General features: G+C 45.0%; 2 protein-coding genes across 3 annotated transcripts; one reads left to right on the top strand and one right to left on the bottom strand.

The window, feature by feature from the left end:
* The first annotated feature begins 6,140 nt into the window (after positions 1 to 6,140).
* SCRN1 (secernin 1) lies at positions 6,141 to 29,153 on the top strand. The gene is made up of 9 exons (XM_083188960.1): positions 6,141 to 6,358; positions 9,300 to 9,459; positions 12,007 to 12,188; positions 12,427 to 12,623; positions 16,259 to 16,450; positions 18,998 to 19,163; positions 21,396 to 21,558; positions 23,528 to 23,687; positions 26,923 to 29,153. Exons 2-8 carry the CDS (start codon positions 9,301 to 9,303, stop codon positions 23,684 to 23,686), a joined length of 1,218 nt encoding a protein of 405 aa, XP_083045086.1. The 5' UTR covers positions 6,141 to 6,358; position 9,300; the 3' UTR covers position 23,687; positions 26,923 to 29,153.
* Positions 29,154 to 31,837: 2,684 nt separating this feature from the next.
* On the bottom strand, positions 31,838 to 118,122 carry WIPF3 (WAS/WASL interacting protein family member 3). Of its 2 annotated transcripts, none has more exons than XM_083188959.1 (8): positions 117,992 to 118,122; positions 67,192 to 67,316; positions 47,031 to 47,160; positions 45,298 to 45,414; positions 41,394 to 42,116; positions 36,779 to 36,913; positions 33,499 to 33,600; positions 31,838 to 32,042 (listed from the first exon to the last, which is right to left on the bottom strand). In XM_083188959.1, the coding sequence occupies exons 2-8, from the start codon at positions 67,285 to 67,287 to the stop codon at positions 32,002 to 32,004; spliced, it is 1,344 nt and encodes a 447-aa protein (XP_083045085.1). In that variant the 5' UTR covers positions 67,288 to 67,316; positions 117,992 to 118,122; the 3' UTR covers positions 31,838 to 32,001. The 2 variants fall into 2 exon arrangements, with proteins under 2 accessions (XP_083045085.1, XP_083045084.1); XM_083188958.1 differs by lacking the exon at positions 117,992 to 118,122 and adding an exon at positions 103,586 to 103,774.
* Between the last annotated feature and the right edge of the window lie 269 nt (positions 118,123 to 118,391).

Below are 118,391 nucleotides of genomic sequence, written 5' to 3'. Positions count from 1 at the left end.
TGCCAAAACTGTCAGGGCATGCTGGGACATGTAGTTCCACAACATCTGGAGGGCCATAGGTTGAAGACCTGTGCCATACACGTTACACTTATTGTATACAATATCGCATCTCATCGCATCTTGGTTTTGCGATGAGATCTAGTACAATGTGCAGCACATACTTTTTGTACTCGATCTCATCGCAAAACCGAGATGCGATATTGTATACAATAATTGTAACGTGTATGGGCACCTTCAGCGCTTGTTTGACACAGTCATTCCTCTTCTGGGATGCTTGTGTGTTCTCAGTGTAATGCAACATGAATCCATTTCTGGCTTATTCACAAGTGGGTGCCACTATGAGGTAGTGTTAGTATGTGGTTTACCCCTAAGCCACTTATTTTGATGATGGAATTATATATTCGTCTTCCACTTAAAGCCACCAGGATGGGGAATTTACTTGTATAGCAATATGTATAAGGTACAGTGTCCTGTTACTACTTACTGCTAGAATTATATCTATATAGATAGATAGATGCAGGTAAATATAGGAGGTCAATGTTACCCCCCCCCCCCCCCCCCAACAAGAGACAGACGCCAGAGTGTATGTCACCGTGGTGGTAATATGTGCCCTGTCTGGTCGGACCAAATATATCAAAATGCTGCTATATTTGTAAAGCACCGTGTCCTGTCCCTATAATAGCGTTTGAGTAAATCAATGTAGGTGGATGTGAGAGGCTACTGTTACTACAGACAGGAGACAGACACCGGGGTCAGATTAATTATGTGTACACAGGTGCCAATCATGTCCTTAATTAACATACCCATACAGGAATATAAACCCACCAGTTTTAATGTTCCTTTCACCTTGATAAATGCCGCAGCAGTGACGAAGTTGGTAGATGAGAGAGAGCACACTACATAGTCCTGCTACAACCCTACAGCTTACACGCCTTCCAGAGACAGGACCAACCTCTGCTACATTCCCTCAGTGCCCTTGTTACCCTCCCCACATTGCTTCTACGGGGTATCCTACAGCCTACCCGAATAGCTGTTATATTGCCACGAGGCAATATAGGAATGGATCTGGCTTTTCAACAGGACTCTATCTAATACGGTACCGTATGGACTCTCTAGATGCAGAAGCTATTCTCTGGTTAACACTGTCCATCTGTCTAGATCTTGGCTACATGTAGTGAAGATCTAGGGTGGGATGTATTAACGTACATCGGCACCACTCCCCCTCTGCGATGCTAGCACATATATACTAACATATGCGGCTAGCATTGTGGGGCGGTGACTGAGGCCCCCCACGTGATACCTGTGGTGCACAGCAGCGGTACCCGGCGTCTCCTCATTCCCAGCTGTGACATGCTGCTGGAGGGGGGTAGGTTTCTGCGGTGGGCAGCAGATGGCGACAGAAGCCCATAGGCTTCTATATGGAATCGCCACCCAAAGGTGGCGATACCCTGCCCTGCATTGACTGGGTATTAGTACATTTGAAAATGTGGTAAAACATGGATTTTACCTCATTTTCATCTTGGTACATCCCACTCCTAATCAGGACCATGCACACACCTAATGGGACCATGCATTGCAATAGCTATAGAGCCTACACCTAATGGGACCATGCATTGCAATAGCTATAGAGCCTACACACGGAGAAATTTGTGCTTCATTTCTAAGCAATCTAGACAGAAATAGGGCTAAAATCTCCCTTTGTGTGTGCTCTCTAAGTATCCTAACCCTCTCCTACTAGCCCCCTAACCCTCCTTACCAGTAGCATTACAATTATCGAACCCTAACCAGCCCAAGCATACTTACATTCGAGATACCAACCATCGGATTATGGTGTTGGCTCTGCGAGCCATCTACTGCCAAGGGTTGTGATTCCGGCATTGGTATTCTGACTGCCGGAATCGCAAACGCCAGTATGCCAAGCGCATTCCTGGACTTGGTACTCGCACCTTTTTCATTTTTAATACTTAAAGCCTATTTTCAGAAAATGTTAGAAATAAGCAAAATCATTTCCCATATGATGAAAAATAAACATCTGCGAAAAGTTCTGTTAATATTCTATATCAACCTGTAACTGTACCAACATATTTCTTTACAGAAATAAGCACTGAATACAAAGAACGCCAACGATTTACTAAATCCAAATTCATTTGTGTGACGTTTGGCATTTACATTTTTATAGAGCTTGTGGGTTATTTCTCTAATAATTACAACTGGTGAACACATTTGCTGATGGTTAGCAACCATACAGTACAGTACACCCTTGTTTTTGTCTCCCAGTGCAAGATCTATTGGACCAGGTATTCAATGTGTGGCGATATTTCCGACAGTCCGCAACATTGGCACACATCTATACAGTGCGGCTATTTTTGACATATTGAAGCCTGTGCAGATTCGACTTTTTGAAGCAAAGAGTTACACAAGAATTCGACAAACCATGTGTATTCCGACTCTTGGAAAGTTCAGACAGTCGGAAGATTGAATTCTGACTATTAAAGTGACATTGAATTGGCCGATACCCTCTATTATGTCTCATACAAGGTGCAGTGTAGTCTAGTTTGTAATTGAATGTATAAACATTTACCATGTATTATATACAGTATGTTGCAGGGGGGGGGGGGGGTAAAGTTGGGATACAGTCACTAGGTCGACAAGCATTGGATTGACTACTGACGGTCGACATGCATGAAGGTCAACAGGGTCATTAGGTCGACATGGGGAAGGGCAAAAGGACACTTTTCTTTTAGCTGAGATGTGCCGACAGGCGGTATTTCATGCCCTACCATACACTAGGGCGTGGTGGGAGAATAAAATCGTGTACCGAGCGTACATGGTCTATGTCTACATGGGTCTATGTCTACTGTGTCGACATTCGGGACAAAAAAGGTGAAAACACCTCACGTCGACCTTTTGACTGTCAACCTTCACCTAATGCTTGTGTCGACCTAATGACCCCTGTCGACCTAACCAATGTCGACCTTCATGCATGTCGACCTTCAGTGGTCGACCTAATGCTTGTAGTAGATCTGTCTGTCTATCCAATGATCCATACCCGTAAAGGTGATTGCCAGATGGCTGTGCCAATGTAACTTTGTGTATATTGCGCCATGGCGCTAGCTGGGCAGCCTAAAGCCAAAGTCTCCTTTGTTACATGCACATGGGCAGTATGACTGGCGAGACCGTGAGCGCTCATACACGTGTATTACCCCAGGGCACCTGATGCAGCACTGCTTCTATACCAGGTACTTGTCCTACATTGTTTCGGGTTCTGGTATAAATGGTAGACAATGTAGAAATCCACATTCACTAGTTTGACCATTAATGGTCGACAGTGAGTAGGTCAACATACTCTGTTGACAGTGACTGATGGCCAACACAAGTAAAAGGTCGACATGAATAGGGTCGGCACATGAAAAGGCCAGCACGGGTTTTCATGGTTTTTTGGTGTCTATATTAACATGGACACCGTATAAGTGTACCGCATTCCGTCGCATGGCATGCTCAGCTCCCCATGCGATGGGCGCGGTGCCTCACTGCACCCGGCACACTATTATATTCCCCATTCATGTCCACTGGGATGGTAAAGTATGAACAAGTCGGTTACAAATAAAAGGGTACTTGTTTCCTAGCACGGCGCCCCCGCAATATAGCGGCATGCGATTTGATTTTAAATTGTACAAGCACCCTGATGGGTGCTTACAATGTTAAATGCACCCCCATTATCAACGCCAACCCGAAGCGTGGCGAGCGGCGGCGGTACGCGTCCTCCGACCTTTTCATACCCCCACTATCCACGTCGGCGTGGAGTTGATTTTGGATAGTGTGGCGAGCGCAGCGAGCCCGAAGTGTGGCGAGCGAACGCGGATTACTTAACATGTATTCCATGTCCCCTCGCTCCCCACACTATCTAAAATCAACTCCATGCCAACGTGGATAGTGGGGGTATGAAAAGGGTTGGCGTTGATAGTGGGGGTGGCGTTTACAATGGGGGTGCATTTAACATTGTAAGCACCCATCAGGGTGCTTGTACAATTAAAAATCGCATCGCATGCCATTTGCTGGCATGCGATGCTATGCGATATTTAATTGTACATTCCTGTTAATTTACGCGAATATCGCATACCATCGCATACCACTATATACGGTATGCGATGGGCGCCGTGCTAGGAAACGAGTACCAAAAAAAGAATAAAGAAAAACTTGTGTCATTCTGACTGGATACCATTGTTTTGTACTATAAGTCATTGTTTTCTTCGGTACTCTTTACCTAGAACGGCGCCCGTCGCGGGCATCGCGGGTACATTTATGTGTGGCCGCGACGCGACCGACGCGATGCCCGCGATTTCCCATTGAAACCCATGTTAAACATGGAAATCGTGTCGGTCGCGTCGCGGCCGGCCATAAATGTACCCGCGATGCCCGCGACGCGATGCTCCCGATTTCCCATAGGAATCAATGTTAAAAGGCGCGATGGACCCGATTTTACTGTTAAATGGCTCAATGGACCCGATTTGGCCATAGAAATCAATGTTAAATGGGCCACAGAGCCCATTAACCCTTAAATGTCCCCCCCAATTTTTAACGCCACCCCACGATCCACGCGAACGCGAAGCATGGCGAGCGCAGCGGTACGCGTCCTCCGACCTTTTCATGCCCTACTATCCACTAGGGCGTGGAGTGAGAATATAATAGTGTGGCGAGCGCAGCGAGCCACCGAGCCCGAAGCGTGGCGAGCGCAGCGAGCCCCGCGAGGGGACGCGGATACCTTCACAGGTAGACGCGTCCCCTCGCGGGCTTCACAGGTGTCGACGTCGCCACGGACACCTGTGAAGCCCGCGAGGGGACGCGTATAACTGTGAAGGTATCCGCGTCCCCTCGCGGGGCTCGCTGCGCTCGCCACGCTTCGGGCTCGGTGGCTCGCTGCGCTCGCCACACTATTATATTCTCACTCCACGCCCTAGTGGATAGTAGGGCATGAAAAGGTCGGAGGACGCGTACCGCCGCCCCTCGCGGGCTCGCTGCGCTCGCCACGCTTCGGGTTCGCGTGGATCGTGGGGTGGCGTTAAAAATTGGGGGGGACATTTAAGGGTTAATTGTGCTTATTTGGGCTCTGTGGCCCATTTAACATTGATTCCTAGGGCCAAATCGGGTCCATTGAGGCATTTAACAGTCAAATCGCGGTCAATCTGCCTTTTTAACATTGTTCCCTATGGGAAAATCGCGGGCATCGCGGCCATCCCGATTTACCCGCGATGCCCGCGATGACCGCGATTTTTACCCCCGACGACCGCGATTTCAATCGCGGGCGCCGTTCTAGGTAAAGAGTACCTTTTCTTCTTTTGCCCATTTATTTACGTGCTTGGTTAGACACTGCGGAACCTTTCTGGCACCATATTAATAATCAATAATAAATAAAAAACTGTACAGCACTGTGTTTATTCTCTGGTCTGTTCTGTGCACTATATAACAGTCTGTATTGTAATGTACTGTGTTCTATCACAGTCTGTACAGTAATATACAGTACTGTGCTGTATCTCTGGTCTACTTGTGCACTGTGTAACCCTGTCTGTACCGGGCTGCCTGCACCTTTTCTAGGTACAGTAGGTCCGCTGTGCACTGTAACCCTGCCTCTACTGGGCTGCACCTGTTCTAGGTACAGTAGGTCCGCTGTGCACTGTAACCCTGTCTGTACTCGGCTGCACCTGTGCTAGGTACAGTAGCTCTACTACACACTGTGTGACCCTGTCTGTACTGAGCTGCACCTGTGCTAGGTACAGTAGGTCTACTGTGCACTGTGTAACCCTGTCTGTACTGAGTTGCACCTGTTCTAGGTACAGTAGGTCTACTGTGCACTGTGTAACCCTGTCTGTACTGAGCTGCACCTGTTCTAGGTACAGTAGGTCCGCTGTGCACTGTAACCCTGTCTGTACTGGGCTGCACCTGTGCTAGGTACAGTAGGTCCGCTGTGTACTGTTTAACCCTGTCTGTACTGGGCTGCACCTGTTCTAGGTACAGTAGGTCCGCTGTGCACTGCAACCCTGTCTGTACTGGGCTGCACATGTTCTAGGTACAGTTGGTCTGCTGTGCACTGTAACCCTGTCTGTACCGGGCTGCACATGTTCTAGGTAAAGTAGGTCTACAGTGCACTGTTTAACCCTGTCAGTACTGTGCTGCACATGTTCTAGGTACAGTAGGTCTGTTGGGCTGCCTGTCCTCTGTCCCTTCTCCCTGCAAAGCGCCTGAGCGCATCCCTGGCCCCAGTAGCCGGGTTAGGAGGCGGCGTCTGCTGCGGGTTGCCATCAGACTGGATCAGAGCGGCTGTGGGTGTGATACAGAGACCGGGTGCCGGGCCCTGCAGAAGGTAAGCAGTATGTTCCTGATGGGGAGTCAGGCTCCGGGTGGATGGTGATTGGGGGAATGGGGTAAGGCGACCCGGTCCCTGTCATGCATGTACAATGGCTGCTGCTGTGTTACGCCGGATTACATTATGCCACCCGCTTGTGCTGTACATCTGCTCCAGTCCCATCAGCCCTGCATGCACGGATAATATTCATTCATCTTGTTGGCGGAGTTCATTCTGCTAAACCAAGTGATGTCCCGTGATGTGATGCCCCATGATGACACAATTAGTGATGCCCCCATGATGACACAATTAGTGATGCCCCCACTTCCAGTGATGTCCCGTGATGTGATACCCCATGATGACATTAGTAGCTAAGTCCCCATGATGACACGTCCAGTGATGCGCCCATGATGACATTAGTAGCGATGTCCCCATGATGACACGTCCAGTGATGCGCCCATGATGACATTAGTAGCGATGTCCCCATGATGACACGTCCAGTGATGCGCCCATGATGACATTAGTAGCGATGTCCCCATGATGACACGTCCAGTGATGCACCCATGATGACATTAGTAGCGATGTCCCCATGATGACACGTCCAGTGATGCACCCATGATGGTATTTATAGTGATTCCCCCATAATGACACTAGCACTAAACATTCATGAATTACCTTCGCTGTTTATATCCTGTGGTGCTGATTCTGTGCTGAAGCTTATCGGCGCACTACTGGATGACTACTGAATTTGATCTGTGCACATCGGCTGCTGATTACAGATGGGAGTGCCGGGACCTACTTGGTCTATACATATTTGCTACATTGTATCCAACTCAGTTTTCCCCGTGTACTTGTCATTCATGAACATTCTGCTCCTGTGGATTCTCTCCGTGCTGCCTGCTGTACACAGGCCCATTGTTGAACTCACAAATGCCACTGTGTTGTTTCATTTCAGTCATTTGTGACATTTGATTCTGTGTGTATTACCCCATCCATGTCTTATAGCACTTTCCAGAAGTCTCTTCTCCTGTTACCTGGGAGCATTGCCTGAAAGTCTCCATGTCTATGTTCATAGTTCTTGTGATGCTGCCGATGTTAAGAACACATTATTGGTCTTGTTTGATCACAGTTGATTCATTTTTTATTCACATTCAGGGAATTCAACAAGGGTATTTATATGTTACTTGGGCACCCACTAAGCTATTTGCTTAGTTTTCCACGTCCTCTCACGGGGCTTGCTACGCTCGCCACGCTTCGGGCTCGGTGGCTCGCTACACTCACCACACTATATAAAATCAACTCCATGCCGAAATGGATAGTGGGGGTATGAGTGTACTAACTATAGTGGGCACCCAAGTAACATATAAGTACCTTCACAAGCTATTTAAGCCTAAAATGTTAAGGGCCGCTACATTGCAAAATGAAGGTTAAACACATGTTTTGCATTATCCTGACTTTCTGCTAGAGCTTTGTAAAAAAAATGCTTGGTATTGCATTACCAGGGATCTAAAGGTGCCCATGCACGTTACAATTATTGTATACAATATCGCATCTCATCCCATCTCGGTTTTGCGATGAGATGAGATCTAGTACAAAAAGTACTAGATCTCATCTCCCTCCCCCCCCCCCCCCCCCCCCACATCCAGGCAACCAGGGCATAAAGTGGTCATGCAGAGGTGGGGGAAGTCATTTCTCTATGCCACCTAATTATACCCCCTCCCCCCATTAGGCAGAGACAGGGCCAGTGGTAGGGTTTTTGGCATCCCCCTGTAAACTAGAATGCTTTTCTGTGAAAATGACTGTGCAGGGCCAATGTGGAGGTTAAAATGTTCCACCTCTCCATTAGAGGTGGTGGAACTCAGTTCCACCCCGTTCCCCCCCCCACACACTTTAACCCCTGCAGGCAACCCTGACTTTGTGAATCTTGACATGGTAAATGGGCATCCAGTTTAGAACAATGACATAAAAAATCTCTGCATGGTTATAATGTTGACATTTAACATCTCGACACCAGAATATCAACAATGAACAATATCAACAAGTATAAATTACTGAAGCACATGGCTAAAATCCTTTTACTTAGCTGCTTAAGTGATCATTCTCCTGTCACTCACAATGCTGGTAGGCAGGGTGCAGATGATGTCACAGCAGTGTAACAGCAGATGCAAACCATTATTCCACCATTAAATGTGTAATTGAGGCAAAATGCAGACCATAGAATCCCACTGAGAAGTCTCCTATTAGGGATCTGAGTAATATTCTTATTAAGTGTACAGACAAACTGCAATTTTAATTGAGTATTAACCAGAGCTACCTCTGACAGCCCCTGCTATACAGATGTAGCGCCGCTCAGTCAGGGGGAAATTTACTAAGATGTGTATTCTACTTCACATGTGATAGTGCTATGGGCAATTGATTTAGAACCCTATAGAAGATAGTTGACAGGATCTGATTGGTTGTCTATAGCAACATCACATGTGAAGTAGAATACACATCTTAGTAAATTTCCCCCTCAGTGCTGGGGCTTGCCAGACCACCCCCACTGGTGAGCCGACGCTACATCTGACTGGGACATGTGAGTGCCGCACACGCACGTGTGCCCCAGTTTCCTGCCCGTCTCCACTTCAGAGAGAAGGGCTGGGTTAAGGGGGGAGCGGGGAGGTGGGGGAACGCGTTGGAGACTGGCGGCGGGGACCCAGGGGGAGCTCCGTTGTAAGGGGACACACGCGCATCTCGTACACATGCGTCCCCTTCCGGCGGCTGGCGAATCTACCGCCAGCCCCTGTCTGAATGAAGGCCTCTACATCTGTATGCTTCTGGCCTCACCCTCACTGCTTGGAAGGAAAGGCACAAGACTTGATGACACATTAAATCTTACATACCACCGTGCTAACAATGCAGATGTCTGTCCTCTCATTCATTGGCCAGATAGCACTAATGTTCTGTGTTCTTGCTTTAGGATGGCTGGAGCACCTCCAAGTTACTGTTTTGTTGCCTTTCCATCCCATACCAAAAAAGACCATATATTGTTTGGTAAAAACTCAGCGCGCCCCAGGGATGAAGTTCAGGAGGTGCTGTATGTCCCGTCCAGCAGTCATGAAGCTGGAAGTAAAGTCCAGGTAAGGTAACTGCAGGACTTACAATTTATACGCCCTTATTCAAACACTTTTATCTTCCTCAGGGGCTATGTTTCTGTGGGGTTTATTTACTAAGATAGGAGTTCTGTTAAAGATGAGATGTTGCTATGGGCAACCAATCAGATTATACTTATTATCTTCTAGTAGGTGCTAAATAAATAAGACTCTGATTGGTTGCTATAGGCAACATCTCATCTTCAATAGAACTCTTATCTTAGTAAATAAACCCCTAACTGTCTAAAAAGAACAAGTTCAGACTTTGCTTGTGGCAAATAATCAGCTTCTAATTATAATTTATCAGGTATGTTCTGTAACATGATTTCTAGAAGATGGTTGCTAAAGGCAACTAGAAGCTGATTGGTTGATATGGGAAACTTCTCTTCCAGACCTCTCTAGAAGGTTTAGTACATATCCTAGTTCATTGATGATGATGCGCTGCTGATGTAACAGTCACAGTCCCAGATCTGGAGGAGGTGTCCTGTCCTCTCCTCCTCCTCAGTGCTGGAGGAGATGTCTCTGCTGCCATAGTGCTGCTGGGATATGGAGCTGCTGCCCTTTGCGTTTCACGGACCCCCACAATTTCTCCCCCCCTGTGACCCCCCCATCCTGCATTTCGCAGGGGCTGCGAAGGGTCCAGTGAGGCTGCTGTTGCTGCAATCTACTCTCTCTCTGCATGATGTGTGGGAGAAGCATTCACACTGATTGGCCTCTGGCTGATAAGGACCAAATGACTCCACTCCCCTGAATGAAACACTTTAAAAAATGTTCTGGGTAGGAGGATGGGCCACCCTTCCCCAATATTGCCACGTTGGTCCAGTACCTGGGCACATCACTGCTCTCGATGGCCCTGTTGTCTTCAATCAGTAGACCACATTGCTTCAATGGGGACAGTTACATAGATATATTATTTTGTGGATTACATATTCAGGGGTCCTTGGATCGCTATGTGATAAGTGAGATAACACATCCCAGTGGCTTCTAGTACAATGTAGTTTATATTCAGAGTTTAGCAGAGATCAGTATCCTGAATTGCCATGATGTATTCGAGAGAGAGACACAGTAGCACAGCACCAGAGGTGCCGATGTTTGTTTTTTGCTGGTGGGTGCTCAAGCCAAAAATATAGAGTGGCTTCATGGGGAAGGGGTGTGGCCACAAAATAATACCAATTTATACTACTGAGCACAGTTCTCTCCAAAATTAAAATTACGGCAACAGAGTTCTACATACATAAATGCCCCCACAGTGCAGGTACATAAATGCCCCCACAGTGCAGGTACATAAATGCCCCCACAGTGCAGGTACTCCGCAGACAGAATACACTCTTCCCGGCATACGGTTTCCCAGGTGGCGGGTCTGGCAATGTGAGTGCTGCAGCCACAAATTAGCAAGTTAATATGGCGGCCCAGCAGCGGGACTCGGTCCCGTGGGTGCTCATCAATTTCCGTGGGTGCTCGGGCCCTTGGGCACCCACAGAATCGGCACCTATGCACAGCGCTACTGCAGAGCCGCTCAGAGCATACAAGGGAAGCACCTTGGAAATTGGCACCTTGTGTAACTACTTCCTAGAGCCTGCGTCCCTCTGCGTGGGTAATGGTGCCAGCTCAGAGTACACCGCTGACCTGCTACAGCACTATAGATTAGAATATAGATCAGGGGTGGTCAAACCTGTCCTCAAGATCTACCAACAGTTCATGTATATCTGGCAACCTGTGGATCTATAGTAGGAATGAATGTAGCTTGTTTGAAAATGCGATAGTTAGTAATGACTACACCTGTGCACCGGCTGGGTGATTTGAAAAATGTGGACCGTTGGTAGATCTTGAGGACCGGTTTGGCCACCCCTGATATAGATAATAAATTGGAACTTTGTGATTACAATTGGAATCTAAATTTACAAACTATTCCATATTAACAGTTAACATGTGTGTTATCATTTATTTCAAAGCAGGTTTTCCCATTAAGCTCACATATATCCATTTCCCCTCTTTTATTTGTAATAACCTTGAATTACCCCTTGAAAGCCTTGGATGTGCCGTCTTCCATGGCAAAGCAAGGGTTTATATGATGCAATAGGAAAGAAGACTCATGTGCCACTTTAAACATTTAATTATGACGATAGGATCTCCCATAGGTGAGACCTTTTGTATTTCTTAAACACGTTATTAACTCAGTCCCAAAGGACGCCATTGCTAAGATTGTTTGAAACCATTAAATCAATGATATCCACCCTCTGGAGACGGATCCCCTCCACACTAATCAGGGCTCAGTATACGTTGGATACTTATATGCCAACATTTCCCTGTACCAACATGGCTCAGGGTATCTGCTTATTATATGCAGTATTGTATATTTGCCAATCTCTATACTGGCATAACTGTTTATCCCTATGTGAAAAATGTAATGAAATATTATGACTTTTGCTTTTGTTTTCTTCTTCAGAAAGTGAATATATAAGCCAATCTAGCTGATTTGTCACCCACTGAATATATATATATATACATATGTGAATTGTATTTTGTGGTTTTCAGTGCACCTACCTTGAAATTGACCAAGTGGCTGAGACCCATTCTGTAATACTTAGTAAGCCAGCATGGATGTGGGGTGCTGAGATGGGAGCCAATGAATGTGGAGTCTGTATCGGTAATGTGGCTGTTGTTACAAGAGAGGCTTCTGATGACACCAAGTTACTACTCGGGATGGATCTTGTCAGGTGAGTTTGAACATACTTCATTATATAACAGGGCTGTCACACTGGTGGCCCGCATGTGGCCCTTCAGTACATTTTGTGCCCCCCTAATTTTTTTATAGTTTCATAGACTTTGTTGGGTGACCTGTTTTTTTGTATCATCGGACTAAGAAACAGGTGGTTAGGCACATAGCAATACAGGAGAAACTTGGGAAGTACAGCTATACAATATCCTGCAAAATGTAGGTCTGTCTTCTTCTAGGCTTGGTCTTGAACGAGGAACAAATGCCAAAGAGGCTCTTGAAGTGATCGTGTGTTTACTAGAAGAGCATGGTCAAGGAGGAAGCATGTTCCAGGCTGGCAGCCCAGGATTCCACAATGCCTTTCTGATTGTAGACAGAGCTGAAGCCTGGCTCCTGGAGACAGTCGGGAAATTCTGGGCCGCTGAGAAGATCACAGGTTAGTTTTGCACTATATGTAATAATCTGTTATTTTCAGGAAATATGGGGTTAGGGTTATTATTGCTGGTATGTATGCGATACTGTAAGTGGTGGATAGTTTTTGAAATGTAATGCTAAAGGACAACTTGTGATGGATCGCATTTGACCCTGCCAGTCAGGAAGGTCCTGCGCAGCTCACGGGTGATTGGCTGGGCGTACACTGCTGCGAGAAATCACAGTAGCGCATGCGCACCTTAAGGCTTTGAGGTTGATTCTGATTTGAGAGAAAAGCGGATAAAAGAAGTATTATTGCACTTGGGAAAACCAGTTGCCGTGTACAGTAAGCTGTGCGAATACATGTTTTTTGGGGGGGTTTTTTGCATGAAAGGAAAATACTGGCTGCTTTTGCATGTAGCCCCGTAGCTATGACATGTCCCTCTCACATCTAAATATCCTTGATTATTAAACTTCTGCCTCACTTGCAATACAACACCTGCAATGTAACACACTGGGGCCACACCAACTGCAACCCCAAACACTGCCAACATCACCCACTGGCACTTGATGTGGCACCCCTATTTAAATGGACTTTGTTGCAGCCCCTCCTCTGCAGCCATCACTGGTTGAAATGCCTTGTCAGCATTGTGACTGTTGGGATATCAGTACCATCCCTCCTACATATCCGCCAAAGCTCCTAGTTTAGTGCATACATTAGTGTTGTAATACAAACGTCTGTGGGCACCGTAGCCCTGCAAACCCATCACCAACAACCCTGGATCTGTACTTAGATCGCCTTTAGGGCTTTATATAGTGTTGCACTTATCTTACAAATCATTCAGCTGAAATTACAGATGGTGAAACAAGTATACGGCTGCATAAATAGGCATTGGCAAGTGGCACATCTTTGTATTCAACTCTAAAACATGCATTTGTCTAACCGTATAATGATTCCTTTTTGCTTTATTCCATTGTTTCTATGTAATGTTCCTTCACTTGCTGTAACGTGCGATTAAATCATCCTCCTTCCTTAATACCTATTGTTAAACCCACAAATGTTTTATCATAGTATCAATATTTGGCTAGAGTACATTCACACGGGCTTTAACTAGGCCATACAGTGTATACAGTTACTGATAGGTTACTAACCTCATTTTTTTATCCAGGGCAGTGACATGTTGTAGCTTTCACAAGAATTGCTTTCATAAGGGGGTTACTCTGAGTTTGATGCTGGGTAATGAGTATTAAGATGCATGGATGGCCGCCACATTATGCAGTGTACGGGACAGAGCAGAGCGGCTGCACATGCCCAGTGTTCCAGCTTCTTCGACCACATTAATATGGCCTACACACATGCCGATATTAAGGCATTTTCTAAGCGATTTTTTGCTTAATTTGGCAAAGTCGCTTAGCAAATGCCCTCACATCGGTATGTGTGTGGGGACTATATCGGCAGCAGTGCGCGTCCCCGCGCGTCTTTATCGCTGGCCGAGATTGATGGACAGTGTCCATCAATCTCGGCATCGGCAGGGTTCTCCCACCGGAGAACACTGGCGCTGTCTGCTCGCTTAGCACACAGAGCTGACAGCTCGCTCTGTGTGTGGGCTGTCAGCTCTGTGTGCTATGCGATAGGGGCGCAGCACAGCCCGACCTAGCATAGCTAGGTAGCCCTGCACACATCGCTATGTGTGTAGGGCTCATTACTGTATGTGTAGATCAGAGCCCTCAAACATTGCACTGGACCAGAGAGCAGCTTCCAGGAGGAAGAGACAGGAGCCTTACCATGAAGTGGGAGATTGTGAGCTTAGAAAGTGCAGTACTCTTTCTATTATGTTTGTTTAACCTTTTGCTGACCACTTATTTAAATGTTTGAAACAGTCTAAACTATAGACCATCTGTACTGTTAAATGTTAATACTGTATTCCATACAGTATTCAGTGTATAAAAAGACCAATATTCAGGGCTGTTACCGCTCCCTCAGACTCCTGTACTTACTCCAATATGCTGCAGAGTGGGATATTTTGAATTACATTTGGAAACCCCCTCTAAAAATCCTGCATTTGCCACTGGCAGCTGTGTCTGATAAGAGTATCATGGACAAGCATTAGGATGCCTGGTCTTGATTTAGGTGTTTGGACGCAGCTGGGATACCTGGTTCAGATGGATTTCTTGTACTTAACAATGAAACAAAGAATGTGACAACAGATAAGAATCATTTGGCCCATTTTTTTACCAATATTGTTACCTCAAAACCTATTTCATTGTTTTTTCTTCGTAAAGATGGGTATGCTTATGTTTATCCCAAACATTTTTAAATTTCTCTTCGTCTACCACATCTGACAGGAGGCCATACCACTTGTCCACTACCCTTTCCCTCTAAAGGTACATACACACTGGGGGACTATGCCCAGCGTGTATGGACAGTGATGATCTCGTTCATCGCTGGGGGGAAAGCTGCTCAATGCAAATACACTGAGCAGCTTTCCCCCTGCCCGGCGCCGACAGCGGGGAGAGGACGGCTTTGCATAGTGCAGCGCTATGCAAAGCCGTCCTCAAAGCCGCTCAACTGCTGATATTACCAGCAGATGAGCGGCTTTCCCATCGATGCTGCGGGAGCGTGCAGCAGTGCTCATCGCTCATCACTGGGGCATACGCCCTGGGCGGCTTTGAGCTGAAAGCTGCTCAAACATGCTGTTTTGAGCGGCTATCAGCTCAAAGTTGCCCAGTGTGTATGGTCCTTGAGTCATTTTACCTCAGATTTTCGCTGAACCTAACTTCCTCCAGTGTGAGTGCATTACCTCTTGTTCTAATACTTCTCTTAATTTGAAGAATGTTTCCCTCCTTGACTTTTTATATAAAGGCTTGATATATTTAAAAGTTTCTATCATGTCCTCCTTTCCTTTCCCTGCTCTGCTCCATGCTATACATAATAAGCAGGTGCAAATCCAGGTACTACATTTAAAGATTCACGTGTAGCACATTAATTAGCACATAGATGGACAGAAAGTTATATTAGCTTATCTTTTCTGATAGGCTTCCGGACCAGGGCCCTTATTCAGATCTGATAGCAGTACAAATTTGTTCTCAAATTGGGCAAAACCATGTGCACTGCAGGTGGGGCAGATGTAAAATGTATAGAGAGAGTTAGATTTGTGTGAGTTATTTTGTTTCTGTGCAGGGTAAATACTGGCTGCATTATTTTTACACTGCAATTTAGATTTCAGTTTCAACACACCCTACCCAAATGTAACTCTCTCTGCACATGTTACATCTGCCCCACCTGCAGTGCACATGGTTTTGCTCATTTTTTAAAACAACTTTGTACTGCGATCAGAGCTGAATAAGGGCCCAGATACACATTTGTAGGCATTGCCCCCTAGTTTTCTACAACATTTGGTCCACAGTGAAAAATATACAATGAATCATATTATAGAGATGTTGGGCATTTCTGCAGAATAGATTTATTAACTAATAACAATGGAAATCAAACTATGTTATGTATTGGATGCCTTACTATAGTATTGATTCCCTAAACTGTATTAAAAATTATGTTTGTTCTGAAAGTATTTTGTTTTCAGCATAACAATGTGCACTGATTTACTCTGCCATTTCTTGTCTGGTTCTACTGTTTGTTTTGTTCTCTTCCCTGTCATGTAGATGGTATAAGATGTATCTGCAATCATTTATCACTGAAGACACAGCTAGATCTGGAGCACCCAGAGCTTAGGAGTCACGCGAAAAGCCAGGGCTGGTGGAGCGGAGATAAGGATTTTAACTTCTCTGAAGTGTTTTCAGAGGACGAGAATGGCGATTATTGTTTGGGGAAAGAGTCAGTGGAGAACCATGAAGGTAAATTATGTGCAGGTCTAGTGAAGCTGCATTGTTATTTTACAGTACACTAGTTTCAGAACAACTCCATATGTGTTTCCAGGGCTTAAACTAAATAATACATTTGCCCAAAACCAATTACATTATTCCCGGTTTATCCATGAAAAAGTTATTATAATTTGGTTTAATATGTTTTAAGCAGTTTTATACCTAAAACACAAATCCTTTCTAACAGCTTCAAATAAAACTGTCATTTTATAGACTATTCTAGAAAAAAGGTAACTAGATTACTGGATTACTGGCTATGGGCAACTACAAGGTTTGACACATCTGCTATTATTCTCTGTTATCAGGATTTTCTAGTCCTAGTACCACTTATGTACCCTTCAACATGCCACTTCATCACTTACATGTATTTAGGACTTTAGGTAGTGGAGAAGGGGGAGATTGCTCTCAGGGGTGAACCACTAGCAAATGACGAGCACATTAACAGTTAATGAAGATATTTATCAACAACTGGTAGAGCAACATTAATTCCTGGGTGATCAGTGATAGTTGTCTTGTCAGGTATCGGTTCATCAATTAAAAACAAGTTCTCATTCCAGGTCTTGGGAAATGGTATTTTTATACACTGTTTCATAGATAAAAACACAGTGACATTCAATACTGAACTGTATAAAATGGTTATAATAAGTACAAAGGCTGATTGTGCTTTTTTTTATTTATTTTGTACCTCACGTAAAAAACCCACAAATGGGTGTACAAAAATATGTTTAAAGTGGAGAGTGATAAACAGCCAATCAGCACCTACCTGTCATTTTTCAAACCCAGCCTGTAACATAGCAGTTAGGAGCTGACTGGCTGGATGTTTATCACTCTCCATTTTATCACTTTTCTGACCCTCTTGGATGCAGTTGTATGTAATCGGATGCAGTTGTATGTAATTGGATGCCGTTGTATGTAGGGTGGCCAATCCCGGGATCGGGATCGGCGGGATCCTGGGATTTGGCCCCTAAAACGCCGGGATTTCAATCCCGGGATTGGAGTTTCCAATCCCGGGATTTCGGGATTAGACTGCGCATGCGCAGTCTAATGCCGGGCAGTGTCTGAGCTAGTGCTCAGACGCTGCCCGGCTTCTCCCGTCCCGGGCAGCGTGGCTCTGCGCAGCGTGACGGCGTCAGAGGTCACGCTGCGCAGGCCACACAAACAGCCGCCTCATCCGTGCGCACCACGCTGACCTCCAGCCGCCTTGATGATACCACCCACCCACCCGGGCTGCCTGCGCTGGCCTCTAACTGGACCACGAAGCATCGGCCGACGAACCAGCCAGTCACCCACCCAGGCTGCATCCTCCTCCTCTATGCCCAGCTCCATCGCCCACCGGCCCGGCTGCACCGCAATTGTAAGTAAATATGCGGGCGGCCGGGGCGGGATTTTGTATAGGAAGCCGATCCCGGGAATCCCGGGATTGGGCATTTTTCAATCCCGAATCCCGGGATTGAAAAAATGCCCCGGGATTGGCTTCCCTAGTTGTATGTAATTTAGAATTGCTGGCCAATATAGAGTTATCTGGGCCGGGGATACCAAATGTTGCATCTTCTTATGGGATGTGTTGGGTGGATTATGGACTAACAAGTATGGGTGAAAGTGCATGTATAAACCTAATAATGCACTCACATGCAATAATGATAGGCTTACCATACTATGCCTTAAACTGGCACACGTATGTCTTTACACAGTTTCTGTGGCTGGCTGACTTCAATCCTGAATGTCACCTGGTGGTAAACAGCCAGAAAACCTGTGTAATTCATGAGTGTAGGGATCGGATGGTAAGACTAAATAATGACATTTCATTTTGCAGGATAAGATGATATATGGGTTTTCTATTTAACAGTGGGCCGCAAAACCTATTTCTCCTAGTAAATGGATTTGTTTTGTGATTGCCCTTGGATTTGGTGGAAATCAGGTCTTGACCATACTTTCAGTGGGACAACTTTGGCACACTTTATACAGAAAAAAAAACACAATTCTGCCTATATAATGAAAACATTCAATACGTAGCAAGTGATATAAACAGTCTTGATGCCACCTCAGTTTCTTGATTCATTTATTGCAAAAATGCGGGTAAACTAATTTGGGCGGAAAATATAAAGCCTACAATGGATGGAAGCATTGTCCTAAATCGGGTCTTTGTATATCTACCTGACCTTACAAAAAGCCATGACTTGCCTTGGGAAATCTCATAGTCCGTAATGAGGGCATACCGAAGTCTATTAAACAGGCTGGGTTCTAGACCTCTCATATTGCTATTGAACCATATAACTAGCTGCTGTAGAAACCTCTTTGGCCTCACCATCACCTCAGTAGATAGTGGTAGAACCAGGAGGAACTGTATTATGTAAGAGGGAGATGTATCAAAGGAGAGAGATAAAGAGGATATAAATAAAGGACCAACCAGTCATCTCCTAACAGAGATAATAGCATTTACTTTGTTCAGTATAATGTGTATTTCATAATTACACTAATGAAGCAAACTTATTATTTTTTGGTGTCTATTCTTTTCCTCAGAGTTGCTGACCATGGAATCAGCGATAAATGTTCTACGTAATAAAAGTAGTGGAATCAATGTAGACTCCACCCCCTTCCTCACCACTGCCAGTGCTGTGTCTGTTCTACCTCAGGATGAGAAATGGCCATGTATTCACTTCCTTACCGGCACTCCGGATCCATCAAGGTGAGTTTGGTGTGATGCGTGGTTAGATCTCTTGTGTTTTATGGCTCTATCTATGGCAAGTAACCATTCATCCTGCAAAAATAGGATTTTTTACAGGATTTAGGGTTTATTTCCTATTCTCAGAATTAGAATTTGTCCCTGTTTTAATGAATAGGAACATTGCGATATGTCGCAGTTCTGTCACTAAACTGCAACATATCGCAGGTATTTCCCATAGCAAACATACTGTAGCTAACATTTATGTATATATGCACCTAACCACTTGGCTGGTTGATGTTTGTGCACATATGTCATTAATACTAGGTGATTCATCGCGCCCTACGGGCGCTCTTCACACCGTCGTAAGGGGCTGCGCCCCCTTAATTTGTGAACGTTTGTATATGAGAAATATGGTTAGAATTGTATGAAAGATGCCCTGTATTGCAACTTAGGTGTCCGCGAATCGCGGGAGGGGGGGTCGTGGAGGGTGCCGCGAATTGCAGGAGGGGGGGTCGCGGGGGGTGCCGCGAATTGCAGGAGGGGGGGGTTGTGGGGGGGTGGATGCTGCGAATCGCGGGAGGGGAGGGATTGCAGAGAATCGCGGGAGGGGGGTCGCGGGGTGGGTTGCCGCAAATCGCGGGAGGGGGGTTACGGGGGCGGGGGTTGCGGCGAATCATGGTAGGGGGTGTCGCAGGGGGTGTGCCGTGAATCACGGGAGGGGGGGTCACGGGGTGGGGTGCCGAGAATCGCGGGGGGGTGTGTGTGTGCCGTGAATTGTGGGAGTGGGGGTTGCGGGGGGGGGGGGGGGGTGGGGGGGGGGTGTGACGCGAATCGCCACAAGAAAAAATCAACACAGAAAGGTCAACACATGTAAATGTTGACATAAGTGTGGCACTTCATTGGTGTCCATGTCGACACATGAGAATGAATATGAAAACATTCAAAAAATGAAAAAAAAACTTCAAAAACTCATGTCAACCTTTTTCATTGTCGACCATAGCCATGCCAGTGTTTTCCATGTGCAATTTAATTCTCCAGCTGCCGCGAATCGCGGGGGGGGGTGCCGCGAATTGCGGGAGGGGGGGGGTCGCGGGGGTGGGTGCCGCGAATCGCGGGAGGGGGGGTTACAGGGCGGGGGTTGCGGCGAATCACGGGAGGGGGGGTCACGGGGTGGGGTGCCGAGAATCGCGGGGGAGGTGTGTGTGTGTGTGCCGTGAATCACGGGAGTGGGGGTTGTGGGGGGGGGGGGGGGTGGGGGGGGTGTGACGCAAATCGCCACAAGAAAAAATCAACACAGAAAGGTCAACACATGTAAATGTTGACATAAGTGTGGCACTTCATTGGTGTCCATGTCGACACATGACAATGAATATGAAAAAATTAAAAATAAATCTTCAAAAACTCATGTCAACCTTTTTCATTGTCGACCATAGCCATGTCAGTGTGCCATGTAATCCTGGGGCTGCTGCGAATTGCGGGGGGGGGGGGGGGGGGTGCCGCGAATCGCGGGAGGGGGGTCGCAGGGGGGTGCCGCCAATCGTGCAAGGGGGGGTCACGGGGGGGTTCTTTTTGCCGCGAATCGCGGGAGGGAGGTCGCGGGGGGGGGTGTTTTTTCCGCGAATCGGGGGGGGGGTCACGGGGGAGGGTTTGCCGCGATTCGCGGGAGGGGGGGGTCGCGGGGTGGTGGTTATGCCGCGAATTGCGGGAGGGGTCGTGGGGGGGTTCTTTTTGCAGCGAATCGCGGGAGGGGGGGTCGCGGGGGAGTTTTTGCGGCGAATCGCGGTAGGGGGGGTCACGGGGGAGCGGGTGTTTTTGCCGCGAATCGCGGGAGGGGGGGGGGCGCGCGCGGGGGGGGGGAGGTTTTGCTGCAAATCGCGGGAGGGGGGCGCTCACCTGGTGGCTGTGGAGTAGCAGTGCTGGGCAACATGGGAAGGCAGTGGGTGTCTGGCACTGTCTGTGGGCTCACTGGGCTGGTTCTCTGTCACATACCTCCCAACATGACCCTCTCCAGGAGGGACACAATGCTCTGTTTCTAGACTTCCGCTTAATGTATGATTGCCATCACCTGTTTTAAACAGGTTAATTTCTCAGAAAGGTGTTCAGCACAGATGAAGGCAATCACACATTAAGAGGAAAGTCCAGGAACAGAGCGTTATAGACACAGACACCCACTTTGAGTGACAGATGTAGCCAAATATATAGGAGATTTGTATATACTGTATGTATCATTAATATTTTTTTTCTCCTTCCAAGGTCCATATTTAAACCGTTTATCTTTGTGGATGATGTAAAAGGTGTCCCAAAAGCCCAGTCATCTGGTGCTGGAGGAGAACCGTGCCATCATGAACATACAGGATGGAAACATGAGCTATATGAAGCACATCAATGTGCCCTTTCCTTAATGGACAAAGACAAAGTCAGTGATGTTCATTTATGTTTGCTTACTGCTTCTGGCTTTTATGCGTTATTATATGTCAGACCATCAGTGATTCGTCCAGTTTTCAAATGGGACAAGGATAGTATACAATGTAATCATAGGCGTCTGCAGTGTCAACTAAGGAGTGCAGGAGAGGATCACAGAGTACATACAGACATGCATTTTATCATGCATGTAACATGTGCTGGAGCGATCCCCTTGTAAATCGCCAGAGCTGCCCAGGAATCAGCATAAGCTATTACAGTGGCTTAACACTGGACTGTTTTTATGCTGATTCCCAGGCACCGCAAGACACCCGATGCAATCAGTGCAGGCACTTCCTGGAGGATTGATCCAGCACATATATTACATGCATGATAACATGCATGTAAATATGTGCTCCGTGATCCCCCTGCACCCCTTGGCGTCAAAGCCTCTTCTGTATGTAACCAATTAGATCAATAATATGTTTCCAGTAGTACAGAATATCCCATAATGTTCTGATCATCCAGCGGTGGAACTTGTGGGTGGTGAGCTCAGGTGCAAAAATATGATTTAGGCCACCCTCCTCCACCCCAACCCAAATTCACAATATGCAACATGACCATGAGTGACAGGGGGAGGCAGGGGCAGGCAGGGAAAAACAGTGGGTGGCAGGAAGTGGATGACAGCGGCAGGGCCGGATTATAATGGAGGCACAAGGGGTCAGTGCCCCTGGGCCCCCCTCTAGCTAGGGACCCCCTGTAGTTGGCATGTATTTAAAAAAAAAGGTTTTGTGCATGGGAGTGGGGTAGTACTGCAGCTTCACCTATCTGCCAATGTGACAATGATTAATGGTGCTGAGCATTGGGAGCCAAGTGTGCAGTGCATTACTGGGAGTTGACTAAGTCTCATGACACTTTGCACCAGGGGGCAGAGGCTGAGACGTTTGTGCTGAGCTCTGATTGGTGAAGCTCATTACATGCTTCTCAGGCCCATGGATAACAGCAGCAGCATCCTAGTCATGGGAGGGTTTTTAATCAGAGGCAGCACTGGGACTGTGAGGTCTCCTACAGAGTAAGGTGCAGAGGGACAAACACAGGCTTTTCATGTGGTATGTATGTATGTATGTATGTATGAATGTATGAATGTGTGTGTGTGTGTGTGTGTGTGCGTATATATATATATATATATATATATATATTCCCTGAAGTTACCCATTGACCAAGTTTATACTGCCTTTACTCTGTGTTTTGACAGTGTAATATTCCCCCCATGCAGTTTGTGGCCAGTAATGACAAGTGCAAGGGGGCCCCCCTGTCTAAAGTGCCCCGGGCCCCCCGAAGGCTTAAACTGGCACTGGAAAGCGGTAGCAGTGACCCTCTTAGTCCTCAGGGGCCCTGGTGCACTGCACCAGCTGTGTTGATCTTGTTGGAGACTTTCCCACTTGTATGATGAAGTGAGGACAGGGCTGCGTTTGGATGATGTAAGGAGGAAATTAGAAGTACTGTAAGCAGGAAACTTATACCCCCTTTCACACCAAAAGCAAATTTCCGGGTTAAAGCTTTTCAACCTGGGAATTTTCTGAAAAACATGGGTTTTTCTTTGGTGTGAAAGGGTCAACACGGGTCTTAAATCCCAGCACTCCGACCCTGCTCTTGACCATTAATTTGCGGGTAGTGTGAATTGGGGTCAGGCTGCACCCGGCAAAATGACTTGGCACTCAAAAATGCCGGGTAATTGCCAGGTGGCCGGTGTGAAAGGGGTATTAGATAGTGGATGGAGTAAAGTCTCCCAATACCATAGGTGTAGTGATGTGACGCTGTTGTTAAATTGGAGTTTGTGGTGTCAAACACACCAGCATACTGAGCCAAGCTCATATAACGGGCTTGTTGTATAGCATACAGTACATGGCAAACACATATGTAGTATGGAATGTTACGAAGTTTATTAAAATAAGTTTTTCCGTTTGGTTATTGTTTGTATGTAGGAGGAAGGTGATAAACTTCTGAACACAATGTTAGGTCTGGAGAAACAAGGTCTGGATGCCATGGAAGGTATACTCAATAGCTCTGATCCGCTAGATTCCGCAGAAGTAGTGGACCTGTTCTATGACTGTGTGGACACAGAAATAAAATTCTACACATGAGGTAACTTCTTCTAGGAATTAGTAAAATAAAATAATTGAGCTTAAAATAAAGCTCACATTTAGAAAAGTTGTGAGACACTTAAATCGCTCCCTTCCTACCCCGTGGGAGACTGAGACTGACTTTTATTTCCGACAGAGATGGTCAAAATGGGGGTGGAACTGCGTTCCCAGGGGAAGGCCCATCATTTTTATGGGGACTCCCATAAAACGCTTAGTGTTCCACTACACCAGCCCCCTGTCCGCCCCCTTCCCACCCCTGACAGTGCGAATGCCTCAGCGGGTGCGACACTTGCAGAAGGCGTTCGCACAGGGGGTGTGCACATGTACATATTCACGCATGTGCATCGGAAGCAGGGCCAGATTCGGCCCCTTCTGATCAGACCTGAATCAGGCCCCAGGTAACAATAACCTTAGATCAATTTTTCTCGCTATCTTCTTACACTGCAACTTACTTTAAATGAAGGAAATGCTTTGACATAGACCAGGTGGCAGATTTACTAACGCTTCTAAAAATACTTATGTTGCCCATAGCAACCAATCAAATTGTGTCTATCATTTCTTTATTATATCCTAGAAAATGAAAGAATCTAATTAGTTGCTATGGGCGACACCATTTTGTAATCTTTTGTAAAACTACTCACAGGTGTCCCAGTGCTCCTACATGTGTGTGTAGCATCCCTCTACTCCAAACACCCATGTCTATGTGACGCCAAGTTGTCCAAGTATTTTTACCAGTGCATATATAGCTGTACCAGTGCGTATATAGCTGTATCAGTGCACATATAGCTGTACCAGTGCGTATATAGCTGTACCAGTGCGTATAGCTGTACCAGTGCGTATAGCTGTACCAGTGCGTATATAGCTGTACCAGTGCGTATATAGCTGTACCAGTACGTATATAGCTGTACCAGTGCGTATATAGCTGTACCAGTGCGTATATAGCTGTACCAGTGCGTATATAGCTGTACCAGTGCGTATATAGCTGTACCAGTGGCAGTGTGTATATAGCTGTACCAGTGCGTATATAGCTGTACCAGTGCGTATATAGCTGTACCAGTGCGAATATAGCTGTACCAGTGCGTATATAGCTGTACCAGTGCATATATAGCTGTACCAGTGCATATATAGCTGTACCAGTGCGTATATATAGCTCTACCAGTGCATATATAGCCGTACCAGTTCGTATAGCTGTACCAGTGCACATATAGCTGTACCAGTGCATACATAGCTGTACCGTGCATATATAGCTGTTATTATATCCTAGAAAATGAAAAAATCTAATTAGTTGCTATGGGCGACACCATTTTGTAAGCTTTTGTAAAACTACTCACAGGTGTCCCAGTGCTCCTACATGTGTGTGTAGCGTCCCTCTACTCCAAACACCCGTGTCTATGTGACGCCAAGTTGTCCAAGTATTTTTACAAGTGCAAATATAGCTGTACCAGTTCGTATACCTGTACCAGTGCACATATAGCTGTACCAGTGCATACATAGCTGTACCGTGCATACATAGCTGTACCAGTGCATATATAGCTGTACCGTGCATATATAGCTGTATCAGTGCGTATCTAGCTGTACCAGTGCATATATAGCTGTACCAGTGCATATATAGCTGTGCCAGTGCATATATAGCTGTGCCAGTTCACATATAGCTGTGCCACTGCACATATAGCTGTACCAGTGCAAATATAACTGTATCAGTGCGTATCTAGCTGTACCAGTGAATATATAGCTGTACCAGTGCGTATATAGCTGTACCAGTGCGTATATAGCTGTACCAGTGCGTATATAGCTGTACCAGTTCACATATAGCTGTAACGTGCATATATAGCTGTAACAGTGTGTATCTAGCTGTAACAGTGCGTATATAGCTGTACCAGTGCGTATATATAGCTCTACCAGTGCATATTTAGCCGTACCAGTTTGTATAGCTGTACCAGTGCACATATAGCTGTACCATGCATATATAGCTGTTATTATATCCTAGAAAATGAAAAAATCTAATTAGTTGCTATGGGCGACACCATTTTGTAAGCTTTTGTAAAACTACTCACAGGTGTCCCAGTGCTCCTACATGTGTGTGTAGCGTCCCTCTACTCCAAACACCCGTGTCTATGTGACGCCAAGTTGTCCAAGTATTTTTACAAGTGCAAATATAGCTGTACCAGTTCGTATACCTGTACCAGTGCACATATAGCTGTACCAGTGCATACATAGCTGTACCGTGCATGCATAGCTGTACCAGTGCATATATAGCTGTACCGTGCATATATAGCTGTATCAGTGCGTATCTAGCTGTACCAGTGCATATATAGCTGTACCAGTGCATATATAGCTGTGCCAGTGCATATATAGCTGTGCCAGTGCACATATAGCTGTACCACTGCACATATAGCTGTACCAGTGCAAATATAACTGTATCAGTGCGTATCTAGCTGTACCAGTGGTGGTCACCCCTCTTGATAAAGGTGCAGAGGCACCGAAACGGCCGTCGAGGAGACGCTGCTGTGAAAACTTTGCTGAGAATGCTAAGTATAGCCTCACTTATGCCTGTTGGGTGTTTATGAATTATTTTTTCTGACATGATCATGGCTGATCTTATTGATTGTCTTTGGACATTAAATTTATATTGATTTTTTTCATTTGGACTGGTGCTGGTCTTTCAAAATTGATTTTTGGATAACTGTGAGTCTAGCTGTACCAGTGAATATATAGCTGTACCAGTGCGTATATAGCTGTACCAGTGCGTATATAGCTGTACCAGTTCACATATAGCTGTAACGTGCATATATAGCTGTAACAGTGCGTATCTAGCTGTAACAGTGCGTATCTAGCTGTACCAGTGCGTATATAGCTGTACCAGTGCATATATAGCTGTACCAGTGCATATCTAGCTGTAAAAGTTCACATATAGCTGTAACGTGCATATATAGCTGTAACAGTGCGTATCTAGCTGTAACAGTGCGTATAGCTGTAGCAGTGCATATAAATCTGTACCAGTGCATATATATCCATACCAGTGCATATAGCATGTATGGGGCATTATATGTGCCTCTGTAATATTATTCATATATGATAGTCCTCACACAGTACATTTCTTTATGTGGGCTAAGAGGCAAGAAGTGACCATAATATCACTGGATTGGTTTTAAGGTCTATTATAGTATACTACAAACATGATTTATTAGAAGTTTTTGGATTACTCAATATTCACCTTTTTTAACTCTTTTTATTAGATTCCCATGGCCATGACTCAGTCTCCTTCCTGATAGAAGAGCACGTGACTTGAAAAATGAAGGCTTCTCCGTGTGGCAGCGTGACCAGTTGTCTCTCCCCTGTGTAGCTCTGTGTTTAGCGGTGGTGTTGTGTATTTGTACAGGGAATAGATTGTGCCTGGTGTGCTCTGTGCATGTAGATTAAAGGAACTCACTGAGTGCTCTAAAGGCCCTCATACACTAGGGTGATTTACATGCAATTTGGGCAATTTACATGCAATTTCAGCGATAAATTGCATGTACAGTGCCCAGATTACATGTATACCACAAAAGGTGCGATGGAATGCGTGTTCCTGTGCGCATTGCATCGCACCTCCGAGGTTGCACCTGCCACTCAAGCAATCTGTCCCCATTGCCGTGTAATCTTCTATATGCCTCCTCCTACCTGATGGATGGTCTCCTCCCCCCTCCGACCCAGCGGCTGGTCTCCTCCCACCCTCTCCTCCGGTGGCAGCAGCAGAAGACGGGGTGGCTCAGTAACCCCGGGCGCCTGCTGCCGCACACTGCCGCTGCCACTATGTGCTGTAATGGGCACCACCTGCAGCAAGGAAGCCTGCCACACCCTCCCAGCGTGAGCAGCAGCAGTAGCCTCTAAGAAGGCTGCTGCTGACACTGGCCACCAATGCTTAGAATATTTAAATGATTTTTTTTATTTTTTTGCAATCAGCCTGCCACCCACAGCCCACGGGTGGTGGGGACAGCCCTGGGCTGGGGTTCCTCTTGAGTGGGGAACCCACTCCCCCCCAGAGACCTGGCCCGGGCTGACCAGCCAGGGTGCTCATGATTCGGCCGGGGGACCTTATGTAAAAAGTGTCCCCCGGCTGTGGCATGACACTGTTGGCTGTTTGAGCCTGATGCTGATTTCCAAAATACGGGGGACCCCTACACCTTTTGTCCCCCGTATTTTGGGAACCAGGACCAGGCCAAAAGCCTGGTGCCGGTTATAGAAATACAGGGGCTTTTTCCCCACTGTATTTCTGTAATCAGGACCGGCTCAATGAGCCCAGGGCTGGTTAGAGCCGACGGAGGACCCCACGCAGTTCTTGTTTTTAATTATTTCTTTATTTTTTTATTTTATTACACAGAGAAGCCTGCACGGATCTGACTGATATGACTGATCTGACCAATCTGACTGATCCGTGCAGGATTCAACCAAATATGCCTGGAAAATTAGTATTTTCCAATTGTATTTTTTGCGGAATTACCGGACGAATTCAGCAGTACTATTTAGGCCACCCCCTAGTACAGCCCATCAGACGTGGGTTGATGAATTGCATGCAATATATCTGATGCGAAATAAGCCCTCAAGTACAGAATCTGATGCAGGACTCCCGGGGAGTTCAAGGGAAATTTCATGCAATTTCAAGCATCAGATGAATTGCCCTAGTGCAGAGGTTCCCAATCTTTTTTGATTCAGGGCACCCTAGAGAATCAGAATTTTTTTCACGGCACCCCTAGGTCCAAAAAAAATGAATTAGATTGGGTTTATATGCGATTCTTAGTGGCAGTTATGTGGTAAAGAGCAGGATTTGCTTCTGTTTGTACACATTCTATGATTGCCAGCCACCAGCACTGGTCTTGCTCATAAATAATTAACCATTAATAATTTGAGTTGGTCCTGGACCACCAAGCCGCGGCACCCCTGCATGTGTCCCGAGGCACCCCAGGGAGCCACGGCACACAGTTTGGGAACCACTGCCCTAGTGTATGGCCACCATAACATATAACTGATAAATATATTCTATTAAAACAGTGTCATTGAAGACATAGCAGAGGCATGTTAAGTAGACATGAGAAAACCAATGTGAATAGAGAACTGTAGAAGTTGGTAGGCTATTAGTAATGAATCCCTGATTTGTAATTGAATTAGAGTGCAGGATTTAAATAACATCTTGACAACATATGGAATAATGGTTTGGATTAATTTACACCACCCTAACCACAATCTCATTCTAATTAATAAGAGTTTAAAAAACTTTACATCTAGAAATCAAGGCTGCAATGTCACTTATTGTCCTCTACATTTTCCCTAAATTAGTAAACGTGCAATACTGTATGCTGGCTGAGCACCATTCATCCATGGACAGCTGGTACAGACCAAAATAAAAATGCTAATCAACTTTTCAACTGCTCTGGGCTACATCAAGTTTAACTGGTAAATGCAGCGGTGGTCAATAAAAATGTGGAAAACAGGTTGAAGTGCTCACAAAAATCTTTCATTTGTATTGGTGTGCATAGGTTTACTTAAAAAAAAAAAAAAATTGCCTTTGGAGCAGAAGTTTGGATCATCAGTGAGGAGTTTGGTGGAGTGATGATGTTCCATTCAAGGAACAGAGTAGGAACAAACTGCAGGGGTGAAAATGGCACTTATTAGGGTTGGCTATTAATTCCATCTGTCACAAACCTGACAGGATGCAGACAGCAGCATCATCCTGAGGGATCCCAGTATGTAAGCATTCCCACCAGTAAGTCTATCCCTAATTGTCCCTCCCACAGGGTAACCCTAACCTCCCCCATTCCAGCAGCCTACTCTAACCATCCTCATAGTGCCTAGCCCCAGTACTTACCATCGGGACTGTTGGGGTTTCGCTGTCATATTCTGACTGACAGGATCTTGACCGTATACCCTTACTAGAGACATTCCACTTGCTTTTGCCACAGCTCATAGAATTGGTCTCATCCTATTCTTTTTACAGGATCCATTCTGCACATTTCGTCAAAGAAGCCCGTTTCTAGGTGACCTCTGACCTATGTACAGTAACAGGTACTTGGTACTTATGAAGTATTCTGGGATGACTGGAAAAAGGTTATAACTTTACTGCAAGAAGTGTGGCTGCTATGGAGCACAGAAATGATGGGTACCCATCAATTCCAGGGTTACCCTCCTGAAGCCCCATTTGACGGACACATTATGAGAATGCATGAGGCCTTAGCAAAGTGGACCAGCGTCTTTTGCAATAGCTACCAGTTGTCGTGTTCACCCTGATACAGAAAGATAGAGCAGAGGGAGTCTACACATCTGAGTAAAGTTATGACATTCTGTTTTTTTTATTTCATATATTCCCAATTTACAGCATAATCATGGTTATCACAAGTTCTGAAACCAACAGCAATAACTGATTTATTTCTATATTTCAGCAGTTGCACTTGTACAGTATGACGACCTACACATGGAAATTGATGTTTATTTTAGGAAGTTACTGTAATACAGTATTATCTAGATCATTCATAATAATATTCATTTACATACACTAGCGCATCAGTGCAATAGTCATTTACATACAGTAGTGCACAGATAAGGCACAGAATAACCCAGGATATATACAGAACATACTGATTTTATAGTTATCTTAAATGTCATTCATAGGAGAAATATATTAATTAAACCATCATTTTACAGGTGCTAATAAAGATGACAGAAATCAGTGTCATTTCAGGAAGGCTCATACAAAGCGAGTCATAGGATTCTGCGGCATTCACAGCATTCAATAAGATGGATCTACCAAAAACATTTATTCTGCTCAGAAATAAGAACTTGTAAAATAACAATATAAATATACAGTATAGTATGACGCGGTCTTACACTCATTTCTGCTTACTAAAATAAATGCAGTGGTCATAGCTGGGAAAAAGGGAAAGGATTATTTTTCAGTGGAAATTTCAGTTGATAAAACGGCATTTTAAATTCCATCATCGTTTTCACTGATGGGTCAAGTCAATGAAGGCAGTAAATCATTTATGCTTCTAACCTTGTTACTTAGCATAAATATACAGTAAGTGCATTTGATAATTCATTTTTTGAACCAATGACTGTTCAGCCACTATATATACCTGCTATTATATCACAGCTTGAGCCGTTATACCACATGTGCATAGCTGCTGTCATTATTATCAGCTCGTCCTTACTGTACAGTACTGTGGCCACATCTATGCAGCCCATGCATATCCTGTCCCTACCCCCTTAGGGGATGCAGTTGTAATCACAGACAGAATCCAGCATCACAGATGCACTGACCAAATAAGCACAAATTGCTGCCCAGAAACGTTTACATCCGACTCTGAATGAGGCCCTGCGATTGCGGCAGGTGGGTATTTAGGTCAACATGCATTGGGTCGACCACTGAAGGTCGATACCTGAAATAGGTCAACATGGGTAAGGACGACAGGGTCGGAAGGCCGACACCAGCATTAGGTTGACAATGGGAAGGTCAAAAGGTCGACATGAGTTTTTCACGGTTTTTTGTCCCGACTGTTGGGCACGGTAGCTCGCTATGCTCTGCACACTATTTTATTCCTGCTCTATGTCCACTTGGAGAGTAGAGTAGGAACCTTGAGGACCGGCGTCATCAAAACAAAAAGATGAAAATCTGTGTCAACCTTGCTACTGTCGACCAGGTTGACGGGGTGGCGTCACAAGAACTCGGTAACCTTACTGAGTCAACTAGAATCACCCCCATAGATCAGTACAAGCCTCCACGAGGACCTGTAATACCAGACACAGCCACTGCAGAATATATAAAGCACCTGACTTACACTGACATCACCTTGCAACATGGATAATTAGGCCGAAAGACACTTGCATTGGAAAGTCACAAAAGAATAAATTATTTACAATTCCAGAAACCAATTCCTGGTAAATATTGGTTCATACTGTAATCATTTACAATTTTGTGCATCTACTGTTATCTTACTTATACTACATATACATTTGCCTTCAAGAAATCACATGCACATATAGGGCCAGATGTACTAAGCTTGCAAAGTGATAAAATGGAGAGTGATAAACCACCAGTCAATCAGTTCCGAAATGCCATGTTACAGGCTGTGTTTGAAAAATGTCAGGTAGGAGCTGATTGGCTGGTTGTTTATCACTCTCCACTTTATCACATTTTGCAGCTTAGTACATTTCGCAGATAATCTGCCGCTGTAAGTGTAGCCATGAAATCACGCTGGCACAATACGCACTTCATGTATCCAAATAAGTCAATACAAACAAGCCTCGTTCGCTCTGTGCTTTGGTTGTCGCGGTGGGGGTTTGTTTCATCTTATCTGAGGTCTCTGAGGTGGTGGCATAGTTGGTTCTAGCAGAAAGTAAAACATAAAAAAGTAAGACTACATTACATACTTTGTCTTAGGCATAGTGAAACGAAACGTACAAAAAACCCCATGGATGACATTTTCATTTCTCAGCATACTGCAGTTCACATGGGCTACTGTATGTACACCTGTCTGACAGATTACTACTAGCACCCAGACCTGTGCTGCAGTATAATGAGTGCCTCACATATATAATGGTATAGGATGAGTGTATCTAGTTAAAAAGGTGATGGCTCAGATTGTAAAGTCAAGCTATCATATAAAACATATATAAAGAGTATACACACAATCCACATGTAATAACAGACAAATGAGCACGTCACAGGTAAATTACCTGACACAATGACAGTAATTGAAGTGGGGGTGTGCTGCTGAAAACAGGGGGGATGGGGTGTGTCCACTGGGGAGAATTGGGGGTTGTTGCGGTAAAGCCAAGAGATACTGTGGTGACACGAGTCCAAGTGTGCCCACAGGTGGTAAGGCTGCAGCATCCCGCTAGCCTGTATCTGGTGCTTCCTCCTTAGATGATGTTGGTGGTGTCCGGTAGTTAGTGTGCTTGATGTGCAGGGGATGTTTTACGCTGCTATGCCGGTCCCCTGTGGAGTGTGGGGACCGGCGTACCAGCGTAAAACCTCCCCCCGCACATCAAGCACACTAACTACCGGGCACCACCAACGTCATCTAAGGAGGCAAGGAGAGAGTTGTGATTTGTGTCTGTGTTGTCTGTATATTGCAGCGTGTGTGGGGGTGATGAATTCCCCTGACATGTCTGCCTAGGGGGGATGTTGTCTATGGTGGGCTGTTCTGTCTATGAGGGGCTATGCTGATTATGGGAATCTGTGCTCTCTATCTATGGGGGGGGGGGGGGTCAGTTTTTATTGGTTCTGTAACAACATATTTTCAAAAGCCTGCATTTGCCACTGTATCTCTATGTTATCTGGTGGACCCAGTTAACTCAAATCAATATGGTGATTAGCCCCATGGTTCTAAAAAGTATCCACCAAAATAAGAGGCATGACAATTAGTGAGCAAGTATTACTAGATGTAAACATGAGAAGCATGAAGCTATGTCCTGAATTAGCAGATGCCATAGTAATGGATTTATATAGAGAATGACTTCCTGAATTTATATGCTGGGACCAATTTACAGCATATCTCTCCTGCGCAAAATCAACATGAATGGGGTCAGCTGGATGTCGCCATCATCTGTCCAGCAGATATTTGCCGTTATGGCTGTTTTATATTGTGGCTGAGTCTATTACATTTCTAATAATCCCACTTGTAGCATAGATGAGATTTTCATACAGTAACTATGGTAAATATATGGGGCAATTACAGCCACTTACAGTCAATAGTGCAGTCAAAATCCCTAAACCACAGCAAACATAATATAAAGTACTCTAGGCCACATGACTTATGTGCTCACAGGAAAGAACATACCAGCAGGGCACTTGCTGGGGTAAATCCGTTGAAATGGTTCAAAGTGTTCTGGAGGTGGAAAGTCCTCCACTGAATGAAAGGTGAATTTAGATTCAAAGTCATCTGTACAACAAGAAAATGAGAGAGTCAAATATATATATTTTTATGGATACAAGTCCCACCCACGTTAGCCCACTTCATTTTGTGCCAACATATACTATGGTATTACCAGATGTGGGGGATCCAGTTAAGGTGATCTGAACAGTTTGGGCCAGATGCACTAAGCTTCTAAAGTGATAAAATGGAGAGTGATTAACAACCAACCAATCAGCTCCTGTCTGATATTGTTCAAACACAGTCTGTGACATGGCAGGTAGGAGATGATTGGCTGGCTGGCTGTTTATCACTCTCCATTGTATCACTTTTGAAGCTTAGTGCATCTGGCCCTATATCTTCAGTGTAAACAGTTGAATATCAATGTGTAGTTGCAATGCAGCTTTGACACAAGGCTGATGCCCCATTTGGTGGGTGGTGGAAGGCAGATTCATAACTGACAAAACAGCCCTCTTTCCCTGCCTGCCTGCAACAGGGAAGGGGGGTGGGACCCAGATCCCCCATGGGTCCCTCAAACAGACCAGGCCTGGGTCAAGAGTACCCCAAAGGCACCACTGCCCATCGATTGTCTTTCTAGATATTGTTGATCTTTTAATCCTCATCCATCAGACATCCCAGTTTGAGTTTATGTTTATTTTTTTTAAAACACTGAATTTTAAAACCTATTTTACCTTTTTACCTAATAATTCTTTAAGAACACAGGGTTTAATTTAGAGATGGATGCAATGTCAAAGTTTCCCGATATTTCGCAAAAATATCCTGGAAACCCTTACAGTGCATGTGCAAACCCAAGTGTTCGTTGGCATTCGCAATCACATACATTACAGTAGACTTGAGAAGGGATTTGTGATCCATATACATTTCTGGGTGGAGACTGGGAGGCGTGCTAAATTGTACCCAGGAATTTGGATTTCATGAGTGTGGTATGAGTTTCTCATAGCCATGTCTGGGAACACTGTTGAGCTCTCAATTGTAAATCCTTTGCTTCAGAGGCCATGTTTAGTTGGATTTGGTATTTCTTAGGCTACCGCAAATGTTGACGTATCCTCCACTCGGACTGCCGCAGCTACTGCCAGGCATACTGTCTCACTGCGCTACCTAGTATTGGTGCATTAGGCACACAGGCGATGCTAATGGCTCTCCTTTATCCCCTTTAGGGCATGGGACCGCTCAGCGGCTGTTTAAAGTGCACAACCACATGCAGTTGGTAGTAGCATTTGGACTGAATTTTTGCCCCTTGTCTCTGCACTTACAGTTTTATTTTTGAAGCTCTCTTACTGCGATTATGGATGGATGCGTACAGTCTGCAATTATTTACCAGGCTGTAGCCCACCTCACCGTAGCAGCATAACCCTCTATTCCAGTGGTTCCCACATTTTTTTTTGAATCATGGCACCCCAGCAAAATAGAATTTTTTCACTGGACCCCTAGGATATTTGGAATACAATATAAATTGAGTAAATGGTGACTTTACGGTGGTCCTTAAGTTTAATTATGTGATGTGTACAATTGTGTTTCCTATTGTTCACATGTATTATGATTGGCAACCAACCTGAGGCACCCCTGGAAGAGCCTTGCGGCAACCCAGGGTGCCTAGGCACAGTAGATGTATGCATAAGTGATAAGGGAGGAGAAGTGGCCCATGGCAACCAATCGGCACTGAAGTAACATATATCATTTTCAAAATATAAAATTATACAGTCAGCAGTTATCTCTGTCACACTGTATATGGAGGATCCGGTTCCTAAAACTTACATTGCTATTAGCAATTTATTGTCTGTATATATATATATATATTTCTGGGGTAAAATGTAACCTCCTATATAACAGCAGCATTATTAGACCTCTGATTGCAGGATGGCTTTCTAAAATACTTACATGCTTATCCACCTTTCTCTTGTATCAAGCATAAACTGTCTCTGTGTGCATTTTACATGTACTCCCTGCCATCATATCTTGTGGTATTGCCTTTACCTTGTTATAATTTCAACAGTGGTACATTTACATTTGCAATAGTACATATGGTCTGAGGGCCCAATTTCACTGCAACATAAAAGTGAGCAATTATATTATATATTACATATACTGGCATATATACTGTAGGCACTCTAATTACCTGCAGGCAGTTACCAGCTATTTTTAGCCCCACTTATTGGCATTGTGTCTATTTAACGGAGGAGCGACAACTTGGGGGACAGGATAGGTACCTCTTGTAACTATAGAATTATACATTGGCCATATCCAAAAATATACTGGTAGGTTATTTGGCTCCTAACAAATTAACCCTAGAATGTCTGTGTGTGCGTGTACATGTGGTAGGGAATATAGATCATAAGCTCCACTGGGGCAGGGACTGATGTGAATGTTCAAATATTCTCTGTAAAGTGCTGTGAATATGTATGCGCTATATAAGAAACTGTTGTTATTAATAATAATAATAATAATAATAATAATAATAACAACCACTGCTCATTTTTGTAGGTAAACAATATGGTGTCTGATTCAGGTTCATGAGCACATCTGCAAAAATCACATTAGACTGCAGTTGTATTGCAACCACAGTCTATGATTGTGTACACAAGATGTGCACACAATCTGCATACAATCCATCTTACAATCAATTGAGATTGTATGATTGGGTACAATGGGGCAGATGTATTAAGCCTGGCGAAGAGATAAACTGGAGATAATGTGGAAGGAGATAATGCACTGGCCAATCAACTTCCAACTGTCATATTTCAAACACAGCTGATTGGCCGGTGCGTTATCTCCTTCCACTTTATCTCCAGTTTATCTCTTCGCCAGGCTTAATACATCTGCCCCAATATCTTTATGATGTATGGCCACCTTAAGGCACGACGGGGGTGGGGGTGGCGACATATCATTTTGTAGGCACGGTCCGAATAACATGTCAGACCGTGAGATCACATGCAGCTGCTATGACCCCAAAAATGACATCCCCGCAACTAGCAAGGCTGCACGGCCCGGGGGCAGCCGTTTATGTGTTGCTTGGTTTTATTCCCCCATTTCAATGAACGTCTGCATTTGTTTGACAGCCAGATCCCGCAGGCAATCTGTATGCTTTTCTCCTCAAATCTACAAGCTGTTTCATTTTCATCAATGCATGTGATTGCCATAAAAAGCTGCTTGTCAGCAGAAAGGGAAAATGTAGGGTTAAAAATATCACCTATGGAGTGCGCGATTCCAGGGATAGAATTCCTGCCTGAGGGGTGATGATTAGATTGCTGTCTGCTGGATAGTTCTGTAGATGGTGACCTCATCGGAGGTGGAGGAGGAGGAGCCAACCGACCTCCACTGTTTCCTGGTGAAAAGAATGAACGGGTATAAACTTTGGTATATTACATATACCCTGTTTCCCTGATAATAAGACCTACCCCAATAATAAGCCCTACCCTTATTTCTGGACAACGGTCCAAAATAAGCCCTACCCCGAAAATAAGCCCTAGCTTAATCCCCATTTTGCCCAGTCCCTGTGCTAAACTCCCAGCTCCGCTAACCCCCCCCCCCCCCCCCCCACACACCCGCATGAAATGGATGCTGCCTCTACGGTAGCAGCCCTGGTACCGCTGAAGCCTCTGCTGGCTTCAGCGGTCCCAGGGATGCATTGTGCATGTGACGTCACTGCGCACCTCAAGGACTGAGTGGCGTCTGTTCACAGACGGGAGCGGAGTGACAGAGCGGCGGCGGAGGAAAGGCTGAGTGGCTGAAAAATGCAGAAGGAAAGGAAAGCGGCAGTTGTGCTTAAAGTATAAGGTGATTGAGGGGCATGATGTAGCTAAAAGAAGGACTGAGGAGCTAAAATAAGCCCTACCCCAAAAATAAGCCCTTTGGTGTTTTTGGACTGAAAAAAAAAATAAGACAGTGTCTTATTATCGGGGAAACACGGTATGGGGCAAAACAATGTTCTAGGAAAATGTGTCAAAATAAATAATACAATTATTGGACTATCTGGTTTATTTAAATTAAGAAATAGTTTAGGATATTTTGTATAGTTTTGTCACAATGTCACATGTTCATTTGCTGCTTTGATGGGATGTGGTGCCACCAGATGTCAGGCTGTAAATGGTGAACTGAGAGAACATCCCATTGGGGATGACTGGTGGTTGGACCTCACTATACAACAGTAGAAAATGTAATGTTGTGGCCAGGGCAGAGCTGTATCTGTCAGCAGCATTCTATACAATTATATTATTTATAAAACAACGGGGGAATTAAATTGTTCAGACTTAAAAGCTGATGCACAGATTCACACTCTCCTTACTGAAAGCGAGCTTGCCATATAAATAATAATAAGTATAATAATACACTTATTTCTAAGGTTACTACAAATGAGCCATTGCTCTTACTCTGCGTCTCCAGAAGAGGGCGGAAATGAGCTTTAACAGCATTGCTTGGACAATGTACTTGGCAATGGTAACATTATATATTTTTCTCACTTTCTCAGAAACTTCTGTGTTTACATTGCATAGAATCCACTTCACTGATCACTTCCACTTCACTGATCACTAAGGGGGCCATTTACTATCGATTTTGGTATTTAGGGGTTAGCCACAAATATTAAGTACCCCCCCCCCATATGTATTACATAGGGATCACAGCAGGAATCTCCGATACCTGCTGTGATTCCTCCTGCACTGCCGGCAGCCATATCCCCATAAAAGTTTCTATAGAGGATGCAATGGTGCCCAAGGTATCAATATCAGGCAACATCGCAGGGACATTCATCCTGCCAATAGGATCACATATTGCAATGCAATTCTGGAAGGTAGATCCCTCAAGATCGCATTGCATATGTGATCCTATGGGAAATGGCCCCGTAAGGGCCCCTTACACTAGGGCAATTTATCTGAGGCTTGAAATTGCATCAGATTTCCCTTGAAATCCCCGGCAGGTTCCATGGAGTCCTGCAAGTCAGATTCTGTACTTGAGGGCTTATTTCGCATCAGATATATTGCATGCAATTTATCAACCCACATCTGATGGGCTGTACTACTGGGTGCTAGGGGGTATGGCATTCAGACGCCCAACCGACCCCCACCCCGAGCTGCCTAGGGCGTCTGGATGCCTTGGCCTAAATAGTACTGCTGAATTTGGCCGGTAATTCAGGAAAATATACACCTGGAAAATACTAATTTTCCAGGTGTATTTGGTTGAAGCCTGCACGGATCAGTCAGATCCATGCAGGCTTCTCTGTGTAATAAAAGTTAAAAATAAATAAATAATAATAAAAAAAAATGGCGTGGGGTCCTCCCCCAGGCTATAACCAGCCCCGGGCTTATTTAACCGGTCCTGGTTATAGAAATACAGGGGGAAAAAAATCTGGGGTTCCCCTGTATTTCTATAACTACAGAAAGAAACAACATATAACGCGCTGGAAACAATATATATGAAAATAATACAAATATTTAATACTTAGAAAAATTATTATTTAAATGTACATATATTATATTGCACTGGCCAGTGATAAAAAACAATTTCATAAAAACACCGCAGTAAAAAGCATGAGAAAAAAAAATATATATATAAATAAATATAAATATATATATATATAAAAATAAAAATAAAAATGAAAGTCCAAGGGAGAGAACTCCCTGTACCTGCTCTATGTGCACCGGTGCAGTATTATTAGGTGGGGCTCTCTTACAGCAATCTCCTTTTTATAAGTCACTGGGGATCCAGGTTCCAGGTTGGATGGCAGGTAGTGTGGTAACCAAAACCTGGGAGAGCTTGTGCAGGTAACAGGGCTCTGGCACTCCGGAGATGAAAAAAAGGCTCAGTCAGAATTAGCGGTATGACGCGTTTCCCCGCCTCCTTAGGGGTTCGGCGGCTTCTTCAGATAGTGAGCTGGTGTGAAAGTCATATGGATACTCTTATATAAGATGTAATTGCAGCTGTTTGCAATTCCCTCCGGATTACTTCCGGGTATGACGCTACGCCCCCTATTCCTTGTATGTCCAATCCGTTATGGCGCGTGTCAAGCTTGACACGCGCCATAACGGATTGGACATACAAGGAATAGGGGGCGTAGCGTCATACCCGGAAGTAATCCGGAGGGAATTGCAAACAGCTGCAATTACATCTTATATAAGAGTATCCATATGACTTTCACACCAGCTCACTATCTGAAGAAGCCGCCGAACCCCTAAGGAGGCGGGGAAACGCGTCATACCGCTAATTCTGACTGAGCCTTTTTTTCATCTCCGGAGTGCCAGAGCCCTGTTACCTGCACAAGCTCTCCCAGGTTTTGGTTACCACACTACCTGCCATCCAACCTGGAACCTGGATCCCCAGTGACTTATAAAAAGGAGATTGCTGTAAGAGAGCCCCACCTAATAATACTGCACCGGTGCACATAGAGCAGGTACAGGGAGTTCTCTCCCTTGGACTTTCATTTTTATTTTTATTTTTATTTTTATATATATATATATTTATATTTATTTATATATATATATTTTTTTCTCATGCTTTTTACTGCGGTGTTTTTATGAAATTGTTTTTTATCACTGGCCAGTGCAATATAATATATGTACATTTAAATAATAATTTTTCTAAGTATTAAATATTTGTATTATTTTCATATATATTGTTTCCAGCGCGTTATATGTTGTTTCTTTCTGTATCTTTACTATTGGGAAATTGGCATTTCCTACAAATACGCTGCAGGAACCTACTGTGTGGATTATCCCTATGGATTTGGGACTAAACAAACAGTAGTGTATATGGTCTATACCCTAATAATTAAAATAAGGACATAGTACGGTTGGAGTTTTAGCGCCAATATATTTGTTTTGTTTTTGTGTCTTCATTTCTATAACTAGCACGAGGCTCTTGGCCCTGTACTGGTTCCCAAAATATGGGGGACAAAAGTAGGAGGGGTACCCCGTTTTTCAGAAACCAGCACCAGGCTCAAACAGCAAGCGGTGTCATACCACAGCCAGGGGAAACTTTTTACATAAGGTCCCCCAGCCAAAGCATAATCACCCTGACTGGTCAGCCCAGGCTGAGTCCCTAGGGGAGTCGGGTCCCCCCCTCCTCGGCCTACCACACCAGGGCTGTGGGGGCGGGCTGATGGCATTATAATAAAAATAAAAAAACATTGGTGACTAGTGGAAGCAGCAGCCTCGGATTTTCTCCTGTCCAAGGGTGTTGCTGTTGCGGCACCGCTGGGTGGGAGGAGGGAGCATGGACGAAGGGAGGAGGTGTCCTCCTAGCTGCTGCCGCTGGAGTAGAGAGCACGGAGGAAGGGGAGGATGCATCTTCGCAGCTGCTGCTGCTACCACCGCCGCGGCCGGAGGAGGGAGCACGGAGGAAAGAGAGGAAGTGCCCTCCCAGCTGCTGCTGCTGCCGCCGGAGGAGGGAGAAGAGGCAAGTCCTGATGCAATGACTAACAGGCATGGGCTTGCGCTCCTGATGACCCGGTGACAGATTTCACCTGCGGAAGGTACGACCAAGGAGGTGCGATGCAATGTGCATGGGAACTCACATTGCATCGCACCTCCTGTCATGTACATGCAATCTGGGCACTGTACATGCAATTTATTGCTGATATCGCATGTAAATTGGCCAAATTGCATGTATTTCACCCTAGTGTAAGGGGGCCTTAAGTGTGATAAATTACTAGTGAATTTGTGCAATACATTCCAAAATGAACACAACAATGATCAGACCTATGCATTTTCAAAAAAAACACAAAATATAACCAGATATATTTGCTTTTCAGCTACTTGCTTGATGGACTTGCTATATTTCTAGTTACTCGTACAATCACAATGTTCTGTTACCTGCAGTTTTGTAAGGCCTTCCATGTCCAGATGTAGGGGCACTAGGTTTCCCAGAAGGACCCTTTAGTGGTCGAGCTGGAGGATTATTGTTGTCAGTGGTAAGGAATGGTGGTGGTGGAACTGGTTCAGATAATCTTCTCCTGGCAGACATTGACATTGAGACTGGAGCAGGAGGTGGAGGTGGAGGAAGCTCACTGATATCAGGTGGTGGAGGGTAATAGTCTTCTTGCAACCTATCATGTGCAGGAGGTGGGGGAGGTACTGAATAATCTCTGAAATCATGGGGCGTAGGGGAAGGGCTTCTCCTACCTGCATAACCAGTTGGTGGTAGAGGTGGTGGATGAAGAGGAAGTGGTGGTGGTGGTGGAGGGGGGAAACTAAGAGATGGAGGTCGTTGGTGTCTTGACTTGTCTTGAGAATTTAATGGTGGTGGAGGCGGTGGTGGTGCTGTACTTGAAGCTATTACAGTTTTTGTGGGTTTTTCTTTAAAAGGACTGGGGGAAGTTGGCATCACAAGCTGAGGTTTGTTGCTGGGGGATGGCGTTGGGGGAGGTGCAAGTGAGGGAGCAAGGATAGTAGGTCGCGGTGGTGGAGCTCTAAATGCCACTGTTGGTGTAGGAGAAGAATTTGGTGGCTTTGGTAAATCAGGTTTATTGGGTACTTCTTCCGGTTGTTTAGGAACACTTGTTTTCATTCCTGGAAGTTGTGGCGCATTTCTGTTTCCTGTAATTACAATATACAGAGTCAAAATCTTACTAGGCCACCATCTGCTAGGATCAAATGCAACATGCAAATGGACATCAGGACAGAATAATGGTTATATATATATTAGATAACTTTTCAACATATTACCACATAACACATTATTGACTTTTAAAATATCCCTGAAGCTATCAATTTTATTATCATTTACTCAATTTGCGCCAGATTATTCTGCAGACTTTACAAGTGGAAACAAACATCTTAAAGAAACAAGACTGAATATTAACAATGTAATGTAAGTAAGTAGACTCTAACATCGCAGTCGCTGGGTTTTGTAGACACATCCATCGCTGGCATCTGAAATCCGCCACTTGCATACAAAGATGCCTTACTCAGTAGCATCATTAAAGTTTTGAGAAACCCTACAGTTGCTCAGAAGATCTCTCAGTACTAAAACATCAGGGCCAGTACCGCTACATACAAGGATGCAGTTCATGGTTGTGATACACTCCTGAAACGACAGGTATGAGTTTTCCACTACACTTTTTAATACCTCCCACAAATGTTCATTAAATGTAATTTATTCTGCATCAAAATCCACACTATTACTGCCAGCTGTAATCCATTGGGACACACGCACAATATCACCTCCAGGATTGGACAGGAAAGATGTGGACTATTTAGGTACACCACATCACTATAGCTGCTCCACCATGATGTTAGTGCAGATAATATACTTTTGTCCATGGGGCATGAGTGCATCAGGGTATTGTAGAGCTTTTAACTAGTGCTTAATCTTCTGATTACAACGGAATTTGTAATCTGCAGGATACTGAAAAAGTGAACTGACCTGCAAGCAGATGCGCAGAGCACAGATATTGCTTGATTTGCAAGGCTGCGAATTTGCAGCCTTGTGAGTCCACCAAACTCCACCTTGCGAATCATCCATACCCAGGGCAGGGGGAAACTCCCACATCTTTTGATGGTCACCGACCATCGAAAGATGTGGAAGGTGCACGCATATAAAAGTGACTCTCAAGTCACTTACATATGCATGCACGCTGGGAATTAAATGGGCGGGCAGCTGACATCTGGTGATGTCAGCTGCCCGCCCCCTCACCGGTGTCATGGCATCATAGGGCGTTCTCATGGGAACGCCCATGAAATGCTGAGTATTCCCATATGCTAATGGGGCCACCCACCGCCCTACGGCTTCTGTCCTGGGTGTTCAGTCTGTTCGCTGTGGGTGCACGCACCCTACGTATGCACATGTGCAGAAATGAGCATGCACAGAACAAAACCATCGGCCCCCGAGTGAACACAGCCCTGCTGCATAGGAACCAGGATAACCCCCATTGTCTTTGTAAATCAAAGGATGGTGGTGTCTTATATAGGACCACTCTTGACTGTTTACCCATTTAGGCCTAAATGCATGTCGACCTAATGGTGTCGACCTAATGACTGTCTAACAACTTGCTGGTGACTAACTAATCCACACCCATTGGTTGATATATACATATAAAGGTAAGTTTTACATGAACTGGATGGAGAGTTAGTAATCGCTTAGGGCTAGAATAGCTTAGGCTGTGTAAGAGGTGGGGTGGGCTTGGATAGTTGCTAAGCTTGCCAATAGAAATGTGTTTTCAGGTACCTCTTGAAGATTTGTAAGGTATAGTTCTGCAGTACAATAAAACGATGGACCTAAGAAACAGTGAGCATAAGAGGGGCAGCACTAGAGCAGAGAGGAAGTGTAGAGTTAGGAGGTATTTTGAGACAAGCGGGCAGCGTAGTTGTACATTGGTTAGTGCTGCTCTCTCACAGCACTGGAGCTAAGGGTTGAAATCCACCCAGGCTGCTACAAGTGTGCAGCTTGTACATTCTCCCCATGTTTCTGTGGGTTTGCACTCTTTGCTCAAGTTTTCTTGCACAGTAAAAAACATATTGGATGGTTAATGGACTTCTGACAAAATAAGACACGTGTTTATGTGCTTGTGGGGCAGAGAAATGAGACTGTAAGCTCCAATGTAGCAGTGACTGATAGAAATCATTAAATATTGTCTGTGTATATGGTAATACAAGCAAAAGATACATGATGAGAAATATGAAATAAGTGCACAACTAAAAGTTGGTGCAGATTTGTTAATGGCTTTCTAGGCTAGTAGAAATACCCTATTTTATATTGTGTTTGATAAAGCACAGCCAACATGGAACATTAGCGCAAGGATGACCACTAGAAACCAATGCTTGGCAACCACCAATAGAAATGCATTTTTCATTCAAAATCGATGGCTGCCAACGTCTATAAATGAGTGCTCACGTGTGCACTAACGAACCGTTGTTATTTAAACTGGTGAATGTTTAACATGTGATGACTTTATGCCACCACGTCACTAGACTACACGGAACATACAGCTCCGCCTCCTGTCAAAGTTGAAGAGTATGCATCAGTACAGCATTTATGTGAACATGTCCGAAGATTGTGACTTTTTTGGATGAAACCAGGTTGGTTTTGCCATAAAACATGGGGAAGATGTATAATACTGGCACATATCGTTCCAGTATGGTTCTTCCCGCTTCGTCTCTTTACAGAGGCGAAGCAGGAATCATTAGTACTAAGACATATTACCATCTCAACTGCCAATGAGGGGGGGGAGACAAATAATTTTGGCTCTAGTCTTCACTTAGAATAACATAGTAATAATTTATTGTGTAGATTTTACTTCTAAGCAGATCTTAAATAAAATGTGAAATTAATGAGGGGGGGGGGGGGTCATTCAGGTGCGGCCGGATAGCACTGTGCAATGCAGCAGGAGACATCTATTACAGACAGATGCCTCCTGCTGCAGTAGTGACTCGAGCTGTGTCCTAAGAAGCAACATCGGCTCTCTCTCCCGCAACCAATGATGCCGCACAACCGGCTGTCACAGAGGCCATAAAATCTCAGTCCCATGAAGGAGATCTCTGACCTTTTCCCTACTGTCAGAACATGTCGCCGCCTCCTCTCCACCCCTGAAACAGCATCAGACTGCCAATCACTGACACTTTGATGCCAGCCTGCGTCCTAAGCATGCCAGAATGTCCTGCACATGAATTACCCCTGGGATGTAAACTACTGTATATAAAGCACCAGTGTGTCTGCAGTGTTGGAGGCAATACTATATAGGAGACATGCAGTAGAAACCACATAATGGACTGTTCTTACCTGCTGCATCTCTCTGACCTGATGGTTTAAGCAACGGGAATCCTCCAGCAAAAAGACCACCAGTAGGGGGAGCCACTGCAGTCCTACCATTTCCTGTGCCACCATTTTTCTTGGCATCTGCACATAAAGCCACAGTCAAAAATACTAATAAATATCAATAGCCATATGCTAATAAGGGTCTAGCCATTTGCATGATTAATCTGAGCAATAAAGACATGATACAATGGGCCTGATTCATAGGTGGATGCAGTGCAGATGTGTGCTGTTGAGCGATTATTTTGTAATGTGTGTCATTTATATCCACTGCTGAATCAGGCCCAGTGTCTGCAGATCAAGAGATGGACGGGTCAGTTTCCGTTGCTTTCACTCCCACAACACAAACCTGTTACCATTTCTGCGAGGGAACCGGATATATGCCACTCGGACAATCCCATTTCATGCAGTCAGACATACGTCCACACTTTCAGTGTAAATCCATACGCGGTGAATGTACATCACTGCTAGCTGCAGGGAATGTGCAGTTTGCCTGCAATGCTTAACTCGAAATACGCTGCTAAATGTCCCATGCTATTTGCTCAATAAAGCCTGGAATGTCTGATATCTGGGAGATACTACAGTTGTTTTTGTTTTGCAAAACCAACCAAGTTAACCACCGGTTTTTGGTACAAAATGGCCACTTGGAGGACACTAAGAATTCTGATGATTATTTGTGTTAAACTCCGTTCTCACTGCCGCAGAAACCTGGATTTTTGCCAGGGCAAGCAGTCGTTTCCCATGTCCTGTCTCAGTGTGAATGGGTGCGAGTGAAATTCCTGGGTGTAATGTACCGTGAATTACACACAGGTTTTTTGCAGTGTTATTCCTGGGAATTTCCTGGGTGTCCACCAGTGTGAACAGGCACGACCCAGGTTTTTTACACAGGATGTAAAAAAGCAAGCTGATTGGGGAATAAGATCAGGTGACAAGTGACGTCCATTTAATGCTGCAGAGAGGAGATGAGACATGGTGCACTGGATGGATGAGAAGGTGCTGGAGCTGCTGGCTGTGAGAGTGGAGGAGCAAATAAAAGAAGCAAGTGACTGGCGCGGTCAAGGATTCCACAGTGTACTACAACAGATCAAACATACTGTCTGCCCGTGGCATTCATAAAACCCAACAGGTTGTGAATAAACTTAAAGCACTTTTTTAGTAGTACTCCAAGATGCATGATCTCCACTGGGGGATGAGTCAATAAAAGCTGCTCTTAGATTCCTCACACTTGTTGGCAGGACAGACCAGGGAAGCAGTGTGAATGGGGCAGACACAGGAATTTCCCAGGTCTAAGGTGCAGTATGAACGGGGTCTCTGAGCTGAGATGATCTGTGCCCCCCAAAAACCTGGGGGAAAAAACCTTGGATTTTGTAGGGGCCGAAATGAGAACATGGTATTATTGACCTTGGCTGACATCTCCCCATCTAATAAGCCCTATCAATATGATACAGATCAACAAAAGAATTATGTTCTCATCATTTCCAGCGTATGTGCTTAGCTCTGTTACAAACTCCTTGCAGCAGTGAAATCCAGATATTCCAGCAAAAGAGCTTTCAGCAAAGCATTTAAGTTGATGAAGGCCAGATAAAGGGTAGAGTGCATCTGACACTGCGGTGACTGAGAGCAGCATGCATTAGAGACACACATTCCAATTTTACAACACACATTTCAATCCATGATTCTTCTCAGCAATCAAAACTCACTGTCGATAATGGGAGCACTCCGGTCATTGACCTCTGCTACTTTTTTTAAACGTGCCCCTTTTTGAATGTCTGACAGTAATGCTGATCTCCCTCCAGCCTCCTGCTTCAGTTTTGGTGGTGCTGAACGGCCCTGTAAAAAAAAAAAAAAAAAAATTCTTTAAAACCCAAGAATATACAGCAGTGTTGGATCACTCTGCGACACCATTGGACGGCTGAGAAACTGTGAGTATTTGCAGACCAGCGACCGCAGCAACATCACTAAGGCCAGGAAATCTCCATCAGTAGACCGAAACCTTGGCCTTGGGACTCCCAGGGGAAATCAATGCCCTCTCCACCCCCAAACACCTGCAGACTGTTCTGGGAATGCGCATTGTACTGAACTTTGGCACATTCTTTTTACTGATAGCAATCAGACCTGAATCAGTCCCACTGGGCAGCATTGTTTTTACACTGAAATTTGAATTCAAGGCCACAACCCTCCCAATTATAAAGCTAAAGGTGCCCATACACAGTGCGTTTTGCCTATGCAATGTGTGCTCCCACACACCTCACATCGCACAGCACATAAAGTCTGTGCAGCCCCTACTGTTTCTACTAGATTGCATCACATCTTGTACATAACTACACTCTGCTGTAGCACATTGCATGCTAGTACAAAAACTATGGTGCACCTTAATAGTTAAAATAAACAGAATTAAATATATGGAATTCTAATTACAATAAAAATAATGCATGATCTGAGTTTATGTAAGAATCTTTTAAATGGTATTAGTAGTTAAAAAAAAAAGTTGAATTTTACAGAATCATTACTACATTTATCCACTAGAGTGCAGTGCTATATGAGTATTTGCAGTTTGCATAGATAATAGCATAGGGTTAGTATAGGAATTCATATTTCCATCTCTCCTGTGTTGCAATGTGTGGATTGGCAACAGACATTACAACAGCATAAAACTGTACCCATTTTAGGGGGAACAATCTAATTTAGCATCGATGCAAAATAATTACCGGGTTGCTGGAAGGCTAATGTAGCACACAATGAGTTCAAATATATATATTGCAGGGCTGCAGCCCCCCAGGTAACATCCGCCACTGTAGTGAAGCCAGATGCAGTCTGTGAGACTGCACTGGCTTCACTGTGACTGGCAGTGACTTCCTATTGGAAGTCCGACCTGCCAGTCACCAAGGCAGTCCCATTGGGAGGTGTTCCCTCCCTCCGGGACGCCTTTGTGCGGGCTGCCGTGCAAAAACGGCAGATGCGCACGTGCAGTACCTATATACTGTGCACGCGCTGGTCCCGGTGCCTGTAACTTACATTGTACAGGCACCGGGACCAAGATTGCTTCAATGGGCTGTTACCCAAGCAGCCCATAGAAGTTGGCTGCATGTGCGGTACACGTGTCACTCATCACAGCAAAGGCGCCGGGACAGGAGAGGAGGCAGCAGCGGCGGCGGTGACAGGGGTAGGGGGTGCCTGAATCGTGTCACCCCCGCTGCGGCCAGAGGCAGCCCCCTCCCCCAATAAGGTACGAGCCGCCGCTGATGTATGTATATATACATATACACACAATTATAGAACACTGCATGAACATGACTTTGGACACAAATCCTATTTATACCACATTTATGAATTCAGAACTCTTTGTAATGACATCTTATAAAAGATTTGCAGCTTAGCGAGCCTTCTAACACCACCCACCGGGCGTGCGGATGCCGCCCCCTTGCCATGGTCCTCATATCGCTGCAGAACTGCAAATGGATGTTTTGCATAAACATCCTTTCGCAGGGTAGCGTGGGGGCCGAAATCATTCCATGGTCGCCGAAAATCAAATGATTTTTTTCTTGCTCAAAAATCTAAGTAAGTCTGGGCTGACTTATGGTGTGTACACACGGTACAATCCAGCATGAGATCTTGACTATATAGTCAAAATCGCATGCAGATCGCACAGGTTTTTTACCTTGCGATCCCGATGCGCGCTCCCATGACAGCACAAATCAAAACCCAGATAGACAGGGCAGCAATGAATATATAGTGCAGATTGTATGAATTGTATGTAAAAGTACAGAGATAGCAAAGATTGTATAGCACTCGAATGTTAAATCGAATAGCAAGGGGATCTCACCGTGTGTACACACCATAAGACTTGTGGCATCCGGGTCCGAGAACTGAGCAGGCGGCTGACGTCCTGTGAGATTAGCCGTCTGCCCCCGCAGCCAGGTGCCCGACTGCGTTCGCATGGGGATGCCCAGCGCTTTTCTGGGCACACCCAGCGTTTTTATGGGTACGCCCAGGAAATGCAGGACGTTCGCCCATCTCCATCCCACTCCCCCCATGTGCGGGCGCCACAGCGACTGTGCTTAGAGTTCCCGTGATTTCAAGGATATTTGCTTAGCTTCGCTATAACCTCTGCTCGCTGCAGCTGGTTTTTCAAGTAAAGCAGCTTTCAGCCGAGCATGGGAGCCGATTTTGGTCAGATAAGAGGTAGGGAACGTGGATCTGAGAGATAGCTGCATACAGTGAAGGAACAGCAACATGACAATGCACCTCCCAACTTTCTTTTGTTTCACTAATTCAGTCTGTTCATTGGGCTAGAACCATACTTGCCGACTTTGGCATACTCCTTTCCAGGAGAAGCCCGGAGAGGAGTGAAAGGGGGCGGGTAGAGGCTTCGTTTTGGGGGCGGGGCACGGGTGATGTCATCAAGCCATGACGGGCTGAAGCCTCAATTTGCGGGTCCGTGGGTGGGGGGAGGGGCAAAAATTGCCGCGAAATGCCACGAATTGCGTCATTTAGCCCCGCCCCCTCCCTGCGGACCCGCGAAAGTCATTGTTTTTAGACCGTGGGGAGAGGGGGAGCCGGTGCTGTAGGGAAATGCGGGAGACTTGCCCCCCTTCCCGGGGGACCGGGAGGGGGACCCGATTTGCGGGACCCTCCCGGCCATTCCGGGAGGGTAGGCAAGTATGGCTAGAACTGTTTTTTTAGCCATACCCAGGGCTATTTTTGTGCAGGCTCTAGCAGGAACTGTGGCCCTTATTCTAGCTCACTCTTTCTGACAAAATATTTCTTAGATGGACAAAACCATGTGCACTGCAGGTGAGGCAGATGTAAAACCCCACCCAAATCTAATTATCTCTGCACAAGTAACACCTGCTTCACCTGCAGTGCTCATGGTTTTGTCCATCTAAGAAATATTTTGTCAGAAAGAGTGAGCTAGAATAAGGGCCACAGTTCCTGCTGGAGCCTGCACAAAAATAGCCCTGGCCATACCCCTTTGTGAATGCTTCTTCATCTGTACAACACTTATATTTTACTTACAATGCATTTATGGTTCCCAGTTATACTTTAATCATTTAATAAAATACTACTCCGGTGGCATCCACACCAAGAAGCTACATACTGAACCAAGAGCAGGAGCACTCAGAAGACTTTGGAGCAAGACAATTCTATACACACTGGGCGATTTTTAGATGAAAGTAGCTCACTTTTAATGTTTTGAGCTACATTCAGCTCAAATTCCCCTAGTTTGTATGGACAGTGGAGTTAGTGCTTATGTGAGCTACTGCATCATCGCCAGCCATCGGCTGGTGTTATCAGCTAAGTGAACCACTTTCCACAGTCTCCTGCACATCCGATACAGTGCGGGGTGCAGCAGGCCAAGGTGTGGCAGGGGGAGAATGAAAAAATCCTATTCAAAAGACTTAGCGGCCTGCAGCTCCCCGAGCTTACATGTGATAAATCACATGCGATTTATCAAATGTGAAAAAAATGGCCAAATCTTAGTGAGCTCAGGGGAAAAAAGGGCCATCCGACAAGTCAGCCTAATGTATGGGGGCCTTTAGATTAAAGATCCACTTTTCTGTGCTATAACATTGATGGCCAGTCCATGAACACACACAAATTGTTAAAATCTTAGCTAATGGAATTCTGCAATTGGCCTATTGTATGCAGTAGTGGCAACCTGTGGCTCTCCAGCTAATTTATTGTTTATTTATTAGCAGTTTCTTATATAGCGCACACATATTCCGCAGCGCTTTACAGAGAATATTTATACATTCACGCCAAGCCCTGCCCCAGTGGAGCTTGCAATCTATATTCCCTACCACATGTACACGCACACACAGACATTCTAGGGTTCATTTTGTTGGGAGCAAATTAACCTACCTGTATATTTTTGGATTGTGGGAGGAAACCGGAGTACCTGACATAAACCCACGCAAGTACAGGGAGAATATACAAACTCCACAAAGGGTCATGGTGGCAATGGAACCCACGATCTCAGTGCTGTGAGGCAGTAATTCTAACCATCTATGCTGCCCCTAATGTCTAAAGCTACACTACCCAGCATTCCCTGCCAGCTACAGCTTGTCTTTATTTAGTTTCCCAAAACCCGTGGGCTGCCTACTCCTGCTGTAGATAATAGTGTTTCTCCAATAACAGCAGCAAAAGGTTTAAACCCACTCATTTTTCTCACTGTTAGATATATATGAATTTAAAGCATACTGTACAAGTGTATTCTGGTGAGAATAATTGACACTGAACAATTAGTATGTTTCTGTTTCTGGATGGACTTGTGGGCATTGCATGCTTGCATGTATGTGCTTTCAGTTTTCCTCTATGTAGAGACAGCAAGCACATTTCAGCTGACAGCCCAAGTGGGGGCATGACAAGGAATGTCACTGAGTAGTGTGGGAGGATGGATGGAGCTCTACAGCTCAAGTTCTGTGTGAGGAAACAGATCTAGAAATAAATAATGCATTTCCACTACTATCAAATCGCTCAGTCACAAAATCTTGTTATATGTGCAGTATACACAGATACAGTATACCTCTTGTGCCCTGCTGCTGCACATAGAAAGATGATGCTCTGTTATAGTTACAGACTAATACAACATGGTTCTTCATTAAGGATCATTTTTCGAATAACTGAAATAGGAGTGAGAAGTAGAACGATCTATGTGCAATGGTTACAGCAAAGTCATAGGTACATTTTTTGACAGGTTTGCTGAATCCCCCTTAGGTACTGTTGGGACACAGATTTATATTTCATTTTTATCTTTGTTAAGGCCCTTACACACTGGGCGACTTTGAACTGAAAGTCGTGCAAAACAGCAGGTGTGTGTATGGCCCTGCGATGAGCGGTGAACGCTGCCGCACGCTCCCGCATCATCGCCGGAAAGCCGTTCATCCGCTGTAATACCAGCAGATGAGCGGCTTTGAGGACGGCTTTGCATAGCGCTGCGCTATGCAAAGCTGTCCGCCCCCTGCTGTCGGTGGCGGGCAGGGGGAAAGTGTATGCACTGAGCGGCTTCCCCCCCCCAGCGATGTAAACAATCATCAATGTCCATACACGCTGGGCAAAATCGCTTTGTGTATGGACCTTTAGACCTGTATCTCTCTCTCTCTTTCTCGTTCTCTCGTTCTCTCTCTCTCTCTCTCTATATATGCTAAGGAACGGGAGAGGTGCACAATAAGTAATTTGGGTACTTATGTAGTATCTGGGCTGCCGATTTCAAAATCGGGTCGGATCGGGAGATCGCATCGCATGCGACCATGCGATTCGATGCGATGCGATGCGATGACCCGATTTTTCCATAGGAATCAATGTTAAAATGGACTGAGTCCATTTTAACATGGAATTCAATGGGAAAAATGGGTCCTTTTCATACCCCTACTATCCAAGTGGGCATGGAGTTGGATATAAACCTGTGGCGAGCGTAGCGAGCCACCGAGCCCGAAGCGTGGCGAGCGAAGCGAGCCCCGCGAGGGGACGAATACCGTCCCCTCGCGGGGCTCGCTTCGCTCGCCACGCTTCGGGCTCGGTGGCTCGCTACGCTCGCCACAGGTTTATATCCAACTCCATGCCCACTTGGATAGTAGGGGTATGAAAAGGACCCATTTTTCCATAGGAATCATTTTAACATTGATTCCTATGGAAAAATCGGGTCATCGCATCCGATATCGGATGCGATGCGATGCGATGCGATATCGCATCGCATCGCATCTGATTGTATGCCTTAACTTAAGGCATACAATCAAAAAATCGGCAGCCCAGATACTACATAAGTACCGTAATTTGTAAATCACACTTTAATAAAAAAGCTCACATACATATAGGTTTAAAACAGCATGTTTGCCAGTATATCACCCAGGATTGGCATCAGCTGACACTTAAAAGTATACCGGCAGTCGTTCTCATACTTGACATTGACAGATCCTGGTCATGAACAAGGCCGAGGACGCTTCCAACATCGGCACTGGTGGCCTACCAACTCTTTTCATTATTTTCAGACTTGCAACACCACTGACACACACCTAGTATCGGATGCAATACACCGCGAGTGCTAAAAAGCGCACACACCGATGTGTCACGGACAGCTGCATGTATGACTTATCTTACATGTAGCCCACCCGACCTCTGACTGTCTCATGCACACAAGACCGGGCATTGGATCAGATGTCATAGACATGCGATTTGGGCTGATTTCACCCGATTTCACAACCCGATCAGCCAGAATCAGGCCCAAATCACATAGCGTATGGGGGCCTTTACTAAGGAAGCCTCTAAAATTCACTCTGCTGACATGCTACGACATTTCTTTTATTTACAGTGTCTTATATAGCGCAGCAGATTCTGTTGCGCTTTACAATAGTAGACCGTGATAAAACAAACCGTGTAACAACAGACAGACATGGAGGTTAGAGGGCCCTGCTGCAAGCTTACAATCTATAGGGATATAGGAGGGAAACACGAGGACAGGCACCAGTAATAGCATAGCAGTCCCACCAAGTTACAAGTCCAGAAGGGAAGCTAAATAATACATAAGTGCCTCAGAGGGTTATGCGTGTAGAACTTAAATATGATAGGCTTGCTTAGAGGTGAGATTTGAGGGAACGCTTGAAAGTTTGGAGGCTAGTGGAGAGTCTTATTGTGAGTGGAAGAGCATTCCATAGGATGGGAGCAGCCCGATGAAAGTCCTGTAATAGTGACTGGGAGCTGGTGATCCGTGCAGGAGAAAGACATTTGGAGCACTGCTGCCCTTATCTCAGCCCCTGATCTGCGCATGCAAAGATCAAGAAACATGTATTTAAGTATTGGGTTTTCCAACATCTCTGAATTAGGCCCAATAGAATAGAATATGTATGTATATATGCTCAATTGTTTCAAATATTCTTTCAAGTTGTTTCACAAATACCAATTAGCAAATTAGGGGCAGATTTATTAAGCTCAGTGAAGTGATAAAGTGTCTGTTTTTTATCACCGGCCATCAGCTCCAAACTGTGAAGTTACAGGCTTGGTTTGAAAAATGACAGGTAGGAGCTGATTGGCCAGTGATAAAAAAAACAGATACTTTATCACTTCACTGAGCTTAATAAATCTACCCCTCAATCTCTTAATTAATAATATTTAAAATAAAAATACAGTTAGTATAAAATCTCAACTTATTTTGAGAAAATTCATATACAAATTTTATAATTTAACAGAAAATTGAAGTAACAGACATAATACACCATTATTAGGCAATATATATATATATATATATATATATATATATATATAAATATATATATATATATACACATAGGTCGGGTATCCCGTATCCGGGCATCCCGTATCCGAATTATTCCAAAAAACGTGTTTTTTTTGGAATAATAAAAAAAAAAATTCTCCCCCCCCCCCCCCCCCTAACCCTCTTTTAATACTTACCAAGTCCTCCGGCGTCCATGGCAGGCCTTCAGCATCCTCTCCGGCGTCTCCAGCAGTCCCAGGAGTGCTTTGCGCGAGTGCGCCGGGAACTTGCACAAAGCACTCCTGGGACCGCTGGAGACGGTGCTGGTGGCCTGCCGTGGACGCCGGAGGACTCCATGGACGCCGAGGGACCATCGGGGACCCACCAGGGGCAGGTAAGTATGGCAAAAAAAAAATATTCCAAAAACCGGAATATTCCCTTATCCGGAATGCTTGTGGTCCCGAGCATTTCGGATAGCGTCGTGTGGGCTCCGGCACTCCCGCTGCCCGCCCCCCTTGGGGGTATCGTGCTCCCGTGCCTTCCTGGGGACCGCGGTCCTGATATATACCAGCAAACAAATGAGGCCGCACTTGGAGACTTGGTAGCAAAGGTGAAAGCAGTGTATTTCAAGTTACAGCGTGCATCTACGTTTCGTGTGTTCCCCGAAACGTAGATGCACGCTGTAACTTGAAATACACTGCTTTCACCTTTGCTACCAAGTCTCCAAGTGCCGCCTCATTTGTTTGCTGGTATATATATATATATATATATATATATATATATATATATATAAAAAATGGTTCTATCAACTGATACATAATCAAAATAATGGAGCAGCTGCTTAATTGGGGTATCCTAAATGTTATCCTATGTCCATACTTGACGACTTTGGAGCTGCCCTCTCCGGGAGGTAAGACTTGGAGGTAAGAGGGCAGAGGGCAGCCAGCTCTGTTAAGCAGGGGGGCGGGGCCATCACTGGGAGGAAAAAGATCCGGCTTGGGGGCGGAGCCACAGACGGGTTATCCTGTTGGGGGGGGGGCGCATGCATATGGTAATCGCATCATTTTAGCCGCGCCCTGCAATGCCGGTATTTCAGGCATTGCACGGTTGGGGGCTAAAATGACGCGATCGCATCATTTTACCCACGGACACTCCAGCCAAGGGGCAATTCGTGGGAGGATTGCCCCCCTTTCTGGGGGGCCGGTAGGGGGACCAGATTACCGGGACTCTCCTGGCCATTCCGGGAGGGTAGGCAACCCTGCCTATGTCTGTAATAATAAACCTACCCTGCCACAAACCTAAACTGTGCAGTCTGCCTGGGCAGGTTCCCCAGGCAGCATTATTGTTATTTTTATATACAGAGAATATTTGAACATTCACATCAGTCTCTGCCCCAGTGGAGCTTACAATCTATATTCCCTACCACATGTACACGCACACACAGACATTCTAGGGTTAAATTTGTTGGGTGCCAATAAGCCAACTAGTATATTTTGGATTGTGGGAGGAATCTGGAGTGCCCGGAGTAAACCCACGCAAGAACGGGGAGAATATACAAACTCTGCACAGTAAGCGCCATGGTGGGAATTGGGAATGCTAACCATTACACCATCTGCACTGCTCAGCATTAGATAATGTGTTCTCTACAAAGGACTTGAGTCCTTGACATCTGTTTATTGTATTGTGATACGAGTTTCAGGAGGAAAAAGAAGCACTTAACAGGGTTTAACCTTTGAAAACTATCTTGCCCTGATAAAATGAACAAGTAATATTACGCTATTATGCTGAAAAGGAGCTGGAAAAACTGATTGAATTTGACCTTTTTACACTTCGGACTTCCCTGCCGCTCCCTCCCCTGAGCTTACAGCTCTGTAGTAGGTTACAACATTTGTGCCGCAAGAACGTCTTTCTTCCTGTTCCCCTGCTGTTCCCGGAGAGATAAGCAGAACACAGTACAATGTGCCAGAAGCGCTTGTCCTCAGTGTCCTAAACACACAACTTTTGTTTTTATCATGAAATATGATGGAACAAAAACAAAAGAGTAGAAACACGCCAAATACACCCATTGTCTGCCTCAATATATTTATTAGTGGATCGTAGATAAACAAAGATGAGAAGCCGCAGGATAACAGAGGTTGAAAAGAGGATCCAGCAAGTGAAGGATCACTGTCCACTTAAGGGGCCTACACATAGATCGCGCAGGAAGACCACTCAGCACACGTAAGGCCAGTGTTCTATGGTGAGAACAGTGGCCCTGACCCCGGCCATTAACTAGATTTAACCAGCTGCAAATTGCTATCGCTACCCACAGAGCGATGTAGGGGCATTTAGCGATCTAGTTAGATAAATTGCCCCGTGTGTAGGCCCCATTACATCCAGTCTCTCTTCCTGTCCTACTGCCTTTAAAATCCAGATAAGCACCTGCCTATTGGAGAAAGGTGGATGAGGGACCAAGTGCAATTAATTATTTTATTTTTCTGCATCTTTCACATGTGCCAATTAACTGCCATTTATATATATATATATATATATATATATATATATATATATATATATATATATATATATATATATATATATATATATGTGACCTATTCTGAAATGGAGGTGTAGACACTGGCCCTTATTCTGGTTCATTCATTAGATTTGGGTGAGTTATTTTGTATCTGTGCAGAGAAAATACTGACTGCTTTATTTTTACACTGCAATATAGATCTCACTTTGAAGTAAAACCCCACCCAAATCTAATTCTCTCTGCACATGTTACATCTGCCCCACCTGCAATGCACATGGTTTTATCCATGGAATTTGCCTTTGTGAGTGAACCAGAATAAGGACCATTGTTTATTGAAGGATGTGGAGGAGTTTAATTTACCAAATATATGACCTCATATCTGTAGTTTAGAATTTCTTCTTTCTTCAAAGGCAATGGGAAAATATAGGGTACTCAGGGCCGGTGCAAGGCACCGGAGCGCCCCAGGCGAGTCGGGGTGGGGGCGCCCCGGTGCCGGGGGGGGGGGGGTACCTGTCCAGCGGCGCTGTGTATTTAAATCTGGCGGCAGAGGCAGCGGGGGTCCCTGCAGTCCATTAGAAATCACGAGCGCTATCCGCCGGGCTATGCGGAAGCGCTTCTAGTGTGAAAACACTGACAGCACGCTGATTGGCTGAGATCAGCGTGCGCCGTGCTGCCAGAGTTTTCACACTAGAAGCGCTTCCGCATAGCCCGGCGGATAGCGCTCGTGATTTTTAATGGACTGCAGGGACCCCCGCTGCCTCCGCCGCCAGATTTAAATACACAGCGCCTTAGGACAGGTAACCGGGCGGCACAAAATGCCGCCCTCCAGTGGCCGGCGCCCTAGGCAAATGCCTAGATTTGCCTAGTGGTGGCGCCGGCCCTGAGGGTACTTAATAATGGTTGCATGTTAAGAATACAGAGAACATGATAAAGGCATACTACTTAAGAATGACAAATGTCTGGAACTGTGGAGTAACTTTCATAGTTGGTTTACAAAAGGTAACAAAACAATTTGCGGATACTGTCCCAACATAAAAGTTTTCTTAGCTTCCAGTTGATTCACTCTTTAGACCAGATGTAATAATCCTCCATCAGGAAACAATTTAAGTCTCGATAAAGCCCCAATGACAAAAATACAAAAATTAATTACAACACTTTAAACACCCATGTGTAATTAGTGGAAACCCAGTACAAACCCAGGTTCACGGTAATAGAGGACCGCCCTCAGCCCGGGAACGCCATCAATACTGCATAAATATGATTCCCACACTGTGGGGGGAATTTAATTAGCCTTGCTTTTTCAGGATGGTAAAAACTGGACTTTACTGCAAATTATTTTTTGTAATCCAATTAAAACCTGTTTTTACTGCTCAAACAAATTAACTGATTATGTGAAAAAAACATAGGATCTGCTATCAAGTGTTTATCTGGGATATTTTTTCAAAAAATTGATGTTAAGAAGGAATCAACTTGAAACTAAAGGACTATCATGTTGGAACAGTATTAGTTCATGGTTTTATTCCTTTTTATACATTTCCTGTGTATATACAAGTTAAGTGACTTTTTTGCCAATTTTAATGCTTCTTGCTTCTGTAGTGACCAAGGTTTCTTCACATAATGTTTGCAATTTCATAGTTGGTTTATGATTCTACACCAAGGAACAGAGAGCGATGAAGTTATGTTAAGGATAAGGGGGCAGGATGTTGTAACATCCGCAGCCCTGTTCGCCCCCCTTTGCCGGCCACCGCATTATTAATAACGGCATATGTTCTAACATATGCCGTTATTAACGCAAGGGACATCTCTTGCGGTAAGAGCTGTCCCTTGCGATGCGGTGCCGCCACTGGACTTCCGGGTCTGTGACCCAGGAGTCCATCTGCGCATGCTCAGAGTGACGCGCCGGCCGCAGGGCATGCTGGGAGGGATCCGTGATGGATCCCATAAACAGCGCTGCGGTAAGAAGTCCATATGCTTTTGCTGGCGATTCCCTCTGCAGCGCTGCCACTGCGGAGGGGGGTTAGAGCATACATTTCTGTCTCAAGGAAGGGAGCACAGTGAGAGAACATGAAAAATTAGCTTTTGGACAATCAAACTGTGTTTGCTGGTTTGTACTAAGGTAACAGCCCAGATGGAAGAGAATCTTCCTGGTGTAATAGGTTGCAGGGGCCCGTTATAGGGAAGAAGTGGTATCAGCGTTGTTACGTGCACTCATAGAACTTTCCCCCCACGTATGAATGAAGGAATGTGTGCTAGGTGACAGGGTCACTACACTCCCCTGTCTATATTGGTGCTCAGCGACGGACTGCGCCACCGAATCGGCTCTGGCATTTTCTGCATGCACGCGACCTTTGTCATGGCTATGCACACGCCAGGCATGCGCATGCACACATGCACCGTGCATGCGTGCGCTGCCTCTCCCGGCTTGCAGGAGAGAGGGGAATAGCAGCGTGTGATGCCCCCCTCTCTCTTGGACCTCAGCGGTGCACAGAGAGAGACGCCGGCCCCCACCACGAGTCCAGTGCCTGTCTCTGTGCGCCGATCAGGAGATGGAACCTCCACTTACAAGAAGAAATCGGCCCACCTGGCCATCGGCCCCTCTTGCATTTGCCAGAAGTCCCAGATGGCCAGTCCGGCCCTGTTGGTGCTGCGATGTATGAAGGCTAGTTGCACCTAAGCTTAGGATTTATAAAGCTGCAGGGGTCGTTGTTCATACCCCATAGCAGGTAGAGCACTGTCCCTGAATGCGGTGGCTGCCAGCTCTGGGCTGCATGTAAGCCGGCATGGAGGAGAGACCGAGTACACCAGCACTAGGCTGATGCGCTGTGGAGGCCGACAGGGATAACCGGCCAACAGGATGTTCCAACATCTTGTTGCTATTACTTATTGCTTTGCTTCTGTATTTTTTTGGGGTGGGGGTATGCTGGCGGAGAAGGTGCTGCCCAAATTTCCAGGGGGAGGGTTGCACATTTCACATTTTATAGTTACGCCACTGGTAAATACAACCCCAGTTGTCTCTTCCTAAACTTCACCAAGTGGTAAATCCAACATTGGCATCAATAACTTAAAGTATTCATTTTTATTTATGACTTTATCGGTCTCTTATATTGTATTTGAGGATTTCTGGCTCAGTGTTCTTCACATCATTGTTTAGGTTCATTGATGCTTAAGGCAATTTATTTTTGCACACTTCTCTCAAAGTCTCAACCCCGCATCACAGTGAGGTGTGGTCTTTCACACGGCCAAAATCTTCTTTCTTTTTTTCAGGTATTCAGTTCTAGATTTCCTTGTATGCTTAGACTCATTGGGGCTAATTCAGGTGTGGTTGTAGTAGCTGTCACTGCTCCTTGTATGGTAATGTAACAGAAGGCGTCCATCACCTGTGTCCTAGAATGCATGCATCCTATAACTGACCCCCCCATTGGGCAGCTTGCATCTCCAATGGGAACGCAGAAGCTGTCCATCGCAGAAACCAGGAATTATCCATCCAACGGAGATCCCCGGCCTCTTCCCTCCCCTAAAGAGCAGCAGCACGCATTCCTGTTACCGCCCCTTCCCGATCCCCAAAATGGCATTCGACTGTCAATCACTGCCAATCTTATGCTGATCTGCTTTCTACCTCACAGGTCCCATTCGTGCACGAATGTACCTAACACTGGTACTTTGCACATCAGGATGCACATCCAACTTGACCTGAATGAGGACCAATGTCCTGTTAAATGGTACAATGCCATACTAAATTACAAATAGCAATTCCTGGTGCTCTGGTTTTCCCAAAAAGATGCTTTCATGAAAGCCAATATTATTCATTGCCAGATGCCTAGTGGTATATTTCCTAATATGGAAATGTTGCACAAACCAACCAATCAGATTCTACTTATAATAGCTAGAATCTCATTGGTTTCCATTGGCAAATTCTTCTGGCACTTTAGAAAATATACCCCCTATAAATCTCTGGATTAACAGCTCCAATTGTAAGTTATTTTCTTTATTGATATGGACACAACACAGGTGTACTTACTGTACTTATGCCCCATATACACAGTGTGACTGTGCCTTTGTGCTGAGTGTTAAGCACAGATCGCTCAGCACACAGCGATGCACCAGCGATGTCTGCTGAGCGGTCGTTCATGGCCAGTGTTCTCTGGTGAGTGTACACTGGAGAGGATTAGATATATACTGCAGGCTTAAATGATCTAACCTGGCGATAGCGATGCGTGGTCCATCGCTATGGGACATACACACTAAGGTGTGAGAAGCAGAAAGTGAGAGATTTTGGGAGAGTTTTCCCCTTTTTTAAAGTGGCAATCATTTACATGGCAAAATCAACCTGGTGTTTCAGTGTAAATGATTGCCACTTTCCACACTCGACAGCCAGAACATAGAATCTCGGCTGTAGAGTTACAGTCGAGCTGAGCGAAAACTGCCCCGGATGCTGACAGTCAGAATCCCGGATTGAATGCCCCCTAAGAGTAGGGTGAATGTCAGGCTGCGTGGGACAAGTTAAGATTAGGGATAGTGGCAGGATATAGTGATCAGATTGCTGGGCTCAAAATACATTCATACATAAAGCAGAACAACTACCAGATAGGTGAAGCCATTGCACCGCCGGGAGAAACATTATTGTTGACATTCCAATAATGTTAACATTATAAATGCTGACATAAACACTCAGTAAAGGTGCATACACATTATACGATAATGTAAACTATATGTACAATAAAAACCATTCTTAATAATATTTTGGTGCATATAATCTAGTGCTGGGGTAGCCAACTCCAGTCCTCGAGAGCTACCAACAGTGCATGTTTTCCAGATCTCCTCACAGAATCACAAGTGAAGTAATTAGCTCCACCTGTGGATCTTTTAATATGTGTTAGTAATGAGTGCACCTGTGCTGCAGCTAGGTTGTCTGAAAAATGTGAATTGTTGGTAGCTCTCGAGGACTGGAGTTGACTACCACTGATCTAGTGTGTCCGCTCTATATGGTTAATGATGTGAGCTCCCCCGAGTTCTTAGCGACCACTCTTGATGTCCATGGGTGCCGGACGTGGTCCTGACAGTTGGGATCCCAACAGTCATTTACCCGACGTCGGGAATCCGACTGTCAAAACTCCGACAGACGGGTGCCCGACGGCCACCCGCTATTCTCCTTTGTGGGGGTCCACGACCCCCATAGAGGGAGAATAGACTAGGGGGCGAGCGTATCGAGCCACCGTGCCCACAGCGTGGCGAGCCCGCAATGGGCTTTGTTGCGCTCACCATGCTGTCTGAGTCTGGGCAGTCGGGATCCCGACGTTGGGCTAATGACTGTCGGGATCCCGACTGTCGGTACCCTATACCACGCCCGATGTGTACACATGTGTAATGTGTACCCAGCTTAAAGCCCCATATATACACTGGGGGTTATTCTAATTGACATGCTCCCTGCATGTACCTGCAGGGGAGCGGTGTTGAGCGTCTGCTAGTTCGCCATCCCGCACCTAGCAGTGCAGGAGGGGGGCGGCGGCGAGGTGTCGCGCCCATGGGAACGCCCAGCGTTTCATGGCCATTCCCATGAAAACACTTGGCGTTCCCATGGTAATATGCCCGTGACCCGGGTGCGGGCAGCTGATGTCAGCTGTCCGCCGGCTTTCTGCACAGGGTGCCCGCAGTTCAGAGACGCCATAGTGGTGTCTTACATCTGCTGCGAGCGCTGGAGAAATGATTCTATGGTTGTCGACCTTCTAATGATTTCGCCCTAGTACCCAAGGCTGCGAATGGATGTTTATGCTAAACATCCATTCCCAGCCATGAGGGGGGGCAGGTGGCCGGTGTTATAGCCACACAAAATGCTGCAAATTTCGCAGCGTTGCATGTGGAGCAGAATAAGGTCCACTACCTGATTTTTTTAAAAGATATCAATCCGAAGAACTTTGGTGAATGAACATGCAGGCCAATTTTTGCAATATACCCAATGGCCTGCATGCTCAGCAGGTCCCGGTGACATCACTGAACGATACAGTTTACATCTCTCAGCGTATATGCACAATTCGTTTACCTGCGGGTGCGGGCAATATGGGTAACTATATCGGCTGTTGCGTGGGTTGTGTGTATGGGGCTTACGACTACGCAGGAGAAGCTTTTAGCATACAAACATAAACCCAAAGCATATAATGAGATTTAAATTGTAGCTGAAGAAAGCAGAATGTTCAAGGCCACACAATGGGATCATATAAGATGTCAACCAAAAATCATCAATCTAGAACAGTGGTTCCCAACCTGGGGTACTAGTACCCCTGGGGGTACTCTGCAGACCAGTTGGGGGTACTTGAAAATAATATTGGTAATGGCGGACGATGAAAAGGTCTTTTGATGGCTGAAGAAGACCCATTGCCTTGGAGACAAACCATGTTGTGTCATATGTCTGACCAGCAATCCACTGGGAGCTTCCCGCGCTGCCCTCAGACATCAGCAGTCATCTGCCCAGCACGGACAAAGGTGGAGGAAGCAGCAGCATTAATCCTACCGGTGTTAGCGGGAATCCTGGAGATAATACACAACCAGTGTCTAGACACGGAAGGGCATGATTCCTTGCTGTATACTACTCTTCCGCTCCTCCTTAATATAAGGACATGCATAAGGATCCGCATACCGCTAAGTACTGTCCATATTTCAAAATGAGAGGAGGGGGTACTTATCAATGAAAAGCCTAATCAAGGGGTACGGGAGAGAAAAAAGGTTGGGAATCACTGATCTAGAAGACTCTGTGGTATGTAGAATAAACCTGGATACTACAGATTACATAGGGCAAATATAATGGGCCCTACACACATAGCGATGTGTGCAGGACTACCTAGCTATGCTAGGTCGGGCTGTGCTGCGCCGCTATCGCATAGCACACAGAGCTGACAGCCCACACACAGAGCGAGCTGTCAGCTCTGTGTGCTAAGCGAGCAGACAGCGCCAGTGTTCTCCGGTGGGAGAACCCTGCCGATGCCGAGATTGATGGACACTGTCCATCAATCTTGGCCAGCGATAAAGACGCGCGGGGACGCGCACTGCTGCCGATATAGCCCCCACACATACACCGATGTGAGGGCATTTGCTTTGCCAAACTAAGCAAAATCGCTTAGAAAATGCCTTAATATCGGCATGTGTGTAGGCCGTATAAGCCATGCTCCTTAACAAAATAATAAAGAAAAGGAAGGAAACTGAAAGATAAACAGTATACTGGCCCAGCTGCCAAGTGACTTAGTTCTAAAGCACTTCTCCATAGTTCTAGGGGGACAGCTGAGCATTTACAGGGAATGATTATTTTTGTACCTAAACTACAAGGAGAAAAAGAAAAGCTGTGAAAGACTATCCATTACCACATCTCCAGTATAAGACAACTGGAGAAGCAGCAAGCGGAGCCACCTGTCACATTCCTCGGCTACATGAGAGGTGACATGGAACTGGGATGTTATTCAAGAAACACCCTGTGTTCTAGTCATTGTTCTCACAGCTCAGTGCGAGAACTGCCTGCGATGACTGGAAAGTGAACAGGGAAATGGTGCCACCTGTCATTTTCAAATGCATGTTGTGCATATAATGTTTCCAAACAATTCATTTCATTGACAGAAATACAGACACCACATTTATATTTAGTATAATATAACCAAAATATAGACTCATGCATCTCTCCTCTGCCAAAACTGCATCTCACTCAGAATTCAATGTGACTAGGATGCACCAGGAGACTGTGATGATAATTTTGCCAGGTGCAGGAGGACCCCATTCACACCACCCACAAATTACCGGGTTAAAGCTATTCAACCCCGTAATTTGTTGGAAAACCCAGATTTTTTGGTGGTGTGAAAGGGTCAACACAGATCTTAAATCCCGGCACTCCCACCCTGGTCAAGAGCAGGGTCGGAGTGCCGGGATTTAAGACCTGTGTTGACCCTTTCACACCACTGAAAAAAAAAACGGGTTTTCCGGCAAATTACCGGGTTGAAAAGCTTTAACCCGGTAATTTGCTTTGTGGTGTGAATAGGTGAACTAATAAGAAAGGTGCTTTTCCACAGATGATGGTAATCATACATTAAGAGGGAAGTCCAGGAATGCTACTACTGGGTACTGCTGAAGATTATTGCTGTTTTAAATAAGGCACCTGTAAGGCACCTGATGCAGATATACTACATTGTATGTGGAATTGCTCGGAGGTGAAAATCTTCTGGGACACAGTATGTACCTTTGTCAAATCACAATATAATATTACATTCAATGCCACCCCTGAATGGGCATTATGGGATATATATCCGACCCCTACCACAATTCGCCAATCAGCAGGGCAAAGAATATTTTTATCAAAAATAGCCGCTTCAACGCGAAAAACCATTTTATCTCAATGGATAAAATCCAACACACTGTCTATATCTTTACTGACACCCCGGATATCACATCTTTTCCAGATGGACTTGCTTGAGATGTCACTAAATAAGGATGCGAAGGCTAAAAGGTTTTTCGCAATTTGGTTACCACATGTAAAGTCCCTGCCAGAATCCACAAAAACTAATCTTAGAACGCTGTACAGCTAACGTCCTGGTATAATCTAATGCTATTGTAGCATAATACACCCCCCTTTTAACAGAACCCTCAATTACCTGTTGGAAAATACCTCTAAGTGTGCATATGACTGTTTTTTGTTTAAAGACTTAGGTGAAATGACCCACTGACAAATCTGGCGATGCCCCATAGAAGCCAATGGGCTTCTATCGCAACCCTCCGCCGCCCCGCGCCGACCCCCCGCCGCCCCGCATCGCCCCCTCACCTGTGTCCGGGCAGCACAGCGCAGTGCTGCCTGGACCTGTGACCTCCTCCCTGCACTGATCCTCTTCCGGGTGCAGGGAGGAGGAGAGCCCGGCGCAGCAGCAGCAGCACCGGGTGTGGGAGGGAGGGGAGAGCCGCCGGGACCTGCTGGGACCCGGCGACTCTCACCGCAAAGGACAGCTCTTAACGCAAGAGCTGTCCTTTGCCTTAATTATCGCATATGTTACAGCATATGCGATAATTAAATATGCGATGGGCGGCGAAGGGGGGCGGAGATTCTTAGAGAATCTCCCCCCATGTCTGTATTGTGTAAGCATTAATCAACACGTTATTTATATTTGAAATTTATTTTATTAATTTATTTTATATCCCATGTGTAACAATTACAAAAATGACTTTTTCACAAATTGTATTACAGACCTTATTGTTTATGTACTGTACAGTTCTTCAATAAAAAATTATTGAGAAAAAAAAAAAAAAAAGAGGGAAGTCCAGGAACAGATTATTGTGTCCCTATTGGAGAGGGCCATGTTGGGAGGTATGATACTGTCAGTTTTGAACCTACCTAGGTTACTGAGCATGCATGATGCATTAGCTGTACAAGTAGGTAAGGAAGGAGCTTTTGAAAGATCCCCCTCCAGCTGGGAATTCACCAGAGAACAAAAATAAGCAATTGCCATTGAAGTGGGTTGTAGACCATTGAAGACAGGCACTGAACAGCATAGTTCGCTGAGATACCCCATATCATAGGCCCCATAGAGATCTATGGGACAGTACTGAGCCCCTGGCTTATTAGCACAATCTATGCATTTATTGTATATATTGCAGTTTATCCCCAGAGTGTGACTGTATGTTTTCCACACCCACCCACCTGTTACCAGACACTGCAGGTTACATATTGCAGTTTCACTAAGCCTACTGCACATATTTACCAAAAAAAAAACTCACACAAAATGTCCACCCCCAAATGTCTGCTGTTAAGGAGGCCGACATTTTGTGTGAGTTTCTTTTTTCCATTAGCACTGCAGAAGCCATCTAAGAGGAGAGCCGGGACCGCAGACTAGCAAATGTGCAGATCCCGGCCGAACACCCAGCAACGGCAAGCAGCACTAGCGGAGTACGGCAGCAGGGCAGTGCACAGCATCGATAGCTCCGCAGACCCCTGGTGCCCGCACCTACTCAGCACCTCCCCACGCCAAAGGGGTCTGCGGGGCTATTGTTACACCACTGCTTTGCTGTCATTTTGTGTGCACATGGTTAGTGCTGGGATCTTTTGCCCTGTAGTACCAGCACGCAGATACAAGAAGGTGTAATCTGGGTCTTGAGGAGTAACCTGAGAAAAGCATACCTGAGAAAATGCAGGTGGTGGAGGTGCTGCAGGTGGCCTACCTGGTGCAGGTGGCGGCGGCGGAGGTGGTGGTGGAGGAGGAGGTGGCGGTGGCATGACTGCTTTCTCCTAACTACTTCTCAGCCCTGGAAGGTAACAAAAGACCAAAATTAGTACATAATGTCCATGCAACTAAACTAAGATCACAACATACAGTGGGTATAGTCTGGTGCCACTACTGGCAGCTCCTTCTGACCTTATGGTGGCCACACACACAGGACATTCATTACACTAGGCCAGAATACTGAGCCCTAGGATTAGTGGGCACAATCGTTTTGCCAAGTCCAACAACATTTGAACGTTGTTTGCCAAGTCCAACAACATTTGAACGTTGGGTGCCAGGATAAGCAGCTGTACTATTTGTGACTGCATGGGTCACTACTGGCCCTCTGTGAGGTCTTGGAGTGAATCCCTTGCTAGATGTGATATTGCTGCTGATACTGCTGTGTGTGATCAGACAAGCACTGCTGTATCTAGTTCAAGGAACCAAAATTGTCATTTTATGTATTTGTTGGTTTAAACTTTCTTAGCATATTCCGGTAACTTAAAAAAAATACAAACTTGTAATCGAAACCCTTACACTCAATGCCAATGTGCTGATTGTAATGAGCCCTACACACATGTCGATGTGTGTAGGGCTTCCTAGCTACGCTATGTCAGCTAGCTACAGCGCTGTCGCTCAGCACACACAGCGCGAGCTGTCAGCGCTGTGTTCTGAGCCAGCTGTCAGCGCCAGTGTTCTCCGGTGACAGAACACTGGCGATGACTATATCTATGGTCCCTGCTCATTCTTTATTCTAACGGCAATAGTGCTGCGCACAGCTATCGCTGGCCCCTACACACACAGCGATGTAGGGTTAATTCTAAGCAACCTAGTCGCTATGTGTGTAGGCCCTATAAGCCAGGCACCTGCAGCATCTCCGCCACTTCTTTTGGGAAGCAGGAATAGACATACTGTATTAAAAGTAGAAAATAATAAATGTCTATTTGACCAATATCTTGGGTTTGAAAGGAATGGAGCTGTGGTGGGGGATAATGGTAGCATTGACCACTTGACTTCTAATAAGAGAATTTGCAAATTGAGCAGTTATCTAATGACCGTACGCATAGCGCATGCTCAAAGGGAATTAGCAACTGAAATTGTGTGTGGATTGTAAACGCAATGGAGCCGCAGTTTGACTGACAGGAAGATGACGTTTGGGGTTGGTAGCATGCCGTTTCAGGAAGAGCCACTATTGCTCTTATCAAGGTGAGGAAGGAAGCAATACCATCACAATGTGAATTTTGGTACTATAAGAGGCATTCTGTATATTGTACTACTGAGGGAATTCGGTATATGGGTCTATGTGGGGGCATTCTGCATATGGCACTACATTGAGAATTCTACATAAGGAACTATGGTAGGCATTATGTATATGGCACTCTGCGGGGCATTATATATATGGCACTATGGGGGTATTCTGTTTCTGCAGATGGCTCTATGGGTGGCATTCTGCATATGGCTCTATGGGTTTCATGCTGTATATGGTACTACTGGGGGTATTATGTATATGGCCCTATGGGGGCATTATGTGTATGGCACTACGGGGGACATTATGCATAAGCAGCATTACAATTCCAATTGGGATGGAGAGCATGTAACCCCTGGTACTGTGCATATAACCCTTTGCACCGTGCTTGTTACCCCTGTCAAAGGGCAAGTAGCCCCTGGCATCCAGCAAGAAAACCCTAGCAATGAGCATGTAGGTAAGCAGCACTTATGTTGCATAATATGTAATGGGCATTATGGTGTGTGGCATAATGTGTAATGTGCATTACAGTGTGCATAAACCCCTGTCCCACAATGCCATGTCCTAAATATTTGCCAGACACTGTTCCATTTCCTTATGGTGTTGGGTTGTTTTGCACTGTGGGGCATAATTTGAATAAAGGGAGGTATTATGTGGTCTGCATTATTCTTTTCATGGGTGTGTGTGTTTAAAGCTTGCAGGGGGGGGGGGGGGGGCACTGAACTGTGGCACATGGGGGGGTGGAGAGAGGCGGGAGAAGTGAGTTCCACCACCTCACCATGACCACTTTAAGCACTGGCCGCCGGAGTGGGGGAGTGAAACTCTGCCCTCTGGTGATCCCAGTCAGACCCTGCAGCGAATCAGCCTAGTACAAATGTGCCGTGTCTTACCTGCTGGCCACTAATATGTGCATATGCAAGATTCCCCGTGTCCAGCCCAGACCCCCAGCAGCTGCTGCAGGTATGTACACAAAATAATAAATGAAAACGATAAGCAGTAAAGGTGCACATATCTGTTTTTAAGACATCCGATTGATTTTCCATCACCATACGATGTTTGCAGATACCATCGATAAACATGCTTTTTCTCTATTTTGTGATTTCATACAAATCGGGGCTCGTTGTACTGTTAAATAGCTCACATTACAGCACACTTGCCACTGACCCCCTCCCCCAGAGTTCTCTAAGAAAACTGTGCTCTATCACTTTCACTGGACTGCATGTGTTCTAGCAGTGTGCTTGTATACAATGTACAATTCACTAGTGTTGTCTTCCACACCTGTCTATAACATGAACACAGTTGTTCTACCATACAGTATACAGTTTCAGAGGACAGACAGCACTACACACGCATAGGAAAATACTGTTATTACATAAATAGCAACAGGACAAGTATTTACCAAGATAAGGCTGCTGTTATCATATAATACTGCTGCTATAGCAACAAGTCAGGAACATGCAGAGTCTTTATTCCAGGTTAGTTCTGGGTGACCTAGCAGTAAATCTGTTCATTCCATGACCTAAAGGTGCGTACACACCTAGAGATCCCCGCAGCCAGCAATATCGGCGGCTGCAGGGACCCGGAGCAAGTGCCGATGCCGGTGGGTGACGACATAAATGATATCGCTCATAAAGGCTAATTTCGCTCATTTTAATCACCATGTGTCTTGGCGGCTTCAAGGCATGTACACATGGTGAGATTTTTTCCAGTGGCTGATTTTGAACTATGGGCTCGATTCAGATTCACTCGCTAAGCAGTGCTCGGTCGCTGCTTAGTAAGCGGGTTAACGCAGCCTGCTTCCTGGCCTAATGCCCCCCCCTTCCTCCCGCCACTGAATCCCCTCTGTACCATGTGAGGGAATGTGTATGTGTATACATCCCTTCGCATGCAGCCAACGGGGAAAGAATTCATTTGATGATCGCTAACCATCAAATGATTTCTCTCCCCTTCGGAAATAAAAGTGCATTTATACTGATTTTTATGCCCGTCGCTGTTCGGCCAAAAAGGGGTGGGGGAGCTGACATCACATGACGTCAGCGCCCCCACGATTTAGACTAGATCGTCAAAATTGCCTGGTAAGTGAGCCAGAACTGCCTTGTGTGTACACTGCGGGCAGTAGGGATGCGCAGCCCCACTATCTCCGACAATATAGACAGTGCAGGCAAGTACATTTTGAGTAGCCGCATGTTTGTGTATATTTGGCCTATGGTCAAATACACACAGTCAAAATCACTCAGTGAACCAAGCCAGCAGCCTGCCCGCGTGTACACCCCTTTAGCAGGACTGTGCATCGGTATTGCCTGAATGTTTAAAACGGTTTGATTTTGGCTACAATTCTAGGCAATTTTTGCACTGTGTGTACACCCCTTTAGACCCGATGAATAACTTTTTTCTACAGCAGACACAAGATGAGCACAATTATTCGCCTTACCAGAAAGTCTTATACCAGTCAACAATATTACAATAATGTATCTTGTATCTGTATTTAACCATGAGGTGGAACAACATGACAAAGCGTGCCAGCACTGTCAGTTTCCAGAATATATATTTGTTCAAGCAAATAATACACTTAAGCCCCGTACACATGGAACAGTTTGAAGGACAATGTGGGCATTCCTAATCGATGGGAACGAAAAATCATTCAAATCGTTTTGTGCATCGTTAAAGATGCGCATACCCGCCGATCGTTAACGATGGATTAATCTTTTGTGAAGTGTATAAAATCATTTAGTGTGTATGCACGATGAACAATTTGATACACTTGTGAATGATGTATGTCGGTTCCATGTGTATGCACTTTTACAGCAGGGTTGCCAACTTTTAAAGTCTCCGCTTCGGGAGAAGTAGACATCATCAAGCCCTGTCCCCCAGTACTGCAAATCCCACAATTCTTCGAGGAGGGGACGGGGCTAAATGACGTGACTCACATCTTTAGCCCGCTTCCTCCCCGGAAAGCTGCAAATCGCAGAAAATTAATGCTGCCACGGGGGGGGGGGGGGGGGTGATGTGGGGGAGGGGGGACGGTATCTGGGAGGGTTGCCCACCTCTCCGAGGGGCCGAGAGGGGGAACCGATTTTCGGGAGCCTCCCTGCCATTCCGGGAGGGTAGCAACCCTGCTTTACAGAGAAAGTAAAATTACTGCTTGCAAAAGAGAAGATTAACTATTATAATATAAGTATTATAGTAATCTTGTTACTTTCTTAAAGAGGGATTTATACTAATTTAAATAACAAAACCTGTAATTAGAACATCAATGTACGAATCCACATACAGGATGCAAGTAATGTCAGAACATGTTTAATGTAAATTACCATGCTGTTGGTTGTAATTAGGAGAAATTAAATGTTGCTACAATTACCTGTCATTTATCTTGTGTTGCAAACATCTGATTATGTAACTCTTAAAAGCGCGTCGGCTCACTTATATTGTGTCATGGTTTCACACTATCACATTAAAGCTGTATTTAAAAAGCAGTAAAAAGCCATTTAACAGCAATAACAGGATTATTCACAGTAATCTCTGTACAGTCTCCAATGTAACAAAGCAACAAGGAAGGCAGGTCATGCCTGGCTGCAAAGGGAGAGGAAATACTCAGTAGCGCCTATGGGTCATAGGGTCGACCAATATTAGGCTTTGGTCTACAATAGAAGGTCAACATGGCTAAGGTCGACATGGTTTGTAGGTTGACACAAACTTCAGGTCGACACTGGCTAGATTGACAGTCTTGAAACTGCCGCCTCCCTGTAGTGTGAACGGGACCAGGGTCGCTCTCAGGGTTAAGCCCTTCTTTAAACCCAGGTCGGATTGTGGGTTGCTGGACCCAAGATTTTTCAAAAGGCCCTTTCACACCGCACAATGACCTGGATCGACCCGGCAACAACTCTGGTCGGACCTGGGTTATTTGTGCGGTAAGAAAGGGGGTATAAAAATGCCACTGTATAGGACATTCTATTCATGTGGAATAGTGTGCCCATTTCAGGACTCCATGGGGCCTGATTCTGATTCACCCGCAAAAGCAAATTCTCTCTAATGGTCAAAACCAAGTTTACTGCAGGGGCAGATGTAACATGTGCAGACAGAGTAAGATTTGGGTTGGGTTTTTACTGCAAACTAATATCTATATTGTAGTGTAAAAAAAAAAAAAAAAGGACAGTACTGGTATAGGCGTTGTGGGAACTTCTCCCCTCTTCTTCCCCCTGACCAACTTCTGAGGCTGTACAGCTGCAGTGGAGGCTGTGTGACCTCCTGCAGCCTTATGGCAACCCTCCCTCACCCAAGCCACCAGCTACTATCCATGCACAAGAACTTGCTTCCTACTTCAGAGATAACATTGACAAGATCAGAGATGAATTGATATGCTCCAACTCAGTTGGTGATCTACTCAATTCCCTACCTGGGCCCTCTGATGCATTTACTTCATTTGATCAGACAATAAAGATCAAGATTAATAAAGATGAAGTATCTCCACGTTTCTCTTCCTCCCAATCTACTACCTCTCCTCTTGACCCTATACCCTCACAAATAAGTAAAACTCTGGGCCTTATTTTGGTTCATTCTTTCTGACAAAATCCTTCTTAGATGGACAAAACCATGTGCACTGCAGGGGGGGCAGATGTAACATGTGCAGAGAGAATTAGATTTGGGTGAGTAATTTTGTTTCTGTGCAGGGAAATACTGACTGCTTTATTTTTAAACTGCAATATAGATCTCACTTTGAAGTAAAACCCCACCCAAATCTAATTCTCTCTGCACATGTTACATCTGCCCCACCTGCAGTGCACATGGTTTTGCCCATCTAAGAAGGATTTTGTCAGAAAGAATAAACCAAAATAAGGCCCTCTGTCTTCTTTGCTACTCCCAACCTAAACTAAAAGCTGTAACCTCTCTTTCTCTACTGGTGTCTTTCCTTCATTGTTCAAACATGCAGTTATTACTCAGATTCTGAAAAAAACATCCCATCCCATCAACTTCCCTGTACCTCCAAACAACTTGAGAGACTTGCCTACACTCGCCTCACACACTTTCTTAACTCGCACAACTTAAATTCACGACTAAAGTTGTGAATGATCTGGTCACTGCTAAATCTAAAGGCCACTATTCACTACTAATTATTCTCGATCTCTCTGCTGCTTTTGACACTGTTGACCACAAACTTCTCATACAAACACTACAATCCCTAGGTCTTAAAGACACAGCCCTCTCTTGGTTCTCATCCTACCTATCTAATCGTTTCTTTAGTGTTCGTTTCTCTGATTCTACCTCCTCTTCGCTACTTCTTTCAGTAGGAGTATCTCAGGGTTCAGTTTTAATTCCTCTGCTTTTCTCAATCTATACCTCATGTCTTGGCAAACTCATCAGCTCTTTTGGATTTCAGTATCATCTGTATGCGGATAATACTCAGCTCTACCTATCCTCCCCGAACCTTTCCCCATCATTATTGACCAGTGTCTCTGAATGCCTTTCTGCTGTTCCATCCTGGATGTCATCTTGCCACCTCAAACTTAATATTTAAAAAACAGAATTCATTATATTTCCGCCAATAAATAGTAGTTACCAACCGGATATCTCTTTTGCTGTTGAGAAGATGACAATCACTCCTACCTCTCAAGCTCGCTGCCTAGGTGTTATCCTTGACTCTGAACTTTCCTTTCTTGCCCACATTCAATCTGTCTCGAATTCATGCCATGCACCTAAAAAGCATAATCAAAATTTGCCCTTACCTTACACAAGACACTGCAAAAACTGTAATCCATGCTCTTATCATCTCACGCATTGATTATTGCAATAGTCTCCTTGTTGGCCTTCCCCAATACAGACTCTCACCACTACAGTCCATCATGATTGCAGCTGCGAGGCTAATCTTCCTAGCCAGACATTCATCGTCTGCAAAGCTATTCAGTCTGTCACTTCATTGGTTACCTGTATTCTACCGTATTCAATACAAAATTCTTTTACTTACACAAAAAGCCATAAACCAAACTCTACGAACATACATCTCTTCCCTTATGTCAAAATATCTTCCAACCCGACCGCTTCGCTCCTCAAAAGATCTGCGTCTCTCATCCACACTCATTACTCACTCCCATTCCCGATTACAGGATTGTTTGGGCTGCACTCACTCTGTGGAATGCCCTCCCAAGCACAATAAGACTCTCCTCCAGTCTTCAAACCTATAAGCGTTCCCTGAAAACTCATCTCTTCAGGCAAGCTTATCAAATTCCAGAACCAGCCACTTAACCTTCATATATTGTTCCTATCTAATCACATCCCCACTGTACAGTACACACATATCCACTCCTTCTTTTTCACATTTTCAATCCTCCTGACCCATGCCCAAACTGCTGGGTCACCATATTTTACAGCACACAAGGAACCTTTGCATTCTGGTGGAATTAATGCAATAAAGATTACAGTATCTATCCTTATGTATCAATGCCTATTTCCCTATAGATTGTAAGCTTGAGAGCAGGGCCCTACTACCTTTTGACTGTCTGTAAATACCCTGTTTGTTGTATCACTGTCTCCTTTTGTAAAGTGCAACGGAACATGCTGCGCTATATAAGCAACTGTTAATAAATAAATAAAGGCAATGCTGCTGCCTCGAGGAGAGAGGGAGGAGAACCGACCCTGAGGCAGCCAACCCCATAAAGCAGGGCTTGGCAAAACCGGCCCTCCAGATGTTAATGAACTACACATCCCAGGATGCTTTGCATTAGTTTTGCTATGTGGCCATGCTGAAACTGATGCAAGGCATGCTGGGATGTGTAGTTCATCAACATCTGGAGGGCCGGTGTTGCCCAGCCCTGCCATAAAGGGATCTGACTACAAGGGTTTGGGGGAGGAGCTATGGGAATCAACTCCTGCCCCATTGGAGCACCCTACACTGGGACCTCTTCCTGCAAAGATACATCCCTGGTGGTCTAGTGGTGGCTCAGAATGATCTGAGCCCTGGCTGCAAGGACCAGTGGTGCAGACCCCCCGAATCCGCCAGTCATTGCCGCTTAATCAGTCACCCACAAACGGGTGGCCACAAAACCTTTGACCTATGTGCGGCTGTTCACGGTGCCTAGGAGGTGCTGGGGTGGCTGAATGTGAAGAACGGGCACCCGGTGGCAGTATGAAAGGTAGAGCAGCTATATAGAACCAGTGCTGCAGTGCTGGAAGCTGCTCTGTGAAAATAAGTTAATTCAGGGCTAAAAAGCCCTGCTCCCAATGTGCCTTTCCTGAGCACCAAAGAGAAAGAAAATGGTTTGAGCTGGCCGGGATATAGGGAAGGGGAAGCCTCCCTCTGGTTTGGGACCGGAGGATATCCCAGTGTTCCAGCATTGGCTGAAAGATAAACAGTGAGGCACACAGGATATCTGCACTTATCACAGAGAGCAGGCTTGTTGACAGATATGAACATGAAAGCAAAAGTGAAAATAAAGCTATCTGTGTCTGATTTTTTAACATGTTTATGCAAATAAATGTACAGGATGCAATCACAATGTCTTCACACTAGATTTTGGATTAATATAAGATTTTAGAGTAGTGCAATACCAGTACTAAGTGGAGTGCCACAGGGTTCGGTTCTAGGACCCACTTTATTTAACATTTTTATTAACGATATTGGGATGGGATTACTCAGCAATGTATCCATCTTTGCGGACAATACAAAACTGAGCAGAGTTATTAAATCATCAGAAGATGTCACCACGCTTCAAAATGATCTTGACAATCTAGATGAGTGGGCAAAAAAGTGGAAGCTGAGGTTCAATGTGGACAAATGTAAGGTTATGCACCTTGGGAGACATAACCAGTGTGCTAGTTATAACCTAAGTAGGGATGAATTGGGTAATTCAGTACTCATAAAGGATCTAGGAGTCCAAATAGACATCAAACTGGGGTGTAGTGCTCAATGTAATACTGTATAGCAACAAAAAAGGACAACAAAATTCTAACATTTATTAAAAGGGGCATGGAAACTAGGGACTCAAAAGTAATTATGCCTCTGCACAAATCATTGGTTAGACTGCAACTTGAATACGGAGTACAATTCTGGGCCCCACACTATAAAAAGGACATCATAGAATTAGAAAAAATCCAAAGAAGAGCAACAAAGCTTATTAGGGGAATGGAGAATTTAAGCTACGAGGAAAGATTAAGCAATTTGGGACTATTTACACTACTAGAGAAGAGACCTTTAAGGGGGGACATGCTCAACATGTATAAATATATTAGGGGCCAATATAAGAACTGTCAAACATCCTTTTTTCTGCTAGAAAGGAAGGAAGCGAGGGCACGAGTTTAGATTAGAAGAAAAAAATTCTTTACAGTCAGAGCAGTCAAACTTTGGAACTCTCTTCCTGGAGAAGTGGTGTCGGCAGACACTATAAATATGTTTAAAATAAGGTTGGATAAACATTTATTGGTAAAAACATCCATGGGTACGAATAAGTAACATAATCTGTCTTAATAATAGTTTATCCCTTGTTGCATAGGTGCCGATTTATGTTTTTGCTGGTGGGTGCTCAAGCCAAAAATATAGAGGAGTGGCTTCATGGGGAAGGGGTGTGGCCACAAAATAATACCAATTTATATTACGGAGCACAGTTGTCTCCAATATTCAAATTACGGCAACAGAGTTCCAAATACATAAATGCCCCCACAATGCAGGTACTCCGCGGACAGAATACTCTCTTCCCGGCATACTGTTTCCCAGGTGGCCGCAAACTAGCAAGTTAATATGGCGGGCCAGCAGCGGGACTCGGGCCCGTGGGTGCTCATCAATTTCCGTGGGTGCTCGCGCCCTTAAGCACCCACAGAATCGGCACCTATGCCTTGTTGTATAGTATGTTCTGATATTTTAAACATAAGTTAAACTAGATAGACGCAACTCTTTATTCAGCCTCACCTACTATGTAGCTATGCAATGGGAAGAACTGTAATATAGTTTTGCTTATCACTGTGGTCCATAAACAATGCTCATTATTGGTTTCCAGAAAGAAGACTTTTAAGGCAAAACAACTTAAAATAAATGTGTTGCCCAAAAAACATAATAAAGAAAAAGTCTACAAATCATATCTAATGACTTCATGAAAAGTGATTGCAAAGTCCAAAGACTGGCATGTATGTTGCAGGAACCTTGCGTGTGATATCTGTTCATGTTTCAGCACCATTTCCATCTACTTATGGGTATGGGTCATAGGGTCGACAAGAGGAAGGTCAACATGCATTAGGTTGACCACTGAAGGTCGACATGTCTGAAGGTCGACACAAGCATTAGGTTGACATGGGGATGGTCAACTGTCAAAAAGGCCAACATGGGGTTTTTCACTTTTTTTTACCCGAATTTCGACACAGTCGACATGGACGCCGTAATGTAACGCTGCGCTTGCCATTCTTCAGGCTCGGTGCCTCTGGAAGGGTTTGGGGATATTTATCACAGGGCCCAGAAATCTACTATAATAAAAGCATCAGTACCAATAAAATTCCAAACTTAGGGGGTTATTCTGGTTCACTCGCAAAGGCACAATCACTCTCTAATGGATAAAACCATGTGCACTGCAGGTGGGGCTGATGTAACATGTGCAGAGAGAGTTACATTTGGGTGTTTTGTTTCTGTGCAGGCCCAAATCTAACTCTCTCTGCACATGTTACATCTCCCCCCCCCCCCCCCCCCCCCTGCAGTGCATATGGTTTTTCCATTAGAGAGTGATTGTGCCTTTGCAAGTGAACCAGATTAACCCCCTTATACTTTCACAGGTAAAAGTTATGCAGCTACAGTAGGTTCTATGCCAGCAGAGCTACGGTGCCCATACACTAAAGCGACTTCTCCCTGAAGTTATGGATGGCAGGGAGTGCATCCGATACACCATATGCAGTCCTTTAGCATATGATGTATAGTAGGCAATCCCCAACCAAGCCTGCCAGGAGGCTTGGACACTCATCTATAGTATAGCAGGTGTCAGGATCCAATGCGATACATATGGGTCCTGATGTTAAAGCCATGCGATTTGGTAATTTTTCATCCAATTCATCACCAAAATTGGATGAAAAGTGACCAATTATCAGGAGAATCGCGCCCCCCCTCCCTCACACGCCGCAATCCCCCCACACAGCTGCGAATGCATGATTTGCATAATCATCCATTCGCAGCGTTGGGTGTGGAGGAGAAATCATTTGATGGTCGGCGACCACCGAGTGATTTCTCCAGCACGTGCAGATCTGAGACACCTCTATGGCATCACCGCTCTGCGAGCACCCTGTGTGGGAAGCAGGCGGGCAGCTGACATCCGCATAACTGTCTGATTTGCATGGGAACGCCATGCTTTTCCATGAAACACAGGTCATTCCCATGGGCTGTGCCCCTCGCTGCCGCCCCACACTTCCTGGCCGCACTGCTAGGTGCGAGCGGGATGGTGAACATGTAGTTCACTGTGCCCGCCTGCATCTACACATGCACAGAAATGTGCCTGCACAGACGCAAAACATCGGTCCCACGTGCGAACCGATATTTGATGGATTTAAAGAAAAAAAAATATTTAATAAAACATTTTTTTTTAAAGACAATAGTGTGCACTGTTACCATGGAACATAAATGTATATTAAGAATATTAAGAAATAAAAACAATAGCACCAACATGATATATATATATATATATATATAAATAAAAGAGCATAAAAGTCTGTTCCTACTACACTCATTGGCATGCCGACCATCGGAATCCCGTCTGAATGGGGATTGTGGCAGTGAGGACCAGTGAAAGCAGGAATCAGCTGCTTGGGTTGTGGATAGTAGGGTGGGGGGTGGGGGGGGGTTCATCAGTTGCTGCCCCAGTGACAGATGCAAATCCCACCGCCAACACATACACACACACACACACACACTATAATTGTCTCATAAACTGGGTAGAGAGTTAACACTTTCTATTAAGTTTTATGCCCATATTTTCCACAATTCAATTTTTTACTTAAATAAAGTAACAGGGAGATCACACAGAGATTTTTGTTCTTGCAAAACATCTACTGGTGGTGGGGGATCAGGTTTTATTCCTATGCTTATAATGGGACATGCTTTGTACCCGACATTGCACTGGTGCTGGAAACAATATTACTAGATACATTATGACCAGTGCAATACACACACTCATATAATACACAAGCAATAAAGACAGCTGGTCTAGCATCATTAACCTTTGTTTTATAGCACTAGCACATTATTCAGCTTTTTACAGAGAATGTTTAAGCAATCAAATGTGTTCCCTTTATCAGTCACGCTTACAGGTAGGGGCGCAGGCCACAATGGGTGACACCCGTAAAGCTCTAATATTTTGGTGTCACCCCCTCAGATGGTGTCACCGAACAGTCTTCACAATGTTTTCTTGCGCCAGGAATCAAGAGAGAGACTGGGAGCTGCCCAGCGTGACAGAAGTCAAGAGAGGTTGGGGACTGACCAGCGTGATGAAAATGGAGGTCACGTCCTCAAAATGGCACAAATGGGTATGGCTTTGTGAGGTCACGCCCCCCATTGCAAGTGCATACACCATATTGTTGCACCGAGTGATATCACAGATAGCAATGACTCGATTACAGTCAAATTATCGGTACATGTGTAGTATCACGGCTCCCACGATGGGCATCGTACAGGGAAAAATCGCATCGCATGCGATCCCATTTTTCACAAAAATCATGGACGTGTTAAAATCATGTAAAATGCACCCCAAATGTAATTTTTCACACTGTACCACCCCCACTATCAACGCCAACCCGAAGCTTGGCGAGCGCAGCGAGCCCGCGAGGGGCGGCGGTACGTGTCCTACGACCTTTTCATACCGCCACTATCCACGTCGGCGTGGAGTTGAGAATAGAAAGTGTGGCGAGCACAGAGAGCCACCGAGCCCGAAGCGTGGCGAGCCCCGCGAGGGGACACGGATACCTGTGAAGCCCACGAGGGGACACGGATACCTGTGAAGGTATCCGCGTCCGCTCGCCACGCTTCGGGCTCGCTGCGCTCGCCACACTTTCTATTCTCAACTCCACGCCAGCGTGATGAAAATGGAGGTCCCCTTCATTGGGGGGGACCCCAATGAAGGGGTCCCCCCCCTCCAGGACTTACCTGACCAGGCTTAAGGCTGGTGCTGTCCCCGATGCCCCTGGGCATCGAGCTGATGGAATGGTGTAAAAAAATAGAATAAAAACTATTGTCTTTTACTGTGGAACTATGAGTCCCAGCAAGCCTCCCCCGCAGGCTGGGACTTGGAGAACCACAATTCCCAGCCTGCGGGGCATTAAAGGGCCCACTGGCACTTGTAGTTCCACAGTAAAATAAATAGTTAAATAAACACACTGACACACGTGAAAAATAAAAGTTGAATACATCCACAGCCCACACATACTGATAATTACCTATCTTGAGCCCGTAGGTAGCCTTCAGTCTGTGTCGGCATCCGGTGTCGGCATCCTCCTCCGGTGTCGGTGTCCAGTTCCGACGCAATCCATAGGTGTAGCTGTGGAAGGAAACTATACTTACAAGTGTCCTCCGGCGAAGATCACGTCCTCTTCTTTCCATGTAGCATCCCCGGGACTTAACACACCGGCTTAACACGAAACCCACGGACTGTGAGCAAGAGCCGCACGTGTGTTTGTTTACATCGTGCGGCTCCGCCCCCGAATGCCGCTATTGGCCGGGTTGCGGCCTAGCGGCCAATCAGGAGCCGCAAGGCCAGGGCCCCTGGCCAGGCTGACTGGTCAGTAGGGATGAATGCCGGCTGTGGCATTATCCTGCTGGCTGGTTTGGCCTGGGGCTGGTTCTTAAAATACGGGGGACCCCTAGTCATTTTGTCCCCTGTATTTTGGGAACCAGCCCCGGACCTGGAGCCTGGGGCTGGTTTTAAAAAATCAGCGAAGCCCTATTTGTCGGGTTTCCTGATTTTTAATACCAGCCCCAGCTCTTTCAGCCTGGTGCTGGTGACGGCAGTGGGTAAAGCAACCTGGAGCTTTTCCACTGCAGCTCTACCCGTTTAAAAAGGCTAAAATACGGCAAATTACCGTTTAAGAGCTGCAGTGGGAAAGGAGCATTAGTCAATGCTAAAACAAAGTATATAGTTCAAATAGGGGATGACAAATCTAGGTCAAAGGTTGAACTTGATGGACATACGTCTTTTTTCAACCTCAACTACTAAGTTACAATGTAAATTTATCCCAGAGAGTGAAAAAGTAACCCATAGAAAACCACTGGCTTCTGACTGTGCAACAAATAAAAGATAGCTGCAATCCGATCTATCACTGTGATAAATTTCTCAAGTTTACCTTTCTGGAAGGTCTGATACATTTCCCACTTGGTAACTTTACAGGGCTAATTCTAGACTGCTCCCAGGGGCAGAACTCTGGGAGGCAATGGAGTCATCTGCCACCGGGCTCCTGCTCCCAAGGGGGCACCTCTCCTCCTCTGCTGGTTCAAATCAGTTAATTGAAAGCCAATGATATCCCTTCTGTAGCTGAGTTCTGAAATATATATGTGTTCTCTCTCTATCTATATCTATATATCTACATACATACATATATACATATATATATATATGTGTGTGTGTGTGTATAAAAAACATATTTCAGAACAGACACATATTATATTATATAAGGTTGTGTGTGTGTGTGTGGGGGGGGGGCACCAATATATATCTTGCCTCCGGGCAACTGTAACGAACTTACGCCACTGACTGTACCTGTATATCATGTTTGCGGAATGAATGCCTTGTGGAGGAGATAACTGCAAAACTAAACAAGCAGCCTGTCTCCACAATATTCTGGATTGTGATTGCAGCTTGCGGATTTGGTATGAAATCCCGACGGTCAAAATCCCGACATTTAAAATCCCGACAAGGTCAAAATACAGACATATAGAATGTACAGGTGAAACAGTCAACATGACTTTCGGTCGACATGGGTTTTTTCACTGTTTTTTTGACCCGAATTTCAACATGGACACAGTTGGAAGTGAACCGCAGCCCCTCGCATAGCTCGCTTCACTCACAATATTTTGAACCATTCGGGATTTTGACTGTCAGGATTTTTACTGCATCCCCAGGTTGCAGCGTGTCTCCACAATATTCTGGATAGTGAGTGCAGTTTGGGCAAATGAGAAGGCTGCAGGTTTGCGGCAGTCAGACTCACGGCATGGCCTTAGTGCAACCTATTGCAGATAATATGCAAAGAAGATAAGAAAGAAGCAAACTGAGAGAGCGAGATAAAAAACAGATTGTTGTACCAGAATAGCTCAGCAATGCTTACTGATTCATACATCATATTTGCCCTATACATTATGTTGCAAAGTCCATGTTTACAGATTAACCCCTTCATGACAGAGCCAGTTTGTGCCTTCATGACAGAGCCCTTTTTTTCAAATCTGACATGTCTCACTTAAGTGGGGATAACTTTTTTTTGCTTTTACTTATCCCAGTGATTTTGAGATTGTTTTCTCGTGACACATTGTACTTCAAGTTAGTGGTAAATTTTGGTCGATACAGTCTGTGTTTTTTTGTGAAAAATACCAAAATATCGTGAAAAAATGGAAAATTTAGCAATATGCAAAATGTCACATTTTCTGCTTGTGAGACAAATAATCATACCACTCAAAATAGTTAATAACTAACAAAGACCATATGTCTACTTTATGTTGCAATCATTATTTCAACCTCCTTTTCATTTTTTTGGACACTAGGAGGCTTCAAATATGACTAGCAAATTCTCAAATTTTCAAGAAAATTTCAAACACTGATTTTTTTAGGGACCAGTTCAGTTCTGATGTGACTTTGAGGGACTTGTATGTGAGACACCCCCATAAATGATGCCATTTCAAAAACTGCACCCCTCACAGTATTCAAAACAGCATTTTGGAAGTTTGTTAACCCTTTAGGTGTTTCACAGGAATTAAAACAAAGTGTAGGTGAAATTTCAAAATTTCTTTTTTTTTGCAGAGTTTCAATTTTAATAAATTTTTCTAACGAATACAGTAGATTTTACTAGAGAAATGTGACTAAAAATTGATTCCCCCAATTCTTTTGTTTTCAAAAATATCCTATATGTGGCCCTAGTGTGCACGTTGACCAAACCACAGGCTTCATAATAGAAGGAGCACCTACTTGATTTTGGAGCTTCCTTTTTATGAGATTTTTTTTAGGCACCATGTAGGTTTCTAGGCACCATAAGTGCTAAAAGTTAGGAACCTCCCCCACAAGTCACCCCATTTTGCAATCTACACCCCTCAGGGAATTCATCTAGGGGTATAGTGTACATTTCAAACCCCCAGGGGTTTCACCAATTTTGGTACAACTGGGATGTGAAAATGGAAAATTACATTTTTTTACACAAACATGCAGTTCTGGCTCAAAATTTTTCATTTTCACAAGGAATGAAGGAGACAAAGCACCCCAAAATCTGTGCCCCAATTTCTCCCGAGTACGGCAATGCCTCACATGTGACCAAAAAATACCAGTTGGGTGCATGGCAGGACTCAGAAGGGAAGGAGTGATTTTTGGATTTTGCAGCACAGATTTTGGTGGAATGAATGGTGGGTGCTATGTTGCACCAATACAGTGGAACCCCCCCACAAGTCACCCCATTTTGCAAAGTACACCCCTCAGGGAATTCATCTAGGGGTATAGTGTACATTTCAAACCCCCAGGGGTTTCACCAATTTTGATACAACTGGGCAGTGAAAATGAAAAATTACATTTTTTTACACAAAAATGCAGTTCTGGCTCAAAATTTTTCATTTTCACAAGGAATGAAGGAGACAAAGCACCCCAAAATCTGTGCCCCAATTTCTCCCGAGTACGGCAATGCCTCACATGTGACCAAAAAATACCAGTTGGGCGCATGGCAGGACTCAGAAGGGAAGGAGTGATTTTTGGATTTGGCAGCACAGATTTTGGTGGAATGAATGGTGGGTGCCATGTTGCATAAGCAAGACTCCCAAAGCACCAATACAGTGGAACCCCCCCACAAGTCACCCCATTTTGCAAAGTACACCCCTCAGGGAATTCATCTAGGGGTATAGTGTACATTTCAAACCCCCAGGGGTTTCACCAATTTTGATACAACTGGGCAGTGAAAATGAAAAATTACATTTTTTTACACAAAAATGCAGTTCTGGCTCAAAATTTTTCATTTTCACAAGGAATGAAGGAGACAAAGCACCCCAAAATCTGTGCCCCAATTTCTCCCGAGTACGGCAATGCCTCACATGTGACCAAAAAATACCAGTTGGGTGCATGGCAGGACTCAGAAGGGAAGGAGTGATTTTTGGATTTGGCAGCACAGATTTTGGTGGAATGAATGGTGGGTGCCATGTTGCATTAGCAAGACTCCCAAAGCACCAATACAGTGGAACCCCCCCACAAGTCACCCCATTTTGCAAAGTACACCCCTCAGGGAATTCATCTAGGGGTATAGTGTACATTTCAAACCCCCAGGGGTTTCACCAATTTTGGTACAACTGGGCTGTGAAAATGAAAAATTAAATTTTTTTACACAAACATGCACTTCTGGCTCAAGATTTTTCATTTTCACAAGGAATGAAGGAGACAAAGCACCCCAAAGTCTGTGCCCCAATTTCTCCCGAGTACGGCAATGCCTCACATGTGACCAAAAAATACCAGTTGGGCGCATGGCAGGACTCAGAAGGGAAGGAGTGATTTTTGGATTTTGCAGCACAGATTTTGGTGGAATGAATGGTGGGTGCTATGTTGCATTAGCAAGACTCCCAAAGCACCAATACAGTGGAACCCCCCCACAAGTCACCCCATTTTGCAAAGTACACCCCTCAGGGAATTCATCTAGGGGTATAGTGTACATTTCAAACCCCCAGGGGTTTCACCAATTTTGGTACAACTGGGCTGTGAAAATGAAAAATTACATTTTTTTACACAAAAATGTACTTCTGGCTCAAAATTTTTCATTTTCACAAGGAATGAAGGAGACAAAGCACCCCAAAATCTGTGCCCCCATTTCTCCAGAGTACGGCAATGCCTCACATGTGACCAAAAAATACCAGTTGGGTGCATGGCAGGACTCAGAAGGGAAGGAGTGATTTTTGGATTTTGCAGCACAGATTTTGGTGGAATGAATGGTGGGTGCTATGTTGCACCAATACAGTGGAACCCCCCCACAAGTCACCCCATTTTGCAAAGTACACCCCTCAGGGAATTCATCTAGGGGTATAGTGTACATTTCAAACCCCCAGGGGTTTCACCAATTTTGATACAACTGGGCAGTGAAAATGAAAAATTACATTTTTTTACACAAAAATGCAGTTCTGGCTCAAAATTTTTCATTTTCACAAGGAATGAAGGAGACAAAGCACCCCAAAATCTGTGCCCCAATTTCTCCCGAGTACGGCAATGCCTCACATGTGACCAAAAAATACCAGTTGGGCGCATGGCAGGACTCAGAAGGGAAGGAGTGATTTTTGGATTTGGCAGCACAGATTTTGGTGGAATGAATGGTGGGTGCCATGTTGCATTAGCAAGACTCCCAAAGCACCAATACAGTGGAACCCCCCCACAAGTCACCCCATTTTGCAAAGTACACCCCTCAGGGAATTCATCTAGGGGTATAGTGTACATTTCAAACCCCCAGGGGTTTCACCAATTTTGGTACAACTGGGCTGTGAAAATGAAAAATTACATTTTTTTACACAAAAATGTACTTCTGGCTCAAAATTTTTCATTTTCACAAGGAATGAAGGAGACAAAGCACCCCAAAATCTGTGCCCCCATTTCTCCAGAGTACGGCAATGCCTCACATGTGACCAAAAAATACCAGTTGGGTGCATGGCAGGACTTAGAAGGGAAGGAGTGATTTTTGGATTTTTGGAGCACAGATTTTGGTGGAATGAATGGTGGGTGCTAAGTTGCATTACCAATACAGTGGAACCCCCCCACAAGTGACCCCATTTTGCAAACTACACCCCTCAGGGAATTCATCTAGGGGTATAGTGTACATTTCAAACCCCCAGGGATTTCACCAATTTTGGTACAACTAGGCTGTGAAAATGAAAAATTACATTTGTTTACACAAAAATGTACTTCTGGCTCAAAATTTTTCATTTTCACAAGGAATGAAGGAGACAAAGCACCCCAAAATCTGTGCCCCCATTTCTCCAGAGTACGGCAATGCCTCACATGTGACCAAAAAATACCAGTTGGGTGCATGGCAGGACTCAGAAGGGAAGGAGTGATTTTTGGATTTTGGAGCACAGATTTTGGTGGAATGAATGGTGGGTGCTATGTTGCATTACCAATACAGTGGAACCCCCCCACAAGTGACCCCATTTTGCAAACTACACCCCTCAGGGAATTCATCTAGGGGTAGAGTGTACATTTCAAACCCCCAGGGGTTTCACCAATTTTGGTACAACTGGGCTGTGAAAATGAAAAATTACATTTTTTTACACAAAAATGTACTTCTGGCTCAAAATTTTTCATTTTCACAAGGAATGAAGGAGACAAAGCACCCCAAAATCTGTGCCCCCATTTCTCCAGAGTATGGCAATGCCTCACATGTGACCAAAAAATACCAGTTGGGTGCATGGCAGGACTCAGAAGGGAAGGAGTGATTTTTGGATTTTGCAGCTCAGATTCTGGTGGAATGAATGGTGGGTGCTATGTGGCATTAGCAAGACCCCCGAAGCACGGTGAAATGATGAACCTAATAATCCATAGATGTGTGGTATATTTTGAAACACTCCTTTATACATAGGCCGGGTTTGTCGGGGCAAGTTTCACAGTGGAAAATAGTTTCCTTTCTTATTCCCTTTTTATAGCAAACTTTGCACCTTTTTTGTGTCCTGCCCTTTCTTGCAGTGGAGGGGATTTCGTTGGGAAAATGCTGCCCTGGTACAATACGGGGGCCAGTACTAGAAGTACTGGGGCCCTCTGCCTGCTGGTTCCCAAATATTAGGCCCTTTATGACTTCCTCTTGAAAGTGCATAAATGTCCCCCTCTGGCCGGTAGAACGGAATAGCACGTAAGCGTTATACAGTGCCATCTGGATGATATACACGGCCAGCTTCTTGTACCAGATATTTGTTTTCCGCAGGGCACTGTACGGCTTCAGTACCTGATCTGAAAGATCCACTCCGCCCATGTACTTATTGTAATCTAGGATACAATTTGGTTTTGAGGTGTGGGTACTGGTACCTCGTACAGGGATGGAGGTGGTACTGTCTCCATGAATTGTTGTCAGTATAAGGACATCCCTCTTGTCCTTATATTTGACCAACAACATATTTTCGGTGCATATTCCCCTGCTTTCACCCCTTCTTAGTACTTGGGCAATGTGCGTTTTGGGGAGGCCTCTTTGGTTCTTGCGCACAGTACCGCAAGCTGCTGTACCTCTTGAACCAAGGGCCTTAAACAGGGGGATGCTGGTGTAAAAGTTATCCACATAGAGGTGATAACCCTTATCCAGGAAGGGGTGCATTAAATCCCAGACAATTTTTCCACTAACACCTACGAGGGAGGGGGGGCATTCTGGCGGTTCAATTCTTGAATCCTTCCCTTCATATACCCTAAACTTGTGGGTGTACCCTGTGGTGCTTTCACACAGCTTATACATTTTTATGCCATACCTTGCCCTCTTACTGGGAAGGTACTGGCGGAATTTAACCCTTCCTTTAAAATGTATAAGGGACTCGTCGATACTAATACATTTATCAGGGATGTATAGCTCTGCAAATTTGGCACTGAAATGATCAATGACCGGCCTGACTTTGAATAGCCTGTCAAAGGTGGGATCATCTCTGGGTGGGCACTGTGCATTATCGGTGTAATGTATAAATTTATGGATTGCCTCAAAACGAGCCCGAGTCATGGCCATACGGTAAAATGGGGTGCTGTACAGAACATCTGTACTCCAATATTGCCTAATTTGTGGCTTTTTTACTATGCCCATATGAAACACCAGACCCCAAAACGTCATCATCTCTACTGCATCTACAGGGGTCCACCTAGCAAATGATGACGTGGGGTTTTGAGCAATAAACTGCTGGGCATATAAATTAGTTTGGTCCACCATTAAATTTATAAAATCATCAGAGAAAAATAATTTGAAAAAGTCAATTTCTCTGAGACCTGTGGAATCAAATTGGATTCCTGGCATGGCCAAAAACTCAGGAACCTGGGGCTCAAAATTGTCTGGTGGTGGGATCCATACGAGATCAATTATTGGGGGGGGGTCTCAGCTGCTCTACGGGGGCGTCTTTGAGGGGGTCCCTCATCACCAGAGGAGGAAGAGGAGCTTAAGACGAATCCTTCAAATTCCCCGCTTGCCTCACTGGCTGTGTCAGAGTCAGAGGCAAGCATGGCATATGCCTCCTCCACTGAATACATTCTTCTGGATGACTGGGATGACATTTGGGATGACATTTGGGATGCCATTTTTATTTTTGTGTTACTGGTAGTGAAATGTTTCAACACGTGTATAGTGTAGGGGGGGTACAAACTTTATTTCAACCCGGGGGGTATGTAGTGTGTAGTGTGTATGTAGTGCAGAAAAAAAAAATACTTTATACAAAAAAAAAAAAATTGAAGGGGTTAAAAAAAAAAAAAAATTGAAGGGGTTAAAAAAAAAAAAAATTGAAGGGGTTAAAAAAAAAAAAAAAAGGTCCTGCGCCAAAAATTGAGCACAGATGTTGGTCAGTAACGTCCGTCACTGAACAGCGCTCAAAGGCAACAGGAATTTGATCAAAAAAAAAAAAAAAATAGATCAACCCTGTGCCGAAAAAGCTGATCAGTGATGTACGTCACTGATCAGCGCACAGTGGCCACAGGACACCCACAAAATCACAGTGTGTGTAAAAAAAAAATTAAAAAAAGACCCCACAGCACCCACAAAAAAAAAAAAGGTGATCAGTGATGCGACACTGATTACCAGTGAGGGGCAGCAGGTGCACAACCTTTGGTGCAACTGACAGTGCAACTGACAGGTATATATAAAAAAAAAAAAACTCTGCACCCCCAAAAAGTTGCTGATCACCTCAGATATAGTGATCAGCACAAAAGGCGGGGGCAGCAGACACAAAATTTAGCACTCTCTATCACTCTCTGTCACTATCTCTCTCTATCTCTCTATCTCTCACTATCTATCACTCTATGACACTGCAGCAGCAGCACTGACAGTTATATATATGAAAAATAACCCCTGCACCCCCAAAAAGTTGCTGGGGGTGCACAAAAGGGGGGCAGCAGACACAAAATATAGCAGTCTCTATCACTCTCTGTCACTATCTCTCTCTATCTCTCACTATCTATCACTATCTATCACTCTATGACACTGCAGCAGCAGCACTGACAGGTATATATACAGTATATATAAAAAAAAACCTGCGCCCCCAAAAAGTTGCTGATCAGTTAATTTATACTGATCAGCACAAAAGGGGGGGCAGCAGTCAGTTATATAAAAAATATATAGCACAATCTGTCACTATCTCTCTATCTCTCTATCTATAACTCTATTACACTGCAGCAGCACAAAATATAGCACTCTCTGTCACTAGGCCTCTCTATCTCTCTCTCTCTATCTCTCTCTCTCTAACTCGATGACACTGCAGCAGCACAACACAGCACAGGATGTCACAAGATGAAGCAAGATCCCAAGCAGTGATCAGGTAAGTATTGAGCAAGGTTCTGGTCAGTAAATGGCGGCAGCTGGGCACGGTGACCGCACTGCACGCTATTCCAGACCGGAATGGCGTCTGCAGTGCAGTCACCGTTAGTTTAAACCCCCCTCCATGGCTGTGATTGGTCCGTCGGTCCGACGAACCAATCACGGCCTTTGGGGGCGGGCGGGGTGAGGTGGGGTGACACCAGTGTCACCCTTACACCCCGCGGTGATTGGTGCTGTACTTTACAGCACCAATCACCTCCGATCCCGTGTCACCGGCGAACGTTATTCGCCGGTGACACAGAAAACGCTGTGAATGGCTGTTCACACTGAACCTTTGATTAATATCCAGCATGCTAGCCAATCAGCTTCTAATACCCCTTTCAGACAGAAAAAGTCTGAAAATCCCAGCAAATAAATGACATTTCAAATGCCATGTCATTTTGGCAGGAGCAGCCTGACCCCCCTTCACACAGAAGAACAAATTACCGGGCTGAAAATTTCTTCTGTGTGAATGGGTGAACACGGGTCATAAATCCCGTGTCCTCGACCCTGGTCAATTCCAGGGTCAGATACACGGGATTTACGACATGGGTGTACCCTTTCACATAGAAAAAGGACCTGTGTTATTCACGAAATTACCGGGTAGAACTGCTTCACCCGGTAATTTAGTTTTCTGTCTGAAAGGGGTATAACTGTGAAGTTACAGGCTTGGTTTGAGAAATGACAGGTAGGAACTGATTGGTCGGTGATAAAAACTAGACACTTTATCACTTCACCGAGCTTAATAAATCGACCCCACAGTGCTGACACATTGCTGTGTGCTGAGCGATCTAGCATTGCTCAGAACCCTTTAGCATCCCCTGTGAGAAGGTCCCATTCGTTTTCTTCGTTTGTACACAAGTTATAGATGCAACCTTTAATGGTTTTCCTTACACTTCACACACGTTGCACTTTTACCAGTACATACGCTAGTGTGCTAACACATGGGAAAAACATTAAGTTGTGTAATAACTAGTGGTGGGCAACGATTCAAATTTTTAATAGCATTAAATTTTTGCGATTAACTGTGATTAATCGCGATGATAGGCACATAAGTGCCGCTTACCTAAAATCTCGTTGCCAGGGGTTCCATGCTCGTTGCCAAGGGGGATTGCAGCTTGTTGCATAGTGGGTTCCATGCTTGTTGCCAGGGGAAGTTTACTTGCTTATTGCCAGGGGGGTTTTCTTGCTTGTTGCCAGGGAGGTTTACTTGCTTGTTGCCAGGGAGGTTTACTTGCTTGTTGCCAAGGGGGCTACTTGCTCCATGCCAGGAGGGGGTTAGGTGTTCCATGCCAGGGGGTTTACTTGCTTCATGCTAGGGGGGAAGGGGGGTGTTTACTTGCTCGTTGCCAGGGGTTGCAGGTCCACAGCGAACCCAGAATCCGCACTGGGTACTCTGCACTTCCCACCCTGATAGACGCTAGAGGTAAAGAAGCACCTCTAGCATCTGTCTCCTTCAAAGCAGCGGCCATATTTGGAGGGGCACAGGGTCTCCATCTGCATGTGTGGACGGAGACTCTGCACCCTTGCGGCGAATCCCTGTCTCCCGTCCGTTACCCGGTACCCGCCAGCCCCGTTTCCCACTCTCTGCCGCCGTAGTGCCCCCCCGCGTGCTCGCGCACCCCCCCACGCGTTAACATTTTTAATCGCAGTTAATGTGCTGACGCGTTAACGCGATATTAACGCGTTAACGTGCCCAACACTAGTTCTAACATTGTACGCACAGTGGAAGGAACAAGGCCATTAGAAACTATTTGTGCTATTTTGATGTACTTTACAGACGTTAGCTGGCATCTGAAATGCACACTAACAAAATTTACATGTAACAGAATTAAGGTGCCCACTAGAGCCATTTGGTGCCTTTTCACATGATTTCTAATATCAGGCCGATAATTAGTGTGAAAAGTGCCATATTGTAGGGTTTTACCTCCGAATCCGATCCGATGTGCAGTCCCGGGCGCATAGGATCAGACACGGAGATAGTGACTGGGAACACATGCTAACATCACTTACATGTATCGTATGCAATCCTGCCGACCGGGAAGTTGTTGGGGAGATCAAGGGAAATTGCATTTGACATCAAGCATCCGATAATTTGTACTACTGTATGGGGGCCTTTACAGAACATTGGCTCTTATACTTCATATCAGTAATACCCCTTTCACATCCCTAAGCCGGTACAGTCCGGCGCTTTCACATTAAACCCGGGTTGCCCATTATACAGCAGGCAACCCTGGTTTAACCCATTTTATAACCTGGGTCGAATTGCCTGGTTGGTTTACCCAGGTTAAAAGTTGTGGTGTTTTCACACCGCACCTCGACCCGGGTCCGTACCTCACCAACCCAGCAATAACCTGGGTCCAAAGTGCATGTGAAAGGGGTACATCTGGATACACATAACTCACGGATTCATATCATGATTAATTTAACCTTGAAATCTCTTTGTATCTGCTATACTGCTGGTAAGTGTTTTCTTGGAATACAAAATATACATATAAATCATCTTGCTTCTTAATTATTAAAAAGATAACTACTTAAAAAGAAATGTAATGGGAGTAGACCATTATATGAACCTTTTTTTTTTATGTGCTCGGTTTATAAATATACAAGATTAGCAATAATCCACAAAATGATATCGTAAACAAAGCAAAAACTGATTATGAAATTATTATAATTTAAAACCATGGATGTTCCATAAAAAATTCCAAATCCTTGTCATCAATTCACAATACCATTGTCACGGTCCGTGTGTGTCGCTTACCAGTCCGGGTGGTGCGGCGGGATTTGGTCCAGGTGCGTGGTCTCGGGCGTCTGAGCAGCACGCCAGGAGGACGCGGGCAGTCACCATTATACATGGGTGACACTGCCCGCTCTGACTGGTTGACCTGCGCTGGCGCGGAGTGCCCTGTCCCAGCTCCCGGCGTTGTCCCCTCACTCTGGATGCGGTCACCATCGGAGCAGCAGCTGCAGTGCTTCCGGCCGCCTGTGGGGACTTCACTGACGCAAGGCATACTACCTCTGCCGCAGCGTCTGCGCTGCAGGCGCCATCTTGGTGAAGCCAGCCAATACAATCCAGGCTGAAGTCAGCAGCCTATCAGTGAATCCCAAGGGGGATAAAAGACTCATGTTTAAACCAAGCTGGCGCCAGTTCTTCGCTTGTCAATCCTTAGGGAACACCAGTGTCCTGAGCTCTCCTGTCTACCTGTACACTTTCAGCGTCTTGCTCCAAGTGCAATCAGTCTGGATCACCTGTGCACTTCCAGCTCTAAGTGCAATCAGCCTATGATCATCTGTGCACCTCCAGCATACTGCTTCAAGGTGCAATCAAGCCTGCTTACCTGTGTACCTTCTTCCTGGGTGCAATCTGCAAGCAACCTCCTGTGCACCTTCCGTTCAGGTACAACCCCTGCTATCACCTGTGTACCTCCTGTCTGGGTGCAATCTGCAAGCAACCTCCTGTGCACCTTCCGTTCAGGTACAACCCCTGCTATCACCGGTGTACCTCCTGTCTGGGTGCAATCTGCAAGCCACCTCCTGTGCACCTTCCGTTTTGGTACAACCCCTGATATTATCTGTGTACCTCCTGCCTGGGTGCAATCTGCAAGCAACCTCCTGTGCACCTTCCGTTCAGGTACAACCCCTGCTATCACCAGTGTACCTCCTGTCTGGGTGCAATCTGTAAGCAACCCCCTGTGCACCTTCCGTTCAGGTACAACCTCTGCTATCACCTGTGTATCTTCAGTCCGGGTGCATTCTGCAAACAACCTCCTGTGCACCTTCCGTTTGGATACAAATCACCACCAGTCTCCAGTGTACCTTCCGTCTGGCTGCAGCCTGTCAGTCTCCTGCGCACCCCCTACCTGGGTGCTACCCACTGCAGTCACCTGTGTATCCTGGTCTTGCTACGACTGGCTCTGATTCCTGTTCATCATCTGGTCCTTCATCATCTACCCCGTGGCTAACTTCTACACGTCAGTGTCCACCAGCCCCGGGCTCCTCCCCGGTCCTGTATGAGAAGGACTTATATCCGTCCCGCTATCCTGCAAACTACCCCGGTTCCTGGTCGTCTCCCGGGTCCACAGAATTCCCAGGTACTGACAACCATGTGAAACACGGCATTTGTGCAATCCTGAAATTCATTCTTAGAGAATGTAAAGTACAGCCCAAAAGACTTTTGCATTGTGACAACAAAGGTTTTTTCTTTTTGTTTTACAGCCTGTAAAAGTGCTCTCGTCAGAACATGGAAAATGAGGCAGGGGTCATTAACAATGCGTAGGAACGTGCATTGCTAATGGTATTCAGTGTACAAACTAAGTGCTATAGTAAACGATATGGCTCAAAAGGGCCCTTCTGAGCAATATATTTTACTATATCCCTTAAAGTGTATGGGGCTTTATCTTTTGAAACATAAATCACTGTTACAAACTGAGACGCACCTTGGCAATAGCCTTTCACTTGATTTGCTTATTCAAATGAATATATTAATGACTTATAGTTATTCAGATTCTCCAGTGTTACTGTCTGTGACTGCTACAGTATAGCAACCACAAACATGTGGTCAGTGTCAGCACCACGCATGGCATTGCCACATTATATATATATATATATATATATATATATATATATATATATATATATATATATATATATATATATATATAGCCACAAAGATGAGGACACTCACTGGTCTTTCTTGTATCACAGAATTTTAATCCATCTCATCACAATAGATAAAGTGCATGACAGTGGGCCTAGGGCCACTGTCATGCACTTTGCACTTTATCTGTTGTGATGAGATGGATTAAAATTCTGTGATACAAGAAAGACCAGTGAGTGTCCTCATCTTTGTTGCTATACTGGTGAACTGGACTTGTCTGGGACTCCTGAGCTGACACCCTGGCTGTTATCATGTGCTGGAGGAGAGTGTGATCCTTACCCCTGGATAGATATAGATATATATGGAACGCACTCCCTCGCTCCATTAGACTCTCCCCGACCTTGCAAAGCTTCAAACGGGCACTGAAAACTCACCTATTCATCAAAGCGTACCCTTCCACTGCATAAACCAGATGGTTCTCCGACCCCTTGCCTGTTTACATCCTGCTATCTAACCACCACCCACTTGCTTGCACCTCTTGTAATCTGTCAGTCTCCCCTTCCTACTAGATTGTAAGCTCCTCCGAGCAGGGCCCTCTTCCCTCCTGTTGTCAAAGCCCTCTTCTCTTCACATGTCACTCACAGCTCTTCTATACTCCAACACTCAGTGACCATCTTTGTCCGCATACACATCTCCATCATTGGCTTCTAGCCTCTAGTTGTATGTTGATTGAGTCCTCACTACTTTATATCCAAGCTGTAATGTGTATTGAACTGTGCGCTCTTTATTTGTACTGTATTCTTGTTATTTATTCAATGTTATGCCAAGCTTTGTCTCCCTGTATTGTTCCTTTTTACGGCGCTGCGAAACACTTGTGGCGCCTTATAAATAAAATTATAATAATAAAAAAAAAAAATATATATATATATATATATATATATACACACAGCATTGCGGTCCGGCACTCACTCCGTGTTGTCATCAGCCCCGGTGCCCGTCCTGAATGGATTTTAGCAAAAAGGAGACTGGCACTCGCAGGTCTTTGTAAAAAACTGTTCAAAGTGGAAAAGACAACCAACGTTTCGGGGCTGCGCCCCTTTGTCAAGGTGTATGTGAGAACCATAGGCGCAGCCCCGAAACGTTGGTTGTCTTTTCCACTTTGAATACAGTTTTTGACGGCGGCACTCGACAAAATAAAGGAACGTCCAAGCAGGTAAGTAGATCTACTTACCTGCTTGGACATTCCTTTATTTTGTCGAGTGCCGCCGTCTGGAGTGATGTGTGTACCCTGAGGGGGATTGGAAGGCACCGCGTCCATATTTCACGGGTCAAGGTTGTGCTGCTCTGTATATGTGTGTATATACACACGCATATCCATACATACATGTACACACACACATACTGTATATAAATGCATAGACATATACACACACATAGGCCCTTATTCTAATCTATGCGGTACGGCCCGCGTGCGGCCGTACCGCCGATGTTTTGACACTGCACATGCGCAGAGGTCAATCTGCGCATGTGCAGCCCCCTTCGCCGCAGACGGATTTCGTCCGCCGCAAAGGGGGCGTATAGGGGCGTGAGGGGCTTCATGCCCTCATTTCCCTATGTGTACGCCCCGCGTTTCATGGGCGTTCCCATGCAAACGCGGGGCGTATGCATGGTAATGAGGGCATGACGCAACTCATGGGGGCGGAAAGCTGACGTCGCCGGATGTCAGCTCTCAGCCCCCATACAAGCTACCACACGGACGATTGTCCGTGTGGTCTCAGCTTGCGGGAGCTGCTGGGGCGTGCGGACCTGCCTTCGATGGTCGACGACCATCGAATGCAGGGGGCAGCTCCCACCATGGTGGAGGCGTACGCCTCCACCATTTTTATGCGGATCGCCAGCCGTCCGTGTACGGACGGCCGTGGCGATCCGTCTCGTGGGCGGGGCTTGGTTTGTGCGGCCGGGGCACCGTGTGCGGCTCCGGCCGCACCAACCAGAATAAGGGCCATAGAGTGCTTTGTAAGCACAGAGGCGCCACAGTGATCAAGATGCCTGGTATCAGAAATGTTGTGGAAAGGTCCACAATGTGGTTTCAGCACATTGCTCAATGTAGATTTCAGTAGTTTATGTATTTGTTTCCATTAGTTTGTAATGTGGGAGGATAGATTAAAGACCTGCTCGTATTAATTCAGCAATACAATACCTCAAAACATAATAATGTTCCTAAATTAGAGAGCACTTACATCTCCCTGAATGCTCTTCCATATGGTTACAAAGAGCACTAAACTGATTCCCTACAGAGATTCTGAAGCAGCAGTGATTACCTACAGGGCAATTACAGTAACCACCAGTGGTGCATAGCGATGCTACTGCATGGAATTATGTATAGTCTGGCAGTCTTCTTGCTGTGCACATTGCTGTCGGGCATACAGTATAACATAGGAGCAGCACAAAGCATCCTAAATATTCCATAGCTGCATATATTCATGTGTTTTCGGGATAGGACTTTTTAAATGAGAACCAATGAAAAAAAGAACATTTGTGGGGACATTCGCAGATTTTTCCAGAACCAAATGACATTTCCTCCCTGCACAAGCGCTGGAAAATAAGTTCTAGGCTCTCAGAGGGCACTGATAATCAGGAATCATCCTAAACTTCATTGGGTCACTTTTTGCACCTCCTAGATGCACTTTATATTTTAGAAATCACATTATAACTGGCATAATAAAACCATTAAACACATAAAGGTAATGAATACAGTCACAAAGTGCCCTCATTTTTAAGGAGTAAACTTTGCAGTATTATAGAGAAAAACTGAATAATTCAAATGAATGGAGGATGCAGGAGTTTTATCAAAAACCCACAGCCCTCTTTCCACTCTGATAATTGGTTATCAGGCTTTCCAGACTTTGCTTCTATCCAATCCAGAGTCTCACTCCCTGACCATGGTTTTTATCAATATCTGTAGATTCTTCATTTCTATAATTCTCTGCCACAGATAACTGCACCCCTCTCTTGTTCTCCTTTAGAATCCCTATGCCGACACACTCACATAGCAAAAAAACTCATCTCCACTATTTATCAAATACTCTTATGCTGGGTACACACCAGGATGATAGGGCCCAAAATGAGCCAATTTAGATACAATCTCGACCGATCGGCCATGTTTTGGGCCATTTAGCTGCCCTTTTGATGCGATCCCGATCCGATGCGCGGCCCCGCGGGTTGTTAGGTCTTTTCGGAGATCCTACCTGCTGCAGGTAGGATCTCAGAAACGACCATTGTAGTGGGTGCGGGTCGCGATCGGATCGTGATCACATCGGGGGCTTTTTCTGTGCTGGTCAGCGGCTCCTTCAGCTCATGAGCGGGTCGTACGTTCCTGTGACGACCTGCTCACGAGCAGGATCGTCCTGTTGTGTACCCAGCATTATCCTACAAAGAGCCACTAAAGGAAACTCATCGAACTTGGGAGAGAGAGGTGGGCGGGAAGATGAAACTAGCAGTTACTGAATGCTCTATACCTGCTCTTGTTAAAGAAAATGCGTACAAAGTATATTTCCGATGATATATGGTCCCTACCAAGGATCTATCCTGCAACCTCTGACCGTTGTTGGAGAAATTGTAACCAAAAGGTGCATGTTTGCTGGTCCTCCCCACTTGTTCGTTCCTTCTGGCAAGAGGTCCACCACTTCATTAAATCAGTTACTGGTGTTCAAATGCCTGCCTCCCCATTCTAATCATTATTATTTAGGCATACACCTCGCATCGCACCCTCGACTCAAAAAATTAATCATATTTTGAGTGCAGCTAATGCCATATCGCTTCTCAATGGAACAAACCTCTACCACCCTCCCGAACGCCCACGACCAATGCTATCTGGTCTACTTACCAAACTGATAAAATGACTTCTCTGCATTATAACCCTTTCAAATGTATTAAGATCTGGTCACCATGGACTGATCACTTCCAACCTGAAGCTCTGTTCACTACCTTGTAGTCTTTATACATCCTACTTGTGGATATGGCAGACATTGACCGTTCTTTACACTCTAATGTCTAACTTCTTTTCCTCCTCGCTCTTTCCTTCTTAAGCTATTCTCCTTTTCATTCACTTTTTATACAAAAAATACTGACCAGAATGATTTTTGAATTGATTTATATACCAAGTTAATTATTCTTGAATATACTCCTGCCTTCATTATTAATTTAATCATGTTAAAATATGCACATATTTTATTTATCTTTCTTGTTACTGCTAAATGTTATTAAATTTTGCCTATTTTGATATGCAGTATAAAAAAAAATACAAAAAAATAAAAAGCTAGCCAATCAGTTCCTAAAGGGGCATACACACGGGGCTTTTTGTGCTGAGCGACGTGCTAAAGCACAAACGCTCAGCACATAGCGGGACACCTGCGATGATGTGTGCTGAGCGTGGCTTTGCCTATATTTTATAATAGGCCGCGATCTAGGGAAAGACAGTGCAAGCACTGGCTTACTCAGCCGGCGATACCGACACGTGGGACCGCGCATTGGCATCACTGCAGGGCATACCGTGCTCCTTTTCTGATTGATCTAGTCAGATCGCTTAGAAAAGGGGCTGAAATCGCCCCGTGTGTATGCCCCTAACTGTCATATTATAGGCGGTGTTTGAAAAACAGACAGACATGTAATGAAAGGCGCTATTATGCTGAGACTTTTAGCGGTAAATTTACAAAAGGTGAAAAATGGAGATGTTGCCAATAGCAACCAATGAGATTCTAGAGATCATTTCTATGTTGCATCCTATAAAATGACATACAGAATCATAATGGCTGCTATGGGCAACATATCCTATTTTACAACATTACTAATTAGAATTGTAATACATTTTGCCATACATTTTGCATATAAATAGCGGTTATTTGCATAAGCTTGGCCAAGGTTATGCAAAAACAAAACTGTATTTAATTGCAAAATGTATTGCAAAATGTATTGCAATTCTAATTAGCAATGTTTGTATAGTGTACCTGCATTCTTTCTCTGTTATACCCTGTTCTCACTGCTGCAAAAACCTGGGATTTTGCCAGGGCAAGCAGTAATTTCCTGTGTCGTGTCTCAGTGTGAATAGGTGCGAGTGAAATTCCCAGATGTAATGCCCCGGGAATTTCACACAGGTTTTTTGCAGGTACATGGCTATCTGAAAAGGCGCGACCCGGGTTTTTCACACAGGACGCGAAAAAAGCAAGCTGATTGGTGAATGAGATCAGGTGACGTGATGTCTATTTAATGCTGCAGAGAGGAGATAAGACATGGCGCACTGGAGGCATGAGAAGGTGCTGGAGCTGCTGGGTGTGAGAGGGTAGGAGGAAATAAAGAAGCAAGTGACTGGCATTGTCAAGGATTCAACAGTGTTCTACAACATATTAAAAATACTGTATGCCCGTCCAACAGGTTGTGAACAAACTTAAAGCACTTAGAAAATGACATCATCTTAGCCAGCCAATCAAAGCTGCTCTTTAAACAGCCAATAAAAGCTGTTGTTAGATTCCTCACACTCGTTGGCAGGGCAGACCAGGGAACTAGTGTAAACTGGGCAGGCCTGGGAATTCCCAAGGTCCAAGGTGCAGGAAGGGGGTCTGTGAGCTGAGATGATCTGTGCCCTGGCAAAAACCCGAGATCAAAAACCCAGGATTTTGCTGGGGCAGCAGTGAGAACATGGTATAAGAGGGATACTCAATCCAGGATTTCAGATCTGATACTCTGCATGCAGTATAAATCTAGTCATTGCCAGTGTTCTCTCACCAGAGGACACTGGCCATAACCGATCACTAAGCACACCTCTCTGTCAATCACCTTGCGAACAGCCAGCAATGGCTTAGTTCACAAGGGGACCCCGTGCATGGGTGATAAAATAGAGAGTGATAAACCACCAATCAGCTCTTACCTGGAATTTTTCTAACATAGCCTGTGACATGAGAGGTAGGAGCTGATTGGCTGGTGGTTTATCACTCTCCATTTTATCACTTTCCATGCTTAGTACATCTGGCCCACAGTTTTATCCCGCATAATGCTTTGATCTTTATCAATACCCACCTCCTCCAACAGGGCCTAAAGCTAGCCAACAAACACACTGTACAAATCCTCAATGTAGCCAGGTAGCTGGGAGTCAGACACTTGAAGCACCCAGATCCCTGACCCCACCTTGCAGCAATTTTATAGTAAGATTAGGAAAATTGCGACTCAAGAGAGAAAACTACTTTCCTAAAAAAAACAATACACATAATGATGAAGCTTATGGTATTTCTACAATGGGCCAGCATCCCACAGTGATACTTTCAGAACTATTCTTTTAGAGCAGGGGTCCTCAAACTATTTTGCTCTGGGACCCTATCAGACAATAAAAATAATGACAAATATCAGCAGACAGCACATGCATGGCAGCATTGTGAAGGCACAAAATAATGTGAGACTAAAATAACAGACAATTCAACAGATCTTTAAGACTCCTTGAATCACTGACTGAGATTAGAAAAGTCATCAGCCTGATGGTCAGTAACATGGGGTCGCAACCCCATGCTGAGAAGGTCAGGACCCACAGTTTGAGAACCGCTGTTTTAGGGGGAGTTGTACTAAATATTTGAGAGTGATACAGTGGAGAGAGACATGGGGCCAGATGTACTAAGCTTGAAAAGTGATAAAATGGAGAGTTATAAACAGTCAGCCAATCAGCTCCTATCTGTGATCTCACAGGCTGTGTTTAAAAACTGACAGGTAGTAGCTGATTGGCTGGTTGTTTATCACTTTTCAAGCTTAGTACACCTTGCCCAAAGTATTGGCCAATCTGCTCCTAAGGCCATGTTTGAAAATAAATTACAGTTAGGAGCTGAATGATTGGTACTTTAAGGCTGTGTACACACGGGGGCGATTTTGTCTAATTTTGCGGGCAATATGGTAGCTAAGCGACCATATTGCCCGTGATGGGAGTGTGCATCGGCGATTAGGGTGGCCAATCCCAGGATCGGCGGGATCCCGGGATTTGGCCCTAAAATGCCGGGGTTTCTAATCCCGGGATTTCAGGATTAGACTGCGTCTAATGCCGGGCAGCGTCTGAGCAAGTGCTCAGATGCTGCCCGGCTACTCCCGTCCCGGCATTGTGGCTCTGCGCAGCGTGACGAGGCCAGAGGTCACGCTGCGCAGGCCAAGCAGCTGCGCAGCCCAGTGCTGGGCGCACAGCACGATGATGTAATCGCTCGCCTGCCTGGCCCCCCGCACACCTCCCTGCCCGGCTCCTGGAGTGAAGTGGCCGCCTCCTGGCATCAGCAATGGATCGCCCACCCTCCCAGCTTCACCGACCACCCGCGCGGTCGCACCAAACCCCATATGTAAGTAAATATGCGGGGCCGGGGCGGGTTTTTTAATTATGGAAGCCGATCCCGGGAATACCGGGATTGGGCATTTTTCAATCCCGAATTCCGGGATTGAAAAAATGCTCCGGGATTGGCTTCCCTATCGGCAATATATCGCCGGGTGCGCACTCCTGTTTTCTCCCCCGTAGTGATTGCTGGTCGCAGGAACATGCTCCTGCTCCCCCGGCAGTTTCTTTTTCATCAGCGACCATTTCTGGTCGCTGATGCAAACGGGACACTGCTAGATATATCGCTCATCGCGAGCGATATATCGCTCGGCGATATATCCCCCCTTGTGTACGGGGCTTATCTCTATCGACTTTATCACTCTCCATGGCTTAGTACATATGCCCATCATCTCTTAAATTCCATACCAACCCTTAGATCATAACAATTGTGACAATAGCACACTATAATAGTTCCCAGCTACAATCTCCCCACACACAAAACACACACTTTCTCCCCTCCTCTGTACCTTATGTACCATGCACTGTACACATACAGTATGCTAACCAGGGATGTCTGGCAGCTATGATGCTTGTTTACACGCATTTTTGCACCAATCACAATTTATTTACCCAATTTGCATCTAATTGTCATGCGGTAGGTTTGCTTACTACCTGTTTATCAACTTTCATACACTGATTGTTTTCTTCTTGTCTGGCTACTGCTGCACTGATTTGCTTGAATATACAAAGTATTAAAAAAGTGCAGTACACAATTCTGCATTTTGCAGTAAGGTGCACTGAAATGTGTCTCCATAGTAAAAGTACATTGAGATAAAACACGAATGGTAAATACAGAACACACTGGGCAGTGCCATGTTACATCATCAGTGACCACCTGACAATCACAACCTGACAGGTATGCCATACAGGATACATCATTACAAGGAACTGAAACTAAGGAGATGATGGCAGCACTGGTCACAGACTGGGTGACAGACATTCCTATAAATATAACCACTGTGCATCATCCTATATAACCACTGGGCATAGCCTAGCATTATCAGCTAGAAGTGGACTCAGGCACACTGTAAACTAATAGTGACGGGACTGGGAGGTATATACATAGTCCATGCAGTACAAACTACTAGGAAGTGGTGCTTCCATATAATTACATAGAGGGTTACTGAAGTCATGCCTCTGCTGTCTGTGCCCTTACCCGCATGACGTGCTATCACACATAAGTGTAACTGTTATATGTCTGATTTACAATTATTACTAATATTTTAATATCATCATGAAATAATAATTTAGGCTTCTATTGCCCCCCTACCCTCCTCTGCAGCCCTGTAGTATAATCCCGTACAGTATTTGCACAGCGCCCTTTGCACCTGCTGTGCTGCCAGCGTCAGGGAACCCGTTGGACATGCGGCAGAGCCAGGCTGCGGTACTCACAGTGCGTCACTCGCTGCTGCCCTTGCTCTCAGTCTCCGATCCCCGCTGCCTCCCCTTGTGCACCGTGACCTGGCCGGGGACACTCAGGACAGTTTGTTTGCTTCTTGGGCGGTGCTGGGAATGAGTTGTAGGACCGGGGCGGGGGGTGCTGTGAGGGCCGATCTTTAGTTCCAGGGGTGGGGACTGTGACACCTGCTGTATGGCTGTGTTTATGGCAGGGCAGGCAGGCAGGCACTCCCAGCAGTAATACCAGTGACTTACACATACAGTATTACTTACATTACAGCTGCTGTACTGTGTGATCTGGGATGCTGTGTGTGTCTCTCCTTCACATACATAGCTATTCTTTGGACAAATATAAATCATAGCAATGGACTCTGCTGATTGATTTGTAGAAGAAAAAATACTGATACAGTAGTAATTTATTATATAACCAAAATGGGAACTTATGAGTTATCTGGGCGCCCGATTTTTTGATTGTATGCCTTAAGTTAAAACATACAATCAGATGCGATGCGATGCGATATCGCATCGCATCGCATGCGACCATCGGATGCGATGACCCGATTTTTCCATAGGAATCAATGTTAAAATGGACAGAGTCCATTTTAACATGGAATTCAATGGGAAAAAGGGGTCCTCTTCATACCCCTACTATCCAAGTGGGCATGGAGTTGGATATAAACCTGTGGCGAGCGTAGCGAGCCACCGAGCCCGAAGCGTGGCGAGCAAAGCGAGCCCCGCGAGGGGACGGTATTCTATGTCCCCTCGCGGGGCTCGCTACGCTCGCCACGCTTCGGGCTCGGTGGCTCGCTACGCTCGCCACAGGTTTATATCCAACTCCATGCCCACTTGGATAGTAGGGGTATGAAAAGGACCCCTTTTTCCCATTGAATTCCATGTTAAAATGGATTCTGTCCATTTTAACATTGATTCCTATGGAAAAATCGGGTCATCGCATCGCATCCGATGGTCGCATGCGATGCGATGTGCCCGATCCGACCCGATTTAGAAATCGGGCGCCCGGATAACTCATAAGTACCCCAAAATGCAAGGTAATGAATACGTTAGGAGTGTATCACAACTACTAAAGCTGATCCAGCCAGAATAATTCATCGCTTATTCACATTTTTTATAACTTTCTTTGTATGTTTTTTATCCATGTGTTTTTCACACCTTTTCATTCTTGTAATGATAGCTGCTTTCAAACACCTGACACCCTGTAGCCGGGTATGGTATGGGGTTCCGACAGTCGGGATCCCGACAGTCATTAGCCTGACGTCGGGATCCCGACTGCCCGGACTCAGACAGCATGGCGAGCGCAACAAAAAAAGCCCCTTGCGGGCACGGTGGCTCGCGGACCCCCACGAGGGAAAATAGCGGGTGGCCGTCGGGCACCCGGCTGTCGGCGTTTTGACAGTCGGGATCCCGACGTCGGGTAAATTACTGTCGGGATCCCGTCCGGCACCCCTGTAGCCCTTTACTGCTATGTTTTATTTGCGTGATGCCCTTTTTTTGGGGGTTGGCTGGACGACAGGTTTGGGGGTGTCTGGCACCCCAGATGTGAACCGCAGAGTGTCAGGGACTTGCCTGACAGACATGACTTTGACAATGGTGGGCAATTGGTCATATGTATGCTAAGAACCTCCTATGTGATACTTGTAATTTATCTTGGGAGAGATGTAACAAGTAGTAAAAGGCGGGCAAACCTTCACATATGCCATTTTCAGGGGGTTGGTCACTCTCTGCATAAGCACTACTAGCCCAGAATGCGATAGATTGCGGTGGCTTTGATGCGGTGGGCAATGTCATCGCAATTCCCTGCTGTAAGGGATCCAACCAATTCTGTGGGGCTGGGAGGAGTGCTATGAGGGGGGTATTGAAAGGGCTGGGGAGAGTGTGATAATTGACAGTGGGGAGCTCTTTTAGATGGACACAGAAAGTGCTGAAAGATGCTGTGAGGTGGGCATAGAAGGAGAGGAAATAATTGGGAGGTTGACAGTGAAAATAATTTTCTGTGGTGGATTAATTAAGGGGGGGGGGGATCAGTGTGTATTGTAGGACATAGCATGTGAGCTGGGATGGGGGTCAATGAAAGGAGTATGAGTGCTGTCAGGGGGGTCAGTAAGTGCACTGAAGTGGGTAGTGAGAACTGTTAGGGGGCAATCCGGAGTCAGTGTGTGCTGAAGGGGCAGTGAGTGAGAAGCAGAAGTGCCAGGGTTAGGAGTCGGGTTAGAATCCAGCCAGTAAAGTGCTGCCAGCCTGCCCAATCATCTGCCCCTACACGGTTCAGACCTGTTATTTGTGCAGTGTGAACGAGTCTGAACCGGTATATTGGATCCCACACTGGTGTGTCCCCCCCCATGCCAGTGCTCCCCCCCTCCCCTGGTACTAAGCAGCACATCCCCCACTCCCCCTCCTCCACTGGTACTAAGCTGTGAATCCCTCGCTCCACCTCCCCTGGTACTAAGCTGTGCACCCTCACCTGGTACTTGGCAGCGTGCGGGGATCCGGCAGCGGGGTCTGTGCTGGGGCGGCAGCGGGGTCCGTTAGGCGAATGGGCAGTGTGCGGCGGGGTGCAAGAAGTGAATTTATCAAAGTAAACAGAAAACCGGGCGCTAGGTATGGGGTGCTTTCAATAAGGTTGGAATAAGCTGCTGCCAATGAGTGGTTATAGTGGGCCACTAAAATATACTAGACAAGACAACAGAAATTAGGCACTGCTATATATAGAGGATTTATATGAGGGATTGCCGGTTAATAATTCATTTTTTAATAACACAGTATTAAAACAATAGACATGTCATAAAAATACAAATATTAAAAATAATAATTAATACCCTTTTCCGATCATTAGGGGGATTTGTATAGGATGGTCAGTCCTCCTTTTGAATATGCAAGTTAAAGCAGTTTATGGCAGTTGTTTGGCAAATAAAAGTCTCACCACTTTGATTATGGGGTTACTTCCAAGTTTCGGTCCGTGGTCCTCGGTATTCCACGGAGAAATAGATATTTTATACAGAGCCGCTGGAGGAATTTATGGGACCCTGTGGAGCTTCCCAATAGGTGGTATCCTTTAGCAGGATAAGACGTTATTGCTGGTTGCCAGTGTAGTTGCCAATTGTTGTTTTTTTTCCATAAAGGAGGGCGCCAAGATGGAATGAGTGGCAGAGTTCCTTTGGTGCCAGAAAAGGGTATAGAGTCCGACGCGTTTCGCTGAAAATATCAGGTTTTTCAAGGTGGTATATTACTGGTGAATTACCGTTTTTGTTCCTTTCACAACAGATTCAATGTGAAAGGTACAAAAACGGTAATTAACCAGGAATATAACGTTTACAACATGCAACGTGAATGGGGTAAAACCTGCTCTGACCCGGTTAAAGAAACATTTAAAAAATCAGGTCAAAGCAGGTTTTGCAGTGTGAAAGCAGTATAAGTATTGTATGATGGATAAGTACCTGCCTGTATTTCTCAGTATTGAGGACACTATTAATCCTGACCAAATACCCAATTCCTGAACCATCACCCTTTTACCTGGTTATTCATCCAGTTTACCATGCTTAAGCTACAGGCAGGGGCGGATTGGGAAATAAAACCAGCCCGGGATATATCTTGAAGCTGGGGGAGGGGGGGGGGGTGTCTCTCAAAAGAAAGACTCTTACAGCAGAATGTGCACGTTTTACAACGTTTCAGTTATATTAACTGTTGTCAAGTACAATGCATAATACATAATGACATACCTTTATACCCTAACACCCATGTGCCATGTCCACGGCCGTCCCACCAGCATGTGGGGACGACTGCATATGACGTAAATGAACAGCGGCAACTGCATGACGCTAAACATGTATCTATAGCAACCTCATATACAGCACATACAGCGGCCGCTCTAGTCACAAAGTAACAACAAAAATTAGCTACTAACATATTGCTACAACCAGCCACTGTGGCAGCGCATGCTAACTGCATACCCTGCCGTAAGAAGACAGCCGTCCCAAGGAGAATATTGTATAGCGATATCACTGACTATAACGAAATATATGACATGCTTACAAAAGATACTTTTCTATACAACCACAGTTACATAATGACTAGATACAGTAAATGTGCTAATATAGCTATATACCGTCATTCTTAAAACAATAGACCGTCAATTTAGGAAAAACAAGAGAAAGACACCTTTTCGTTAAGACCGTGTGGAGACAAGGTTCCCAGATGGTATATCACTGTACCTCACGTCTGAGTAATTTTTTTGATCTATTACCTCCCCTAATAGAGGGGGGTATGTGGCCTATCATTCTATAGCGGATGGTATTCAACGCATGGCCCATTTCTACAAAATGCCGGGCTACCGGCTGCTCGCTGTGGCCTGATTGTATGGCAGTCCGAATGCTAGAACGGTGGGCAGCCAGTCTTTCCTTGAATTTACAACGGTTTTACTGATATAAGATTTGCCACATGGGCGTATTAACGATAGACCACAAAAGTGGAATTGCAAGTAAGTTGATGTTGTATCCCTATCTTTTTGCCTGTCAAAGTATGGCTAAAATGACTGCCCGTAAGCATAAATTGGCAGGTGACACAACTACATTTTAAACAACCCAAATTTTTAATCTGGGACATAAAATTCTTGGTACTAGGTTCCGATAATGCTGGATACTGGGAAACATCGATTTTGACAAGCCAGTCACGTAAAATCTTTCCCCTGCGATACCAGGGCATTAACTGTGTCTCATATAGTGGTAACTGGGGGTCATTTTAAACAATTGGACAATATTTTTTAGTTATAAAGTTTATCTTGGGAGATTTTATATTATATTGGCTTACCCAAGGGATTTTTATAGGAGAGTTAGCAGTCGTTTTTTTACATAACGACATCGATCTGTCTAAAGCTAACACCTTTTTTTGGTAGCGATTAATTGTGGACGTGAGTAAGCCCGAAAAAATATTCAATGAATTGATCCATGCGGGTGCCAGCCATCACTTGTTGATACGTCTGATACATATCATTTGGGAGTACGGGAGCCCATGTACCAAACTTTTTGGATGGCATCTTGAAGCTGTCAATAGCATATTTCTATCAGTAGGCTTTGAATATACTGACATGCTGATGCTTCCGTTCTCTAGAGAAACCTTAACATCCAAAAAGTTGATACTAGTCTGGCTTAGACCGTAAGTAAATTTAATTGGTCCCACTGTACTATTGTGTTCTTCTAAAAGATGAATTAGTATTTGCTCTGGCCCCTTCCATAATATACATAAATCATCGATGTATTGACCGAATAACAAAATATTTTTGGCAATAATAGTAGAACTGAAAAACAATGATTCCTCTACAGCGAACATTACGATGTTGGCATACGCAGGGGCGGGACTAGAGCCCATTGCACACCCCTGGACTTGTAAATAAAATTGTTTACCGTAAATTTAAAAAATTATTGGTAAGAATAAGTTCCAACAATTGTAAAATGATTGCGGCGTTCCCTGTTTCAACCAGTAGCAGTGTTTCTTGACTCTGTTTTACAGCCGTTAATTGAGAAGCAAGTTCTTGTTAGACACTACTTACTTTTTGAACAAATTGGCCCAAGTACCGACTTTACCAGAGGGGGTGTGGCTTGCTGGAATAGATGTGGTAATCTATATACTTCTATCCCACATCCCTTTGGTTTAGCAGCAGTTCAGAGATTTTTATCATCTAAGAGTACTTTTTCATCTGCAGTGATTTGAAGCCTACTGATAGAAATATGCTATTGACAGCTTCAAGTTGCCATCCAAAAAGTTTGGTACGTGGGCTCCCGTATTCCCAAATGATACAGATCAGATGTATCAACAATGATATCGTGATGGCTGGCTCCCAGATCGATCAACTCATTGAATTTTTTTTCCTACAGGGTTACTCACGTCCACAATAAATAGCTACCAAAGAAAAGGTGTTAGCTTTATGCCCCTTTCCCACTGCAGCCTTAAAACGGTATTTTGCCGATTTTTGAGGGCAAAATACCGTTTAAGGCTGCAGTGGGAAAGCGCCAGAGTTGAAATACCGTTTAAAGTTAAACGGTATTTCAACCCGTTTTCAGAGCAGGGTTTTGCACGGTAATCTACCGTTTAAGATGCAATGGGAATGCATCTTTAAACGGTAGAGATGATTGCTGATTTTTTTCAGCAATCATCTCCGTGTGTGTACGCTGCCGGGCTGAAAGATTAACCACTTTCAGCCCGGCGGTACGCCCCGCTGCCCCCCCCCCCGCCCCCCCCTCCCCTCTCCTGTCATACTCACTTGTCCACGGCGCGCTGCCCCGCTGTGTCCGGCTGGCTGCTGCTGCGGCTGGATGCCGTTAGCGACGCTGGCCGGGTCCAGCCACATGCCCCGCCTCCCTCCGTCCTGCTCCACACGGAGCAACACTGGCCACCAATGTCTGATTTTGTAAGCCAGTAATATATAGATTGCTGGCACATGCCAGCAATCTATATATTTCTGGAACCACTGGGCACCAATGAAAATCCTAAGCCAGTAATATATAGATTGCTGGCACATGCCAGCAATCTATATATTTCTGGATCCACTGGGCACCAATGAAAATCCTAAGCCAGTAATATATAGATTGCTGGCACATGCCAGCAATCTATATATTTCTGGATCCACTGGGCACCAATGAGAATCGTAAGCCAGTAATATATAGATTGCTGGCACATGCCAGCAATCTATATATTTCTGGAACCACTGGGCAGTGGGCACCAATGAGAATCATAAGCCAGAAATATATAGATTGCTGGCACATGCCAGCAATCTATTTAGCACCACTGGGCACCAATGATGCTATGGGAATGCATCCTTACTGTTAACAGGCAACAATTCCACTGATTGGTTGTTGCCTGTGTAGTGTCATTTGTGCTGTAAAAACGTTTTGAAGAGCTAAAACGTTTTACCTGCAATGGGAATGGTACTTAAATGGCATTTGAAACTGTAATCTGCTGCAGTGGGAATGCTAAATACCATTTAAGATTACCTGTAAACTTCAACGGGTCTGCAGTGGGAAAGCAGCATTAGACAGATCGATGTTGTTATGTCAAAAAACAGACTAAAAAAATCCCTTGGGTAAGCCAATATAATCTAAAATCTCAGAAGATAAACTTTTTTTTTTTTTCCCAATAACTTTAATTGGTCAGAAACATTCAAACATTTCTTAAATAGTTTATACAAAAGAAAAAAGTTTGGTACCGTGTTAGCCAGTTGATAAGAAAAGTTTTATTGTTCCTCAGTGAGAAAAACAAAATAGCAATCTAGCAAATATGATACCTTTTAATGGCTAACAAAAATAAATGTTGTTAAAATGCAAGCTTTCGAGACTTCTTAGGTCTCTTCCTCAGGCATGGTATAACAAGGTGTGTGAAGAACCACATATATATACACAGCAGAGTAGGAACAAGATGTGATAGATGGACATTCTTAAGATCAAAACAAAACAAAATAACAGAATGAGCTTGTAAATTGAGTCCTTAATTGGTTTGTAGATAAGTAGTGTGAAAGTTTTATTGTCTCTAAGTTGATGACAGACCAGAGTTAGAGCTCCGATGCCCTCACTCTCTCTGGGCCAGTGTCCTCAGATGTTGTAGTGGGCCATAAATCCCTCGGATAGATTCAGTCCTGTGTTAAGGGTGTCAAACGTTGTCATTAATTTGTATTCCCAGACCCTCCTGTCTCTTTGTGATTTGAAATTTCCTTTTAGTATAATCACTTTCATATGATCCTGATTGTGTCCTGGGCTGCAGAAATGTTTGGCCACAGGAAAGTGTGTCTTTTTTTCCTTTATTGTGTGGCGATGGGACCTCATCCTTGCCTTAACTTTTTGTCCTGTTTCTCCAACATACAGACCCCCAATAGGACATTTGGTGCACAGAATCAGGTACACTACATTGGTAGTAGAACATGTGAATGTCCCTGGGATCTTATAGTCCTGTTGTGTGTTGGGGATCCGTACACTGTCTGTAGTGAGGATATGGGCACAGGTTTTGCAGCTCCTTACATTGCAGGGATAGGTTCCTCTTTGTGTAATGGATGGCAGTGAACTTCGGATTATAATATTTTTCAGGTTTGCAGGTTGTCGGTAACATAGTAGTGGAGGGTCTGGGAATATTGTTTTCAGGCGGTCATCTTTGTGTATGATGTAATGTAGTTTTTTTGCAGTTTTTCTTAGCACCTCAAGCTGTGGGTTGTAGGTGACTACCAGAGGTACACGGTTGTTTCTTTCTCTTTCTTTATATTGGAGAAGTTGATTTCTGGGTATCCTGATGGCTCTGATAATCTGATCGTTGATTGATGTGGGATGATATCCCTGATTTAAAAAGGTCCCTTTAAGTTGTTTTAAGTGGACATCTCTATCTGCTGGGCTGGAGCAGATGCGATGATATCTGATGGCCTGGCTGTAGACAATGGATTTTTTGATGTGTTTCGGGTGGAAGCTGTCCCATCTGAGGTATGAAGGCCGATCCACGGGTTTTCGGTATAGGGTTGTCTGTATTGCGTTGTTTTGAATTGTTATAGTGGTGTCAAGGAAGTTTATCTCGGTATATGAGTAATTCATTGTCAGGTTTACCTGACAATGAATTACTCATATACCGAGATAAACTTCCTTGACACCACTATAACAATTCAAAACAACGCAATACAGACAACCCTATACCGAAAACCCGTGGATCGGCCTTCATACCTCAGATGGGACAGCTTCCACCCGAAACACATCAAAAAATCCATTGTCTACAGCCAGGCCATCAGATATCATCGCATCTGCTCCAGCCCAGCAGATAGAGATGTCCACTTAAAACAACTTAAAGGGACCTTTTTAAATCAGGGATATCATCCCACATCAATCAACGATCAGATTATCAGAGCCATCAGGATACCCAGAAATCAACTTCTCCAATATAAAGAAAGAGAAAGAAACAACCGTGTACCTCTGGTAGTCACCTACAACCCACAGCTTGAGGTGCTAAGAAAAACTGCAAAAAAACTACATTACATCATACACAAAGATGACCGCCTGAAAACAATATTCCCAGACCCTCCACTACTATGTTACCGACAACCTGCAAACCTGAAAAATATTATAATCCGAAGTTCACTGCCATCCATTACACAAAGAGGAACCTATCCCTGCAATGTAAGGAGCTGCAAAACCTGTGCCCATATCCTCACTACAGACAGTGTACGGATCCCCAACACACAACAGGACTATAAGATCCCAGGGACATTCACATGTTCTACTACCAATGTAGTGTACCTGATTCTGTGCACCAAATGTCCTATTGGGGGTCTGTATGTTGGAGAAACAGGACAAAAAGTTAAGGCAAGGATGAGGTCCCATCGCCACACAATAAAGGAAAAAAAGACACACTTTCCTGTGGCCAAACATTTCTGCAGCCCAGGACACAATCAGGATCATATGAAAGTGATTATACTAAAAGGAAATTTCAAATCACAAAGAGACAGGAGGGTCTGGGAATACAAATTAATGACAACGTTTGACACCCTTAACACAGGACTGAATCTATCCGAGGGATTTATGGCCCACTACAACATCTGAGGACACTGGCCCAGAGAGAGTGAGGGCATCGGAGCTCTAACTCTGGTCTGTCATCAACTTAGAGACAATAAAACTTTCACACTACTTATCTACAAACCAATTAAGGACTCAATTTACAAGCTCATTCTGTTATTTTGTTTTGTTTTGATCTTAAGAATGTCCATCTATCACATCTTGTTCCTACTCTGCTGTGTATATATATGTGGTTCTTCACACACCTTGTTATACCATGCCTGAGGAAGAGACCTAAGAAGTCTCGAAAGCTTGCATTTTAACAACATTTATTTTTGTTAGCCATTAAAAGGTATCATATTTGCTAGATTGCTATTTTGTTTTTCTCACTGAGGAACAATAAAACTTTTCTTAAATAGTTTATATTTTATCCAGTATCACATTCTCATTGGATTATTAGAGAAACTTCTCTACACAAGACAGAGACATTTCATAATACTGAAAAACCATCATCGATACCATGCAGCAGACTGCAGGAAAACAAAGTTGCACAATTGTTCATAGAGTACAGTAGACAAACAATACAGAATCTGAGCTCTTTAACTGAACAATAACTTATAACAGATTAATATATTCTTTTAATACCACACAAAACAAAAACATGATGCATAAATATTTCCTTATTAAACAAGTTACAAAAATACTGGTACTATTATTCTGTTTCCCCATAAGGTTGCATTATTTGGCAAGAACAGACTCTCCAATGAAAACGTAGGAACAGAATAGGTAACATTTCTGTTCATAGACTTGCAAACTGCATTTGAGGTGGTGGAATGAGCAGCACATTAGAAGCTGGGGAAAAAAAACCAACAGGTCTCAAGACAGACCTGCTGAATCTGGTACACAATAGATTAAACACACCGCAACAGTAAATTCATGCCAGAAAAAAAAAAAACATTAGGATGCATTAAGGATGAAGATCCTTGTACTACAGAATCAGAACATGGCTGGGCCATGTTGTGTTCGAACAGTTTCAGAAGAAGTCACATGATTATGTTGCGTCATTTAGACCTAGTTACCATGTTACCCATATAGGATCTTGTTCTTTCCACAGAAAGGGCCATTTTATTAGTCCTTTATAGCTGAAGGAATTGGCATGACCACTCCATGTTTACGTATCGGTCAAAACACAGAGGCATTATGTGATACGAACACTTGCTCATATGTCTGGTGCACCACTTCATGGAGAAACCAAAAGGAGCAGGGAAAAAAAAAAAAGCAGCAAAAAACACAAAAACCTAAAGAGCCTTTAGCAGAATTGGCGAGAATTCCATTCTTGCTGGGTGGCTTCAAATGGTGGATACCAGCGCATCTGTGCATGGAGTGCTGCAGCTGCTGCAGCAGCAGCAGCAGCAGCAGCAGCTGGGTATGCAAATGCAGCATGAGGGATTGCTGGTGCCAGCTCTGTAGTGTACAGTGGATAGGGAGACCAGGCTTCTGGTGAGGCTGGGATTAGTGCAATGAAATGTGCTCCAAGTGCAGGATGGAGGTTTGTGGGGTTAGGTGTAGCCATTCATTTGTTATTTGCCATCTGAAGAAGGAACTGAAGAAGTAAGCATGATGTGTCTTTCATCTGATGCACTAAACATTTTTTGGTGCTGTGTCTACTTGTCCTCAATGATGCCTATTTCTTTATGGTTCTTTAAAAGAGCTTGAACAGCACATCTTGAAATCTTTGCCTAGGGGAGACCTTGCTGATGCAGTATAACTACCATTTGTCTTGTGGCTGTGCTCAGTCTTGCCATGTTGTATGACCTGAGATGACACGGTCTTCTACACCCTTACCTTTGTAGCAGAGGTTGACTATTCCCCACCCATATGGAAGCCTACTACACAGCTTTGGTTAGTGTTAGTTTCTGGGGGCCAAGATCAGGAATGCATCACATACCAGAAGGGCCGCGGGGGTTGTGTGACGTCAAAATCAGCCACTGCGCCCTAGAACATGGCCAGCCTGCACTTGACTTTGCAGCTAGGCCCTTTAGCGATGTGCCTGCAAATATTGAGTACACACATGGGGTAGAACCTGTCGTGCGGATCGGCCTTACCCTGTTCTGCCCCCCCCCCCCGCCTAAAGATTGCAGTTGTAGTTTTGCGAATCCTCGTTAAACTACAACTGGGTCTTAATCAGGTCCTAAGACTGAAATCAATGTACTTTTTAGACCCTATTGTTTCTTCCTTAAATGGCTTATTTGTGCTTTTTATTATTTTTAATCACAAGATGACCCACCCAGCACTCCCAGCGCTTTGGGAGCTGCTGTCATGCCCCATGTCCCAAGAAAAAAAAAAAGGACTGTACTGCTAAAATCTGGACAGTTGAGCAGTATGTTTTAAGGATATCTGTGGTGGTTGAATCAACTTGATTGATGTACTAATTAATCTGCAGACCAGTTGGGGGTACTTGAAAATAATATTGGTAATGGCGGACAATGAAAAGGTCTTTTGATGGCTGAAGAAGACCCGTTGCCATGGAGACAAACCATGTTGCCTGAACAGCAATCCACTGGGAGCTTCCCATGCTGCCCTCAGACATCAGCAGTCATCTGCCCAGCACTGACAAAGGTGGAGGAAGCAGCGGCATTAATCCTACCGGTGTTAGGGGGAATCCTGGAGATAATACACAGACACGGAAGGGCATGATTCCTTGCTGTATACTACTCCTCCGCTCCACAAAAAGACAAAGTTGGGCTCGTCGCACTAGGTACTGATAATGTAAATATCGGAAGAGGCCCCCAGTATTTATTACACTTAAATCAGTGATATTGGCGGGGTGTGCTACCTTTTGACAAGAAATTTGAATATATCAAGGGGAGAAGGAAAGACTAGGCTTGCCGTTATTGTGGTGCACCGTAAGGAGGTATTTTATATAAAATATAACTTTTATTCAATTATTCACTTAAAAAGCGACATATAAAACCAAAGACATACAAAATGGACAATTAACACAAAAGTTTTAAAATTGAGGAAAAGATTCCTCACGTAGTGAGACCCCAATGTCACAGTATCCTGTGGTTTTTGTTTGTCACAGCAGTGCGTCTTACTATATAGGGAGTAGTCTGCAGACCTGAACAGATCAGTGAATTCTACCCATGTGGTAGTGTTATATCTGAGTAGCCTTTAAGTTACAATGATGAGTACTAATCCTCTAATTGCTAGGGTACTCCAACACTAGTTGTTTTAAATATGGTTATAGTGGGGAGATATAGTGATCTGTTAGGTCTAGTTCTGCTGAGTTTTTAGAGGCAGTATTACATGTGTGCTAGATGGCAGTATAACTGTCTGGAGGGTAATCAGCTGGTGTGGTGAATATATCACCTTTTCAATTCCCAGGTGCTACCCAGCTGACCTTCCAACTGACTGAGTTATAGATAAATCAAGAGATCCAAATTTGTAGCATATTCATGGTGCACATAGAATGAATTGGCATCAGAGGGGTTAAATGCTAATGGTCTCTCTGTTTGGGTAATAGGTAGTTTTAGGTGATATAACTGTCTGGAGGGTAATCAGCTGGTGTGGTGAATATATCACCTTATCAATTCATAGGTGCCACCCAGCTGACCTTCTAACAGACTGAGTTATAGATAAATCAGAGATCCCAATTTTATAGCATATTCATGATGCACATAGAATGAATTAGCATCACCGGGGTTAAATGCTTGCGGTCTCTCTATATAAGTGAACACTTGTAATACCCTAAACAATACTAGAATACTAGCCCTGTCACCCCCGACAGATTCGGATTACAGCGCACCCTTGATGCTGACAGATGTCCTGGCACCAGCGGGGTAACGCCTTCGGTCTGACGGCGGGTGTAACTGTCCCTAATCTGCAGAACTAGGTAAGTATTCACCATTTGTATCTGGACATAGGGGGAATGGGGGAGGGGAGGCACAGTTTGACAATGAACCATGTGCCTTCACCACCCACTGGACAGTGCCGGAGGGCTGCGCACACTGTTGTGACAAAACAATGTTCAATGACAAATCATAAAGGAGGACAATGGGGTGCAGTCACTAGGTGGACACGGTCAACGCGCGTGTCGCTGCTCGCTTCATCAGGACCTGTTGTGGACCCGTGCCCCATCTCCCCACTTGCTTCCATACAGTTAATGGTGGTCAGCACTCTGAATGGTGGATAGCTCCAGCCATCCACCAATCAGCATGTTGATACCATTCACTGTCTGGCTGCAGGCTGGGAGGCAGCTAGAGATGCTGGACAGATGGGCAGCACCAGCAGGGTCGCCGAGAAGTATGCCGGGCCCCGAAAAAAAAAAAAAAGGCGTGGTCACCTCCCGCGATTAGGTCACACCCCCCCAAGATGTTTAGAGGGGGTTAAAAAACTCTCTCAAGTCAAGGGGGGGGGGGGGGGGTTATTGCCCCCCCCCCCCTCAGCAGCAGCACACACCTACAGCATGTGCTGTGCTGACAGTTATGCTGTCAGTGAGACGCTCTCGCAGAGCCTGCTATCAGCACAGTAAATGGAGTGGGGGGGGGGGGGGGGGGGGGGCGATGGACCAGGGTCCCCGCCAGGCCCCTACAGCCAGCCCGGGCCCAGGTAATAAGAAGTACCTGCTCCCCCCAAAGTGGTTCACGCGGCAGACGGCAATGATTTGGGAGCGCGCATCAACGCTCATCGTCCAGCCACACACACTAGTCTATTTTGAGCTCAAAGTAGCACAAAACGGGAAAACTGAGCTACAGTACCTTGAGCTCAAATTCGCCTAGCCTGTGTGCACCTGTATGGTTTGGGGTTTCTCAGTCTTTAGGGCAGGCAGTTTGCAAATGTTATCTCTAATGAAAAAACATGAATTCTTTACCTGTTCCCGAGGAGCAATAGGTGTTCGGAAGCAAGGGGTTAACATGCAAACAATGTCCTCAAGGCATCCCAACAGTCCAGGTTTTAGGGAAGTGCTTGTGCAACGATGGTATAACACAATCACAAACGGAGGTCGTCACTAAAAAAATCAAAAACAAATTCTCTTTATCTTTAGAGGTTTTGCGCCCTCTGCTGGTAAACAAGAAGAATTAAAAGTGATATGAGAAAAGCTTACTTGTGAAATATACTGTGGGAAACAGCTTTATCTTTTACTTTCAGCTGACTATATAAATATAGGTCAATGGCGGTTTTTACCTATGGGCTGCAGGGCTGCAGCCCTCCCAGGTAAAATCCGCCACTGTAGTTAAGTCAGATGCAGTCTGTGAGACTGCACTGGCTTC

The sequence above is a fragment of the Crinia signifera genome, chromosome 5, assembly GCF_055691185.1.
Source record: "Crinia signifera chromosome 5, ASM5569118v1, whole genome shotgun sequence".
Classification (NCBI taxonomy): domain Eukaryota; kingdom Metazoa; phylum Chordata; class Amphibia; order Anura; family Myobatrachidae; genus Crinia; species Crinia signifera.
The sequence above is the reverse complement of the archived record's forward strand: the minus strand, read 5'-3'. Positions and strand labels throughout refer to the sequence as shown.

Coding starts and splice junctions, on each gene's coding strand:
- WIPF3 (XM_083188959.1), bottom strand. CDS start 67,287: ATGCCACCGCCACCTCCTCCTCCACCACCACCTCCGCCGCCGCCACCT. Junction 45,415..47,030: donor GAGTGCTCCCATTATCGACA/GTGAGTTTTGAT, acceptor CTTTATGTGCAG/ATGCCAAGAAAAATGGTGGC. Junction 42,117..45,297: donor AGGTCAGAGAGATGCAGCAG/GTAAGAACAGTC, acceptor TTGTAATTACAG/GAAACAGAAATGCGCCACAA.
- SCRN1 (XM_083188960.1), top strand. CDS start 9,301: ATGGCTGGAGCACCTCCAAGTTACTGTTTTGTTGCCTTTCCATCCCAT. Junction 9,460..12,006: donor AAGCTGGAAGTAAAGTCCAG/GTAAGGTAACTG, acceptor TGTGGTTTTCAG/TGCACCTACCTTGAAATTGA. Junction 12,189..12,426: donor CTCGGGATGGATCTTGTCAG/GTGAGTTTGAAC, acceptor GTCTTCTTCTAG/GCTTGGTCTTGAACGAGGAA.